Source organism: Leptodactylus fuscus, chromosome 2 (genome assembly GCF_031893055.1).
Source record: "Leptodactylus fuscus isolate aLepFus1 chromosome 2, aLepFus1.hap2, whole genome shotgun sequence".
Classification (NCBI taxonomy): Eukaryota; Metazoa; Chordata; class Amphibia; order Anura; family Leptodactylidae; genus Leptodactylus; species Leptodactylus fuscus.
Window position 1 is genome coordinate 139,218,599 of NC_134266.1, and position 144,179 is coordinate 139,362,777.

The following is a 144,179-nucleotide window of genomic DNA, read 5'->3' on the forward strand; positions in this document are numbered from 1 at the left end:
GACGCCTTCTTTGATATCAGTTTCTACTTGAATTTCTTTGTAGGATGTCAGAATAGCCTCCCAGAGCTGCTGTCTTGATGTAAACTGCAGCCCACCCTTGTAGATCTTTTGCTTGAGGATACTCTAAAGGTTCTCAATAGGGTTGAGGTCAGGGGAGGATGGTGGCCAAACTAAGGTTTTTTTTTTTTTCTTGTTTTATGCCCATAATGACCAAGACTCAGAGGTATTCTTTGCTGAAGGAGATGGTGCATTGTCATACATGAAAAGGATTTTGCTACAGAAGGCACAGTCCTTTTTTTTTTCTTTTTTTTTTAAATTACCATGGATGAAAGTGGTCAGTTAGAAATGCTGTATACAATGCTCAAAACAATAAAGATAGAGAACTGGAAAGCTAAGGTCTGCGCTCACTGGTAGGTCTTGAATAATGGCAGGAAAATCAAATGTAGTAGTAGAAAGTAGGTTCTTTTTATTGTAAAAACAATTCTAAAGTGCTTTTCATTGTTTTTACAATAAAAAGAACCTACTTTCTACTACTACATTTGATTTTCCTGCCATTATTCAAGACTTACCAGTGAGAGCAGACCTTAGCTTTCCAGTTCTCTATCTTTCCTCTCCGGTCCTCCTGTGACACTGCGGTTTCTGCTGCCACTCTCACCTGGATTTCACACTAAATACGTGATCATAAAGGTTGTGATAACTACAGACTTTTCAGGTGAGAGGCCAACTGGTGTACTTACCTTGTTTTATCAATTCTTCAAAAGTTATTATTACATTATTATTACACTCAGAGCGCTCGGTGTCTCTCCTTCTTGTCTTCAAAACAATAAAGGGAACACTTAAGCAACACAATGTAACTAAGCAACACTGATTGACAATCAATTTCACATGCTGTTGTGCAAATGGAATAGACAACAGATGGAAATTATTGGCAATTATCGAGACACACTCAATAAAGGAGTGGTTGTGCAGGTGGAGACCACAGACCACATCTCAGTACCAATGCTTTCTGGATGATGTTTTGGTGACTTGTGAATGTTGGTTGTGCTTTCACACTCGTAGTAGCATGAGACAGACCACACAAGTGGCTCAGGTAGTGCAGCTCATCCAGGATGGCACATCAATGCGAGCTGTGGCAAGAAGGTTTGCTGTGTCTGTCAGCATAGTGTCCAGAGGCTGGAGGCATTACCAGGAGACGTGGAGGGGGCCGTAGGAGGGCAACAACCCAGCAGCAGCAGGACCGCTTCATCCGCCTTTGCGCAAGGAGGAGTACTGCCAGAGCCCTGCAAAATGTCCTCCAACATGCCACAAACGTGCATGTGTCTGCACAAACGGTTAGAAACGGACATCATGAGGATGGTATGAGGGCCTAACGTCCACAGATAGGGTTGTGCTCACAGCCCAACACCATGAAGGACGCTTGGCATTTGCCACAGAACACCAGGATTGGCAACTTCGCCACTGGCTCCTTGTGCTCTTCACAGATGAAAGCAGGTTCATATAATAATATTAATATGCACCAAATGTCCTGCTGGGGGCCTGTATGTGGGGGAGACGGGTCAGAAACTTAGAATGCGGATTAACTCACACCGCCACACGATTACAGAGCAGAGAATGGATCTCCCTGTGCCAAAACACTTTTGCAATCAAGATCATAATATCATCAACGGCATGAAAATTTTGGTTTTAATGGGAAATTTCAAATCCAAAAAAACCAGGAAAGTGTGCAAATATAAGCTTATGACTTTGTTTGACACACCCCAGGGGGGGGGGTTTGAATTCGTCACATGTGTTTGTGTCCCTCTCCAGTAACAAGTCATCACATCACTAATCAAAGCAGCCATAAAGACCACTCTTTGAACTGATAAGGGCCTTGTGAACTGATGATTTGTTTGTACTGATTACCATCTACTCTCCCACTAAACATTCTATTCCTGTGTGTCTCTTTTTGCATAACTATGCTTCCTTCAGAAATTGTGCTTAAACCATGTCTGACGAGGAGGTATAAGTAGTCTCGAAAGCTTACAATCTGTCATTGTTTTAGTTAGCCATTAAAAAAGGTATCAACTACTAAAGACTCAATTTTTTTATAGATATTTTATATTTCATATTCACTGGCTAACATGGTACAGAGATATAATTTTTCCTTATATTAATAATTATAGTCATACATTTTATTTATATAGTGCCAAGACATTCCACAAAACTTTACAATTTGTAGGGTTCAAATGCAGATAAAATGATGCATTACAGAGTAGTATGTCAATTCACACAATGGGGCTGAGGGCCCTGCTCGCAAGAGCTTACAAACCTGTAAGGTAGATGGGGTGACACAAGAGGTAGCAAGGAGAGCATAAGACGCAGCATTGGTTGCACAGTGATCCAGCTGTCTTTGTAATAAAGGTTATTTTCATCACACATATAAATTACGCTGTATGAGCCGTCACTAGTCAGTCTCTTTTAACGTGCAGATGTGGTGCTTGGACACAAAGTTACAGTCTGATACGGCATCATATCCTGTGGGATAATGCAGGATCGCAAACAGAGGAGGGTTTTAGGGATTCTAACTGCGGAAGTGATTAGATTAGTAATTGTGACAGACCTGACTGAAAAGATGTGTCTTCAGGATTTGTTTGAAGCTGTAGAAGTTTCGAGTTAATCTAAATGTCCAGGGTAGAGCATTCCAGAGAAGTGTTTCAACTCATGAGAAGTCTTGGATATGGGAGGTTCTGACAATAGAGGATGTTAGTGTTAAGATAGCAGATGCAGATCTGAGCAGATAGTGAGAACCAGTACTAGATACACTGATCAAAATGGTTAACATAGTGCTGTGTGTCCAACAAATCACATGTGGAAAGGGAAATTGATACACAGTCCACTTACTAACTATCCAGTATGCTTGTTGATAGTCCGCTGCAATCATTTCAGAAGGGCTCTGCATGGATTCATAACCCCTTCAGCTGGGGCAAAAATGCTAAACCAAAAGTAGAGAGAGATCCAGCAAAACATATCCGATAAAACATAACTTTTAATTAATAATCCATGGAAGAATTACAATTACATGAAACAGGGGAAAAAACAAGGAAAAAAAAACGCATGTAGGAAAACGACCGACTGGCGCATTTCGGAGTGTCCTCCTTGCTCAAAGTCTGTGTGCCCAACACCCCCGAGCCACACCCACTCCAACCCCACAAAGGTGTTTACCAGAGCCCCAGATGGTGGGGATGGACCTGGCTGCACTGCTAGACAGAGTGGTACGGGGTTGGGAAATGCCAAACACATAGGCTCTGTTCTACTGATTCCAGCAGTCAGATTTTTTTCTGTAGTCCTCACCAATCCAAGCAATAAATTCTGCCAGTTTTGGTGCCTGATATGCTATTTAGACTCTAATGTCAGATGGACGGTGTTAGGCAGGAGCAGGAAAAGGGGCATAACTCAAAGCTCCAATTTAGTGGTTGACAGTGTCAGAGCTCCATTTCACACCCTGGACTACTCCTGCCTGATACTGACCACAAGACCGTACAGATCCTAAATAGCATATCTGGCACCAAAACTAATAGCATTTATTACTTAGGAACTGTGGGAACTAGAGGAAAAAATCCAAGTGTGCCAAGAGCAGAGAATCAGTGCCTATTAAATGATGCCAGAGCTGGACTTGGTGAAGGTGGTGACCACTTTTGTTTTCCTTGTGGGACTATATCAGGACTTAGTCAAATAGATCAACCCTTCCCATGTACTTATTATAGGCCAGGATGAGGTCTGGATTGGGGGTAGTGGTACTGCATACAGGGTGCTACTGTTACCATGAATTATAGTCCATTTCTCCTCAGAAATGGGATGTCACTGGATTATCAGATAGTTTGCCTGGGGCAGTCACATGACCACCATGATAGGTAATTATACATTTTTTTTAAACTAAATAAATTAGAAGTTAGGCCCCCTTTAAGCCAACTGAAACTGATCAGGGACTCATCCATACAAATGTTCTGATATGGGATGTATGATGCAGCAGCAAATTTGATGCTGAAGTGGTTAATGGCTGACTTGACTTTGTATAGGTGAATAGGAAAAATTGAGGGTATCTCAAGATGGGAACTGTGTATTATCGTTATAATGTAGAAATTTAACGTTCGCTTCAAAGTGTGTCCTGGTCATGGCTATTGGATTAATAGATTGGAGTGTTATACAAGATGTCTGTTCAGCAAATACTTTTTGGTTTCTTTACTTTGCCCAGATGTAGCACAAAACCCCAGAATATTTTCATTTCTGCTGTATTTATAGGTGTCCACCCCAGAAACTTAGCATATGAAGAGGTGGCATTTTGTTCAACATTTATGAAATCATCAGTGAAAAAGACTTTGAGGCCAGGGTCCTACGTGATGTAGAAACTGGGGTTTGGCTGCAGCATTTTACTGTTACTGCAAAGAGGATGTTAATCTATCTAATGAATCCTATACGCACAGTGCGGAAAAATACGCTGTGATTTCCAAAACTCTCCAACTTTTATGAAAATTCAGGTATTCTTTAATTTTTGTGAGTGTGTACTAAGTTTTAGTGTTGGTTTCACAAACTGACCCCCTAGTAGAAGAGGAAGATCCTCCTACATTCCTACAGAGCTCCCAGCAAGATTTGGGTGGAGGCACTGTGCCAGAACTACAACAGTCAGATAAAATGGGTGTTACAGAATGAAAACAAAACAGGCTACTAAAAAGGTGGCGGATCTGAAAAATAAAGCACATCGGGAGAGGCTTAAATGCCAATCTGTATAGCTTTCAGGAAGGGGGGGCATGGTTGAACCCTTTAAATGTGTCAAATAAGCTATAAATAAGGTTTCCATTTACAAAAATTTATTTTAAAGACAAGGAAACGAGGAAAGGAGATACCAATAACACACATGCAATAGTAAATATATTGATACTTTAATGTAAAATTCAGCAAAACCCTACATTCATTACAGAATACATAGTGATCAATAGAGTTTTAAATGCCCAGTCACTTGATCAATCAAGTTGCCAGGACCAGGTCCCACACCCAGGACAGTTCGCGACCCAGGTGCAATCTGTGTACGACCAGCGTCCTGTATCAAACTAATGGTTAGTCCCAGTTGCTTTGCTTGAGTGAGAAGTTCAACTAGTGCTTCTTCATCTGGTGCTTTCACTACTACTTTTGGCTGTCCGCAGTATTCCCATTGCTTGAGTAATTCAGGATTTCTTTTCTGGAGCTGCTTGCAGGCAGATACTGCAGCATGTGAACATTGTGCAGCCACCTTCCCTTTTCCCATTTTTAAATCATTCCGGACTACTAGCACCATCTTGAATTCACCACTCTCTCCCATAACACTTGCTTCACTTCCCAAGTCATTCCCTGCAATGCTTGTGAGGTTCAGTGAACGTCCATAACGGCCACGCAGGCTCCAGCCCATAAAAACACCACATGCTATTCCTGCTGCAAGTGTAAGAGTCCCAGGATGTGAAATGTAATCCATTGCCTTAAAAAGGAAAGAAATGTATTACAACTGTTATACAGGAAAAGCAACCAGAAAAAACCTCAGTACAGGAACCATCTTAATTAACGTTATCCTGCAGTAAATGCTATTACTATAGTGTTCATCTTGGAAAAGGTATTTTAGCTGAGACTCCGTCAATGCTAAAACACTGTAGGGTCTCATGCACACGACCATGTCCTGTCAGTGCGATAGTCATGTTTTTCATTACTATGACTGATACACACGACCGAGTCTTTTCATGGTCTGGTGTATGGGGCTGTGAGTCAGGAGCTAAACTCAGGACAGGTCCTATTCCTGTCTGTTTTGCGGCCCCTGCTCACTGGTTTCATTGAATAGAGCCGCAGAGGAATGGGCAGCACTCCAAGTGCCATTCAATCATTTATTTATAGATCAACATTCATGCTATGGTAATGTACATTTCACTGTTTATATACAATACAGTAAAGACACAAAGCAAGTACAAACTGGAACAGTAGGATAGACGGTCCTGCTCACAAGGGCTTAGACTCTATGCGGGAATGGGATAGAGACAATAGGTGAGGGTAGTTACTATTCAGGTAGTGGTCTGGTGGCACTAGTGTTATTTATGTTATTGTTACTGCAAGTTAAAAGACTTCTGTTTTTTGCTTAAACACTAATGCAAAACACTGGAGTGGAGATTACACAACAATAGGTGTATTGGAAACGTGCACTTGTTTTTCCTATCCACTCCTGCTTTTAGCTTGGTTCACAAATACCAATGCAACTACTGACGTGTCAATAAGGTAGGGCTGGGCGATTATGACCTAAATTAAAATTACAATTAATTGGAAATTTTATCTCAGTTACGATGAATGTCAATTACTTAGGTCACACGCCTTTTACAGTAGGATTAAGTGTTGGGTGGACCCCAAGATTTATCTTATGAGGTTCCTTCAGCAGTTTCAACACATTGAACCGAAACTGCTATTATAATGTGAAGTCTCTTCAAACCCCAGAGAATAGTAAGTGAAAGGCCAGGGGAGTGGGGAAACATAAAAAACTGTTACACTTTTCTTTTTTTATGTAGATTGTGAGCCCCACATAGAGCTCACAATGTACATTTTTTCCCTATCAGTATGTCTTTGGAATATGGGATGGAAATCCATGCAAACACGGAGAGAACATACAAACTCCTTGCAGATGTTTTTTTGCCCTTGGCGGGATTTGAACACCAGGACTCCACCGCTGCAGGGCTGCAGTGCTAACCACTGAGCCACCGTGTGGCCCCTGAAAGGTCCTCTTTAATAGAACGTTGTCAGGCTGTGTGAAGCAGTGAGACTGCTATTCTACATCAGTACATGTCCAGAAGAGCTTCCTGAGAAATGTTTTTATTTATTTAATCCTCCGTCAGGGTCAATATGTTTCATAACGAGTTTAGGGGCATTGCGCCTGTCAGGCACAGGCTACTAAATTGTCTATATTTTCTTTTTTGTAAAATTTGTAAAATCTAAAAGTGATCACTTACCTTAATAGGAATGTAATAAATGAGAATACACAATCAGGTGGAAAAAAAAAAGTTTACTAACCAGAAAAGTAATGTTTCAAAGTGCACACATTTTGCTACCTGCAATGAAACTAAGTGAGCTGCACCTGTCAGATCAGTTGCCCCTGACGGAGGGTTAAAACTGCAGTAAAAGGATAAGGTGTGAACATGGCTAGACATCTGCCGCTATACTGGTGAGCAGCGCCCATACACCCTGGCTCCACATAAATAAATGTGAGCTATCAGCACAGTATGACCCGGCTGCTGTGAACAGTCTTTTGCATGGAGTACTGCTTACAAAGTGGATTGAAGTCTGATGGACCCCATGTACTATGGTGTAACATGAGACTCCAGAAATCCTGAAGCAGAGCTGTATGAAGTGTATTTGTGTACTCAGAAATAGTAGCCAATTATAATACATTACTAAGAAATTCAAGTGTGCCAACCACAGTGCCGCTTTAGGAGCAGTCTGACGCTGCTCCTAAAGCGTGGCCTTTACTAGAGCTTGTAGTGGCACCTACAACATTCCACCTATAAATGCCCGCCCTCCCGGTAATAACTAGTAGTAAACGTACTCGTTATTAGTAGCACACAATGAGCGTGTGAATAGGAGAACCCTCAGCCGGCGCCCCGGTCCTCCCACGTTGGGTTCTGTTAGTCACTTCCTGGTAGCCTGTGTCGCATTCACGTGACGTCATCGCCACTTTAACACTGATTTTTACCTTACTTATGGCACGTCACTATCTGCCCACTATTTGCCAGAGGATTAAGAGAATAGGCCACTTATAGATACGAACGACGATACCGACACACATCAAAAACCAACGCAACCTCGGGTCCCTCGCTGTCTGGGTCTCATGTTGATGACGTAGAGCACAGTAGGGGAGGCTGACAAAGGTGACGCGACTTCCGGTGGAGTGACCCGGCGAGTGTGACAGATCGCTGTGCAGAGGCAGAGAACGAGGTAAGTGGTCACTGGTTATTTGGGGGGTGTCGTAGTGGTCGCTGTGTGGTGGCGGATGATGAGGACGGTCGGTGCTTGTAACCGCTGAGAAAACGCTCTTGGTCACCTGTGACGTTATTTATTGATGCTGGGTAAGCGTGGTGTGTGATCGCAGTGGTCAGGGCAGTAAGGAGCTGCGGCATTGTTCAGGTGGCTGTGCGCAGATTACATACTGTCACCTGATCAGAACCATTGTTCATGAGCCCCAGATTCTACAGTGACAGCTATGTGTAGTGTAGGATCACTGGAGGTGCAGTGCCTATATAGCCATCTATAGGTGACATTTACATACTGCTATATGTGATGTCTATTCAGTGGAGGTGCAGTGCCTATATAGCCATCTATAGGTGACATTTACATACTGCTATATGTGATGTATGATCAGTGGAGGTACAGTGCCTATATAGCCATCTATAGGTGACATTTACATACTGCTATGTGATGTATGATCAGTGGAGGTACAGTGCCTATATAGCCATCTATAGGTGACGTTTACATACTGCTATATGTGATGTATGATCAGTGGAGGTACAGTGCCTATATAGCCATCTATAGGTGACATTTACATACTGCTCATGGGTTGTCATGAGATGATCCACTGTGGTCAGAATGATTTGCATCTTTGTGATTGTTTTGGAAGAATCCTATGTAAAAATACAATTTGCCTTCCTACCCTATTGTGTATGGTCCGTACTATATTTGTTTCTGTATCCTAATAGTTTTGTCGCTGGAGGCCTTTTTCTCATTGTGCTACTAGAGCTGTGGTTTATGTCGCACAAGCTGTGATCATCCCTGATTTGGGAGTATATACACACACACACAGTGTTGGCCAAAAGTATTGGCACCCCTGCAATTCTGTCAGATAATACTCATGTTCTTCCAGAAAATGATTGCAAGCACAAACTGTTTGGTATTAATATCTTCATTTATTTTGCTTGCAATGAAAAAACACAAAAGAGAATGAAAAAAAGTCAAATCATTGATCATTTTACACAAAACTCCAAAAATGGGCCGGACAAAAGTATTGGCACCCTCAGCCTAATACTTGGTAGCACAACCTTTAGACACAATAACTGTGAACAACCGCTTCCGGTAACCATCAATGAGTTTCTTACAATGCTCTGCTGGAATTTTAGACCATTCTTCTTTGGCAAACTGCTCCAGGTCCCTGAGATGTGAAGGGGGCCTTCTCCAAACTGCCATTTTGAGATCTCTCCACAGGTGTTCTATGGGATTCAGGTCTGGACTCATTGCTGGCCACTTTAGAAGTCTCCAGTGCTTTCTCTCAAACCATTTTCTAGTGCTTTTTGAAGTGTGTTTTGGGTCATTGTCCTGCTGGAAGACCGATGACCTCTGAGGGAGACCCAGCTTTCTCACGCTGGGCCCTACATTATACTGCAAAATTTGTTGGTAGTCTTCAGACTTCATAATGTCATGCACACAGTCAAGCAGTCCAGTGCCAGAGGCAGCAAAGCAACCCCAAAACATCAGGGAACCTCCGCCATGTTTGACTGTAGGGACCGTGTTCTTTTCTTTGAAGGACTTTTTTTTTTTTTTTTCCTGTAAACTCTATGTTGATGCCTTTTCCCAAAAAGCTCTACTTTTGTCTCATCTGACCAGAGAACATTCTTCCAAAACGTTTTTTGGCTTTCTCAGGTAAGTTTTGGCAAACTCTAGCCTGGCTTTTTTATATCTCTGGGTAAGAAGTGGGGTCTTCCTGGGTATCCTACCATACAGTCCGTTTTCATTCAGACGCCGACGGATTGAGGGTACAACGGTTGACACTGTTGTACCCTCGGACTGCAGGGCAGCTTGAACTTGTTTTGATGTCAGTCGAGGTTCTTTATCCACCATCCGCACATTCTTGCGTTGAAATCTCTCGTCAATTTTTCTTTTCCGTCCACATCTAGGGAGTTAAGCCACAGTGCCATGGGCTTTAAACTTCTTGATGAAACTGCGCACGGTAGACACAGGAACATTCAGCTCTTTGGAGATGGACTTGTAGCCTTGAGATTGCTCATGCTTCCTCACAATTTTGCTTCTCAAGTCCTCAGACAGTTCTTTGGTCTTCTTTCTTTTCTCCATGCTCAATGTGGTACACACAAGGACACAGGACAGAGGTTGAGTCAACTTTAATCCATTTCAACTGGCTGCAAGTGTGATTTAGTTATTGCCACCACCTGTTAGGTGCCTCAGGTAAGAAACAGGTGCTGTTAATTACACAAATTAGAGAAGCATCACATGATTTTTCAAACAGTGCCAATACTTTTGTCCACCCCCTTTTTTATGTTTGGTGTGGAATTATATCCAATTTGGCTTTTTGACAATTCTTTTTGTGGTTTTCCATTGAAGCCAAATTAAATGAAGATAATAATACCAAAGAATTTGTGATTGCAATCATTTTCTGGAAGAAAATGAGAATTATCTGACAGAACTGCAGGGGTGCCAATACTTTTAGCCAACACTGCGAACACACACTGTATATATACAGTATAATATATATATATATATATATATATATATATATATGTATATGTATGTGTGTGTGTGTGTGTGTATCTCCAAACATCTGACACTATTTATATCAGAGGAGATAAATACTAGACTGGAATCCATAAAAAATTCAGAATATCCAACCACTATAGAGGACAATACCGATATTATAATACAACATGCAACTAAATGTGAGGGGAAAAACATGCGCCTTTGTATAAAATCAGAAGAATGTGAAGGTTCAACATGGGCACCATATTATGGGTCTATAGATCATGGATCCAGCAATATGCTTGAACCCTTAGAGCAGTAGTAGGCAACTTGCTTTTCTTTACTTGGAACCCCCATGGCATTGAATGGAGCATGTTGGGAGATGTAACTTCTCAGCAGCTGGAGTGCTGAAGGTTGCTGACCCCTGTCTTAGAGGTTTGCTTTATCAAGTGAATTCATGAAAAGACTTTTGACACGTTTTGTCTTTTATCAGTAGGACACCCAAGTGATTTTGGCTCATTATATTGCCTCAGAGACCATCCTCTCAATAGGAATAGTTGTGTACATTCCTCATTCTGCTTTTATTTTTTTCAGTAAGTCACATGATCACAATGTGACTATTTTTTTTCCAACTATGGGTTGCTGTATAAACCTGAGGTCTGTCTCTGCTGCCTGCAGTTACTATTGAGAGATAGTATGTGACCTCTGATTCATCAAAGTCCTGCCCTTCTATTCTTCTACCATAGTTTTTCTGTACAAATCCATCCCTTTTCCTCCTCTGCCTCTCACAATTTTTTTTTACCTGTAACCCCATCTTTCACAGTCAGATCACCATGCCCCCATTATCTCTACCAAATCAGCAGCAATTTCATCTTCCAAGGCCTTTAGTGACATCACCCTCACAATCTAAGGTGATTTTTAGTAGTAGATCTGCGGTGTTTTGAAGAAACAAGTACTGGACATTGGTTTCAGCATTAGCAGATTTTGAATCTACTTCAGCGATTACTATATTTGGAGTGTTGCTTTAAAGGGATTGTCCAGGATTAGAAAATAAGTTGTTTTCTTTCTCAAAACCAGCGCCACACTTGTCCCCTGTCTGTTTGTGGTGTTACAACTAAGTAGAGCTCAACTCCAATGCCAGACGCAGCACATAGACTAGAGTGTTTTTGGTCAAAAAAACCCCAAAAAACATTTATGTATTCTTACTCAATAAATTAATTGAATTTTGTAGAATAACACATGATGTTACTGACAGGGCTAAGGAGTAGGCTTCAGCATAATTTTGTGTGGGGAAAAAAGTTGTCAACTATGACTTAGGCTTCAAGATAAAGTGATCAGTTATTTTTAATTATACAATTTTATATTGTACAATTAGATACATTGTTTGTACAATATTTACTTTTTTACTTTCATAGGAATTCTATCACTGATTTTTTTTTTATTTTTATAAATTAGGTTTAGGCGTAGTTCACATCTGTGTTTGGTATTCCGTTCAGGGAGTCCACTTGGAGACCCCCCGAATGGAATATCGAATGCATTGAAAATTGATTCGCAAAGAAAGCACACAGACCCCATAGACTATAATGGGGTCCGTGTGGTTTTCGTGTGGTGTCCGCATCAATCATGCAGAGTGAAAAGTACGTCAAGAAGCAGTTTTCTCTCCGTATGATTCATGCAGAAAACACACAGACCCCGTTATAGTCTATGGGGTCTGTGTGGTTTCTTTGTGAACCGCTTTTTAACACATTCAGTATTCCATTCAGCGGGTCCCCAAGAGAACTCCCCGAACGGAATACCAAAGCCAGATGTGAACCAGGCCTGAGATCACATGTGTGCTAGAGTCCACCTGAAAACCGATGGAGGAAAAAGTCCTGCACAGGAGACTTTCTCTTCCAGTGATTTCAGTTTTAAAACTACATACACCCTATGGATCTAATTATATTCAATGGTGTTAGCGTTATTTTAGTGGTCTTCCTTTCCGTTATTCTGGTCCATCTGTGAATGTGTCATAGTCAGAGCAAGTGTCAGAGTTTGATAGTTGGCTGTAGGCTACAGACGCCACATCCCTTTTTACTGAGAACAAGTACTGTCTTCCATTATACTGTATGTAAAGTCATTATAGAAGAAGGTTTTTAGCATAAAGTTAGCCTACTTGTTGGTGGTCTCTACCTTGATTTTATGTTTTGTACCCCAGATCAGCTAATTGTTAATGAAGATATATATATATATATATATATATATATATATATATATACACACACACACACACACACACAGTAGTGGATGAGTATGCAGGTTGTATTTATAAATCCTGGAGATTTTAGAAATAGCCACTTGGTTGGTTTCTAGTGGTCAGGCCTTCATTGATCTAACATTTATTGATCAAACCTTAGAGCAGACCTGTAAACTATTGGTATACAGCACTAGCTGGGGTCAAATACTGAGGTGAACTTTATTCTAAGAGAAATGTAGAAGTAGATTCCGGATATTGACACATCACTGTGGGTATGCATGATTATCATCTTAAGTTCGTTATCTGATGTTATATTTCTATATATTTACACCACCATTAACAACCATCTAAAGTACAAGTCGTCCCTAGATGTAAAATTTTAGTACATGGATTGTGTCCATTTTTGGAGTCTGCTTCTAGCTTCCAGTCCTTAGAGGTAGGATTGAAATGGGTTATCCATTTCATCAAAAGAATGGTCCTTTTAGCAACTTATTGGTGGGGTGCCAAGAGCCTGGTCCCCAGCTATCTAATATTGATGGCCTGTCTTCCACAAAGCACTATCTTACAGAGAGGTATTTTTTTAAGAAGTTTTGCAGTAAGAAATTTTTATTTATTTGTATTAGATAGGAAATAAATATGATAATATAGGGTTGACTGGCCCCAGTTACTACAATTTCAGTTCAGGCTCTCTTTCCCACCCAACAGTAGTGAGTAGGAGTACGTATAGAGTAGTGGATGAGTATGCTGGTTGTATTTATAAATACTGGAGAGTTTAGAAATAGTCGTTTAGTTGCTTTCTAGTGGTCAGACCTTCATTGATCTAACATTTATTGATCAAACCTTGGAGCAGACCTGTAAACTAAAGAGACACCAATCCATGCCTCTAAACTAATTTAGACCCGGACCCCTAAATTAATTGGCCACTTGACGCAGTGCAAGATATCCTAATTTAATCACTGCTCAGGCCTAGTTCACATCTGCTTTCAGTATTCCGTTTGGCAAGTCCGCTTGGGGACTGCATAGACCGAATGCATAGACAAGCGGAGAGCAATGACAGATCAAAGACCCTATATAATGGGGTCTATTTGATTTCTGTGCAGTGTCTGCACGAGTCATGCGGAGGGGGAAGTAGTTCATGAAGTACTTTTCTCTCTGCATGTTCTGTGCGGATACCTCGTGGAAAACACACTGACCCCATTATAGTCTATGGGGTCCATGTGCTTTCATAAGTTCATCGCTTGTCTATGCATTCTGTATTCTGTTTGGGGGGGGGGGGGGTCCCCATCGGATGTGAACCAGGCCATAGACACAGAAGTGTACATAAACCTTTTGAAGAATTTGCAAGATAAGCTAATATATAGCTAGGTCCAGAAATATTTGGGCAGTGGCATAAGTTTTGTCATTTTAGCTGTTTAAACATATTGAAGATACAAATACTGAGGGTATTCACATCCTAATTGGAGGAAGAGTTTAGGAATTACAGCTCTGTAACATGTCCCTCTTTTTAGAGGGACAGAAGGTAATTGGACAATTATTTCAAAAGCCATTTAATGGGCTGCATGGGCTGTTCCCTTGTTAACCCATTATCAGTTAAGCAAGTCAAAGGACTGGAGTTGATTCTAGGTGTGGCATTTACATTTGGAAGCTGTTGCTGGAAGACCACAACATGGGGTTAAAGGACCTCTCAATGGAAGTGAAACAGACCATCATTAGCCTGAAAAAAGAAGAAATCCATCAGAGAGATAATGAAAATGTTAGGAGTGGGCAAATCCAATAGGGAGGTAAATAAAAAAAGGGAGCACTGGTAAGCTTGGGAACTCAAAAAGGCATGAACAAAAACAGGAGACAACAGTGGTGTGTGACTAAAGAATCTTTCCATGGTGAAGAAAAACCCCTTTACAACATCCATCCAAGTGAACAACACTCTCCAAAAAGTAGGTGTACCTGGATAAGTCTACCATACAGCAAAGACTTCAGGAGTGAAATGCAGAAGCTAGTCCAATTCTAGAACAGAATTATTTGGATAGATGAAACGAAGATTATCCTGAACAAAAGAATATAGGAAGAAGAAAGTATGGAGAGGGTTTGGAACGGCTAATGATCCAATACACACCACATCCTCTCTAAAACGTGTTGAAGGCAGTGTGATGTCTTGGGCATGCATGGATTCCAATGGCATTGTGTCTCTATTGTTTATTGAGGATGTGACAGAAACAGCTGGACAATTTCTGAAGTGCGTGCAGCGCTTTTCTCTCTGCATTTTTTAAGCAGATTGGGAAACGGAATTCCCAGGTGGAGACCGGGCGTAGTTGTGAACCTAGCCTGAGTGAAAAGGAAAATGGCATCAATGTCGAAACAATAATTTTTCCCTATGATGTCAGAATCCTAGGTTACTCAGACCCCAGATCAGATTCCTTGTGTATGTTTTTCTCTCTCTACTTATCTTGTGGGTGCTTCTACAAGCATGGTCAGCATAAGGACTTTGTGCGCCAGTCTGGAAGGACTTGATGGCTGTAGGGCATCTCTATGACTACTCCAGTGCAACTACCCTTCAGTGTTAATGAATTACTTGGATTATTTATGCAGAGACTTCTTTATCTACTTAATACTATGTTGTAGTATTTTAGGTTTAGGTGACTAGTAGAGAGGTTGTTGTTTGTCCTAGGCTGCTTCTTAGTTCTGTAAATTGCAAGCATGTAATCGCAATGCCATGTACAAAGTGCAGGGTTTGTGAACACGTCTCACAGGTCAAGTAAGTCAATGTTTAATGCCAAACTCTAAGCAGTTAAGTTGACTTGCTAAAGATTTCTAAAGTAGATTTCCTAATTCCTTAAGTATAGGAATTAAAGAGAGATTTCTGTTTCTGCCAATAAAGGTCGAAAAGCGAAAAGTTTTTTGATATGGTATTGAACAAAAAGTTATCCAACTATTATTAACACGTAGGCTGAGTTCACACACATTGTTTTTTTTCTTGTACAGTATATACCGTATTTTTCGGACTATAAGGCGCACTGGACTATAAGACGCACCTAGGTTTTAGAGGAGGAAAATAGGGGAAAAAAAATTTTGAAGCAAAAAATGGTAAAATATTTAATATATGGGAGTTGTAGTTTTGCAACAGCTGCAAGGCCACATTGACAGGTGACCCTGCAGCTGTACGGGGATGCATAGAGTGTTTTTTTTCTACTGTTATATATATTCTAGGGAAAGGAGTGATTTAGAACTTTTATTTATTTCATATTTTTATTATATATTTTTAAAGCTTTTTTTTTTTTTTTTTTTTTACTATTTTATTACCCCCCGGGGGCTTGAACCTGCGGTCACTTGATTGCAAGTCCCATAGACGGCAATACAACTGTATTGCCGTCTATGGGACATTCTGTATATTAATATTACAGCTGGTCATAGACCCAGCCGCAATACTAATACAGCAGTGACAGGCCTGGCTGCCTTCATTAGGCTCCCGGCTCTCACCCGAACAGGTCGGCTCCTGCGATGTCGCCTGCAAGCCTGCGCCTGCAACTTCACAGGTATGGGGCCGGTGGGGACCGGCCCCGGGGGAGAAGGCGCCGCCAATTCAGACTACAGACCCGGCATCCACTGTACTAGAGAGGCGGATGCCGGCGAGGGATAGACGCCAGCACAGGTGCCGGGGCCTGAGACATCGCTACGCTCCTCTGCCCTGCCCTGCCCTGCATGAAGCCAGCGGCGGGGGGACGGAGGAGCGGAATAGCATTGCCCCTGCCGCTGCTGGCTTCATGCAGGGCAGAGGAGCGCAGCGATGTCTCAGGCCCCGGCACCTGCATCTATCCCTTGCCGGCATCCGCCTCTCTATTACAGCGGGTGCCAGGCGCCACATTCGGACTATAAGACGCACCCTTCTTTTCCCCCCAAATTTTGGGGAAAAAAAGTGCGTCTTATAGTCCGAAAAATACGGTAAATAGATTTTTTTTATTTAAGTTTATTTTCAGTACTGGGCATTGTTGCAGATCTTCAGGAATTATGTGCTTTTTTTTTTTTAAAAAAATAAATAAATAATTTGACAGTTTCTCAATATGTGAACTTTTAATATTGGTAGCTTATTTTATTTTCTTAAACGGGTATCATGGTTAACTACCGAGTTGAAAAAAAGACCTGTCCGTCAAGTTCTACCACTCTATCTATCAACTCAAGGGGTCAATTTGGGACCCTAAACCCCCAGTCCATAAGTGCCTTTGGGTGGTTTAATCCCCTAAATTGCCCTGACAAATGCCTTTTAACTATAAGCAGTGACACCATGTTTTTGTTTTTTGTTTTTTTATTAGCTTTGTAATACAGATAATATATTTTATAGTTATACAAAGTTCTCTTATACCCCCCCCCTTTTTTTAGGCTAAATAAATTTAGTTTTGGTAACCTAATGTCATAAGTGAGATTTTCCATACCGCAAATTCATTTGTTTGCCCTTTTCCATCCAACTCTCTTGATGTGTTTTTTTTATGAACTGGTTTCACAATACCGGCTAATATACTCAAGATTTGTTTGCAGTACTTCTTTATAGAACGGTAAACTAATACTTTCTTCTAGAAGTCACGCATGGCAGATTAGCTTTGAATACTGATAGTGATCCATTTAAGGTGTAACTAGCGAGTGTTGGCTTGATGAATATTACTTATAGCTAGAACCACGGTTTGTATTTCCCCAGATATCCTGGGAATATGTTTAGAATCGAGCTAGTGCTTTTCTGTGCCCTCCTCAGTAGATGTGCTCAGTAAGACTCACGCTTCTGTATGTGCTATGAAGAATGTAGAGCTATTCCTGGTGTGGTAAGCCGGCTGCTTCTGGGGGACAATCAGTACTAGAATAAATCTGTGTTTATAGCCAGGAAAGCCCTTTTAATAAGTGTCAGAAGTTTTATCCATCTATTTGAATTCTCCATTTCCAATTATAATAATAATTGTTATTATTGCACCATTTTTCTTTATTGAATTACAGGTTTTGTTCTATCTTCTTTTTTTTAATTTATTTTAAACGCTCAAACAGATCCCAGTTGACCCCTTCTGACCACGGGCATTTTTTAGGTTTTCAATCCCATAATTTTTTTTATTTTTTAGTTGTCTGTTAACACATGAGGCCAAGTCTCCGCTGTATGATACTATCACGGCCGATGTCAGGAATAAGTGAGACCTGTCAGTTCAGTTATGGTGCTCTCTACAGTGAATAAAAGAAGTAATTGTAGCTTTGGCTACCTGAGTCTTGGAATTTTTCCAACTTTATCACTTTCCTGGCCATTTCATTGTTGCCAACTCGCTTATCCTCTTCCTTCTATTACTGAGCAAAGACATGTTTGCTTTGTAAGTGTAGTAGTAAATGTGGTGCCGCTTATAATGAATAGATCTATGTCACTGTAGACCAGGCAGAGCGAAGAAGGATCATCTCACATTTCTGAGGCGGTCGTGGCAGTGTGTACTTAATATTAGCTATCCAGTGTAGCAGGATGTTCTTGTTCCCGAGCATGCTATATGTCTTCTCTAGTTACAGGCTGTTTAGTGTCACTTCCTAGATTAGAGGGATCAAGATTAAATCCAGCTACTTTGTTTTATAACTTTTTTTTTTTTTTTTTTTTTTCACACGTGCCTGCTATGGGATAAATGAGAAAAGTATGCCTAATGTGCAAGTGCTTACTTTTTATGTATTCTTGCTAAAACGCAAACAAAATTATAGAATTTTTGTTGTACTTAATGCTACTAAAAATATATACAGATCAGCCATAAATTACAGTTTTCATTTCAAAACCTGACAGCCCCCTCAAGGGTATATGTTAGGCAGCAAGTGAGTAGTCATTTTTTGGAAGCAGGAAGAATGGGTAAGTGTATCGATATGGGCAACTTAGGCCAAATTGTGATGGCTAGACCACTGGGACAGAGCATCATCAAAACAACTAGCCTTGTGTTATGTCCCCAGCAACCGGCTTTTAATATCTACCACAGTTGGTGTCTGTTGAGTTGCCGATATGTGTGGCCAAAACTACACCACAGGCCACTGTGCGTTAGAGATTTATTTTAGTCTTTAGTAGTATATGGATAAGGTTTGAAGTGTGGTATGCTTAACAATGTTCTGATGGCTTTGGCCTCTTTTATCAGGATAATGTGCCATGCTATAAGCCTACAAGCAAGACTTGTATCTCTGGCTGAGAATAAGTCTTGAAAGCACAAGTATCTACAATGGATGGTTCCCAAAGATATTTTCATTAATCTAGTAATGTAACTTTATGCTGAATCTGTTTCTTTACAAGCACTTTGGGTAGTCGAGCAACTCTAGGCTTGGTTATAGGCCTTGTCATATATGTATGTCGAGTTATATTGTCTTTAGGTTTGTAATGAGGTTGTTCAAGTTTAAGTGGCTTAATGTTTGACCTAGAAGTGTCAATCCTGCGGAAGATAAATATCACATTACCTATAATAGAAGTCCACCCATCTACCTACACTCCACCCATGCCTGGTATGTTGTTAGTGCTGATTTACACAATATATGCCCTTTACTGGCTGCCACCTAGACCAGTAATATCTAGATGGCAGGTGTGGAGAAGCTATATACACGGACATTATTTCCATCACCAGCTGAGGCCCGGTTCACATCTGTGTTCGGCACTTTCCTCTCCGCGTTTTTTGTACGGAAACCACACAGACCCCATTATAGTCTATGAGCACAACCCTTTTGACATCAGATTCCTACTGGACAGTAGCCTTGATGACGTGTCAAACACAATTTTTGATGGTCATCTCAAAAGGATTTCCCTTTGTATAACTTTCTTTTTTTCTTTAACCTTAAAGGGAGTCTGTCAGAAGGAAAATCAGTATTGGACTAATGACCATACCTTGTAGGGTGGCTTCTACACTTTCCGAAGATGCCTTTCTTATTTTGCTTTGTAGATCCATTTTCATGAAAATCACTGTTTTATCATTAGGCTGTAAATGGCCTTAGGAGTTTTTCCTTTCTTGCCAAGGGCTTCACTCTCTGCCCCTAACTGTCCCTCTGCTCCTCCTCCCATTGTGTGAGTGATATCTTCCATTTTGTCACACACTGTCTCCAGTTAGGGGCGTTTATCTAAAGAGGAGAGGGAAGCCCTTGTAAGAGAAGAAATGTTGGTAAAGCCGCTTTCAGCGAGGTTGCATAAGAATATTTATTTATTTATTTTTTTAACCCTACCAACTCTCAACACTAGAATGTTCAGTATACATGATACCTATTGCAGCCTAGCATGTTAACCTATATGGTATCTGTATCAATATAATGACATAAACAAAGACAAAATAATAATAATAATCCAAAAAAATACTTTTATTAATATTACAAATATCGAAAAAAGGGAAAACAAAATAATTAAAAACAATTAAAAGAAAATCGCATCAACATACAAGTGGAGATTGCAGGGTCACATGTAAAGTATAGTCAATGGCATATAGCAGTGCTAATAATCAATTGTGCACAGTCGCTAGACAGATTGTACCCATTTAAAACACATGTAATGTGAGTGACAAAAGTAGTCACTCATATATATGAAAATATCCAGCACAACAAGAGTTAAGTGTAATAAAAGGTAAATACCAGTCAAATAATAATGACATCAATAAAATAGTCTTTCCAGAGTATACAAAGCTGTACCATGTATATAAAGGGAATCAAGATTTGTCCAAATAGTGTGGCTAAGTATAAAGTAGTACCTAATAGAATATGCTTACCACTGCAACCTCCACCCAGAGCCCCGACGCGCGTTTTGCACCCTGCTTCAGGGGGCTACTGAATAAAATCCTGATTTTTATGAAAATGGGGCTGCAATTCAGAATAAGAAAGGCTCCTTTGGAAAGTGTAGAAGCCACCCTACACAGTACTGTCATCAGTTTGATACTGATTTTCCTTATGACAGACTCCCTTTAACACTGTAATTCATTGAGTAGCTATTCTACAGTTAAAGTGGACCTTTGTGCTCTACTGACTCATCTGTTTTACCAAATGTCAAATTCTGGAGCATATTTTCTTAAAACACTGCGTTGTACCATTCTCATGTTATTCCGACTAGAAATTTATGGCTATATTGACAATTTTACTATTACCCTGACACCTCTCTGCACAGTCTGTGATTGGTAATCCTGATTGGACAATGTTAGGGACAAACACCAACCTGTAACACCCATCTGTCAATTTATTCACATAGATGAATGTAAATAAAGAAGCTGTAGAATTCTTATTTCTTGGACAATCCAATTATTTATTAGAGCAAACATTAGGAGAGAGCTGTCATGTTCAACTTTGCAAGTATAATTTGATTTTCCTACAACAAAAGCAAATGGTAGTCTGATTTTATTATGTCATTTCCCCCTCAATAAAGGACCGAAGAGGAAGTGTCCTTACGGTGTTTCATTTAATGTCTCAGAATTGAAGAAAAGATTGAAACTTTATCCAGCTGAACAGCATTTTTGAAGAATCTGGTCAGAGATTGTCAGGTAAATTGCAATGCATTTGCACAGATTTAACACCTTATTTCTGGGAACATATTCTGTTCTAGAAAACATATGTGAGACTTGCGCATTTTCTTGTAAGCACTATTAGGTTATGATTTTCTATTCGCTTTCCACGCAGATATTAATCCTTCTCAGTGTGTTCCAACATTCACTGAGTTGTAATGAGAGTATTGCGCATTGTGTTTTCATGACCGATTACATTTCCATCTGCCTCTCTGGACTGTAGCCAGTAGTGTTTACATATAAAGAACTCTTCTTGCTGTTTTAGGGTAGGGGTTTTATGTGTTCAAATGTGAGTATATTGCTCTTTAAAGGAACCTGTTACCATGAAAATGTAGTGTAATTTTTGGACAGCATGTCCAGGAGGAGCTGAGCAGTTTAAAATATGTATAATTTTTTGGGAACCTGTTCAGTATAACAGTAATTGACAGGTATCTCTGTATACATATCATAAAGGAACAACTGTTGATCATGGTTATGACTACCCACTGGACTCAATGACTCCCTGGCTTAAAAAGAAGAGAGAAATAAATGGATAAATGAAAAGTTATACTGAATATACTTCCAGAAAACTATATATCAACATACTCCGCTCCTCCTGCCCTGTAACATGCTGCCATCAGATTGCATTGCATTTTCATGGTGACAGGTTCTTTAAGTATTGATTGTAATGTTTATAAAATTGTAGTAATACAGCTTACCAGTTCATTCCCTGTACTGGTTAGACTCTAAGTGGCCGTTCACACATAGCAATTAGATGTTGATTTGGGGTGAATGCCACCCGTGAATCAGCGGCAAATTCTACCCAGGACTTTTTCGGTGTCCTGCTTTGATCCCTGCCTCCCATCAAAACAATGGGAGGCGGGGATCGCAGCAATAATCGCCCAGCTTCATCTTGCCATGTATGCCGCAGCTGATTCAACTGTTCACTCTGTGGCTCGAGACTACCCACTGATTAGGCCCTTTCACCTGGGCTTGGTTAATCGGTGGTGGAAAGATGTGATGTAATGCTCTGCATTGACATTCTGCCGCAGGTAGCCCGCAGCCAGACAGTGAAGACCTGGGTGTACATTAGTAGCAAAGCTTAACCAATGCAAGGAATGCACTGGTAAGCTTTATTACTCCCCATATAACCCCTGTAACCATTTTTATTTAAAAAATAAAAAATCTGTATTGTGTGCATGTGCTGGAATTACATGTATTATTTTTTTTTTTAAAGTTTCTCAAGTTCAGTTGACATATGAAATGGCAGAGAATGGCACTGATTGTGAACAGAGGCGTGTTGGAATGGCTAAAGAACAACACAATGGGAGCTTTACAGGTAACACTATTTCTTTCAGAATGTAATTATTTCATTTGACACTTGAGAGAATTAGAGCAAAAAAAATGTATTGTAGGTTAAAATTGTATTATGGCTTTACTAGTTGTACAACCTCAGTGAATTCAACTTTTCAGAGGGACTGAGGAGTATAGACATATGATGAGTGAATGCTGGGCGTTAAAAGGATGGTTTTATTTTTATTTATTTTTTTTTTTTTTTTAAATCCAGATCATTGACAAGAACAAGAAAGCTTTTCCCATCCCTGCTTCCTTCCTTTCTTAAAGGGGTTATGCAGGGAAATAAAAAGCTTAAAAGAGTTTACTACTAATGTATGTATCAAACCTGCAACCTGTCAGAAAAAAGCTACTGCCTTTACAAGAAAATGATCAATTTTATTTTAAATTACATTATTCAATTCTTAATACTGTGAATTTATTAGATGTTTAGTTTGTTATAGATTTACTTTCATAGGAATTCAATCTCTGGCTTTTTAATAAGTTAGAGGAATTTTACTGTTTCTGATGAATCATGAGTGCCAGCCACTACTGACTCCTCCATCCTAGTATATACATAATGCAGGTCAACCATTGCCCCCATTCTTAGGTTTGCAGAGCATTACGGGAAGTCAGAAGGTTTGGTTGTATGGCCAGCCCCACTCTGCGCTATGTACAAGCTGCAGAGTCAGGGAAGCAAAGGAATGAGACTCTGTGTTCTGTGCTCTGCAAACCTAAAAACAGTACTGACAGGGTATCTATCTGTCTGTCTCTGTCTATCTATCTATATATATATATATATAATCATTAGTAAGTAAGCTTATCTAATACAGGAAAGTACTGGTGAGCTTATTATTTCACTGCATAACTCCCTTAACCTGTTAGATAGGCTTTACAAGTATCTTACCACTGGGACCTTAATGCTTAGAATGTAGGACTGTTTCTACCTGTTCTTGACTCCAGTGCAGTACAAGAATGTGCTGTTTGGTTGTTTAAGATATCACCTAACGGGGCGTTCAAACTTGCACCCATGTTCGCCCATGGGAAAAACTGTTTTTGGGGGTTTTTTTTAGGACAGACAGAAAGTCCTGCATGTCTGACTTTGTGTCCGTGCAAAAAAACAAACAAGCAAAAAAATAAACAGTTTCACCGTGGAGAGGCTGCATACGGACATATGGTTAAATTTGTGCCATAATGGCTTACACCTTATATATTTGTAGAGCTTATTTACAATAGTCATTAGTAACATGATCTTCATGGTAAATTATCATATCTATAGAACATTGAACGAGAAAATTTTAGTTCAAGGGTTGTCCAGTTTCAGACCAATATTAAGAGACAGATATTATTGTTTGTATGATAAAAAGTAATACAATGTTCCAATATATTCATTTCTCAGTTTTCTATATCTCTGCTTGCTGTCATTCATTCTGTTTGCTTTCATTGGATAAAAATCAGCGCATGGTCATGTGATTTACAGTCCATGGTCACGTGATGCACACACAGGTGCACAGCTTGTTACCAGGCAGATGACTGATTACTGTCCTTGTGACTATAACAAGCTGTCACCTGTGTGTCCATCACATGACCATGAATTGGTGGACAGAACATGATCATGGACAGGTTGCACCATTGTCTAAATTATTTCCAGAGTTATCACTGGGTGAAAATACAGTCAGGATTGAGATTTTATGTATATGTATAATATCTTATACTTACAATCAGTGATAGCTCTGGAAATAGTTTAGTTAGTACTTAGTCTCATATGACAGAAGAGAATTTCTTATTTCGTATGACAACAAAAGCAAGTTTGTCCTTTTTCTAATGTCTGAGATCTATAACTGTTTGAGGTGACCCTCCCCACCCTCATTTTCTCTACATCTTACACAGCCCAGTACGTCCGTGCACAATAACATTCATTGAGAGGCAGACACCGCTCTCAATACAAAAGCAGGATTTCACAGAGAGGATCTAAATTTGTTAAAGTATATTACAAAATTTATTTGACACAAATATTGGCAAAAAAACAAGTTATCCGAATGTTTAGATATGCTTTAATGATAATCTGCCTCTGGTTCAGAAGTTGTGAAACATGAGCCTTTTCTGTGTACTTTAGTTGTAGATTACAAGTATTGATTATTTTCTGCTCATATTGCTGATGTTAGTAAATCTAGGCTAAGGTTAACTAAAGGAAGATTATTTTGGCAATGGTAAAATATACTGTTCAGTGCAGATAGGTCTGGGACCCCAAGTAACTCTTATTTATCTACAGTCTACTACAGGGGTGGGCAATTAATTTTCCCATGGGGCCGCATAAGTAATTGAAACTATGCTAGAGGGCCGCACCACGGCAAATTTAGCTCCACCCACTTCTACGTTGACTCCGCCCATTCCCAATCATCTTTCCATGTGCCTCCACAAAGTATAATCCTCCTACAGTCACCCGTACATTATATGTCCCCACATTATAATGTTCCCTTCCAACTGCCCCACAGTATTAAGTCCCCCTCCTGGTGCCCCAATGTAAACTGGTGGAAACTAGAGGGGACATGAAGCTGGGACAGCTGGAGGGGGACATTAAACAGTGGGGGTAGTTGGAGGGGGGCAATAAATTGACAGCTGGAGCAGGACATGAAACTGGGGGCAACTAGAGGGGGACATTAAAATCGGGAAGCTGGAAGCAGACAATAAACCGTAGGGGTAGCTGGAGGGTGACATTAAACTGGGGGCAACTAGAGGCAGACAGGTCCCCCTACAGCTACCTCCACGATTTAATGCCCCCTCCAGTTGTCTCCAGTTTAATGTCTCCCCAGTTTAAGTGCCGTCTTCATCTACCCCCAGCTTCATGTCCCCCCCTCCATTTCTCCCTCCGTTTCATATCCCCCTTTATTTGCCCCATTTCATACCCTCTCTCCATCTCTCCCCCAGTTTCATGTCCCCCCCCTCCATCTGCCATCTCTGCCCCCAGATTCATGTCCCCTCCATCTCTCCCCCAGTTTCATGTCCTCCCTCCATCTTTCCCCCAGTCTCATGTCCCCCCCTCCATCTCCCCCGTCCATCTGCCATCTCTGCCCCCAGATTCATGTCCCCTCCATCTCTGCCCCCAGATTCATGTCCTCCCTCCACTCTCCCCAGTCTCATGTCCCCCCCCCTCCATCTCCCCCCTCCATCTGCCATCTCTGCCCCAGTATAACATTCCCCTTCCATCTCTGTCCCTAGGTTACTGAGACACACAGACAGACACATATAGACACACACACACACACACACACACACACACACTCTCCAGCCTGCATCTCACCTTGCATCTCTCAATACCTTATGACACACACCACGTCTCCATCTTCTTGCCGGCACTAAGACACGCCCCCCCTAGACGTGCCTCCCTAGTCAAGCTGTGCGGGTTGGACTGAATCAGTCAGAGGGCCGGGCTTTGCCCAGGTCTGGTCTACTATGTGGGGGTAGTGAACCTAAATTGATACTTGTAATCTCTGCATAGTTATATCACAGAACATGGAAAATTACACAGGGATAAAATATAAAATGAAGTTTCAGTACAGGCATCATAAACGCAGAGATGTCAAGATACAAGAATAATAAGCACCAATGTGCACAGAGCTAATGAAGACAGTCAATTCAGTTGTCACTTACAAATGTTAATCAAATCTAATGAACCCCCAAAGTGCCATAGCGGCCCCTATGCAGTATATTGTCCATTGTGGCACCTCCATACAGTGTAATGTCCCATAATCGCCCCTCCTTACAGTATAATATCCTATAGTGGCCTACACACAATATAATATGCCATAGTGGCCTCCAAGCAGTGTAATGACCCAAAGTGGCCCCTACATTAATGAAATTAAAATCCCACATAAATGGGGATTTTGTAACAATTTCGAGATCAACCAAACCCGTACTTTGTTTTTTTTGTGGGTTTCAGCCAAACCTGAAATTTTGAGGGATCGTCGCCCATGAACTGCTATTATACTCTTTATTGTTTTGAGAATACAGTAGAATATAATAATCGGAGGCCGAGGGGAGGTGATCAGACATAATCATCCCCCCCCCACCGTGATTCTCACCTCCCCTTGTCTCTGACACTACTCCTTGTGCTCCTCTGGCCTCGACAGAAGACGTCAGGGGCAGCCGTGGTCATGTAGCTTAGCGTCACGACGCCATATGACCTACATGACTGCTGAGGCCCAATCACAGGCCTTAACAGTCCCTGACTCTGGAGGCCGGAGGAGCATGGGGAGGCGAGTATGACAGTTTTTTGTGTTTGATATGCTCTGAGGGTCTGAAGAGACCGCAGAGTAGAATGGTGGTTCGTGGGTGTTAACATCCAAAAACTACCATTAGGGACAAGCAGCTCGCGCAACAGCAAATATGCAATATAAAATGGGGAGAAGAGAGGGGTAAAAAAAAAATTAGTACTAAGATTGCGAGTAACAAACAATCAATGAACTAGTGCATTAACATCTGAAAGTTCAGATCTACCATCTTCATCTCCCAATATGTATACTTCCATTCTTAGGCCTCATGCACACAAATGTGTGCACAGTCAGTGTGCTAGCCATTTCTTTCATGGCTAGCACACTGACCCATTAATTTCTATTGCCCCATACACACGACTGTGTATTTTCATGGTCCGGTGTATGCGGCTGTGAGCCATGAGCAAAACTCAGGAAAGGTCCTAATCCTGTCCGTTTTGTGGACTGTGAACACTGGTCCTGATGAATGGACAGAGGAAGCTTAGTCATAAAGCTGTTATGGCAAATATCTGTCACCCATGAGAAGGTGCCCGAAAAGTAAGGGTGCTAGTGTCCCTGGAAGCTGCTTCACTGTTTGCTTAGTCTGGCTGTTTCCTGACCTCAGCCTGTTAAACCTGTATTTGAACCTGTTCCACTTGCTCTCATCTGTGCCTGTCTATCATGATAACCAAACACTACCTATTCTGACCTCGGCTTGCCTTCTGACCATGTCCCTGCCCCTTCCCTCTTGGTCACACCTTGGCATCTCTTGATCCTTCCAGTTCTGCCACCACAAAACTGATTCTACTGCTTAGTTAGAGACCTGGTGGTTCTGTTTCGGCAAAGACCAGACGCAGTCAGTAAAGACAATGCCCTTTGTGAGTAGCCCTAAGGCAAATCACTTTAGTGGCGCAGTGAAACTATGCCCCATATGTTCCAAATGTGAGCTCATCAGAGACAATTTCAAGCTATTTCAGAGGGTGTCACCTTTTTTCCTAGTTATGTTGACCTCTAAAAGCAAAATGTTCCTGTGTCTAAACTGTATGCATATTGTTTATGGAGGGTGGTAACGTACCTAGTAATGTATTCCAGAAAGCCTCCTAGTCTCATATATCTGCTTTGCCTTCTGTTTGCCTTCAGCCTTTATTAACATGCACAATGTTGTGACGGTTAAAATTTGGCAGCTTTCAGAGATGAAATCATCTGGCATTGCTGACTGGGTGTCTGCACAGGGCTTGTTTTTAGTTACTTGCATTCTGTGAAGTGTTGTCTTTTCAGTTTTTCCAGTAATGTGATGTTGGAACCACAAGCTGTACTATTATATTCCATTGGATTATAAAATAGATAAACTTCTTAACAAATTCTCTCCTAACCGTTTAATAACCTGCAGAACTGTGACTGCAGCTCTGGGCTATAGGTATAGGTGGTTACTCTAGATCAGGACAGGCACTGGATACTTGTATCACTTTTATTAAAGTGTACCGCCAGTCAAACTTAAAAAAAAAACTTTTCTAGAACTGAAGCATTCTCCTTTGCAATACATGTTGGTCACTGTTTCTATAGACCTATTTGCTTTTATGACATAAGCAAACCCCTACCATTTTCTTCTCCTACCTAGTTATTAAACTCCTATACGCCATTACATTGGTGTCAGTGCTGTAGTTAAGATAGGATTTCTTTAACACTTTTTCCAAGATAACAACGGTACTGTAAGGACTTATTCACACTGCTGAGTGTACAGGCGATGGCTTTTCGAATGGGAGAATGATGCTCTGTCCCGGTGATTATAGGGCAGGTCCTATCCTGCTCCATGATATTAGAACGGAACGGTAGCACCCCTTGGCCTGCATCCTCAGTCACGTACATGAGGCCTTATCATTATATTAGGCCATCAGTATCAAACATTGATGGGGGTCATAAGAGTAAGACCTTCACAGTTCTTCAAAGGGACCATGGTGCTCAGGTAGATGTAGCAACCTGGTCATGGTTTACATAGTTAAATACACATGCACACAATGTAGTCTGTATCAACTATGTATTGCAGCTTTATCTCATTCAAGTAATAGTTCGTCCATATATTAAAACCACAAAATCCATTTAAGTAGGTTCTCGCAACCCCCTACCATTGGCTACTCGGCTCTCTTTTTATCTATCTACTTCTACCGCTGACCGGGTGAAAGCAAAGTATCGGACTATTTTTAGTCTGCTCTGACACTAGGCTCACACTATCGCCACCTCTCCATGGTTAGGGTCCATTGGGGGACCCGATTGACGGACAGCCAAACTGCTGAAACAGACGTTACACACGGTGAACCTCATTGACTACAGTAGGGTCCGTCTGGTGTCCGCCGTTTTGAAACTGAAAGTGGCAAGGAAAAGTTCATCTGTCAAGGTCTTTTTTTTCTTTGCAATTTTCGGCAGTCTCTGTGACAGTCTCTCCAATGTAGACTGGGATGCAGATGTGAACCCAGCTTTACTGTGCCTTAAGCTAAAATGGAGTTTGCAGCCTGAAAGTGAACTAGGGTATAGTGTTTTTAATTTTACTCTTAGATTCCTGTGGATCTAAGTCAGTATACTATGAATTGAGGCGGTGATCTTCAAATATCACAATATCCAGTTGCCTTAAAAATATAAAGCAGTCACATCACATACTAAGATCTAGGATGTTAACAGGTAGATATTGTAAAGGCCTGACATCACCTTACTCTTTTTTTGATTCTGTTCATATTTGGCTAGTTAGATATTGCAGATGTTACCAAGGACTTGTGCACACAAATATTCATGGTTTTCAGCCTTTGATATCAAAGAGGAATAAGATAAAATACTGACGCACTGAAGTTCTGCCCAGTATTGCATCAGTAATATGCAGGATAACTGGCTCTGGCATTTCCTTTCATTCCATGATCTTTAGACTGTCTTCTGTGTGATAGGTCGGTTGTAGAATGTTTTTCTTAAAGCTTTAGGGCAGGGTACTTGGCTGCCATCACCTAAATTGCCCAGCCCTACTAATGATGCTATAAAATGTGTACTTTTCATTTTTTTTCTACTTCTTACTAATTATGATATCCTATCTATTTCTGGTTTAAGGTAGTGTATGTTGAGCAGACCCGCTGCTTTCAGAGGAAGCAGCTCACAATTTAATATGTACTAGGGGGTGTCGACTCTCCTTTGCCAAAAGATTTCAGGGAGTTGAAGGATTGGGTTTGTTGAATTTCAACTCACTCACTCCTTTGTTCCCAACAGAGATGTATACCTCCATCAGAGGTGACTGACAGCAGTTTGATCTTCTTTATCTGTTGAAAACACTTAAATTCTTGGTTCTGTTGAACATCTGTGTAAGGGTAAGTTCACACAGAGTTTTTTTGGTCAGGATTTTGAGGTATTCGCCTCAAAACCCTGACCAAAAAGACTGCTCTCACTGAAATCAATGGGAGCCGCTCAGGTCTTTTTTCCGGGAGCTGTTTCTTCCGGCTCCCGGAAAAAAGAAGTGAGATGTTCATTCTTCAGGCTGAGTCGCCTCGCGATTCGGACTGAAGACACACCCTCCTCCAGACTAGGCCCATTCATTGGGCATGATCCGGAGCAGAGTGCGCGGCTGGATGCCTCTGCCTCAGGTTCCGATCAAAAAAACTCTGCATGACCTCTGCGTGTCAGCAGATTGTGCTCACAAAAACATCCCATTCATTTCAATGGGAGTTAGGATCATATATGCAAAATCACGGCCGCAAAGTAATGCGGCATATACGATCCTAACTCGCATTGAAATGAATGGGATGTTTTTGCGAGAGCAATCTGCTGACACGTGTATACATGCCAGATTGCGCTCCTCTTTCCTCCGTGTCAACTCACCCTTTGGGTCAAGAAAAACAGTGGTTTGGCAAAGAGTTGTCTAAAGCCACCTTCTTAGATTAACCAGCCTTTTAGGAATACATTGTTTTCATTTCCCTCTTTATTAAACAGTCACCAACAATTGTTTCAACAAAGTTTGTATAAATCAGTTGTACAAATCAGAGGAAAATGCTGTTTTTGCCAAATATCAAGCTGTTTTCCCACTGCCCTTACCCCCTGCTAAACGGACTTTTTCTCTGAAATCTTTGCAAGATGGACTGCAGGTCACATGTATCAGATTACTTATGTCTGTAGAAGTCTATGGAGAGAGGAAGCGGAGGAATGAGCTGGAGGTGAATGTGATAGAAGCAGAGAGAGAGTCTGCAACAGCCAAATGGGAAGCATTTGTATAACATTTCAAGTGCTTTACTCATCAGTACTTCTCTATATGTGTGCTGCATGAACATGGAACCGTTTAGGTGCGACACGGTGGCTCAGTGGTTAGCACTGCAGCCTTGCAGCACTGGAGTCCTGGATTCAAATTCCGCCAAGAACAACATCTGTAAGGAGTTTATTTTCTCCCTGTGTTTGTTTGGATTTCCTCCCATTCTACAAAGACATACTGATAGGGGAAAAAAATGTACATTGTGATCCCTATATGGGGCTCACAATCTACATTTGCTACAGCTACTCTCTACCCACGAGTTCAGGGAGAACTGCAAACTTACGATAGTCTATGTAGGGGAAAACTGATAAATAATGCAAAATATTAGTCTACTAAAGGCCAAAAATTATGCTATTCACGTACACACATATTGCAGCTTGTCTTTAGATGTCACCAGAAATAATAGATATTCTGTAATCTGCCTAAGACCTGGGTTAGAGATGCTGCAGTGTGTCTTATTCAGATAAGACTTGCCTGCTGATGATGAATAGTTCCTTTCGTATGACTGCATTTGTAAATAATCCTATTTCTTTTTTTGTGTGATAGTCCATTGATGGAACAGTTGAGCTAAAGGGCATGCTTCACCTGCTCTCTGAATCATAATCTGTAAAGACATTGCACATTGGTGTGTAAACTGGGAAACCTATTTTTGTTCATATGATGCATTTTTTTTATTTATTTTTTATTTTTTTTACTTTTATTTTACAGATTCCAGCTTCCTGAATGAGAAGAAAAGGAGGGACCGTGAAGAACGACAGAGTATTGTTCTCTGGAGGAAGCCATTCGTTACCTTGCAGTATTTTTTCCTTGAAACCTTGATAAACTTGAAGGAATGGAGCTTAAAGTAAGGCTTTTTCACATCAATTATAATTATTGTCTCATAATTCCTTTTCTTTATGATCTTGTCCTTTATAATCCACGTCTGGTTCTGGCTTCAAAAACTGCATCAGAAACCTTACCGTATATTCTTAACCTAATTTTATCTGTTACTGGTTGTAAGACGGATGTCTTCTGATGTTGCAGTTATTTTCCTAGCTGCCCCCCCCCCAAAAAAAAAAAAAAAAAATTCATGATTCCACATTTACTTTGTAAATGCTTTTCTGTATTGTTTTATACCCATAGCTCCTTGCCCTTAGAGACGGGCTGCAGCTTTGCCTGAGGCTATTTCTCTGCTGAGAGCGAACCAGCCGAACTGTGAATTTAGCTTTAGACATAAAGAAAACCTCATGTAGCACAAAATGAGTCTTCAACGTCACTAGAGTCAAACGGCATTTTTTTCTTTGTAAAACGTTGGCTGGAGGTTTCAGTGTATGTCGATATGCAAATAAGTTTTTAGGAGCAATGAGGGTGTTGGATGATGGTGAGGGTGCATTAAAAAAGAAACGAAGCTCGACTCCTCTCTGCAGTCCCTCATGGATCCAGCACAGGCACTTGACAGTTCTGTATTGGATTTTCATTTGCACATGAGGCACTTTGTAATATTTCTTAAGGAGATCTGTTTCTGTCAACACTTTTTACACTGTTCTCCTGCTCCTTATTTTCAATTTGTCTCCTTGTTTGCTTTATATCTGTCTCCATATTGCAGTGTCACACACAGAGCTCTATGGAGAAATGGAGTACGAGGCTCCTGGCGACTACTTAATTGATTTACTGCTTCTTTCTGTGAACTGGTAGCCTCTTTAACCACAACCTAGTAGTGTTAAAGGTGTTATCCAGTTTCTGACATTGATGGCCTATCCTTAGGATAGGCCATAAATATTAGATCTGAGGTGGTCATACATCTGGGAAACCCCACAGATCACTAGTACTGAGGCAGCATGGTTCTCTGTATTGTTTACATACTGCGAGCCATGTTGCCCACTAGATCTGGATACTAGAGCACAGCCCCATAGATTTTTACTGTGTGTCGGACCCTGTAGATTTAACATTGATGGCCTATTCTAAGAATAGGTCATCAGTGTTAAAAACAAAAAACAAAAACATATGACCTAAAAGAATAGCATAGTGCAGTAGAAGCGGTGCAGTTGAGTCTCTTTTGTAGCATCCTTCTCTTCCCTTCCCTTCTTCATAGACTAATATGTAGAAAGTAACTGCCTGAAAAGAGAACATATTTCTTTAAGATATATTGCAGAGTTTCATATATTAACCTGTACTATTCAATTATGAAACCTTGTTTCTAACTAAGGGTACACTTGCAGCTACAATTTAAATACAATCCCAGTTTAAAGAAGTTGTGCAGTACTAGAAAACATGGCTGATTTCTGCTTCCCAAGAAGTGACGTCATATCCGTTGGTCACATGGCAAAAAAATGAATGGGACCAAGCTGCAGCGTGGCCATGTGACCAACGGTCATATCATCTGTTCGATAGAATAAGAAAATGGCCAAGTTTTTTAGTCCTGCACAACCCTTTTAAGAATCTTGCCAAGCAGTTTTTTTTTTTTTTTTTTTTTTTAATATGAGAATAAAGCCATGTGCAGTGTATCTAGAGAAGCTGCTTTTGGCATTCAAATTTTGGATAGTTTGTGTTCTTATTGTCCGTCAACTAAGGACATTGCTTCTAGATTAGTTGTACTGACTTATAAAGCTTATGTATAAAGATTTTGACCATGCTCAAAAGTAGCATCAGCCTTTTTGTTTGGTGCATCAGATAAAAGATATGTAATAAAAATAAATAACTTGCACATTTATTCATAGAATAGGCATCCGCTTAGTCAGGAAAGCTACTGGATGGACAGTTATATGTAATATACTTCTCTTTGGTAGAGAGAAAGCAGGATTTGTTCCTAATTCACTACACAGATATCACAATAAAGGGGTGGGCACTCTTGCCAGTATCTTATTATATCACAATAATATAGGACTTACCAAAATATAATATATGATTTGTCTTTGTATTGTACAACATTTTGCTACAGTTATCTTCTAGTTTTTCTGTGTATTCAGATAGCACCTGTTGAAGCGATTCAGGTTTAACTGTTTTCTTTTTGGGTGGTGGGTGCAGTAGTTGGCCTGTAATTCAATACCTTAAGTTACTTGTGTTGCAAGGAAATAATCTTCACTGTTTCATATGTTTTGATTTTAAAGGTCACTTTGATAATGTGTCTTTTGATGTGATTTACTGTGATAATTTAAAAGCCTAGTGTGGTTTGTTACCTAGTATTAGGTAGTCTGCAAGTTACTCTCACAGGTGCAGCTGACTGTTTTTAAGGAGCTCTCCCCCCCCCCCCCCCCATAGACTTCTGTTGTACAGATTTGATCAGTGGCAGAATTCTGCAAATAAGGGAAAATACTGGCCATTTTCTTATGTAATTTATAAGGCAAAGTTTATCTCCATCTAAACTACTGATTTATTAAAAAAAAAAAAAAAATTGACGCTTTAGATGGTCATTAACTTTTTAGACAACTTAGCGTTATTTAATAGAATATGTGATGACCAAAACCAAAATTCACTTTATTTACGTTTTGTTGTAGACAGACCAAGTTCTTATTCTTCTGAATACTTTCTGTGAAATCCTAATTATTAAAATAAACATTGCGAGCTTGGGAGACAAATGTACACATACACAGAAGGAATGTATGAATGTCCCATTTTATTGTACCAGGATCCAGCCTGTATACTGGTATCCAGAGTTTGGTTACCAGTATGCACATTAGATTGTCGGACACACACACTGAAATCTGTAGGTTCGACTGACATGCATCTAATGTGTATGAACACAAACATACTCCATTCTACTGTTTTCACTCCAGAAAAATTGGCCAAATGTGTGTTTTTTTGTTTTGTTTTTAATCATGTTTTTACTTTAATAGTGTTTTTTAAGACCTAAAAATAAAAAATGGCATTGAATGCTTTGTAAGGTAATCTCTGTGCGTCCCCCATATTCTGGAGCTCACTACCACAACACTTAAAACTGTCCCCCACAGTGACGAGCTTCCTGAAGACCTTGAAGACCTACCTTAACTTTCAGTAACATGACTGGCACCACATCACCATCTGAACAGCTTCTTCCATCACCTATTTTCTCTATCCTTTCTCGCATAGATTGTAAGCCCTTACTGGCAGGACCCTCTATCCCACTGCTTCAGTTAGTCACTGCTAGTATTGTACTTATTTTTTTGTATTTTGTGTATTGTATGTAAGCTCTCATATGTACAGCCCCAAGGAATTAATGGTGCGCTATAAATAAATAATAATGTAATCATTCCCATTATTAATATCATATGGGCAGTTGGACGCCTAGGGGAAAGGGACTTAGTGGCTCCCTAGCTGGAAGACTTAGCTTGATCATATATGTAGTCAGTAAATCATGGGAATAATATTACTGAGTTTGATGGGCCAGAACCATGGTGATCTTGATTGTTGAGAGTGCTGTAAATGAAATATTTTCAATATCCATATCTATCATGACAAACACCCAGTCCTCAATAGGCATGATTTATCTTGTTGAGTTGTTTATTTCTGTTAAAGGATGTAACGCTACATGACTTATATCTCTCCCATAGGTTATGGCACCGTCGTGGGATGGTGGGCTCATTATTGCTCCTGCTTTCAGTTCTCACAGTAGCGTATTATATTGAAGGAGCACATCAACAGGTAGGCGATTTACTTCTTTCACTGTTAGGCATGAAGTGATGTTGTGTGCAACTGATTGTAGTATCAGAAAAGTGTTTAATATTCTGTATAAATAGTTGTTGTTTAACATTTTCAGTTACATTCATAGAAATTGTCTAAGTGTAAAATTTGATGGGTGGAAAAAGTGAAGCTGTCCCTTCAAGATTTTTTTTATTTTTTACCCCATTCTTTGTTTTTTTAACATTTGAGTCAACACAACCATTTTTGTGGATGAAAACTTTCCTTTCAGTTTTCCACACATTTGTCATCTGTATATAAATAAAATGAAACAAAGTACATATGTCTAGAAGTGCATGACATAAGTTCTTAATGTTCTAGATATGTGCTTGTGTCCTTTGCAGAAACGCCCTTAAGCTCTTTGTCATAGAGAATTTCCATTTTCTCTTTACTCGTTTTATATTGTTAAATACTGTCAACTTGACTGGTATATGTTTCTGTGTAAAATATGACTTGACATGTACCCAGTATTTTTATTGATTGTTATCTTAATTGTTCAATACATATGGCAAAGCTTTTTAGAAACCAAGCAGATAACACAGCAGTCCGTCTCTGAGGAAATTGCTAGAGTACCTAAAGTTGTCTTTCTCTTGCAGTATGTACAGTATGTTGAAAAGAGATTTTTATGGTGTGCCTACTGGGTAGGCTTGGGCATTCTGTCCTCTGTGGGACTTGGGACGGGTCTACACACCTTTCTTCTATATTTGGTAAGATATAAATGTATTTTATTTTAATATTTGTTTTAATCTGTGATATATAAACTTACCCAAAAGTGTTCCTAAAATGTGACTTCTCTAGGAAACAATTTTCTTGTTTGGGAATATTTATTAAGAGGCAGGCGTATGTTACATATGCACCATTGTATGTTGTAGCACTGTGTTTTTGTTTTCTTCACTATAGTGTAACTCAGACCATGAAAAATATAGTAGCCCCTCATGTTCCTCAGTTGGTATTATTTGTCAGTTCTGGTAGGGAGTCTTATAGGCCAAGTAACATGCCCTGGGTAAAAAGGTATGCACATTAGTTCTCCCCCGGATTGAGTTACCACTTATTAGAACATCTTTGGCACTATAGTTATGAGCAGAAAGTATCTGCCAAGCCCAGATTTGTCAGTCTTCTTCCTAGAAGTTCTTGCATGAATCACGTAATTCCTCTGCTTTAAGTTCCAAATTTTAATCTTAAGAACTTTTTATGTTTTATGCGAATGAACCCTTAGACTGACTGTAAATATTGAGCACTTGTTACATGACAGTGAGTCTGGATCTCACGGTTACTTGCACGACACTTCGCACCTATTCAGTAGTGTTAATTGTGTAAAGTTTCCAAAACCTCTACTTGGTGAAAGCCCAGAAAAGCAGTGTAAAGTAACTGGACTGCCAGAAAATCTCAGACACTGCCTGGCAGCTTGGAGGAAACTCCCAGTGGAGCTGTGAGCTGTGTCAGTCGTGTTGCATCATGAAGATTTCCTGCAGAATAAACTATTAATACTCTGCTCTGGTTAGACATGGAGAACAAGACATCACACACAATCACTTCTGAAATTTACCCTGACTTGGGGTCATACTGGATGTATTCAATTTATTGTGCCTTACTGTTCTAAATATATATTTACAAATGGCTCCTTTTTGCATTATGTTCTGTGGTGGTTTGTCTTTATAATCTGTTAATTTTCAATATGGTTTTTGGAGACTGAAGTGCTCTAAGGTTAAGTGTATTTACTTAGTACATAGACAATGCCAACTGTTCACTCGGCCTTGTGTGGTTCATGACTCACAATTATACTTAATGCAATATGCTGACAATATTATCTTCAGGCCTACTCATTGAAGAGTCAAAGCTAGGGCCTGGTTAAAGTAGGCTTACAAATGTAATGCAACAGTGCCACCCAGTGGGGAACATTGGTACTGCCTATTTTCTGTTTTTTGTTTTTCTTTTACTTTAAGAACATAAAACCTACCATTTATTCCAAAATCATAAGAACATAAAACCTACCATTTATTCCAAAATGGTTAAAATGAGAGATAGACACAGTCTTACTATGACATGTAATAAGAAGCTGTGCAGTCAGATATACTCACTATCCTTTAGTTCTTTAGTTTAGAGGATACTGTACGTATGCAGATGGTCATGAAGCTTTGTCAAGAGTGCGTGCAGGTGATTGATCTGTGGGTTCACTTTCTCTACATAAACCTGTTTGTAATATTGATTCACTATTAGTAGAATTGCACACACCTTTTTAAGATTTTTTTTTTTTAAATGATTCTTGACAGCTTTTTTTTTTTCTTTTAATTAGCTGTGTTTATATAATACTCAGTGTTGTACAACAATGCCAATTATAACCTTGATAATAGACCATAAGACATCTGAGCATAAAAAGACATGAGACTCTAAAGGCAGTCAGAGAATCAAATAAGCCATTGTATTACAGCCATCAGTTTATTATTAAGTACTTGCTACTAAGTATTATCACTCAACTCTATATATGAAAAAAAAAAAAAAAGGGGGGATGATTTAGAAAACCCTTCGCTCATGTAATTTTTACTTTGGCCAATATGTCTAATAACAGTGACATGAAAAACAGAAAAACTAAATCTCCCCCCATCTTGTCTTGTCTGATGTCTTTTTCATTTATATGTTGTTGGATATTTCCCTTTTTCATGAGGTTTCCAGAGGTGAGTGATAATACTTAGTAGCAAGTACTAAATACTGACGCATGCCAATTCTGTGGGAGTTTTCTTTGCCACCTCATTTACATCACATACATAATTACAATAGAAGTTAGCACCACATCATCATTGCATTTACTACTGACACTAGATAATATCACAACTTGTCTACCCCCCTCCCTTCCCTGCATGGAGCTTGGGCAAACTCTTCCATAGACTTCAGTAAGTCGCACAAATTTATTATTGCTGTTAATGGTGTAAAGTTAGAAGCTCAGGCAAAATGTCCACCTCCGTAGTCCAATACAGAATAACAATTTTTAAAATCTTACATTCGAGAGAAAAACAAATGAGTCTTGCCACGACCGCATAAAATCCTTTCCCTGCTGCCCTATAACAAGAAACTCACAGGTTACTTTTAATGTATACTTATGCTCAAATAAACCTTTACATCTGCGACATGATTATCTCACTAGAAAGCTAGAGGGCAGTATAGTACTGTTTAGCATCTGACTGTACCAAGTCAACCATTCAGTTTAACCTAATCTTATTTCTTGTAACAAAATGCAGGTTTTAGTTTATGTAGCAGAACAATCTTACTGTTAATATTTTGTTTTCTATTGTAAATATCATTTTGGCTCAATAACTTATATAGCTTATTGTGCGGCATTCCCACTAGGTGATTATTATATGGGGAATTGATTTTAGCATTCAAGGAAAGAAATTTATTTTAATATATTATATTATATACAGGAAATTCAGATTTCTTATAACGTCCCAGTTTGTAACTGCATGTAAAAAGTTTTTCAAGGATCTGCAATTGCTAGATCACAGACACAAATATAGACTTCCAAAAATTTGTTTCCATTCTAATACAATAATTAATGTACAGTAGCACAATTCTAAGGCCACTTTCACTTTCATGAATGTTGGATGGGAGTTGCAAAAACCCAAGGTTTGCGTCTTGTATGTCAGATATCTGACCTTGAAACCATAGTAAATCTACCCCTATTTATAAGTTATATTATATAAGTTTCATGAAATAGTTTTCCATTGTCAGTCATCTGCGCTAAGATCATTGGCGGAGTGGTTCAAAGGATGCTGCCATACAAATTTGCCATACCAATACTTTGCAATGCATTAGCATTGTAGTGCATTGCATTAGTGATCAGACCCCCTGGGGTTCAAGATGTACACCCACACCTGTGTGTGTGTGTGTGCATATATGTATATGTGTGTGTGTTTAAAAATCCAGATCACTCTCTCTCCCCCCCCCTTCCCTAGAACACATATAAAAGTACACCCTGCCTACAAACCTATAAAAATATTTTTCCCATACGGTGAACGCTGTAACAAGAAAAAAAAAATATCAAAAGTGCCAAACTGCTGTGTTTTTTTTCACTGTTTTGTCTCTAATAAAAATTTGAATAAAAATATTGTTCAAAGAAATAAACATCCCCCCAAATGGTGTAAATAAAAATTACACCTGGCCCCACAAAAAATGCCCATACAAGGAAATATAAAAACAGTTATTGGTGTCGGAATGTGTCAACTTTACGGAAAAAATTTTTTTTTTGCAAAGTTTTAGGTCTTTAAGGGGTGTGGAGAAGGTAGCTCGGTAGAAGCTGTGGTGCAGACTCAACCAGTCAGAATCAGGGACACAAATCTTGCGGCAAACCAGTTTATTTGAGGGGAAAAAAAACAAAAACAAAAAAAAGCAAAATAAATTAACCTTTATGTCAGGCACAACAATAAAATACAGCTTTAACTTCAGGCAAAAAAATAAATCCTGCTTGTCTGAGCGCTAACTAAACAGAAAATACTAACTATACGTGTGGCTTACTAGGCTTACTACCAGCCACACGAATTGACCCAAGAAACACTGTACCGTATCAGCAGGTTCTCAATGTCAGGACAGACCCAGACACTCCCTCTTGCTATCAGGACTGCCCTGAAGTGCAATCTCTGCAGCCTTTTATGGTCCAGCATTGAGCCTAGTACCCACAGCTGGAGCTGAGGCCTGTTCCAGACCTGCCCTGGACAACACGTAAGTCAGAACCCTGGGGTTGATATAGTGGGACTCCGGCACTCTGCCACCTTCTCACAGTGGTTAAAATACAAATAGAAGTATATAAAGTTGGTATCCCCAGAGTCCTATTGAAACAGAATATAGTTGACATGTCACTTTGGCTGCAGTGTGAGTGCCGTAAAAACTCAAGCCCGTAAGAAAGTCACACAAATGCACCAGAATTCTCCTATTCCACTTGATTTGGAATTTTGTGCTAGCTTACCAGTACATTGGACAGAATAATCAATGACCCCATTATGAAGAACAATTTGTCCCGCAAACACTAAGCCCTAATACAGCTCTGTAAATGGAAAAATAAAAAGGTTATGGGGTTTGGAAGGCAGGGAGTCAAAAACAAAAATCAAAAAATGTCACCGGTAGGAAGGCGTTACAATATTTTCAGAGATATCTTTGGTTGAAAACACGGTCAGGATTAGAATATGTATGCAGCGGTATAATATATATGATATAAATATCCCAATCTCCACTGTGTTTTCAACCAGTGATATCTCTGATAATTTGAATTGCACTGAAACATTTGTGTCACATGAAAGAAGAGAATTCCCTCTTCCATACGATACCAAAAACAAGTTTGAATGTTATATCTCGGACATTATAAAACTGTTTGAAGTGACCCTCCCCCTCCCCTCATTTTCTCTACATATTGCACAGCCCGTACTCCAGTACACAGTAACATTCAGTGAGAGGCAGAAACCGCCCTCAATACAGAGACAAGGGAAAGGGTGAAAAAATGCAGGATTTCACAGAAAGGATCTAAATTTTTTTTAATAACCCAAATACTGCTTTAAGTATATTACAAAATTTATATATGACACAAATACTGCTAGAAAATCAAACGTTGTCCAAAAGTTATGCTTTTAAGCTAATGTAATAAACACAATAGAATAAGAAGCCGTGCATTTGGTGTATAATTTCTGCCTTTGAAAATCAGGACGTGAAAGAACTCAAGGGTATTAATACAAGAGCACTGTTAGGTACTTTCCTATCTGATTTCATAACCATGGTATTATATTACATGATGAATAACTTGATTACAGAACATCCCACATTGACATCAGAGCATGTTCTTATTATGGAGTCTTGTGAATCATCAGAATGGATTAAACATCTGTTTTGGTCAAGTGGAAAATTAGCTTGTGTAAGGATTTTTATTTATATTTTTAGAATTTTTTTTTGTTGACTTCAATGTGTTAGTGTGACAGACATATGAGTAATTAGATTATACTGGGCTGTAAATGGGCCAACATAGTTTAATATGCGAATAAGCATTATATCATCATCAATTTCATGTTGCTGTTCTCTCTATTTGAGCGCAGCATCTTTAGAGGAGAAGGCATAGATGCTCCCTGTCCTTCATCTGTGTGTGTATATGTGCGTGTGTGTGTGTGTGTGTATATATATATATATATATATATATATATATATATATATATATATAATAACACACACGCACACTGATCTTATAGAAGTCAGAGGCTTTCCTTTTTTGCCTTTTCTTCTTGGTCTCCGTTCTCCAAAATTTTTTGTGTTCCATAGGAAGGAAAATAATCTCTTTTTTTTTTTGTTTGTTTTTTTTTTTACCTCATGTCACTAAAGGATAAAACCTATATGCAAAGAAAAATCGTGTTCAAGCCTTTGTTACAGTCTAGTGTATTATAGTGTAGTGAGCTTACCTCAGTCACTAAGTTAAAAGTACAAAAAATGAGGTAGCTTTCATACAAGGAAATAATAGCTAGAGAAGTTGTGACCAGTAAGCACTAACCACAGGAACCACGTCTGTATTAAACCATTAACGTAGTGTCTAATTCGCGGCTGTGGAGTCTTGGCCACTTTTGGTTGGAGTTTGAGATGGAAGAAAGGGCCTCCAAAATAAATCATTATTTGTAATCCTATTATATACAATAATCAATATTATATAATTGATTCCATTTAGTTTGTTGCATATTTACTTTCATAGCAATTCAGTCACTATATTTTTCAAGAATTAGACTATGTGGTGGACTATGTGGACTGCGGTGGAGGCTTCGTCCAAAATCAGCAAAGGAAACAGTCCTGCATGGACCTTTTTCTCCGCCGATTTCAGTTTCAAAACAACGGACCCCCAACGGCACTATAGTCAATGGGGGGTGTACCAGGCTCAACATGTAATGGCCCCCAACCCACTTTTGTGTCTTTTGATTGACAACTCTCCTTCAGGAAAGCCTGGGTAGCAGTTTGTATATATTATAATGAATGACATATAACGGTTTGAAGTGACCCTTCCCATATTTATAAAATGTACTTATATATATATCTATATATATATATATATATATATATATATATATATATATATATATATATGTGTGTGTGTGTGTGTGTTACCCAGCTCATACTCCCATACACCGTAACATCGTAACATTCAATGAGAGGCAGAAATGGCTCTCAATATAGAAATAAGGGAAATAATAGAGCGATGCAGGAATTCGTAGAAAGGAGACAAAATGTGCTAATAAATTATATTACAAAATTTATTTGTGACAAAAATACTGCCAAAAAAAGCAGTCGGAAAGTTTAGTCACACTTTAAAGAAATGTTATGGGATGTTTCTCCATTTCACTCCTACTGTGATCCGGTCTTACGTTTGATCACGATGACGTGTAGGATCGGAAATATCCACAAGTGATGTGCCATTGGCTTAAGTATCCGTTAAGAATAATCCTTTTGATGAAATAATGGATGTTTGCCATCATACTAAAGCCCTAATGTCCTTTTGTATTATTAGATCACCTTATATGCTGTAATGCTTTCTGTAATGACAATGGAATTGCAGAAGCAAAGTCATGAATTATTTGTTATACTTATTTCTTGATAGAGGGCACAGCACATAGGGGGAAGTTATATATTTCTGTACATTCTCAATAATTTAACAAAGCTTTTCTTTTCCAGTCATTACACTTGGAATCAGTATATGGTTATGATATGACTGTACAATGCTGCTGCAGTTCCTCTTTTCTCTTATCATATTAGTCATCAGCTATCACTTCACATATACCGACAAAGTTATCATTTACAGAAAATCGAAAGTGCCAGAATGTAGAACTTCTCAGTTTTAATAGAAGTGGATGGCAGTATGAAGACTGACTTCCCTAATGCAAGAGCCAGTGACCAGCGGCCCTTATTAGCCTCCCTTTGTGCGGACATTTGCTCTTTGAAAGACATTAAAGCGCAGGTCATGATTCAGCAAGGAGGCGTTGTGTATTCTTGCCGTAACAATGAATGATCTTTTGATAGCTTCATCTTTGTGGGAGAAGAATGAAAGGGAGCAGAGCTGAGTTGCTCGGTATCAGCCTTTCAGCGTTTTGTCTTTGGTGGATGATGCCAGAATGACTGACTGTGGAATGAGTCACCCATTTCCTGGCAATGGTTTCCCTGGGGGCCTAGGCTTGGTTTTCACCCCTAGTACCTCCTATTGTTCAATCCACCTCTTCTTTTTTTTTTCTTTTTTTCTTTTTATATAGTGAGTGATATCTTTTATCACGTCTTATCTTACATTTTGGCCCTGTGGGTTGTTTTTTTTTTGTATTTTTAAACACTGTGTGAACTGTCTCTATGAAGAGATGACTGGACAGTTTAAGTTGCATTACATTATTAGAAAAATAAATACATAAAATATTGTAGCCTAAGTTAAAAAAAAATTAGACATTCCCAAAAATGTTTGCAAGAAAAACTATTTTACTTAAACTGACATTCGGGTATTTAAAAAAATAAATGTAAAATTTGATAATTGCTTTGACAGTTCGATTTTGTTATTTTAATTGTAATGTTTGATAATTTGATTTACATAAACCTTAATTCATTAGTATTAATAGTGTTCATCTTAAAAAGGTTTTCTGAAACTTTGATTTGGATGTTCTGTCCTAAGGAAAGATCATCAATATTAGATTTCTGTGAATTTTTCTCCAGACTCCTTCACCAATCAGCTAGTTGAATGCACTGAATATACTGAAATAGTGAAGTTCTGCAACACCATTTAAAGCCACAACACAACAAGACTCACACTCATCTGATTTTGATGACTTATCCTAACGATAGATTATCAATAGTGATGAGCGAGTAGTATTCGATCGAATACCTCTCTGCCATAGGAATGCGAGTAAGCGGCTGAACACCAAGGGGTTAAGCGCGTCTAATATTCGATGCACTGAGCCCCTTGGTGTTCGGTCGCTTACACGCATTCCTATGGCAGCGAGGTATTTGATCGAATACTACTCGCTCATCTCTAGTTATCAATAGTAAGTGCCTACATTTCTGGGCTTCATTTGGCTTGCTATGGTTGAGCCTGGGGCCCCACATTGTGAAAATGCTGCATTTTACAGTACTTGCAAAGTGGATGAGATTTTGGCTAATACGCTCCACACCTTGCAGAAAAGAATCTGCACCGAAAAAGTTGCGATTTTAAAAAACGGCTTTCATTTTTCAAGATCACTATCTGAAATGGAAGTTTCTCTGTGATCTGTTGTAAAGGACAACAAAAGCAGCTTTTCTTGTAGGCCGTTTCATAAAACTCCACCATTATTTTTGACTGCTTTATGCAAACGGAGTTTATTGAAATCTTTCTACACATAAAATGCTAGTGTTTGTGAATAACTGACTTTAACACACTTTGGTAAATTATTCCAGAGCCAATTTTGCTCTTCTCACTCTTGGTGTTTTGTTTCTTCATACTTGGTGGTCTTCTTCCGGTAATAAGAAAAGCGGTGGCTGCAAGTTGGGTGTCGGCAGTCTACACAAGTAACAAGTATCCATTTTTCTTGGACATATAGAAGTAATACAACTTGCTAATTTATCTATGTGTTTGAAAGTAGGGGCGAGTCAGACAGTCTGACTTACGCCAGTCATCCCAATGATCAGTCATGGCCTGCTTCCATTTATAAATCACTATGGAATTTGTAGCAAATCACATTCCAGTCTAACCGCAGGCTCCAGTGGGTCTCTACTCAAAGTGTGGCAAGTGAATGTTTCTCAGGTGAATCATGGTGGGAACCGGGATGTGTTCTTTGTCTATGTTGCATGTGTAGAAAAAAGCACTACTGGACTTCCCAATCATCACCCATTAATAAAGTAGATTATAAACTACTTTGATTGTGATTTTAATTATGTGTTAATTTATTTTAGAATGTAAAATAATTGTGTTAATTGTTGTATCAGAATGGAAAAGAACCATATGATGCTCATTCTTCTTTACTTCTATTTTTTTTTTTTTTTTTTTTTTTTTTTTTTTAGTTACTAAATTAATTTGCCCAAATGAATAACTGGCAAAGTTAATGTACCCAATAGAAACTCCTTCAAGTACTGGGACATTATACACTTTTAGAAATGAGATATATCGAAAGATATACTTCACACCCATATAAAATAAAAAATAACAGGACTTGTGAATGGTCATAATCTCTGTACAGTATTGCATAATATGATGGCGCATTAAACCCAATAGAGAATAGAATCTATAGGCTGCGCCCAGATAGAGTCCTTTTTTTTCTTTTTTTTTTCTTTGTGGGTTTTTATTTATTTATTTATTTATTTATTTATTTATTTTGGAGTCTGGCTGCTAAGAACTTCCCCACCAGTCACTGAAACAAAGGGAGAGCTGCCAGGGAGAGCTGACCACAACAGAAGATGTACAGCACTTGGCCCCTCACATTTTTACAAAGATCATGACAAAGTATTCTGCTCTGTTCCTGCATTTGAACAGTGTACATATTATCACTTACTTGGATGACTTTCTGCTGTCAACCCCGTCACTGGATTTACTTTATGCCCAACTTCAGTTCATAAAGGAGACGTTCAGAGACCTTGGTTGACTGATAAATTTGGAAAAATCCAGTCTAATTCCAAGCAAGCAAAAAAAATCTTCCTGGGGATTCTATTGGACTCTCAACAGATGTCCTCCTTCCTCTCATTACAGAGGCAAGAAACCCTTGTTCACATTATATCTCAATTTCACTCCACTCGTTCAAATTCCATCAGGCATAGTATTCATCGTCTAGGTCCTTTCATGGTCATGATTCCTGCAGTTCGCTGGCCTTACACTTACTCAGGACAACTTCATTCTTTCGTTCTTTTCATTCTTTTGGTAAATTGGTCATTTTAGACCAATTTAATCCTATGGATGGATTTTATGTATCTTTTTTGGGAGAATTTTCAGGTGTATATGCCAGATGTCTACGATAAAGGGTAGACAAGGTTCTTATTTTATATACATATACTTTACAATCCAAGTCTAATAGATATTTCCCCTATTAGGTCTGTTGGTCATCCTGCTTGGAACATAATTGATCGCCTGTGTCTTCTGAGTATTTGTTTAGCATAGTCTTCTTCTGACTCACCCTCTTTAAACTGACTTCATATCTATCATTCTTTCCATTTATGGTTTGTCTTGCTGTTTTTCCTCTTTCTCTTCTAGGTTTTTTTCTACAGTATTCATCAATACTATGGCTCTATCCATTCTTAGAAGGATAACCTTTATATAAAGACCCCACTTTACAAACTTGAGTTGTAATTTTTGAAACCTATTTTTTGATCTCGGTCCTGGCTTAATTTTTAAGAAGTACTGAATAAACATATCTCTGAGACAGCTTTTCTCTCAACTGGTGTTCAAGGAAATGATCAGATTCAACATTTTTGCTACCACAGTTAGATTGGCATTGATGGTTGTAGCAAGCCCTGTTATGTGCAGGTCATGGAAATGGCATCTGTCTATCCATTCTTCCTAAAAGTAGCATGTTTTTCTGTTGCTCAGAAAAAAATTTACACTGGAAAACACGCCGTGGATATCTTAAATATCATTTAAGTTTTTCTTAAGTAGTTTTTTATGCTGATTTCAAATCTGAAAACCATTTTGCTCAGGTCAAATTCTTAAGATATTGTCGAACAAATGTTTTTATTTTGCTTAAATAGGACTTCAAGCTGACAGTATACAAAATTATATATATATTATAAATAAATTTGTCTGCTTATTGCCGTTGGCAATGACACGCGTATACGCATGCAATTGTTGCTGGCGATGATCCGCCTGTGCCCGTATCTTGGCTCTGCTACATCTCTGTATGTGCGCAGTATACCCGGGTGTGTCCCGGGTACCAAACGCACAAACTTTCACATTTATAATATTAGTATGATAGAGATATATATATATATATATATATATATATATATATATATATATAAATATTGCATTATAATTATTTATTAAAGGGGCTCTATCATTGGCAAAAGACATTTTTAACTAATTACATCCATCCATAGCCTTTACAAAGGCTAATCCATACATACCTTCTGTATGTAAATTGCCTCAGTAGTGTTTGAATAAGTCCGTTTATATTCATATGCTAATTAGCTTTCCGATGCACAGGAAGTTGTCAGCTAGCTCTGCTCTCCCTGCTGTGTACTATGTATGAGAGCAGGGAGGAGGCAGCAGCCTGTGCTGTATACACAGGAGACAGTGCACGGAGAAGGCTCATTAGCATATGAATAAAAACTGACTTATTCAAAATCTACTGAGGCAATTTATATACAAAAGGTATGCGTGGAATAGCCTTTCTAGAAAACCTAGGCGCAGTCAGCAATGAACATGGCGAGGGCTTCCACCAGCAGGAGTAAGATTAAAATTGTGGATATTTCAAGAATAGAGGGTTATAGAGAAAAACGGTTTGCATATTTGAAATCGGCATGTTTAAATTGACTTAGATCGATAATTGTATACCAAGATATCTGCAGAAAGGGTTTTTTTTTTGTTGCTTAGTTTTATCAGAATGTGTCCTAAAAATGGTACTGGGCTTCAGTGGCTAACTGCTGTTTTTTCAGCTGTATGCCTGTTTGTAAACCAAAACCAGGATGGGAGACTACACAGAAGTGATTTATAATGAAAAGGATTGTACCTTTTCAGTGTTTTGAATGGATCTCCTCCTAGTATTGGCCTGTGAATAAGGTCTTAGTCCTTATTCACATGACCGAACTTGCCGGCCATGTCCTAGCAGTTTTTTCTCCAAACGATCCATGTGGCCTATTAAATAACAGAACACACCATTTCCTGAGCCATCTTCCTGGATCCTTCAATAGACTCATGTCCATGGCAGATCCATGAAAATAGGTTACCCTTGGGGATATAGTCAGCTGTAAGAAACTACCAACTAGAGAGGATTTTATAGTGGGTTTGCTGTGTCTTACAAGATCTAGAGAATTAGTGGCACATCTGGAAGACTGAGGGCCACACGTCTGGTGAAAATGAGACCCCCAATTCCTGCTCCCAGCTCTCCGTGAATGCAGGCAGTTGATCAGCAGAACACTCTAATAGCATGTTATAGATGGAATGGGTTGGGCCTTAGGAAGAAAGTCAGAGGCACTCAAATGGCAACATTGCCCTATGTAGATCATGCGAGTTATAGAAGAATAGAAGTGAGTCAGCTGAATATCATGGAGTCGACATAGGGAAGTATGAGTTGTGCAGTTCTACCAGTGGTATTTATTGAGTTAAAGTAGGGAAGTCAGAGGGAGCTAGTTTGGAGACCTCTCCAGGGCAACCTAGAGCTTAGAGTTGGCAGAGTAATGTGCGCATTCTTGACTGGCAGTGACCGCAGATAAGTAGTAGTTAGAGCAATCTGGGACGACCAGTACCCCTCTCTCTTTGAGTTTGGTAAAGGTGTGTGTTGTGATTCTCTGAGGTTTCAATTGCTCAGATAAATCTGGTGAAGGATTTTTGGAGTGTGGTAAAGAATAGAGTTGAGCGAATAGTATTTTATCGAGTAGGTATTCGATCGAATACTACGATATTCGAAATATTCGTACTCGATCGAATACTACTAGCTATTCGCAGTAAATATTCGATTCAGAGCCAGCGTTGATTGGCTGAATGCTATACAGTGTATAGCATTTGGCTAATCAACACTGGTTCTGCAGCAGGCTTGTCCTTGATAGTCCGGAGAGCTGGCAGTTTGTTGTTATGAGCGAGCTTACTTTTTCTCATAGGAATGAATTGACCAGCACTGATTGGCCAGTGTACAGCATTCGGCCAGTCAACGCTGGTTCTGATGGAGGCTTGTCTGTTAGGAGGTGGAGTCTAAGATCTGACCACAGCAGTCTCCATTGTGGTCCGATTTTAGACTCTGCCTCCTCACAGACGAGCCTCTGGCAGGACCATCGTTAGTTGGCCAGTGTACAGCATTCGGCCAATCAAAGCAAGGACGAGCCTGCGGCAACTCAACGCTGGTTCTGCAGCAGGCTCGTCCTTGCTAGTCAGGGGAGCTGGCAGCTTGCTGTTATGAGGGAGCTGACTTTTTATCAGCGCAACTGCAAGACTATAATGGGGTCCGTACGCTTTAACTGCACAGCGCTCCTCCTAAACACTCTCCTCCTGCTATTCGTGGACTTGGTGACTCTCCTTTAGTCGAATAGTGGTCTCCCCTGAAACGAGCATTTTTTCCCATAGACTATAATGGGATTCGATATTCGATCGAGTAGACAAATATTGAGGCTCTACTTGAAACAAATATCGAATCTCGAATATTTCACTGTTCACTCATCTCTAGTAAAGAAGGCTTTTGGGTAGTGTGATGGAAATTGTTTGGAACAGGTAGAAGAGTCTAGGGGAGTATGTTCATTTTTAACATGTTAATGCAGCCTAACCAGAAAAAGTCTTTAGTGTCCCAGAGAGTGACATCAGCAGGAGAGTTTGTAGGATTAGTAGGAAGTTCAGTGAATATGTATCAAATAAGGCACTAGGGAGGTGCACACCCAGATACTTTCATAGCTTTCCAGGATCCCGGAAAGGGAAATGAGGAAAGGAGACTTTGGTCTAAAGGTGTTGATACGGAAACGGTAAAGGGGTTTTCCCATCTCTTCTTCTTACTTCCTGTATTCCTTTTGAAATAATCAAAGCCACCTTCCCCAACTTGCAAAACAGGACACTATAAAGTATTGCAATACGTTTTATGATTTATGATTCCTTGAAATCTAATACAAATGCTGATCAAATAATATACACATGCTTCTAGAGAATGGACTCGGATAACAGACTGTTACCTGTGTGTTTACATAAAGGGATAACAGACGAGACTTTTTCAGCAAACGCAATTAGCTGAATGGCAGAGGTGTAGATAACAGTGAGAGCAGTGAGGAAAACTCTTCAGCTTACATAAATTATCAGTATAGAGCGGATCCTTGTGATGGGAATACCTCTTTAAAGAGGACCTTTCATCATATTGGGCACAGGCAGTTCCATATACTGCTGGAAAGCTGACAGTGCACTGAATTCAGCGCACTGTCTGCTTTCCCGATCTGTGAGCCGGGTAAAGCGCTATCGGTCCCGGTACCGTAGCTCTTCACAGTCAGAAGGGCGTTTCTGACAGTCTGTCAGATATGTCCTTCTCCACGGCAGCGCCTATCACGCTGTAGAGTGTGAGCGGGGAGGAACGCTGCTATCATTTTTACTTTGGGATTCCATTATCGCAGACTATGGCGGAATCATGGGGCGTGTAAATAAACTAGCCTTCCTTAGGTTTTAGCTACTAGGCATACAGTATTGACAATGTCTACTTTGTTGGCGGTAGACCCGCTATTGTTTACTTTCTGCTGTAACATTTTAGAACCGCGTAAACGTAATCCATTACAATGTACTGTAATATGAATGTATGCCTCTGATGTATACAACAGTCTGTTGTGTGGACCAGTTCTACAGTACATTGCAGATGCTTGTTTTTTTTTCTCTGTGGCTTATACAGTTACACTTTATTAAATATTCATATAAATCTTCTGGTTGAAGAACATTGTATTTATCTTTACAGAATTAATTTTTCTTTTGTTCTTGGAGAATGTGATGTCATACAAAACAACTAGTGATTAAAACTATTGTAATGTATGGGTGTATCCATTTCTCTCAAACAAAGATTACCTTTTATTACTGACACTGTACATGTGCAGTGCATAAAACATACACTGCATTTGTATCAAAATAAGGCTTTATTTGGTCAAAGAGTTTTCTATACAGACTTTGGCAAATGGTCCTCAGGACTAGCTCCAGGGAGATGAAACTGTGGCTTTTGCAAATATGAACGTTTAGCAGAAGCAGATGTCCAAAACATATTACACAGACCCTGCCAAAACCATAGGATAAAGTCACGCTGACTTCATTTTGGACAGCTGGTTAAAGTTGTCAAAAGCAGGCACATGATGCATTAAGTCAATGTGGCGATGATATGGGAAGGAAGGGGGGGGGGTAGTCTGAGAACTCTTGTATGTGTTTACCACAGAAAGTGAGTTGTTGCCTTATTTTACAGTAAGGAGAAAAGTGGTTTTCTTCATTTTCCAGAACCCGTACAGTTATTTTCCTTAGTGCCATTTAGAGGATTATGCTGAGTGTCCATCGCACATTCAGCTTGTTCGCTTCAATTATGCAGCTGCGCTTGTGAAAGGAATGATGCTGTTTTGTTTCCAGCACTTATTTTGCACTGTAAGTCTTCTAGTCTTATGACTTGCTGTTTTTATATTCTGTTTTTTCTGGCTGCAGCTCAGCTGGAATAATAGGCGGCATGACCTGTTACTGGAAGTAGTGCCGGGAGATCATGATGTGCTTATTACATCTACCCTATTCAGGATAACAGAACGCTGTATGAAAGCTGAAGTCTAGGTTGCCAAAGATTTCTTCACAATAACAATTGTACTAGTAGCCGAACTGTAAGGAATACTTTGTATTACTTGGTTCTGGTAGGTTAATTCATAAATCCACCTTGTTGAATCGATAAAACCACCAGCAAGGAGGTATTGTATTGTCCGCTTACTCTCCTGTTCCAATTTTTATACTTATTATTAAAAACGAATAAGAATTTGACTCCAGTCCTAGAGATCAAGTGCAATCTACCTCTACCTCTACAATAATGAAGTGATGGTTGCTCCTATATAATAGAAAGGAACATGTAGGTCATCTACCCACATGCTTGCAAATCCGGCCTGGTCATCTCAGCTGGTAACTTTGACAGCTGCTTTAATAAGTTCTGCATAACTAGTTACATGATCTGAAAGACTCCCTGGTGAATATATGCAATGGGAACATCCGGTTATCATTGGAGCCTATTTTTATCAATCACCCAGCCATTGTGTTTGCGCTGCTTGTAGTAAGGCTATGTTTAACACTTCGTCAACTTTCATAAATTGAGTGGATAATCGAAAGCTTTAAAACCACTGATATTGCCTGATTTATTTCACCTTCTATAGATTGTGTACCTTATGCCCAGGTCATACCTTGTTTCTCCAAAAAAAAAAAAAACCCTACCTCAAAAATAAGCCCTAGCTTGATTTTGCAGGGTTTTTGGAGTAGGCTTTAACTATAAGCCCTACTCCAAAAATAAGCCCTGATTACAATCAGCGCCTCCAACGATAAGTTATGTCACATGACGTCAATGACCTCACAGAGACGGAGAATAGGTATACCGTTGCTGCCAACCATCCAGTACATTTGCCACACTATCTACCGCCATTGCAAAATCTGCTCACCCATTACGAAGTCCTGCTGCAGAGTTCCGCCTCCTGAGTCCGCCTTCCTGGGTCTCACCTCCCGGCTGCTACTATTCAGTGGGTTTACCTATGTCACCAGATGTCAGGTGCCACCCCTGCATGCTCCCACAAATGCAGCCACTCTATTACAGCACCTCCCCCTTAGCCTAAAGGAGAGTAGATTGTGTGGCATTGTGCCGTCTCTAAGAGTGTTTATAGAGAGCGTGCCAGTAATTTTAAGCACCCACCCCACCCTACACCACCAATTGTGAATGTAAGTTAGGGTTACTAACGATTTTACAAGATTTGCCTGAAAAATAAGACCTACTCCGAAAATAAATCCTAGCTAGGGTTGAGCCGATCTTGAGATTTCAGGATCGTTTTTAAAATCCGATTTCTGATCATTTTACATTCCGTCTTGATCCCAATTCCGATCCCAATGCAAGTCAAAGGGATTTTTTAAAAAATTGAAGATCGGGTTTTAAAAACTATCCTATTCACTACACAGCATGGAGTCTAAAAAATTGAACGTTTTAATTGTTAGACTCCACGCTGTGTAGTGATTAAAAAATATCCTCTGGCTACTTAGTCCCCCCTGGTGTCCACTTACCTGCACAGATCCGCTGCCGCTGGTCCGGTCCCAGTACCCGCCCACACTCTCCTAAGCCACAATCCCCACCTTCTTCCTGGGTCTGTAACACTTACCTGGGAGGTGGGGGCAGCGAGGCGAGCAGAGGAGCTAGAACAGTGGAGACAGGACCAGCGATCTGTGCAGGTAAGTGTTAGCTACTAGAGATAAAAAAAAAGAAAAAAGAATGGTCGCAGCCGGCACGCAGGGGGTTAAGCGGCCGGACGCCGGCACAGGCTGTGTGCCGGCTGCATCCATTCATTCCTATGGGACCTAGCTAACATTGTTAGCTTTTCCCACAATGCTTGGCCAGTAGCAAAGCATTGTGGGGAAATAACCTCCTACCTCGATCCCGCCTAAAAAGATCGGGATCGGAATTCCGATAGCGATTGCGAAATGTGCTCGATCACTAATTGGAATCTGATCTTTTCCGATCCCGATCACTCATCTCTAACCCTAGCACTTTTTATGGAGAAATAAATAGTATAAGATTCTGTTTTATTTTTGGAGAAACACGGTACTTGTCATTACCATTTGCAGATTTGGCTTGAACTGTGTACGCCACTTTGTGAATGATCTTCATTGGATGTGTAACTAGGGTTCATTGAACCTTATAATGAAGACATCAGACTTATTGTTCATTCTGAATACTCATGTGTACTGTTGTTGTTTTTTTTGGAGGTCAATGAACCGAAATGTGTATTTGCCAAATGAATAATTCTGTTCAGAGCTCACATACAATAGATACACTCTGCTTAGTCCCCTTATAGTCATAGCAGGAGAAAAATGAATGAATTGTTTAATGGATGCATCACAATACAGTTTAGCTGTGGCTTATAAGGGAAAATTTGCTGATACATACACCAGTTTTCTGGTGTAAAAAGTCACAAATGTTCACAAAGGTCACACTTTGATTGTTATTCTTTAGAATTGATGGAAGAAGTAAGCTGTGTTTATTGGAAAGAGGCTTGGGCACATGTGGCCCACCAGATTTATCATGATGTAAACTACTTGTAGCAGACATAGATTTGCTATACTGGAAAACCAAATTGATAAAGATAAAGATAAATTTTGGATTCTCTGCTTAATCCATCTTGCTAGGGCAAGACTGACTGGACTGACAAGTATCATATTACATCTTTAGTAAGAAAACTGTGGAAAGGGAATGGAGGGCAGCAAGAGCTGAGTTAGAAAGGTGGGACACAGGTACATGCGCAGTCTACTGGAGCGAAAAAGAAAGTTAATTTTTCTCCACGTCCTCTATTTACAATACTTGTCCTAATATAATCCTGTTTATTCTTGTGAGCGTGACATTTAGAACAGATTCTCTTCTATATTGTCTGTTGTCTATGACCGACATCATAAAGGCTAGTCGATACCATTGAAGAAATGGAAAGTGATTGAGAGACAATACATTGGGGAAAGTTTCCAGAAATAGTGTTATTTCCCAGGTACACGCTATACTATTGATATATGCAAGGTTTGTTGAAGGCTTAGGTGCGAAGGGGTTGTGCAACAATTAGATGTTTACGGCATATCCACTGGATCATTTTTAGAAATAGATGCAGATCCCAGAGGTGAAATCCGCAACCAATAAATTAGTTGATTAAACTTATATTTATGTGTGCTCGTTCTCTGGGGATACGATTGACTTTCATATGAACAGAGGACTCAGAGTGGGCTCAGACATCTACACAGCCTGATCTTTATGTAGAATACATTCATACAAACCTTTCCAGCCTTGATGAAATGAATGAATGTTCACTTTAGGGTGTTTTTCTGCCATATTATACTTTTACACTTGCCTAAAGGTATAACAACAATTGCTACCTTCTGTACAGGCTAGACCATGATCCAAAGACAATGTCATACCATGTGCTCCCCCCCTCCCCCTTAGTACTTCCTCTCCTAGAGCAATACAGCTAAGAGACATGTTCCAGGAAGATATACCTGGAGTACCGACTTTGGCACAGATGCGGAAGGTTGCTCACCCTGTCCTACAACATTAATAAAGCAACAAAACTAATCTCTTGTTTAGTTTCAGATACTTATAGATTTAGGGTGTTTGTCTTCTGAGATTTCCGAATATGCAAAGGTTATAACAATAGGTTAATGTTTGCCGGCATATTGACAGCCGCATTTACTGTAGTCTGTTTCTTTTTTATCACATGACATCAAGTTCCTATAAAGCATGCTAGATTTATTCATGAGCATTTGACCACACGGTGCCACTGTTTAGTAAACCAACACATCTGACTTTACTGTTACCTGCATGGATCTTAGTGTTAGAAGCTATTATCAACTATTTTATTACATAGCTATGAGTAGCATGATGCTGCAAGCTGCTGACTTAGTCTGCCAGATTTTGATATCATGTCCTTGGTTCAGATGTGTGCGGTCAGCACACTGCCTGCTGCACACATTGTGCTGGAGGAGTAATTTATGAAGACCTTTCTAGCAGATTGTATGTTTAAACTTTTCTTTTTGCCCAAACTTGCTCATTTTCCTATAGAAGGATTGTGATGCTGAGAATGAAGAGACAACTGGTCGTAGTTCATTGCTCAGCAGGTGGCCAGGGCACAACTGTGCAGGGAAAAGCTGTAAGGGGGCATTGTACTCAGAATTATAGCCCCTTCATTCTCATAAATAAAACTCCGTCTGACCATAAACTGATGGTATGATAGCAGGGTGTCATCACACCATGTACCACACCATGCCTGTGAATTTTCATTTCAGCTATTCACATATGAGCAATCCTGATTGAACAGTGTACAGTCAGGCTATGTTCACACCTTTTTTTTTCCTCCACCGATTATCAGGCGGACATTGAGGCTGTCTCCAACGGAGACTACAGCGCAGATGTGGACGTAGCTGTACTCTAAACACAGTCTTAACTTTTGTATTTCTTGTTTAAAAGAGGACTTCGACTCTCATGACATGTTTGTATTAGAAAATAACTGTATTTGTCATTAAATTATTTCGGAGCACTTTTGAACATGTTGTATCTGTTAATTTACCAAGAAGAATGTGACTAAATTGACAACTGAGCATTACCACTTTGAGGGTGAGGCACTGCCAGCGTCAGACTCTGTAGGGACACACTCCTTTGACAAGGGGGAATTTTGCGTCCTATAACTGTTTACTAATATTCTTCTTTCTTTTCAGGGTCCACACATAGCTTCCGTGACACTTGCTGCTTATGAATGTAATTCTGTCAATTTTCCGGAACCGCCATATCCAGATGAAATTATATGTCCAGATGAAGAGGCTGTAGAAGGTAGCATTTCCTTATGGACCATTATCTCCAAAGTCAGGCTGGAAGCCTGCATGTGGGTCAGTATAACAAATGAATTCAGTCTGGGTCAGTGTTAATAACTAAAACAGTTTGTACCTGCATTCATTCGTGTCAAAATAACAATTCTATAGCAATCTTTGTTCTTCTCAGTTCCTCTATTTATTTATTTCTTCTGAAGCTACATGATTGGAAAAGCACTGAAAATATTCCCCTTTTTCTGCTTATATAGCTTGTATCCATGCATAGTCTGGCTCTGTCCACTCATCAATGGGAGTGTCACTGTTTTGCCACATCATACATTTCCATAAGGAGCGTAAAGAAAACAGAGTCCTTCAATAAGCTAATCCAGCATTGTAAATGGATGTTCACATTAAGATTTGGCTGCTTGTTAGCATCCAGTTGTAGGATACCACTGGAAAAATCATATTCAGACTTACAATAATGGATTCATTGAACCAAAAGGATTTTTTTTTTTACTAGAAGATCCCACGCTTTAGTGACTGTGAAAAATGTGTAGTAATAGAACTACAGAAAGGCACTAAAGGTGTATCCATTTGGCTCTGTTTCCCTATTAAAGTCAATAGATCTGCTGTTAGCTAAGTTTTTCAGGTTTTCCAAAATGCAGTATGGTTATGTGAATGGCCCTTTTACATTATGGAAAATGCAATGGTTTACTAAAACTGACATGTCAGAAGAACTTAGCTTTAGCTATGTATAAACATCTCGCTTCTGAAATAAAGATACTGTACACTGTGTCAGAAAACCTCCTGGGCTATACGTTAAAAGGAGTCTCCCACCACTAAAGTTACTTGTATGCTACTCCTATGTGGCATAAATAACATACTTTTTATGTTTCAAGTGCATTGGTGTTGCAGAGAATCTATCAACTTTGAATCTATTTTTTTTATACTAGTATTTATGTAAATTTATTCCAACAGGTACAAGGAAAAAAAAATATGTAAGATTTTACACAAGTCCAAGTGCATACAGCAATGAGTAGATAATAAGATACCAGCGACCAGGCATTCAGACTAAAGACAGACACAAACGGAAGTAGTAGGGAAGAAAAGGAAGAGCAAGAGAGGGAAAGAAGGTTGTGGGGGTAGCTGTGGTATAGATGTCACAAATTTCCCAGTATACAGTAGCTGTCCCAGAAGGTATCAATGGCAGGTACAGTATTGTTGAGAGGAGCAGTCAAGCATTCAAGATAATGCACATCCTTGACCCTAGCAAGGAAGTCCGTGTCTGAAGGGGAGGGGGGGCATCATCACAGGGCAATTTAAGTCTTGGCTGCTGTGCAGAGATATAAGAACAGGTCAGCAGACCTTTTGCCCATCTACCTAGGAGGTAAATTTAACAGGTATATCAAGGCATTAAGAGGGACTCCCGGTATGAACAAACCATCGGTGATACCCTTAACTCGCCTCCAAAAATCATGTGTCAGGGGGCAGGTCCAGAATATATGGTAAAGTGTGCCCACCTCAAAAAGACATCTCCAGCATATTTGGGAAATAGTGAAATTCAGGGAGTGCAGTAAAGCTGGTGTATGGTTCCAATGCATGAGAAGCTTGAACCTGTGTTTCCCGGAATGTCACACAGGACAAGGATTTTACAGGTCGCCACTGTATAATTTACCATTGAGCGAGGGAAGTCGGGTGACCCAGAGCTTCCTCCCATCTAGCCATATATCTCTGTGTGTTGTGTGCTGGGGAGTACTCCCTCTGGACAGGAAAGGAGTTGATAAATGGCAGAAATTAACCTATTTGTACAGATCCCTGCCTTGCGTAGTCTCTCAAATGTTGTAGGGGGGTGAAATTTCAGGGAACCAAACAAGGTGGATGTAAAGTGCATGATTTGACAATAATTTAGTGTAGTTTAGGGGATGTTCAACTCCACCAGAAGATAGTTGAAGGGCCTGAGCTCGAGAATTCGTGGATCCACTACATCATCAAACGTAAGAGACCTGCCCTAGACCATGCATGATCCAGGGAAAACAGGCCCTCTAGGAGGAGTGGGTTATTCAGAAAGGAAATCGTAGAGGGTTTACAGGACAGAGGAGGCGCAGGTAAACCAGATGTGAAGCGAATTGGGGAGGGGGGGGGAAGAATGGATCCACAAGGAAAGCATTAGAACTTTGAATCAATCTCTAAATGAACTGTCCAGTGCACCCAAAGAGTTACTACATCTGCACTGTTTTACCCTGTGGTTCCTGCGCATCAGAATCTATTAATCGTTGTTGCAAGTGGGATTTACTGGTTGGCAACCATAAGCAAAAACTGATGGTCTGGCAGGCACAGACACACCGCGGTGCACTGAAAAGCTAATTTGTTTACAAATTAAAAGTTCATTTTCTGACTGCATATTATTATTATATTCTATTTTTTAATATAACTAATTCATAGGATAACCCTGTGCAACAAGATTGACATGCTGAATTTTTAACTATTTAGAAAAAATGCAGTAGATCATACATTCCTATACTTAGGGCAAAAATATACTGTATATTTTTTTAAATAAAAGCAATGGTACCCTGTAGGAGACTTATGCCACTGGAAGCATATACATGACTTATGTCAAAGCCTGTAATCATGATGAATATTGGTAAAATCTTCCTGTCATCCTGTCATATACTACAGATGAAAGGGTGAAATGTAATGTGCACAGAGCCTTACATTGGCCATTCGTGAGTTCATATTGTAGCACAGAATTTCACATGTAGCAGTTTTTCTTAAAGGGTTATTCCCATGAACATTAACAAAGTTATATTTCCAGACAATTATTAATAGTTCTACATTTTTTCAAATATAGATAAGTATTTTGTCTTGATCGGTTGCCAGTGGCTACAACTTCAATGCAGAAACTTTCTATGGTCTGGGACTTGTCAAAAACTCAGCCATGATTTCTTTACTGTGGACATGTTATCAGGCAGGGATACTAAATGGACAAGAAGATAACCATGGCTGGGTTTCACAGTACACATAGTTCCTGCATTTATAGTCCTTTACATTGGCAACCGAGCTAGAAAAAGACCGATACCACTGAGCTCATTAGAGAAAATCTGTAAAAATGTTTAATAATTTATATTTGCAAAAAGGTTTAACTTTTCATTGTCTATAAATGTAAATATTATGTTCGTTAGAAAGCTCCTTTAAATGTTATGTGAAACTCCATTAGATCTGTTAGAGGGGTTCCATCCAGATGCATCACATATCAGAATTCTTACAAGATTGTATCTGTTCTGTGTTTCTCTTTTACTGTACATAAAATATCCCTATGGCATCTCAGAGAAGTAATACTCAGGGCTGTTGTGTCGGGAAGCCAAACCACTGTCTAAGCCTCTTCTATTCTTCCACAGCTCGACACCAATAAATGCCTGACAGCCATGGTCAGGCAGATGCAGTAAAGATCCTTTAATTCACTATAAAACTAGTGACTGAATTCATGTGAAAGTAAATATGCAGCAGACTAATTACCTAAGTATACAATATCAATAATTGTATAATAGAATTAAAAATAATTCAGCAATTTATTTTGAAGTCTGAGTCAGAAACTTTCTTCTGATTACATCCAAAATTGGTCCCGGACCCGACTTTGATTCCACAGCCCTGATGTTACTAGGTAACACTGTATCTGCCTTATATATTTCAAGTACATGTATGTTTTCTGAAGAATTTTTTAAAACTACTCTTGCCATGCTTTTAACTAAGTGAATTTGGATAATGGTTTTATTTCTTTGTTTTATTTGCATTCAGGGTGCTGGCACTGCCATTGGTGAACTGCCTCCATACTTCATGGCCAGAGCAGCCCGTCTGTCAGGAGCAGAACCGGATGATGAGGAATATGAGGAATTTGAGGAGATGTTGGAACATGCCCAGACGGCACAGGTGGGAATGACAATCCTTTATCTAAATCCCACACTCACATTATTTATAAAACCACCATGTGTTTACTTACTTATCGTAGTTGCTGCTTCTGTGAAAAGACTCATGGCACAAAACAATTTTAACAAAGATAAAAAATAAAGGAAAGACTGCCTTCCCCATAACTTTTATTGTTTAATTCACATGATCATTAAAGGAAAGCTTTTGGTTCCGCTAAAATCCTAAATTTCATGGGTTCAGAAAAATTGTGTCCCACTCCTCATTTTTTTTGTAATTTATACTGCGGACGACTCCTTTAAATTGTGCTGTTCACAGTTGTTGAATGCTGGCGATAAATCTGTGGCATTGTTTGTCTATCCAGTGTAAGCCGATGGCTGGAGGTGTATATCTCACCCTGATTGCTCAGATGGGCGAGATTGTAAAAGTCCTGAAAAGTTGTTTGTCAGCAAACAGCTAGGCTTTGCTGAGCATTCTTTTTTATTTTAAATCAGATAATTTTCATTAACAAATTTTTCTTAACATAAAATCAAACAATCGACAAAACAACAGCAACACAATAACAATTCAAAGTAAATATGGGACACAATCCGACACATAAAGAGGGAGGGGGGGGGGGGGGAGTCCATTAGGACCCCCCGCTAAATCTCCCGAACCTCCTTTGATTTCCATGTAAAGAATAGCATTCAGGGGATCAAGGAAACAGAGAAAGTTGAAGTGAGAGATCTGTTCCTAATCAGAGACGGGGAGGGAAGGCCAGGTGTGTCCAACCATGCTCCCCAAATTTTTTCAAATTTAGTTTGGGCCTTTCTCTGTATATATACGCCCCTCTCCAGCCTAATAGTATTATTAACTCTAGATATCAATTCCACTAGAGAAGGAGGGCTCGGGTCCAACCAATGATAAGCAATCAATTTTCTTGCCTGGTATAAAACCCTGGACAACCCTATAAAATCCGGGCTTTCCGTGTCCACACCCTCCCCCAAAAGACCTAGGAGGCAAACTAATGGTGATTGCAGAAGTGCAATAGAATACACCCGGCCAAGCAAGGGCTGAGCATTCTTAAAGTGCTTTGCACAAGGGCTGAATTTTTAGGGAATGGCAGGTAGGTTGGTAGTGAGACTTGTCATTCCCATCCCTTCTGGTCCACATCTTGTGGACACTCCTGCAGGCATAAGAAGCCTGCTAGGAGACCAGACTTTGTCAGAGCTTGGCTGGAAAGCCACCTAGAAGGTTGTGACTACCTGAGAGGTTCCTGACTACTTGAACTGGTTACTATTATAGGTGAGGCAACCAACTTTTGTTTAGTTAGAGTCCAGATGGGCAGGTGTTTATTTTGTACTTTACTTTGCTGCTGCATGTACCGCTGACTATTGTAGTGAATAAAACACTACACTTTGGACTGACATCTTGGAGTCTGTATCTATGCCAATTATCCTGCAACCCCGTATCTTGACACTAGTCTGATATTTAAACAACAAATTAGTTTAGCTTAAGCCAAAAGAGTGGGCCAAACGTTTGGTTCAGGTTTGGTACAAACTTAGACTACTCCTACTTTCAGCTAAACCATACCCCTTTCTTATGAAGACCCCCCCCCCCTTTTTTGTAAAGATTGCCAAAAAATGTCCACAATGCTTGATAAGTGCAGCACAAGTTATGTAAGTCAAGTGGCTTGTTTTGGGGGGTTTTGCACAAATTATGGCAGAATTCTCTACCAGTGTGTTTGCATTTTTTTTTCATTTCCTTGTTCTGGGTGGCCAAGCTTACATCTTACATCACCTTCATGGTATTTCTCGGGTTTATCCAAAAGAGAGTGATGTGAAATGGTACATGAGCCAGAAAACTGAAAGGTCAAAAATTAGAGACTTTGGTGCTCAGCTATTTAGCATGAACGCTAAAGCCAGTTTCACAGGAGCGTAATATGACAATGGATAACCTGAAGTTTGGGTGACCTTACACACGGACTCACTTTTGTAATCTGTGTAAGTGACAATTTAAAAAACAAAAACAAACACTTGTTCATTTTATTTGTTGCATATGTTAAAATGCCACTCTGGCTTTCCTTGAAGAAGCACTACTTTGTCATACTGCAAATCCTGCCCTCACTGTTTTTTTACACTAGTGTTTGGCGCATGTTTTCCGTGTGCAGCCCTCTTTATCTCAGATTGCTGACCTTGTGTTAGGTGGTGTGATTGTTTAATCCATATGGAATTATTTTTTTCTGCATTGTCTGTATATCCTCTTGTTTTTTCCATTCTTCTTTCATTTATTTTTCTTCCAAGTGTGTGAGTTTTTTGCATGCCCCTGTATTACGTTTACTAGCTCCAAAATGACCGGGTCCTTCTAACTAGCTCTATGCCAACATGATTTTAGTGGCTACATGTACTGGCCTAGTGCCAGCTTTGTCTGCAGTATCCCTTTTGTCCTGTTTACTTCCAAAATAGATTACGTTATCATTATGACACACAGCTTTTGTCTGCTTTTTACATTTAACCAGTGATTTTTGGAACGGAGTAACAATGTTATAGGAACACATCCTGTCTATTTCCAAATGTTGGTTTGAACTGACTAAAGAAATCATGATTTATACTTTATTGTAATCCCACAAAGCAGACCGATTGTTAAACTGACCTCTGACCTGGTGAATGTCTGGAACTGGACAATTGTGTCTGGTAACTACCTTCTAAATAGGAGAGTTGTAACGGAGGCGTGTGTGGAAGAGAATTGGGAAGGGGGGGGGAATATTTTTCTAGTATACTTTTCGTGTGAAGTATGTGTTTAAGGGGAGGGCTATTACTGTAATACATATTTGATGCTGGGCAAGCCATTCTGTTTTGAGGCATATATTGTCTCTAGCTGTAGATTTATCTAGAGTATTTTGCTTTTAAGGATGAGCGGTTCTATCGAATACAGTAATAACGGGGGGTCATTGGATCGGTTTAATCTAAAGCCAATATGTCTTACTTTCAGCAATATAGAGCAGTGTTTCCATTTTTTTATCTGTATAGAATAATGCATCAATTTTTATCTTATTTAAACAATGAAGCTACCACAGCATCCATCCCAGCCTTGTAATAAACATTTACATTGGAAACTTTCTGACATACAGAATATGGGCAAAAGTATTGGAACACCTACACATCACACCTACAGAGGCTTTTCATAAGCCATAGGCATTAATATAGAGTGGCCTCCTCGACTTTTCTCCAGACACAGCTTCCACTGTTCTAGAAGGATTGCTGTAAGATCTTTTAGTACGGCTCTGGGGTTTTTTTGCCCATGCTTCCACAGTAGTTCTTATGAGGTCATGCATTCATATTGGACAAGGGCACTTTGCTCACAATCTCCATTCTCGTTCATACCAATAGTGTTCAGTGGGATTGAGGTCAGAGGTTACTGTGGGCCAGACAAGATCTTCCACACCAAACCCACACGATGATGCCTTTAAGGACTTTGCTTTGTGCACTGGAGCATAGCAGTGCTAGAACATCAAAGGGCCTTCCCCAAACTGTTCGGAGAAAGTCGTAAACTTACAATTCCAAAATGTCTTGATACGCTGAAGCATTGGTTTTCCTTCATTGGAACTAAACAGCCTAGGCCAACCCCTATAAAAAAATTAAAAAAAAGTCGGAGCTTACAGTCAAACAGGACTGAGCCGCAAACAGGCCCCGTGATGAATGAACCAGAGGCCATTGTCTTGTAAGAGGAAGCAGCATGCCTTCCAAAAAGAGCAAAAGCTTCTCTTTTTTTGCTGAACTAACTCCAGACCTGAGAAAAAAGCCAGATTTGGCCCACGATTAAAGTCTATGCTTGCTTTAATACATCGCATAGAAATTTTGGTGTTTGGCAGAAGACTAATGACATTTAGCGTTGACAAGTTGTGAACTTTCTTGTTTTTTTTTCCCCAAGTACTGCAAAGAAAAACTAATATCTGTGTGATGTGGGAAGGATATTCTTCATTTCATTACTTTTTTTTTCCTTGCTATTTATATGCATGAGGTATTTTACTGGTTAATGCATTCTATTGGATCCAGTATATTTGACAGTGTTCTCCCCACCGATTTCTTTGCTTCTAGAAGGAAACTGGGTAATATGTGATCTCACATGACTCTTTACATTGGCTGCTACACATATTGTGCACTGGCTCCAATGCATGAATTGGAGCCATGCAAAGCAGAGGGCAATTTCTAGTCCCGTGTAGCTAAATCGACTGCTGTAAAGTGGCAAGTATTGTGTTATAACTAGAGATGAGCGAACACTAAAATGTTCGAGGTTCGAAATTCGATTCGAACAGCCGCTCACTGTTCGAGTGTTCGAATGGGTTTCGCACCCCATTATAGTCTATGGGGAACATAAACTCGTTAAGGGGGAAACCCAAATTCGTGTCTGGAGGGTCACCAAGTCCACTATGACACCCCAGGAAATGATACCAACACCCTGGAATGACACTGGGACAGCAGGGGAAGCATGTCTGGGGGCATAAAAGTCACTTTATTTCATGGAAATCCCTGTCAGTTTGCGATTTTCGCAAGCTAACTTTTCCCCATAGAAATGCATTGGCCAGTGCTGATTGGCCAGAGTACGGAACTCGACCAATCAGCGCTGGCTCTGCTGGAGGAGGCGGAGTCTAAGATCGCTCCACACCAGTCTCCATTCAGGTCCGACCTTAGACTCCGCCTCCTCCAGCAGAGCCAGCGCTGATTGGCCGAATTCCGTACTCTGGCCAATCAGCGCTGGCCAATGCATTCTATTAGCCCGATGAAGTAGAGCTGAATGTGTGTGCTAAGCACACACATTCAGCACTGCTTCATCACGCCAATACAATGCATTAGCCAGTGCTGATTGGCCAGAGTACGGAATTCGGCCAATCAGCGCTGGCCAATGCATTCTATTAGCCCGATGAAGTAGAGCTGAATGTGTGTGCTAAGCACACACATTCAGCACTGCTTCATCACGCCAATACAATGCATTAGCCAGTGCTGATTGGCCAGAGTACGGAATTCGGCCAATCAGCGCTGGCTCTGCTGGAGGAGGCGGAGTCTAAGGTCGGACCTGAATGGAGACTGGTGTGGAGCGATCTTAGACTCCGCCTCCTCCAGCAGAGCCAGCGCTGATTGGCCAGAGTACGGAATTCGGCCAATCAGCGCTGGCCAATGCATTCTATTAGCCCGATGAAGTAGAGCTGAATGTGTGTGCTAAGCACACACATTCAGCACTGCTTCATCACGCCAATACAATGCATTAGCCAGTGCTGATTGGCCAGAGTACGGAATTCGGCCAATCAGCGCTGGCCAATGCATTCTATTAGCCCGATGAAGTAGAGCTGAATGTGTGTGCTAAGCACACACATTCAGCACTGCTTCATCACGCCAATACAATGCATTAGCCAGTGCTGATTGGCCAGAGTACGGAATTCGGCCAATCAGCGCTGGCTCTGCTGGAGGAGGCGGAGTCTAAGGTCGGACCTGAATGGAGACTGGTGTGGAGCGATCTTAGACTCCGCCTCCTCCAGCAGAGCCAGCGCTGATTGGCCAGAGTACGGAATTAGGCCAATCAGCGCTGGCCAATGCATTCTATTAGCCCGATGAAGTAGAGCTGAATGTGTGTGCTAAGCACACACATTCAGCACTGCTTCATCACGCCAATACAATGCATTAGCCAGTGCTGATTGGCCAGAGTACGGAATTCGGCCAATCAGCGCTGGCCAATGCATTCTATTAGCCCGATGAAGTAGAGCTGAATGTGTGTGCTAAGCACACACATTCAGCACTGCTTCATCACGCCAATACAATGCATTAGCCAGTGCTGATTGGCCAGAGTACGGAATTCGGCCAATCAGCGCTGGCCAATGCATTCTATTAGCCCGATGAAGTAGAGCTGAATGTGTGTGCTAAGCACACACATTCAGCACTGCTTCATCACGCCAATACAATGCATTAGCCAGTGCTGATTGGCCAGAGTACGGAATTCGGCCAATCAGCGCTGGCTCTGCTGGAGGAGGCGGAGTCTAAGGTCGGACCTGAATGGAGACTGGTGTGGAGCGATCTTAGACTCCGCCTCCTCCAGCAGAGCCAGCGCTGATTGGCCAGAGTACGGAATTCGGCCAATCAGCGCTGGCCAATGCATTCTATTAGCCCGATGAAGTAGAGCTGAATGTGTGTGCTAAGCACACACATTCAGCACTGCTTCATCACGCCAATACAATGCATTAGCCAGTGCTGATTGGCCAGAGTACGGAATTCGGCCAATCAGCGCTGGCTCTGCTGGAGGAGGCGGAGTCTAAGGTCGGACCTGAATGGAGACTGGTGTGGAGCGATCTTAGACTCCGCCTCCTCCAGCAGAGCCAGCGCTGATTGGCCGAATTCCGTACTCTGGCCAATCAGCACTGGCTAATGCATTGTATTGGCGTGATGAAGCAGTGCTGAATGTGTGTGCTTAGCACACACATTCAGCTCTACTTCATCGGGCTAATAGAATGCATTGGCCAGCGCTGATTGGCCGAATTCTGTACTCTGGCCAATCAGCACTGGCTAATGCATTGTATTGGCGTGATGAAGCAGTGCTGAATATGTGTGCTTAGCACACACATTCAGCTCTACTTCATCGGGCTAATAGAATGCATTGGCCAATCAGCGCTGGCCAATGCATTCTATTAGCGTGAACTGAGTTTGCACAGGGGTTCTAGTGCACCCTCGGCTCTGCTGCAGCTGATGTAGCAGTGCCGAGTGTGCATCAGATGTGTAGTTGAGCAAAACTGACTCAGCACTGCTAAGTCTCTGCATTCGCATAGGAATGCATTGGCCAGCCTTCGGCCAATCAGCGCTGGCTCTGCCGGAGGAGGCGGAGTCTAAGGTCGGACCTGAATGGAGACTGGTGTGGAGCGATCTTAGACTCCGCCTCCTCCAGCAGAGCCAGCGCTGATTGGTCGAGTTCCGTACTCTGGCCAATCAGCGCTGGCCAATGCATTCTATTAGCCCGATGAAGTAGAGCTGAATGTGTGTGCTTAGCACACACATTCAGCTCTACTTCATCAGGCTAATAGAATACATTGGCCAATCAGCGCTGGCCAATGCATTCTATTAGCTTGATGAAGCAGAGTGTGCACAAGGGTTCAAGCGCACCCTCGGCTCTGATGTAGCAGAGCTGAGGGTGCACAAGGGTTCAAGTGCACCCTCGGCTCTCCTACATCAGAGCCGAGGGTGCGCTTGAACCCTTGTGCAGCCTCGGCTCTGCTACATCAGAGCCGAGGGTGCGCTTGAACCCTTGTGCACACTCTGCTTCATCAAGCTAATAGAATGCATTGGCCAGCACTGATTGGCCAGAGTACGGAATTCGGCCAATCAGCGCTGGCCAATGCATCCCTATGGGAAAAAGTTTATCTCACAAAAATCACAATTACACACCCGATAGAGCCCCAAAAAGTTATTTTTAATAACATTCCCCCCTAAATAAAGGTTATCCCTAGCTATCCCTGCCTGTACAGCTATCCCTGTCTCATAGTCACAAAGTTCACATTCTCATATGACCCGGATTTGAAATCCACTATTCGTCTAAAATGGAGGTCACCTGATTTCGGCAGCCAATGACTTTTTCCAATTTTTTTCAATGCCCCCGGTGTCGTAGTTCCTGTCCCACCTCCCCTGCGCTGTTATTGGTGCAAAAAAGGCGCCAGGGAAGGTGGGAGGGGAATCGAATTTTGGCGCACTTTACCACGCGGTATTCGATTCGAACATGGCGAACACCCTGATATCCGATCGAACATGTGTTCGATAGAACACTGTTCGCTCATCTCTAGTTATAACCCATGTGTCTAGGAAATCAATTTAGTTGTCTTTCCCAATCGGGGAAAAAAAGCATATAAACTAATGGCAGTAATGCTTGCATCTAATGTTTGGATCTTACAGACCCCTAGAAATGTTTGTTTCTTTGTATACTTTGCAAACCTCTCATGATGAGCTGTTAATAATGGATTCATTGAGATGAGCTCCATTTACTTACACTTTATTGTACTCATACTAACGTTGGTGAAGCAACTTCTAAAGCGTCTGTCTGCTTTACTAGGCTATATCCAGGTACATCATATGGCACCACCCTAATTTCTTTTTTTTATACCAACCAGTATTCAAAATACTGCATCTCTTTATTATTTTTTTTCCCTTATTCTGTATTGAGAGCTGTTCCTGCCTCTCACTGAATGCTACTGTGTATGGAGTACTGTGTAATATGTAGAGAAAATGAGGGTAACGGATGGTCACTTCAGACCGTTATAACTTGGACATTATTAAACATGAAAGAGGAGAATCTCTTCTTTCATATGACACTTAGGTGCTAACTATATTATTTTCAAAGATGTCACTGGTTGAAAACAGTCGGGATTAGATTTTTCATTTGTATCATTGGGAGACAGTACCATGGGTAAAACTGACACTAGAAGATAGTGTGTTGGCTTTGCCTAGTGGGCCCCCTCCACAGACCTGCAGTTAATCAGTTTTAGCCTAGTGCCCATAGAAGGTAGACATGTCCTGCTTGCAGACCTTCTCCTTTTATTATTTTAACATTATTTCTTTCTTAGGATCTACTCAGCTTGTTACGGTAGTTTCTGCAGCCTGTTTAAGTTGTGCTTCCAAAGGCCTTTGTCTCCTCTGGGTTGGGTCTCGGCCCTCTCGCTACTTCAGCATCTTGGTTCTCTATTAAGGGTCCATGCATGAGTTTGGCGACCTTAGGGGCACTCTTTTCATGTGGGCCTTCGCTTAGTAGCTTAGGACTCGCCAAGACCCCTAAGAGGTCTAAAATAAATACAATTAAAAAAAAAAAAAATTACACATATAAAAGTACTTCAGTACCGTGAAACTGATACACATCGTCTGTGTCTGAAAACGCCCAGTCTAATAAATTAATAGAAATATTTTTCCTATACGGTGAATGCTGTAGAGAGGGGAGAAAAAATTGCCCAACCGTTTGTTCGCTGTTTTGCCTCTGATGAAAAAGAAAAGTGATCAAAGCAATAGACATTCCCTAAAATGGTATAACTAAAAAGTAGACCTGGCCCCGGAAAAACTGACAACTTATGTATCCCCATACACTGAAATCCAAAAAAAAATATGGGTATCAGAATATGGTGACTTCTAGAAAAACATTTTTTTTAAACGTTTTAGATTTTTAAGGAGTTAAAATATAAATAAAACTATAGAAATTAGGTATCCTTGAAATCCTACCAAAACATAGAAAACAGGTGACCTGTCAGTTTGGCTGCACAGTGAACACCATAAAAAGGAAGCCTGCAAAAAAGTCATACAAATGCACTTTTTTTTTTTTTTTTCCCAATGTCCTCCCCTCCATTCTGATTTTTTTTTTTTTTTTTTTTGTCAGCTTCCTAGCACAATGTACAGAATAATCTATGGTACCATTATGAAAACATTTTGTCCCGCAATCATTAAGCCCTTATATGGCTCTGTGAATGGAAAAATAAAGTTATGGGGTTTGGGTGGCGGGGAGTCAAAAACAGAAATTGAAAATGGAAAAATGTCATTCAGGTAGTATAGCTCCTCCACATTGGCACATCCATATGTGCCATTGCAAGAAGGTTTGCAGTGTCTCACAGCATGAAGCGGATACCAGTATATGGGCTGATAAACAAGGTGAATTAGGACAGGGCTGTAGAGGGGCTTCAGCACATCTGCTCCTTTGTGTGAGCACTGCCAAAGCCTTACTAAATGACCTCTTGTGGGCTACTCAAGTAGACTCAACATCCTGCAGTAGAAACTTTGATCACAGCCCAACACTGTGTAACTTGATTGACATTCATCATGGAACAGCAGAATTGGCAAGTCAGAAATTGGTGTCGGATTCTTTTCTCAAATGAGTTCACATAAAGCACATGTGACAGACCTGAAAGAGTTTTTATGATGAGGGTTACGTTGTCTGCAACATAAACCAGCATCATCAGTTTGGCAGTGAGTTGGTGATGGTCTGGAGAAGGCATCTCCTTCTAGGGTCACACAAATCTCCAAAGTGATATCCAACAGTGCCCTGACTGCTGAGGTGCTAGGATAAAAATCTCAGAGCTATTGCCAGACCTAAAGCTGGGTTCATTCTGGCACAAGACAACACTCAAATATTAACTTAATTTCTTTTTTTGACCAGTGTTACATTCATAGATTGTGTGTGTGTGTATATATATATATATATATATATATATATATATATATATATATATATATATATACACACACACACACACACTTATTGTATGTATTTATAGTATAAGATATATATTCTCACTAACATATACATGGACAAGAGAACGTTGCTTGGAAAATTCATGTAGGGCAGCCACACCTCTACACTTGCTACGTACTTTGTAATGGTTCTTCTGGAAAATGCTAACAAATAAGCATCACATAACAAATAAGCTCACTATACATTACGCAAAGCTGCTGTGTATTAGAAGAAAGTACCTTTTAGAATGAAGTATTCTCAGTGCTCATATTTTTATATTTAGCTTGTATCTAGACAAGGCAGCCAATGTTATATTTTTCTTCAAATCATTTATATTTAGTGATACTCATTTGGATTATTGATCACATCAGAGGGTTAAAGATGCACACGACGTTCAAGTGGGGCTTACACTAGGTTCACACTAGCATCGCCTCTCTGTTGTTTGAGTCTGTTGGATGACCCAAACAACGGAGAGGCAGACCCCTAAAACAACGGTTACGCACGGAGCCTGGCAGACCCCATTCACAGGCCGGGTGGATGACTGTTTTAAACAGGCTTAAGAAAAAGTACTCCATTCAGGACTTCATCTTCCTCGGATTTCTGGCTACAGAAACTGCATCGCAGCTGTAAACGTAGGCTTTACTCAACAGCTATTTGTGTGTACATGGAAATAAAATAAGATGTCCATATTCATCAAGTGTAACATTACTTACTGTAGGATAAATTGACTGGGAACTCATGAATAAAGTTATTAGGCAGCATGGTGTAATGTCCCACAGGTTACTCCAGTACATGAAGTCCTTTTAAGTGATTGAGTTTGTGCAGACACATTGACGTTTATTTCTACTTCAGATTCTGCTTCCCCCTCACCCCATTCCCCTGCAATGGTTAATCCTGCCGTCTACTCTAGTTCCTCTTGTGACCCTGTTTGCCAAATTAAATTGTAATGATTGTAATGACTAAGAGGCCATGCACTCCCTGGGTGTCAGTTGCTGTCAGGACCTGTTTTTGACTCTGCTGAACCTATTCTGGTTATGGTTTGTCTGGCCCATCACATGACTTCTCTGAAAATTCCCCCTCCTCTCCATTTCCAGTAAACTGTTTGAACAGGAGTGACTCAGAATGAAACCATCTTTCCTTGTAACCACAGAGCATGTTAAAGAATTTGTCAACGTGGACTCTAGAGGGCTTAAGCTTAAGTGAGCTGGAGCTGTAGTGCCTTACTCCGTGTTAGGAGTCCCATCTTCTGATGTGTAATCAGACAAGAGATGCGTCTCTGCCCAATTCTACTCCCTGTAGGCCAGCTGGCTGCTCCGCTCAGAAGTACACATCCCTCGAGTGTTTCCGAAGGTTGCTTGTAGGCAGCTCATCTTTCCCACCATTCAGTTTACTGTTAGAACATTGTGAGCCAAGCAGCAGAAACCCTGCATCATCATCATCACCACACCCAGCAGCAGCTTGCTAGGAGCTACATCTCCGCTCACTACTCCACCAATCATATCTTCAGAATAAGATCTAACCGTTACGTAGAGAGTCGTTGACACTGAATAATTTTCTCCCACGTTACTTGGTTATTGTATTTTCTTTGAAATTATGATTATGAAGTTTGTTACTGGTCTACGGAGAAAGAGGGGTGTAATGCGGATTTTTTTCTCTCTTTAAACATGTTATAGCTTTTCCTATTATAGTGTATTTTTAGATATTAGGGCCAGCTTAAGAATACACACCCTGCACTGTTATCTAGCATCTGGAAAAACATGATGCTAGCTTTTCTATGCTTGTGAATAATGTTCTGTTTCCTCCACGATGAGTGATATATATATATATATATATATATATATATATATATATATATATATATATATATATATATAAAATGAGGCAAAATAAATAAGTAAACCACTATTATTTTTCAAGAAAAAAAAAAAAATATATATATATATATATATATATATATATATATAAATTTCTTGAAAAATAATAGTGGTTTACTTATTTATTTTGCCTCATTATATAGTATCGTATAGTATCATATTCTGCAGCTCTTTACAGAAATATTGTGGTTGTCACTCTTGTACAATAGGGTCTGAGGAAAAGAAAGATGGCCAGAATTGTACAGATAAGACTTGTTGTGTACTGACGATTTAAGAGGATGAAAAGATTACCATGGTATTATTACAGTGCTTGCATCTTTGATGTTGGTTGGGCCTTCATTCCTTTCCCAGCAACAAAAACCCCGCCAAAAAAACTGTCCTGATTATACATGTTTTTACCACATATTTGGCTTACTACATAAATTTCTTTACTTGTCAGATCAATGTCAATTTGAAGGATTCCTTCACACCCTTTTAAGGTTCTTTTTATATCAAAATGTGGTCAGAAACAAGTGGATTAAACCCAGGAAAGCACGACCTGCATTTCTATTCCATTTGTTTCCCTAACACCTGGAGATAGAAGTGCTTGTGTGTGACTGGGTCTATGTAGTTTTCATATAAGAAAGAAGGCGAGAGTTCCAGCTCGCAAGCACGAATGGACAAGTAGTTACAGGTTATGTCATCCCATACTGTATGGGGACTCATGACCCATGGGACTCAAGAAAGTAGTGTATGAGTTAGTTGGCTGTCAGAGGTGTGCTGTGTGCAGCTCTTTCCATTTTAATCTACTTGCAAAGATTCTGGGCTGCCACCAATCACTTATTTATGTGCAGTAAAGACCAATGTAATGCGTACATCCTCCTCTCTGAAGTGTTAATTCATGGTAAAGGGGGCTGCCATTCTTTCAAAGTTTAGACCCTCCTTTCTATAATCTCTCTGTTGAAGCCTATTGTGGCTGGATTCATACTGATGAACAAACTGATCCCAGTGTTTGATTATAATACCAGCAACTGAGGTATCCTGTATGTATCTAGTTCCATGTACAACACCTTGTGGCATAGGCAATATTAACAATGGTCTATATTATGTGTAAGAAGTCCTAAAGGAATTTTTGGTTATTCTGAACCATCTACTATTGGATGCATGTTTTTTTAATATTTTTCTGTGTATGGTCTTTTTTTTAATTTTTAATTTTATTTTTTGTATTACATAGTTGTTGCACTTGAAAAAGGGCTTAAGCCCGAAACGCGTTGTGTTCTACTTTTGGAATTAAAGCACTGTTTGAATAATTGGTCGAGTGCGGTGGTCCTTATTGATTTTCGGTCCCCATCCAATTCTTTCAAAGTGGAGACTGCTGAGTGGGAGCCACACCAGTCTGATACTGGAGATTTATCCTAATATTGAAAGTTATTAAAGGGGTTTTATAAGCATTTTTTAAATGCCTGGACAACCAGGGAAGGTGAAGGGAAAAAAAAAACCATACTCGCCTGTCACCTATTCTCCAGTGTTCACCCAGCGTGTTTCAGTCCTTCTGCTTTGGCAGCTTCTTACAGGTCTTTTCCTGAGTTCCGTTGAATTCATTGATTGGCCTCATCGATCACGTATGAATTTTACTTTGTTTTCACTGCCCACAGGTGATATAGAACTTAAATGGGTTGTCCATTTTTGCTTGGACAACCCCTTTAGAGGGGTTCTCTGGGAACGGTGCCAAAAAAACTCTAGGTAATTGCCCTAATAGGCGTCTAAGATTGAGAAGCTTGTGTTGCCTATAGGCATATATTTACAAAAAACTCAAAATGGCCGTCAGTACTGTCCTCATACAAAATCCATCCTTGTAGGGTGGGCTCGCCACTGTTGGATGGAGAAGAGTCAGTGGCTGGTTTCTTGTCATTGATTTATGCTGAGCCTGTAACAGCTGACAGGACTTTTTACTATTTCTCCTGTATCAGTAGATAATTGGCAGCCATTTTGTTATTTTATTGGCCTTTAGTCAATGAAAGCTCCTGCATCTAAGACCTGTTACATGTAAGACTTGTTACTAAGACATGTTACTTGTTACCTAGACATGTTTATTTTGTACCCAATTCCTGAAGAACACCTTTTAAAGGGAGCTTGTCAGGTACAGTATGCTGTCTGTGAGTTTATTGGAGTGACAGGCTTGCTAGTTTTAGAAGCTATCCCTCGCTGTTGTATTGGAGAATTTATTTGGTAGACTTTGTAGAGCCTGGCCAGTGCTGCCAGAGAGAAGATTGGTTGATCAGCATCTTTTCCCTGCCCTCCAGCCATTAATTGATAGGCCTGGTCTTGCGTTGCAGAATTTAAAGAGGACCTATGACATGAAAATGCAGTCTAATCTGTGAGCATCATGGCATAGAACAGGAGATTCTGAGCAGAGTGATACATAGTTTCACTAGAATGTGGATTTTATTTCTGTCTCTGCTCTTCTTATGCTTGGTAGTCAAGTGGGTAGTCTTACTCCGTGACTGACAGTCTTCCCTGTAAATGGTAGCGACAATCATGGATAAGACCACCCATATGACAACAAAGCATAGAAGAGTGATTTATTAACAATGTTTTATGTTGAATTTTTACTCTCCATTAGAGGATCAGAAAAATGGACTTTAAAGTTTGTCAGATTGAAGGATACAAATGGAAAGCTTTCCGTTAGCATCAATTACCATTGACTCCAATGGTTAAAGTTCAAAAACAAAACAGAAGGTCCCTTCTGTCATTTATATAAAAAGCACAGCATACTGTTGCCAGTCATCTGCTACAAAGCTAAATTCATTTTTGTTCATACTATAGTTATGGTGTTGTATTCATCACAACCCACAACTTTATGGGATTTGACATTCAATTCTATAAAAACACAAGAAATGAATACAAACAAAGCCGTAGCTGTTCCTCTTGTGGTTTTCTCCTACATCTATGCTGGGTTGTTCGGCTTCAATCACATCACCATTGCCGTTTTCACCGAAAATTGTCGGAGAGAATAGTCATGCACGGATGACTTGTCTCTCCACCAGTTTCAGTATAAAAGCAGCGAAGCCATTATAGTCTGTGGAGTTTACAGGCGTCCGTGGGTAGCTACTGTTTTAGCAGGTGGACTCTCCATCATTTTGGTCTCACAGTGGATACAAACGATAGAGAGCAGTCGCAAGTGTGAACCAAGCCTTAGTTGTTTTTAGTTAGCTTGGAAGCATTTTGTCACTTTCATTACACCCCGTAATGTATGTACTTTGGTTTGGGTTGGGCTGGTTTCACACTTACGTCTGCTCTCAGTCATTCGTATCCGCCATGGGACCCGGACGACGTAGAGCCTGTCCACTAAAACAGCGTTTACACACAGACCCCGTAGACTATAAGGCGGTGTGGTGGGTTTCCGCTTGTTTCATACTTAACCGGAGGAGAGAAAAGTCCTCCATACCCGACTTTTTTCTCTGCCAATTTTCTGTGGAATCTGCAACTGAGTCTTTTACAGAGACTCCGATGCAGATGTGAACGAAGCCTTAGGTGTCTTTGACCTCAAAGTAAATGGTGCACAAAGTACCTATGGTTTTTGTGTCTACAGATTCTGCAGCTCGAGCCCACTAATGCTATAGGAGTGAGTGTCCATCAGCATTTCTGGCAGCTCTATAGCTGAGCTGCTTGTGTCCACATCATAGTATTGAATCGTATAAGGTCACCCGATGTGCTAGAGATGAAACCTATCATTACTGTTCACTATGACCAGGAAATAAGTGCCCTAATCCAACGGAAATCTCTAATATGAGAAATTGCAAATCACTGAAAATTGTAATAACTAATGAAAGTTAATTCATATTGAAAAATCAAACTAAAGTGTCAGATACACACTAAAGCTGGAGTCATGTAATAAATAGTGATACATGCAAGTATGACACACAGTGGGCCAATGAGGTAATATAGGGTGTGCACTTTCTATAAGGCTTTTCGAGCACTGCATCGAGCACTAAAAAGAGCATTTCAGAAATCTGGAGGCTCTTTGCTTGCCGGGTGTCCTTAAAGCAGCCTAAGTATTGTCCCCTCCATCTCCTCTAACTCTGCTGCTGGCTCCCCTGCGACAGTGTGGTAGGGTGTTACTCTGACGTGCAAAGTCACTTATTTCATAACTAGTTTTCAGGGAATGTTTAGGAAGTGACAGGAAGTAAGTGAGGCATAAAACAAGGGATTTTCTGTGACTAAGATATTGATGACCTATCATTGGGACATGTCATCAGTACCAGATTGGTATCTTATTCATATCTATGAGTGTTGAGGGAACAGCGTACATCAGCACTGCTTGGCTGTTCCCATAAGTTCTGACTGTGGGGGTCAGGAGTTAGGAGCAGTTATTCCCATTGCATTGATTTTGTGAATAACCCTTTCAGGCTAAGGCTCCACATTGCAGAAACACAGCATTTTTTTTTGTTGTAGATTTTGCTTCTGTTCTTTGAGTCAAAGTTAGGAGTGGATTTTAATAAAAGGGAAACCTCTAAAAGCTTCCGATAAAATTCCCATTCCTTTTGAATCCACTTCTAATTTTGGCTAAAAAAGAAAAGAAAAATCTGCTATAAAAAATGCTGCATTTGCACAACGTGGGGCTTTAGCCTAAGAGAGTATATAGGTTTGTAAAACAAAGGAGGGGATTTATAAGGAATGGTATTTGTACTTTAATCTTAAAGCTCCTCTGGAGGAAAATGTGCCCAATACATGTCTTTTGTTAAGGTGGCGTATCTCTGGCCATCTGTGCACCTGAAGTTCAAATCTGTGTCAGCTCTGATCATAATTTATAGAGTAAGTTATCATATGAGCTGTGGATGATCCCAAACCTTTCCCCTAAACCCCATCTCTTTTTTAATAAGTGACTAGCACAGTGTAAAAAGCATAGAGGCATATACATGTTTGTGCAATTGAGGTGTAGGCCAAAGTTTGCAGGTTCTGCTGTGCATCTCTTAGTAAAGTCCCCCAAAACTTTTATTAGTACATAAACATTTATGTTCTACTAGCCTCTGCCCGCGACTTCGTCTACGTGTTGTTGGCGTCTATGATCCGCCTTTTCTCAGCAAATTGCTGCCGTTGATTGTTTGCCTGCTCCGGCGTTTCGGCAGCTCCTAAACTGTCCTGCTGCTGAACTTTTTCTTCACACCGTGCCTGTGATTGTTCTGACATCTCAGCAGCTCGCTGGGAAGCCATATAATGAGCGTGTTGTTGGCGTTGATAATCCACCTACTCCGGCGTTTCGCAGCTGTCAACATGACCTTCCACTGAACTCATTCCTCGCGCTGTGCCCGTGATTTTTCCGGCAACTCATCAGCTCGCTGGGATACCATATAATGAGTGTGTTGTTGCCGCCGATGATCCCTGTCAGTTCCGCTTGAGGATAACTCTGTTGACTTCTGGCTACGTTCATAGGTGTTAGAATTTAGCAAGAAATTAGATTTGTTTTTTCTCTGCATGTTTAAAAGTAGCAAAAGGCCAATTTGGATTAAAGGTGTTTTCCCATCCAGTGTGTCAGCAGTTCCTGGAGATAATAGGCAAATGCATGTACACAATCCACTGAGGGTTAGCATGTGTTTTCATAGAGAGATAACAGACCTGGCTGACATAAGCTGCTGCAAGAGCAGTGTAATATAGTATGTGAACATAAATTCATGACAGTCATGAAGCCATGTCATTTACCGGGATAAAAAGGAGCCTATGTTTTGATCGAGGTTACAAACTATCTATTTGCCAAATTTCATTCAAATCCGTTCAGCGTTTTTTGCTTGATTGAGGAACAAACACACAAACATCCAAAGTTTCACATTTATAATATTAGTAGGATAGGATTTACTGAAAGCAGATACAAGAACTATTTTTACTCCTTTTGTCCCTTCTTGTGGAATTCTATGTTATCTTACCGTTGTATCAAACTGCCTGCCTGCCTGTCTTTCTGTCCTTCTTATTTTTCCAATAAGGTTAATAGCTCTTGTTTCTTCAACATCCAGTTCAGCTGCTTCGCTCTTCCTTCTGTGTGACCTCTGTAGTTTATCGCTGTACAGTTTGTCGTCTGCTTCATGATTCTTTCCTGTTATGGTGCCCAAATCCTTCCTTCATCCTGGATGTTTTATTACGTCTGGGCAATTGGTCACTTGTACAGCAACAGGTGTGCAGGGTTTACTTTGCTTGTCCTTATTACTATTGTTTGTACAGGCTATTGTTCTTGAACATTTTCCATCTTTATTTCAGTTACAGTTTTATAAAAAGTTTTGTCATCTTTATTGTTTTTAGAATGATGTCACACACTTGTAAACTGCAATATATATATATATATATATATATATATATATATATATATATATATATATATATATATATAACCCCTGCTGTTCACCCTATATATAACCCCTGCTGTTGATATACGACACAATTTACACATGTATATAACCCAACATGCAGTGTAGTAGCCTTTATCAATTGTAACAATGTTTTTGTTTTGTGTTTTTTTTTTGTTTTTTTAAGTATCTGACTTGTTTAAATGGAGAGAGCTGTACTCATAGAATGGATTCCTATTTTCAAAAAGTCTTTTATGTCTTAATGCCCTATTTCACAATTGTTATAAATACAGGGTGGTCCAAAGTTAAGGAGGCCCATGAATACATGAAGTATGGTGGTTGGGAATCACCATTCTTTGTGCAGCATGTTGCTAAAGGGAAGGGGGAAATTCTGTGTGAGGCTGTATCCAATATGGAAGCTGTTTTGTTACTGACACAAATATGGCTGTGAGAGTAACACTTAAGAAGAGGACAGAGATTGTGTTGATCTCTAAAGAGTACAGTACCCAAGTTATTACAGCGCTTTCAATGCTCTGCACCCTAACATACTACCCATCTGACACGGCACAATTGGAAAATTGCTTGCCAAATTTCACCATACAGGTTCCATGTTGGACCTTCCCAGAAGTAAACCTTGCTTTTGCTGTGACAATTTTGTTGCATCCACTGTTTGCAGGTCCAACAAAGAACCTGTTTGGTGAAATTTGCCAATTGTGCCTTTGTAAATGGGTGATATGTTAGGGAGTAGAGCGTTGAAATTCACTGTAATGACTGGAGTACTGTACTCCTTGGAGATCAGCACAATCTCTGTCTTCTCCCCGCTTGCTAAACTCGCAGCCCTATAACAAACAGAAAATTGGTCATAACTTTGGCAGAAGTAAAGGCACATCTCAATTTCTCTATCAGATATGTTTGTTCAAAATGGCTACAGTGTTGGGCACATCCCACACAGATTTGTTCTCTTCCCCGAGCAACATGCCATAATCAGGATGGATTTCCAAACCACCATTTTCCATGTATTCGGGTGACCACCCTGTATTGATATGTGACTCCATAGACTAAATTCTTTGTACTAAATAGCCTATGAGGATCACTGTGGATAGATTGATGTGATGGATTACAATTCTGTACAGCCCTGTAGAATATCATAGCAGAACTAAGGAGAAAAAAATTGATAACTGTATTAAATTTCAAGATCTTTTTAGCACAGCACGTGAGAGAACTACTTGTGCACCACACCCCTGTCAATGATCTTAGGTTTATGCAATACTGGGAATTTTTTATGTAGCTATTTTGTAGCAATCGCTTTGTTAACCTTTTCCAAGCTGATGATGTATTCCCATACTGAGGCTATCTGGAGTTGTATTGCATTTCCTCCCTTATGTAAATGAAGTAAGAATAAAATGGAGTCCAGTGTCATTTATTGAGCGGCCGGTGATGTGTAATGCTACATTAGGTCATATTTCTTTCTTGAAGAAGAGTTCATCGTTGCTGAAGCATTCTGTAATCTGGGAAACCTGAAGAGCTCTCTTGTAATTGAAGTCCGGTTTCAGGCTCACATCCTGCAATCAGGAACATTTTATTCCACTGAGCTAATCCTTCCCTATGCATTGGATTTTATTGCCTGACCACAGACAGTCTTTATCCAGCCAGTGTGTTTGATTCCATTGTACTATCATGGGGAAGACAGTAGAAATGAAATATTGTTTGTGTCCTAGTCTTATTTTTGCATAGGTTTTGGGAATTCGAAGCTTAAAATGTTAAAAGCCAAATTTAGCTCTAGAGGAAATTTAAAAAAAAAAAAGCAAAAAAAAAAAAACACACCACAAAAAATGAAACCTATTTTTACTTAAAAGGAACTTGTCACATTGAAAACCTAGTGTAATCTGCAGGTGGCATGTTATATATTAGAAGGCGCTGAGCAGATTAATAAATAGTCTTATAGGGAATGGTTTAGTAAAACTTGTATTTTATTCATTAAAATCCCTGCTCATTCTGTTCTTTAAACGTCAGTGGGTAGTCCTATTTATGCCTCGAACATACAAAAAGGCTATCCGTCACGGCTAAGACCACGCACTGGACTTAAACCCAGAATGAGTAGAACACTTTAGCTTTATACTGCTGACTGTAAATGAGTACCATCTACCACTTACTGTGTGGCATTCTTGTACTTAGTATATGACGTTGAATGAAGACATCAGTCCATCAAGTCCAACCTATAACCCTACAATCCCCTACAATGTTGATCCAAAGGAAGGCAAAAAAAACCATGAGGCTCATGCCAATTGCCCCATTGTGCCATTTTTCCTTGCAGATGTAATAGTAACTTTATAGTAATAGTCACTACATGTCATGGCAATGAGCAGATCATAAAAACTTTTTTCCTAGCTCTTCTTCACCCTCAGTGACTTGCCTGATTTAAAGTTCATGACTTCTCTGGAGGCACATTTTACAATTTTAAGACCCTTCCTCCCCCATTATTTGCCATTTTAGCCCATTACTTCCCTGCAATCGTGTTCTGGGATGCTAGTGGTCTGCTAAAGGGAGACCTTCCCTTTGTCAAAATTTCCAGAGGCGGTGGTCTCTAGTAAGCATAGAGCATCCAAGGCCTCGTGCACACAATAGAGAAAAGTAGCCATGTGATGGTGGTTTTTGTAATGACTGCCAGATACCGGTTTTTGAAATACTTTGATTTCAGTGGGGCTATTCACTTGTTTTGGTGGTGTTTTTTTGTTTTTTTGTTTTTTTTTTTTTCCCTGTGTAGGACATGCCCTCTTTTATCCATTTTCATGGATCTTCTAGTAGACTCAATTTATCATTTATTTGCAAAAACATCTGCCCCCAAAAAAGGATATTGCATCTGTTTTTCCAGAGACGTTTTGTCAGTGTTCCTGTGCGTGTAGAGACCAAACCTATTTGTGCCTGGTCAATGCCCTGATCTCTAAGACTGGATTCCCAATACTCTGGCTGTTGCAAACAGAGTGCAGATCACTGTAATCTTCCTAAGGCTGCCTTAAAACACAATACAGTGGCTAAGGGGTAAAAATCCTGTCCATACAGTGTGAGTCACAAATATTCCCACATCGTCTTTTTTTTTTTTTTTTTTTTTTTTCCTTCCCTGAATTTTCTGAGGACTGTGTAATACTTTTTTTTTGCCCATGTTGTAAATGAACATGCCTGAACTTTGTGTTCTCAAGGGAAATGCTTGCTTCCCTATCCTCAATGAGAGCACATGCACTCTCTGCCAAGAGTGCATGTGTATAGAGGGGGAGAAGGTTTTCAAAGGAACACATATTTGGTCAACTGCTAAAATGTATGGCCAACTTCATTCTTCTACCACAATTTTTACAGTAAAAATGCTTTTTTTCTTGCTTTTTTTTTTTGCTGTTTTTTTTTTTTTTTAACTTATATTCACCCATGAATTTGCCATTTTGTAATGGCAAAGTTGAAATCTTCTGCACTAAATGCACTAAACCTGCTTAATTTTTTTCCACAATGTCTGAATGGGGATTTACTATCCCCATTTTTTTTTTGCATTGTGCTGAAGTTTCCTGTTGAGTTGACTCCAAACAGAAATACTTGCTGTGGGAAATTGGAATTAGTAATAAGCATCTTACTTTGTCCTGGAATAATACCTGTCCATATCAACAAGGTGAGTAGATGGATACTATAGATATACACACCAGAGTTATATCACTTCACACTAGTTTGTCAATTCCATTTCAGAAACTTGTGTGACTTGTAACCATTCCCTTCTTTGTTCAGAAAGGTAAAACACACACGTCTTCCATAATAAGCAATAAAATAATGTATATATAGAGAAAGACCTGGCGCTGACCTTAATTGAGTCATGTCTTTTGAGCTCACTGAGGGAGATTTCTATATATTCTTTACTTAAAACATGTATACTTTGTACAGTCTGCAGTTTATACAAGCTAAATTGTCTTAACTTACCAAATATTAATTGATTCGTCAGAACGCCCAAATATTATTTGGAATTCGCCATTTTTTTTATTTTAATTGAATTTGTTTGTTTAAGGTTTCTGTAAACTTTCTTTTTTTTTATATTGGTATGTTCAGTGACTTCAACAATAAGATGAAAGCTCTGTTATCAATCACCCCCTCCTTTTATTATTAGGCTTAAGAATTGTATAATATATTTTTCTCAACATTAAATTCACTAAAAATGTAAAGAAAATTTTTTAGTGATGTTTGTTTATTTCAGCCACAGATACAAATAGGACATAATGGAACATAATTACCCTACAAATTATATATTTCACATGAACTGTCCTCTAAAGTTATGTAAAAGCTTAATAAAAAGAATTTATGTACAAATAAAACAATTTAAAAAAATAATTAAAAATAATCTGTTGGTAAATCTCAAAATAGAAGCTAGATTGGGAACTGATACTTATAGTAGGAGGAGTGGGTGCATTTTATATTTGCACATGTAAGTGTGGTGCTGTTATATTATTTCCAACATAATTATTTTACCAAATCAAAGTTGACAAAAATATAGCATGATACTATTTAACTGATTTATGTAACTGAATTTAGTTTATTTAATGAATTACTATGCTAATAAATTGAGAACAATATTGCATATGAAAGAAAAACAATAGAATTGTAAACCTAAATTTACTAGGTTCGATGTAATCAAAATTATATTATTTTTCAAATACAGAAATTCATTTTTCACTGTTGAAATTAATTTGGGAATTGAATGGGCGCACAAACAAGTTTAAACTCTCTTTTATATTCTTGTTCTATCTAATTCAGTAAATATATACAAAAAAGCAGACAGAATCCCCTGAATAATTTGTACTGTTTCTGTATTTATCAAAACCTAAATGTGGAAAAAATACAAATATACATTGTAGAAGTAATAAAAGATTTTGAGACTGTATTTGTTACTAGTTTCACCTACTATGATCTTTGTATCGTTCAACATTAATGTAATCTATCTAGCTTTAATAATTGATTTAATGTCTATTTACAAAATATTGTTAATTACTTTGGATCTGTTAATTTGTTTTTATTTTTATTATTCTGTAAGAATTTGTTAAAACATGTCTGTGAGTAGACGCCTTTTTTAATCCTCTGCTCTACTTTTTATTTGCTAGAATATTAACTGTTAGTAAGTGAATCTATTCATTTTGCTTGGTTGCTGAGTTATGTATGTATTCATTTTCATTAAAATCCAATATGTTCTTTATATGTGCTACATGTATGACCACTGAAACAAACACTGAAATACTTGAAACCATATATGACCACTAAGGCTATCTCCAACATTTTTTTTTTTTTTTATGTACGTTTGTATTCATTTCAGGTATGGTATACTGTTCATTCACAAAGTCTGTTTGGTTCCTCTTGGGGTCCTGCCCTAATATCGAGATTTGATTTTGGGCATCCACTTTCATTAAAAATAACTATATAACTGAATAAGGGATTGACCACTTTCAGACCAATATTGAGAGACAAATGTTATTGTTTGTATAATAAGTTGTACAGTTTTCCATATTGATCTGAAAGTGGACAACCCCTTTAATATTTTGATATGATTTGATAAGCAATTCACCCTTCATGTTACATAGAATGTTGTCCCCGTTATGTATTTGAATGTGATTTATTACCTCTATTGACATCAGTTTTAAAACAAATGTCTCATATAAATTTTTGTGTTTGTTTTAGGATTTTGCATCACGCGCTAAACTTGCAGTTCAAAACCTAGTGCAGAAAGTTGGATTTCTTGGAATTTTGGCCTGTGCTTCAGTAAGTGGTGGTGGTGTGTGTTTTAATTGCCTGGATTTTCTGTCTATGGTATTTTGCCTTCAGTTTTTTATAGTCTAATATCATCTGTCTATTATTTTTTAGTCCTCTCGGTATACATTGATTTCCTTCAAATGGAGAGATGAATGGAAACAGTGTAGATTAAAGGGGTTTTCCTACTCCATGATATTGTTTGACCAAAAGCTTAGAATGGTGAAAAAAGTAAACTGAGTAATACCTTTACTGATTCCCGTCCACTGCATGTAATTCCTAATCCACAGGTTAGAGAATAACTGATTAATTATGATCAAGACAAAGGGACCCCTATATATGATCAGTGCTCCCTTCACTTCTATGGGGCTGCTGATTATCTCTCTACCAGCATTCCCATAGAAGTAAATACTGGCCATTCATGAGCACCACCTCAACAGTCACATGAAAGCAAGTTGCAGTTTGTTGTAAACCCTTAAATAGGGGATATGCATCTGTAGTGAGAATGCCCCTTAAAGTGTACCTCTGGTTATAAACAACTTTTCATAAATGAATTGCAGTATGCTCAGTTCTGCAGAAAACTACACCAAAATGGTCGTTCGGACAGTACTGGGAATGTCTGAGCCTCCATTTTGGTGTAGTTTTCTCGAGAACTGAGGAGGAGGGCAGACCGAGGAGTAGTATCCTGGGAGGAGGAGGGCAAACAGAGCACAAGCAGTGGAGTGGCGGTATTAAACGTATGACATGGAGGGGGGGGGCACTTGGAGGCCTTGGGGAACGCCCAGGGTGCTCTGTGGGGTCAATTAGCATAAAGAAATAAAGCAATTTAAAAATAAACGGCAGGGACAACAGAAAAGGTAATAGTAGAATAGCTTTTTTAAAGGCTATTCAGACATGTTTAGCTCAAAAGCACTTTTCCAAGTGATTAGAATCCTTTTAATTTGATGAGATTTCCACACGAAAAGGCTGTGTTCTTATTTTTCTTGTAATATAAGTTTTGCCATGTTGTAATTAGAGATGAGCGAGTAGTACTCGATCGAGTAGGTATTCAATCGAATACTACGGTATTCGAAATACTCGTACTCGATCGAGTACCACTCGCTATTCGAATGTAAAAGTTCGATGCAGAACCAGCATTGATTGGCCGAATGCTATACAGTCGGCCAATCAATGCTGGTTCTTCTCCTACCTTTAGAAGTCTTCCCCACGGCGTCTTCCAGTTCTTCATTCACTCTGCCAGGCATCGGGCCTGGGCAGAGCCGACTGCACATGTCCGCTTGTAGTGCGGGCATGCGCAATTGGCTCTGCCCAGGACCGATGCCTGGCAGAGTGAATGAAGAGCAGGAAGACGCCGCGGGGACGCTGCACGGAGAAGACTTCTCGGAGGATCCAGCCCGACCCTCACTCGTGGACTTGGTAAGTATAATTTGATCGAACGTTGCCTACCCCTGAAACGAGCATTTTCCCCCCCATAGACTATAATGGGGTTTGATATTCGATTCGAGTAGTCGAATATTGAGGGGCTACTCGAAACGAATATCAAACCTCGAACATTTTACTGTTTGCTCATCTCTAGTTGTAATGTTTGATAATTGCCCTGAAAATAATGCCAGGTTGTGGTAATATGACATCCATGTAATTTTGAGCAACAAACTTGTAGCCATTGTGAACTGACCACAATAACTGATGATGTGACTATTGCATCATAATGGAAATGCTGTTTTGGCATTTGCACTCAATCTCCTGCCTTCTTGTTTCTGCTTGAAATCTGTTGTAACCTACTAAGAGATCAGAGCTGGCAGGCGCAAGAATTGCTATTTGTTTGATTATTTTCATTAGCTGCCTAAGGCTACGTTCTCCTCTGTGGTGAGGTTTTCACTGGAGACTCCATTAGAGTGTCTGCCGAAAATGTTTAGTTTGAAACCAACAAACTCTCTCAAAAATGTCCCTATTAAAATGTAACTTTTATTCCTTTCATGTTAAAAACGAAGATCCCCAATCAGATTAGTAAAGACTAACTAAGCTGGACATCTATTGTCAAAAGGAGTTCCTGTTAGGGTTAACTTAGCCGTGGTGTTCAGCCCCCACTAGCCACTTTTGAACAAACCACTTGCACTAGGTTCAAACACAACCCTCTGATTAATTCAGGTAACCCTTTCTATGTCCCCAGCGTAGCAATAACACTAAATGTCATTTAGACAACAATGTAGCACCAATTGTCATTCAGACAACAAAGTAACTAGGTCATTTGTGGTGAGTACTGTCCCCGTAGTGATGCTTTAATTCCTGGACCCGTCGATCCTAAAGGACCAGGCTACTACACACTAGACCCTCACCTGATAGATTACTTATAATAAAACTACCTCAACGCGTTTCCCTAACTGTTCATCAGGAGGTACGTTAGTATATTATAGTAACACGATGAATATGCGGTAAAAACCGCAGTTCACAGGACCATGAGGGTTGGCCCCGTTACTTAAGAGATCTCTTAAGAAAAGGTTACCTGAATTAATCAGAGGGTTGTGTTTGAACCTAGTGCAAGTGGTTTGTTCAAAAGTGGCTAGTGGGGGCTGAACACCACGGCTAAGTTAACCCTAACAGGAACTCCTTTTGACAATAGATGTCCAGCTTAGTTAGTCTTTACTAATCTGATTGGGGATCTTCGTTTTTAACATGAAAGGAATAAAAGTTACATTTTAATAGGGACATTTTTGAGACAGTTTGTTGAGTTTACTCCCTATACCCTGTGTTTTCTGTCTGAAACCAACAAACTCCCGACAGAAAACATTCTAATCAGTGGGATCCACTGGGCTCCGTATGTATCCGCTATCCTTTTTTTGTTTTTTTGTTTTTTTTAAACTGTATTTTTTTATTAGAAATTTTTGTAAGATACAAAACAGATAATCAAAGCAGATCAAAAGTAAAATTTTTGCCTAAGTGCCTGGGAGGTACGTTTAAGAGATAGAACAGTGGGTCCAAGGGAACACCTTGAAAGGAGAGGGCATCATTCAGTGTAACCGTTGTTATAAGCCACAAATGACCCGTTCAATGGAGATGCAACACTGGTGGGAAACACACATGTATGAATTTTGCATTAGTGTTTTGGGGTTTTTTGTTCATTTCTTTCTGTAGGATTTTTTTTGACCTAGAAGTGCCTGGCAGTAACTTGTCCTTCATTTCCATTATAAAGTAAAACATGAACACCTTTCAGTCATCCATGGTTATATACAGATTGGGCGTCAGTGAGAACATTGCTCATTCCACATCGGGGGAACAGGAAATCCTGTTTTCATGATCAATGCATCCAGTGGATAAAACTCACTGATCAGATACATATACCCTATATTGTGGAAGGAGATAAGTTTAATGTATTGTACAACTCCTTTAAGGGATGTTAAAGGGGATGTCTGACTGTTTAAGGTCAGTCTGCAGATAATACTCATTGTATAGGCACACACAAAAATTAACTTTTTTGCCGTTTACATGCTGTTTAAAATAATGATGCAGTAAATAGCTATGATATTTACTTACATAGGATGGCACATCTATGTACTAAGTTACCGTATATACTCGAGTATAAGCCAAAATTTTCAGCACAATTTATGTGCTGAAATAGCCCCCCTCGGCTTATACTCGAGTCAATCAAAAAAAAATATTTTTTTTTATTTTTTTTTTGGGAGGGGGCTCTATGACCAGCTGCAATAGTAATGTATAGAATCTACCATAAAATAGTGGGAAAAAAAAGAAGCTTTAAAAAAAAATATAATAAAAAAAATAATAATCCAGAGTGGAAATTGGATTGCCAAGGTGGCAACTGAGTACAAGCAAAAATTATTACATTGGGCATAAAATTAGATGGATATACTTGGGTGTATTCTGTGTTCAGTACTTACCGGTAAGTAATATGTGTAGGGGTCCCTGGCAGACTACCCTTGTAGGTCTATATTAGGGTAGTCTGTGCTCCTCCCTCTTAAGCATGGTAATTGTTATAAAGCTACATCAGGCATTTATCGGACAAAAATGGTTTAACTAGGTATCTTTTTACATTTTTCTCTTTAGATTCCAAATCCCTTGTTTGATCTGGCAGGAATAACATGTGGACATTTCCTTGTGCCCTTCTGGACTTTCTTTGGAGCCACTCTGATTGGCAAAGCAATAATTAAGATGCACATTCAGGTAAGTTATTTGTCTATAGAGTAATATATAAGTAATGTGTGATGTAAACTGCATGGGGGAGGAACAATCGCTGCTGCATTCTTTCTTCCCACATGTCAGTTTTATTGTGGTCCATAAAAGATGGGATCACCCAACATGTGAGTGTTTGCTCATTTATCAGCTGATCGCTAGCCCCTTTACATTGGGCAGTCATCAGAAGCCATCGGAGCGTTACTACCAGTGCTTATTCAGCCAGTGTAATACTTAAAAGTTCATTTTTTCCTCACTGTCAGAAAAACAGTAGGTTCACAAGTGAAAGTTAATGAAACTTTTTTGGGTGGGGGGTTATTAAAGGAGGTCTATCATGACCAAGAAACCAGCACTGCAGATGGGTAGGGTCACCTGAAGCAAATTGGTGTTTTTCTTTTGTGAGTCTATGCCTCGGTTACCAAGGCTTCTTGTCGGTATACAAATGGATATTGCCATTTACCCCCTTGGAGCCACAGCAAGTCACTTTTAGCTTCAAACATCTAGTTTTATTGACAGAAAGGCACCATCTCAGCAATGGAGGCACCAAGGGGAAGACACTGTTTGAATCAGATGACCATAACCCATATATCTGCGTGGCTTTAAGATGAGCCAGAACTGGTATCTTACTGACTTAGCTTTTTCTCTAAAAAGAAGTGTCCTGTATGAAGTTCTAATGTATTTGAAGTAATTCTATACAGCTTCTTCTAAAATAGCATTTCTGCCTACAATTCTCAGGAAATTAGTGGTTAGCCATGATATTTACCTATGGTTACACTGTATGCAAATTCTTTTTAACAATGAGTATATTGCTTTATGCAACACTTCCCTTGAGATTGTTTGCATATGTTGTAGGTGATTTTTCTTCCCTAAATGTGGTATTCTTATTATATGCTTTTAGATCACATGGAAGATGAAGGTGCTATAATAAGTTTAAATGCACAGCTGTAAATATAGACTAGAAAAAAGTTTAACCTGATAGTGACAGTCAGTCAGAGGAATAACCCCAGGAGAGTTCACACTATCGTCTGTGTCTGACAGGTAGTGTCCGCTCCTAATGTCCGTGCCAGATTTTGAGCGGACACTACCTGTCGGACACAGACGGTAGTGTGAACGCCCCCTAAGCTTGTAGATTGAGGCAGAAGGTAGGAATTGGTCATGATGCAAAGTATTAGAGGGTCTATTACCAGGTACAGAATGCTAAGTGACCTCATGTGATTGTTGTTGTGAGGATAGTATCATACGTCAGAGGTAAATCCCACATGCCACAGGTATTAGATTGGTCTTGCCGATATAATACTGATGACCTGAGTGTCTGAAGGACACTGTAAAGTAGTTACTCTATATTCATTCATTAATTTCACTGTCTGTGAATGGGGCTAGTCACATGTTGACAGACCACCAAAACATAGGCCATGTTCTATTTTCGTTTTCATGGATCCCCTCATACTCTGTGATGTGTCAGTGCAATATGTCCATGAAAAATGTGCATTTTTAGGATTGGTCATCAATATTAGATCTGTGAGGGTCTGACATGCAGGAACTCTATGGATCAGCTGCTCGCTCACTGTACAAAGTGTAGCAGCTGCTTTAGGTATTTCGGTGCTGCTCCGTTGATGTCTATGGGGCAGTTCTACAGTTCCTTAAGCTACCAGGACACTTCATACAGCAAGTGAGCTGCACAGCTTCTTAATGTAAACCTTACCAGGAGTTGCATTGTTCCAGAAAGGCTGATCTGCAGGGACCCTTGTAGATCTAATATTCATGACCGATCCTAAGGATTGATCACCATTATTAGAAACTGGTTAATTCCTTTAAAGTGTAACTACACCTTAGGTCAAGTTTTGGTTTTCTGCCAGCATTTGTGTATGCAGCAGTCAGGGAACAAGGCTTTCCCCATCGCTGTCATGGTGCTGTGAGGCCCCCACCATCTCCAGCTGGCTACTGGCTCCATACCACTCCTGGTTCAGTGACGGTCGCTTCCTCCCCCTGCAATTTTGAACATGACGCCCCTGTGCAAAATTTATTAATGGCACTTATGCTAACATAAAATCAAAAATTGTCTGAAAGTTTTGTTACTCTTTAACGTGTCCTTCAGAAACTATGTACCATACATCAGATCGGTCCCACATGCCATTTATGTAAGACATGTTTTATAGACAAGTCACATAAATTCCTTTATAGAAGATTATAAAAAAATTTTATTACTTTTACTTTTTATTATTTTTGAACCACACCACACCTGATTGTTTTAGCCCAGTTGCAATACAAAACTAGAAGAGCGTGTGTTTACCTGTCTGTCTATTATAAGAAGGCCAGGCTAGTTTATTTCTTGGACATAGTTGCTTCTGCTCTGCTTGGTATTCAGCTATGGGAATTATTTCATATGTCTATAATTTTGTGTTATATTTCTGTATGTGGTGTGATAAATTTGCTTAACTTTGGTTTCATGGATATTGTTGTGAAAGAACTTTACTATAATTCCCAGAGAACAAGATGTTTACTTTTTTGGGTTCAGCCGTAGAGCCCCTTCTGTATCTGTGTTTCTCATGAGAGGAAATTGATAAACCCTGGTCTCATTTTTATGCAGGTTTTATAATGACCTCTTAACCTCTGGACCATTACTAATGGTGTGTTGGTTATTTTGTACTCACCTTTAGACACCCAAGATGATCTGTAATATCCTAGCATAAAGTGTGTGTTCAGTATAAATATATATTAAAATTCATTGTCTGGGTTAACCATTTCACTGACATTGTTTCCAAGACCTTTCTCGCTTATAAGCACTGTAGTTCCAGTGCCATCCTGTTCCACAGCATTCTACAGACATTGTCAGTCACAGCCCCATATAGGGCTCACAATCTACATTCCCTATCAGTATGTCTTTGGAGTGTGGTAGGAAATCGGAGTACCTGGAGGAACCTCACACAAACACAGGGAAGACATACAAACTCCTTACAGATGTTGTCTTTGGTCAGAATCCTGTGTCTTGTTTGAGAATATTTTCATAACTTTTGTGACATATTTTCTAATTTTATGTTCCTTAATTTTGCACCCCACACACAGCAGTAGAGTGAGAAGTGGAGATGACTTGCAGGATTTAGATGAAATGTGACTTCCTATTCTGTGTTTTCTTACAACTACTATGATGCCTTGCACTTCACTTAGAGCTAACTCACTATCTCTTTCTCTCCCTCTCCCTGTTTACCTAGCTAGCCTGCCTACTACTAGCCCTTCCTAAGTACCTCAACCCTTCCTACCCCATCATACTTGCCTGTCTTTCTGTCTGGATCTTCTGGGCATGAGATGTCATTTCTTCTGAGCAAACCGGCACTCCTGCTGAAGGTGTCAAGAAGTAGAGATATTGGCTGTCAGAAAAAAAAAGTGAATACTGTGCCCAGAAGATCCATACAGGAAGACAGTTAAGAATGATGGGTTGGGGGTTAGAATTAGTTACGTTCCTTTTCTGGAAACCTAATGTCACCGGAAAATGTGCCTGTGGCGTTTGCAACCTATGTAATTTAGCAGGTAGGCGGGAAGGTGGGGCAGCTTAGATAAGAATGATCAGTTTATCCCGGACCACCCCTTTTAACAGTGTTGCAAAAACACACTGGTTGGCTGTTCAGGATCACAGATTATTTTATTTAACTATTTTCAGCATTTCAGATCATACCACTTCTCATTTTACCCTTAATTTTCTTAACAATGGCTTTTTAATTATTTGGGTGCCATATTCAGTTGTATTTTTGGGTGCAAGCAACTTATTTTCAGTTTTAAAATATGCCATCCTCTGATCACTTCTGTAATACATAGTAATGCTTCTATTTTGCATTTAGGCTAATAGATACATGTACTGTATATGGCAGGTCTGGGGACGTGTGTTAGAGCTCTGCCTATAGGGCAAACCATCAGCACAATGTGGTCATATGATATTATTATTATTCAAAGGAAATGCAGGCATATACTTAATTCAAAGGTGAAATACCCCAGGTGAAATTGTATGAGATTAGGCACAGCATATGAGACCAATCTAGAAGGGAGAATATCACATTGCAAGGAAAAGAAGCATAAGATATTTTTTTTTATTTGATGGAGTTTGACCGGGAGACTGCAGTTCTATATCACAGTCAGGATAAAGTGTGATCATTTAGGTGCTGTAGTCTCTGTTGACTGCTTCATCTAAGAGGGTTAAAGAGCTGAGAGCAGAGTTATTGTCAATCCTGACTGTTAGAGTGGGGTATCAGGTGTATTATACAGTAGGCTCCTGCAAATGGTGACATAAATACAGCTGACCGAAGTTTATTACAATATTACAAATCTGGGTAGGAAGGGGTTAATATAACCTTTTACTTTTTCACAAGAATTCTTTGAGCTACTTATGAGATCACACTATATTAAGATATGAAGGCCCTCAGGCAGTAAAATTTATGGACCTCTTTCCACCCCAAAATGTCATTATGCATTTTTACTGATTGCCACACTGCATTTGGCAGTATTTTTACTGTCACTATATCACTGTACAGTTGTGTTTCTTAAAAGGATTTTCCCACTGAAATTTTTAGTCAATTGAATGTGAAACCATTTTTGCAAACCTAAATAAAAAAAAAAAAAAAAAAATATATATATATATATATATATATATATATATATATATATATATATATATATATATATAATTTTATTTTTCTTTATTTAGCCGTATAGGTTCACATTAGCATTCGGGTTTCTGTTCTTCAGGTCTGCTTGGGGACCCGAAAAACGGAAACCCTATTTGCTTAAAAATCGGTTACCCGTGGACCCCAAACATTATAGTGGGATCCACAGGGTTTCCACCCGGTTTTGTCTGAATTCAGCAGGGCTATATCTCTGCGCGTATTTGAGGTGGAATGGGAATCGGAGTGCCTAAAATAGTCTACGAACGCTAGTATGACTGCAGCCTTAGTCATGATGGATTTCTGTTTTGATAAGTACATTGGATAGAGCCATTTAATGCAGGACTGGTATGGAACTTGTAAGAAACCCAGCCGTGATATCCTTATTACACACAAAAAAAATAATAATAAGATAACCTAGCCACAATAAGGAAATCAGGTTGGGTTTCAGACGAGGGCCAGCGCTTGGAAAGTTCCTGCATTGATGAACATGGTAAAAATATATATATGTGTGTGTGTGTGTGTGTGCAAAAATAGCTTAATTGTCTACAGATTTAACTATAGCGATGTTGATGGGAAGCCTCTTTTAACATCAGTTTGTTTCTACTTTTCAATCCACATTATTCTTCTAAGGACATGCTTGAAGTACCTATTTTATTACAAAATGGGGGATATGTGTCATAGCATTAGTCTCTAGAGATGCATGATATGATTGGTAGTGGCCCTGAACTATTTGGTTACAATATTTCAGGCAGGCATTTTCCATAGCAAGGTGAAGGTACATGAACTAATTCAATATGTCTTGTGTATGAATGAACTAGCAGGGCTGTGGAGTTGGTAGATCGAATCAACGACTCCTATTTTTTCCCAGCTGACTTTGTCTTCATAAATGTCGGACAGAAGCAATAAACTATGTATCTAATTATACAATATTAATTGTAATGAAAATAATCTTATGAGGGCTGAGTTGGTAATTTTTTTCCCGCCCAAATTGGTCAATACGCCACAGCCCTGTAATTTGGCATTCTTTTTTTTTCTTTTTTTTTAAAATTTCTGGCAAAGTGTGTATTTTTATTTATTTTTCAATCAAAAACACTCCTCTTTAATCTGTCTTTTTACTAAGGCACTTTATGGGATTTATACTTAATGCCGAAATGAAGTATTGGTATTTTACCAAGTTATTGTGTCATATATATAACATGCTAACTAATACAATTGGGGTGTTTGGTCTTATCAGGATACATTTTATTTTCCGTGTTCTTGTTCCATTGTTTCTATTGGCTTTTGTTTCCCTGAATTGACTGTGTTCTTTTCTTCCTCTGCAGAAGCTCTTTGTTATCATAACTTTCAGTAAGCACATTGTGGAGCAGATGGTGTCTTTAATAGGGTGAGTAATTGAGTAACAATTGACTGATGTGCAAATGAGCATTAAGGCAAACAATCTTCTACTGAAAGTGTTATCAATTTCCTGATAATAGAATTATGATCGTTCCCAAGTTGTGCAGTCATTTATGTTATTTATGTGAAGTTTCAAACCACGTTTATATACAATGGGGTGGATTTGTTAAGCCTCTGACACGTTTGTGGTATAAAAAAAAGTAGCAAATCTTGTCTTTACTTTATTATTTATTATTTTTTATTTTTTTTTGTATTTTTACATTTAAATTGACACTTTCTATAAATGAGACAATGCAAGTGCTTCAGTTTTCTGGTGTAAATAATGCCTGAAACTTACTTCAGCTATAAGGTGGCCTAGATTTCAGTGAGGAGCACAGACTGGTAGAGAATGGAACACATTTATCAATACTGTCTATCTTTGCACGGTCTTAAACTAAGAATCCCATTCTAAGTTTTCCCATAGACTATAATGGGGTCCGTGTGGTTTCCTTAGGTAACCACTTTTTAATGTGTATAGGTTTCCATTCGGGGGGTACTCAAATAGACTTCCCGAATGCAGATGTGGTCCGGTTCTGAGGTCTGGGCAAGGTATCTCATAACTTTTAAGGAGTCAGCTTTTCTGTAGTCTCCATTGCCATAACTTACATCAAATTTATTAATAATCTCATGAGAAATCTGGTGCATCATTATGCCTAACACTTTTGTCATGAGATGTCACGCCACCTCTGTTTGGCTTATTTTATGTTTTTGTGTTTTGTTTTTTAAAGACTAAGGCTCCTCATTGAGGAAATGCCTCGCTTTTTTGGTGCAGATTTTGCTGGGGGGGTTTTGGGGAGGGGGGGGGTTTCGCACCAAGGAATTTATTTAACAAAAAGAAAACATCTAGTTCCTTTATATTTTACATTCCTTTTCAAGCTACTCCTGATTTTCGCTAAAAAAAAAAAAAAAAACACTGCAAAATATGCAACAAAAAATGCACAGTTCATGAGAAAAATGGCTGTATGAAAGAATAGATTGAGATGAATGTATCCATATGTTGTCTGAGAAGTGCTATACATATGTGAATTGTGGATGTGTAAGTAAGCAGTTAGCGTGCTAGATGTCTTTGACTCTGACAGAATGAGCACACTAACTTGTCCGACTTGCTAATAGGTACTCTGTATTTAATACTTCAATGAATAATAACATTATTTCTGTGTATATTGCATATAGGCAATATAGTCAGTGTAATTTTCACAGACAGAACTTTGATTTCCACATGAGCAATCACATGAGATGATGATGTACCTCTGTAGTAACTTCTAGAGGAACTGAAAATAATACATGGAAATGACAACTATATGAAGCAGTTCAGTGTGATAAAATAAACTGTGCCTTTATATGGTCATTCACATGTAACAGTCATAGCTTCACTGGCTCTGATGTCTTCTATGGCATTTTATAATTGTAAGCATCATTGGTGATAACTAGAAGAGAAGTAGAATTTAGTGATAATCCATTAAAACAAAGCTTGTATTATGTGTGAGCTGCTGTATACATTTTGATACAACATACAGCTCAGATCCTACTGACCTTGAGGAATATAGATACTTGAAGAGTTAAATTTTCATTGCGATTTCCCCTTTAAATACAGGTTCGGCTCACCCTATTCAATTATCAAACCCTTTCACAGTACATGCCAAGAATGTATTTATAATCCTCTATATTTCCTGGCCACTCCTTTTTATCGCATTGCTGTACTGGGTGACACTCACGCACAGTCACTGTATTGCACAATTGCATGAATGAGATAGTTTTCCACCCACACAGGGTTGATCTTTGCTCTGCTAGATATGCTGTATCCACTGGGCATGTTTCATGGTATTCAGTGTGACGCTAGCGTTAGCCTCTATGCTTCAAAGTAACACAAGTCACTCCCCGCAAACCTGGAATCTGTCCAAAAGTCATTTCTATTTTACTCTTCTTTATATCTACAACCGGCCTAAACTATCTTGTGGCTACTCGCTAAAATTCACTAGATTAGATTTTGTTTTTATCCCAGAATACCCCAAATATTTCTCATAGTAAGAAAATGAATAGGCTGGTGAGCAATGTAGTCAGTAACCAGTATAATAACCTTATAGAAGCAGAAAATAGCATGGAGTACTGTGAAATGCAGGAATTTTCCAAGAGTGACAAGAAGTTATCCGAAAAACGAAGAATTTAATTATTTCTGAGCCAGTGCCAGGTCTTGAAAGCGAAGTATTCTGGTGAATTTGTGGAATAGATAAGCAGGTACATTCTGTAATCCATATTCATATGGGAAGCACTGTAACTCAGTGGACTGGATTCCTACAATCCATGTAGGGACAGGGACATCTCTGTGTAGTTTATATGTTCACCCCAAATCTGCATGGGTGTCTTTCAGGCACGCAGCGGAAATCTCACAAGTCAAAATTTCACAAATAGGTGTGTAGATTACCTGTGATATTATCAGACATGGGTGTTCTGAGATTAAGGGATAGCATTGTGGCATGAAATACAGTTGTGTTTTTTTTTTTTTTTTTTTTAATGTAGATTGTGAGTCCCACATAGAGCTCACAATGTACATTTTTCCCCTATTAGTATGTCTTTTTGGAATATGGGATGGAAATCCATGCAAACACGGGGAGAACATACAAACTCCTTGCAGGTGGGGTTTTTTTTTGCCTTTGGCGGGATTTGAACACCAGGACTCCAGCGCTGCAAGGCTGCAGTGCTAACCACTGAGCCACCGTGTGGCCCCTAGGTGTATGGACATTTATGGTGTTAGGTCACAAAATGAGCAGGATAACATATTTGTTGGGGAAAAAACTGATCTTAAGACTATTTTAGACGAATTTCAATTCTTCGTTATCAATGATCAATGAAATATATTTATTATGGTCTGAAGGAACAGTAGAAGCAGCTGTGATCCTTGCATCTTTATGGTTGCTTAACTATCTCAGTCTTCAAATAAATCAGAATGTGGCATGACATGAGGCTGCAAAATGACAAGGCGATATGTTCTTCATAGTCAGCTGTTCCACTTTGTCTCAGAACATTCCACTCGTCCGCACCCTTTCATCCAGAAAATGCGCTGCATATATATATTTTGTCGATCACTAAAAATGACATACTATCACCAATGAAAAACAGTATTCTGCAATATTAATCCAAATAGGAATATCTATGGTAGTTAAAAAAAAATCATTTTTTAATGTTATATAAACATGTATTTTGTAAGTATATGCATGGGAGCTTTAATAAATTTTACATTTTGCCATAAAATAACCACAGTGGTCTCCATTGCCTATTTCAGATTATATGTTGAATAATGACATTTTAATAAATATATTATACTGTATACTGAGCATGCTGTATAGAAGTAGCACTTGTCCCGCCACGCTTTGTCTCTTGTGCACTGCCAGGCAGCATAGACAAGGGAATAACATAAATCTTATCAAAAACCCTTACATTTAGCAAACTTAAGGAGATAACTGCTAGTTGTAGATTCCCTTAAGTTTGAGAGTCTCACTTTATGCAAAAATATAAGAAGAAAAAATATATGGTAGTCCAGAGAGCACACTGTGCATACTTAGTGTGTGGATTTGTCAGCGGCTAACCCGCTTGTCAGTATACTACCATGGTGGTGGATAGAATTTAACCCCTTCCCGCCGATGGCACTTTTTGACTTCCTGACCAAGCTCGATTTTTCAAAACTGACGTGTCACTTTATGTGGCAATAACTTTGGAACGCTTTAACTTACCAAAGTGATTTTAAGATTGTTTTTTCGTAACACATTGTACTTCATGTTAGTGGTAAATTTTGGTTGATATGTTTTGTGTTTAATTATGAAAAAATTGGAAATTTGTTGGAAATTTTGAAAAATATGCATTTTATAAAGTTTGAAATTATGTACATTACATACAGATAGTCAGACTGCCAAAATTATATCATAAATCTCATGTCCCAGATCTCTGCTTTATGTCGGCATCAAACTTTAGGCGCCCTTTTAATTTTTACGGACATTATAAGATTTACAAATGAAACAACAATATTCAAAATTTTCAAGAAATTTCCAAAACCCATTTTTTAAAGGGCCTAATCTAGTTATGAAGGCGTTTTGAAAGACCCTTGTATTAAACCCCCCCATAAATCACCCCATTTTCAAAACTGCACCCCTTAAATAAGCCAAAACAACATATACCTAGTAATTTAACCTTATAAGTGCTTAACAGGAATTAAGACAAAATGGAGGTGAAATTTTCAAATTTGATTTTACTAATATTTTCGTTTAGCCCTAGAATTTGCACATTCACAAGGGGTTAAAGGAGAAAACGCATCCCGCAATTTGTTATGCAAGTTCTCCGGACTACCATAGTACCCCACTTGTGGGTGTAAACTAATATATGGACGCTCAGCGAGATGCAGAAGGGAAGGCGCGCCAAGGAGCTTTTAGAGGGCAGATATGGCTGTGAGCAGTTTCACAAACCATGTCGTACTTACAAAGCCCTTGAGGAGTCAAAACAGTGGAAACCTCTAGAAAGTGACCCCATTTTGAAAACCGTACCCCTCAAAGAATTTATCAAGTGATGTAGTGAGCATTAGTAACCCCGAAGTGAATGTGTAAGCTGTGCGGAGTAAATTGGATACACCAAATCCCATTCTATTTTCCCACCAGCTCCTATGACACGGACGGGGAAGAGGGGCATTCTGGGGGATCAGCGCTGCTGTATTATCTCTCATAATCTCTAAATATGGGGTGTCCCCTGAAAACGCTCGCACCGCTTACACATTTCCTTCTAGTCACAGCCACTTATGTCCTAATGATTTGGCGACTTTTAGGGTTTTTGTCTTCACATTATACAAGCTAGATTTTTATTTTTATCTTCTGGCAATGTGGCCATATGAGGGCTTGGTGTTTGCGGTATTAGATGTACTTTGCAATGCCACCATTTTGGGGCCTGTAACTTATTGACTACATTTTAATAACTCTTTCTGGGTGGGATGTAAAAGGAAACATCAATTCTGGCATTGCTTTTTAGCATTTTTTTTTTTCCCCGTGCAGCGTACAGCATAAGTAACATGTTACCTTTATTCTGTGGGTCGCTACGGTTATGGCGATACCTCATTTATATTATTTTTTAATGCGTTGCTATTTGTGCAGAATAAAATTCAATTTAGGGGAAAAAATCAATTATTTTTGCATCGCCATCTTCTGAAAGGCATAACATTTTTATTTTTCGCTAGACAGAGCTGGTTGAGGGCTTATTTTTTGCGGGAACACCTCTTCTTTTTATTGGTACCATTTTGGTTTTCATCTGACCATTTGATTACTTTTTATTGAACATTTTGTAAGGGGAATGTGGTGAATAATCATTATTTTGTGCGGTTTTCTATGGGGGGTTTTTACGCCGTTCGCCGTTCGGGTTAAATAATGTTTTAATTTTATTGTTCAGGTTATTACGGACGCGACGATGCCAAATATGTAATTTTTTTTCTATTTTTCTTTATTTTACATAATAAAACATTTTATATGGGGAAAATGGGATTTTTGGGGCTTTATTTATTTCTAATTTATTTTAAACTTATTTAAACTTTTTTATTTTTACTTTTTTTTTCACTTATTTTTTTCTGCCCCCATGGGGGATTGAAGCAGTGATCGGCTGATCACCGCTTCACTACATATACACTGCAATACACGTGTTACATGTGTATTGCATTGTATAGGAAGCTGTCAGCCTGTGTGAACGTAAAGGCTGACAGATTCCTTTTTAGGCAGGATCAACCAGGTAGTGAAGGGGGTAAGTGATGGGGCAGACCCGGGGTCACTGATCAGACCCCGGGCTGCCCCCTACGAACACCGGCACCCCCCGAAACAGGCGCGGGGGGTGCCGATCGGCACCATTTTAAAACGAAACCCCGGAGGTGCCGGCGGTCATGCTGCAAATACCCTGTTGCAGACCTGACAGTTCTGATCTTACTGTGGTTTGGAATCCAATTCTTTCATATTCTATTAAAGAGGACCATTCATCACCTCCACCAAATCAAATTTTCAGTATCTGTTAATAGGCACTGTTCCACTGATTCCAGCACAGTTGGAATTTTTATTCTAGCCCCCCGTTTTCCCAAGCAGCACACACAGTTAGTTTTGGTGCATGATGTATTATTTAAGTTAGCGCACTGTCGGCTTTCTAGATGTATATAATACCTCATGTGCCAGAGGACATGAAAGGTCCTCTTTAAGAAATTCATCTGCATCTATCAGAGTGGAAAATGGTTACATAGTGTCTCACAGTCTATAGGACCTGTCCTATGCTATATTACATAGACAACTCATTGGCCCAGATTTATTAATCGTTACAATGTAAACTTAGGCAGCCTGAAAATATGCCAAATTTATCCAGGTGGCTGATGTTGGATGATAAATCTGGCATAGTTTTAGACTGTCTAGTCTTATCTAATTTAATAGTCTAGTCTTTCTAAATTTATACCACATTTTAGTTAGCTTACTTTGAGCCAGAAATTTACAACACAATCTTGGTGCATTTTAATCCCCGGCCCATTTTCTGAGAAGCTACACCCACATGTTTAGGAAGTTGAACATTTTTTAGCTCCAGTAGATGTTTAAGATGTAACCGTAATAGTAACTCTGTGCTATTGATTTCAGATTGCCCATAATTCAAGACTGAGGCCATATGTTGCAGAAACCTGTACTATGTGTTGTAGATTTTGATGCTTTTTTGAGCCAAGCCAAGTGTGGTTCTAAACCATTTTCTGTTGTAGCCATTTTTAGTTATTGCATCTTGTTTTTTTTCTCCCCAACTTCCAACAGCTGTAAGTTTAATTGAACGAAGGCTTATTTTTACGACACAAATTGTACTGCATTAAGCTACAATTTAATATTCAGTACCAGGTTCGGGAAAGACGGGAAAAAAATGGATGGAATTGGGGAAACAAAACAAAACGCATGGTTTTCTTTTTACGGTGTTCGTTGTAATGAAAGTGTAATAAAAGTAGGTCAGCATGATCACAGCTATGCCAAATATATATAGTTTTGTTTTAAAACCTTAAAAAAAAAAATCAGATGTTCAAATTCTGTCACCCATAACTTTTTATATATATATATAGACTTGAAGCCTAGGAGGTCTGATAGCTTATACAATTTACTGCAACACCAACTGTATTGCAGTGTATTATAAACTATGTTCACTTCTATATCAATTTATAATTATATTATACTTTTCAATAGGGTCTTGACGGTCATAACTGATTGTCGTCCAATCTCAGGGGTAGTGATCCGGACCAATATGGTGCCGCCTATGCACCGCTTACTTTTAGATGCCTCAGTCACAATTGACTGAGGCATCTAAAGGGTTACTGCTGCAAATGGTGCAAGCACTGATTATGGCTGTTAGCAGCATTATGCTAGCTGTATAATAGCCAGCACAGGCCGGGTGTGAACTGGGCACAGTTGCTGAGCTCTCTCCGTACCACCTTAGCGACACCATGACGCAATAGTGCATGATCATCGTGTGTCGTTAAGGGGTTAAAAGGAATGGAAAATATAAATGAAGCACTTGTACTTCACCATTCTCCTGCTTTGGCTCAACATCTGCAACAAAAATACTGCTTTCCTGCAATGTATGGCTATGGCCTGAAGATTTACTTTTCCTATGGGGGTGCTGCAGGAAAAATTAACACTTTTATTGTCAAGTTTTCCCACAGGTAACAGGTTGGGGACACATTGTATTCATCTTACTGTCAACTTCTTATAAGTACGGATGAACTATGGGGAGAATCCCTTTAATTAATGACTTTTCTTTGCAACTTTTTTTTCCGGTTGATGTTGGTCACCATACACTTCCAATTTAACATTAAAACAAGCATTTCCACACACATGGTCTAGACTATTACATCATTATACAGTTGTTGTTGACCAGTTTATAAATACTTTTATTATTTGTTTTTGGGTTTTGTTTTTTTTTTTTTTTTTTCTTAGGTGCTGCATGTTTAGTTTAGTCCCTTAATGCTGATGTCAGGAACTGTGGCTGCAGTGGGGAACTCTCTGTACAGATGTCTTGTTCATATGGACAGGATGTGGATATGGATCTCTGTGGACTTATCCCACATCTTTGTTTCAGACTTAGGCAAGCAGACTGTGATGGCTGTATTGAATGGCTTTCTTTGCTTTCTTTAGTCCTTTGTTTTTGATATATTTTTTTTTATATACTGGAATTGATTTACAAAAAAAGCCAGGAGTGTTCACAGCCTTTTTTTGGTCATTTTTAACATTAAAAAAACAATCTTGTTGCCCAAGAGTCCTTTCCGAATAGGAAAAATAGTTGTTTCTATTGTGAAAGTTTAGAAATGAAAGCTAAGGAAAGTGAAGAAGTATGTTTATACTTGTTAATGCATAATAAGAAAGCTTTATTATTGTTCTTGAACATAATTGCTATTGCTCTGCATTTTTCTCCAGCTTTGGCTTTTTCTGCTGACTTATGTGGGCATGAATTTAGTCATTGTGTCCTTATGACATCAGCAAAGCCAGATAGACCAGGATAGCTTACCTCTGTAGTTACTGGAAAGAAAGCAAAAATTTCTACTAACTGGAAAGAGAATCAGCGCTGCCCAAGAATTGGTAAAATAAATAAGTAACGTCATACGAACAAATAACTGGTAGCCATTCCAGTAGCTGTCATAAAACCTGAAGTCTAATGTTGTCTGTTCGATCTTTAATGCTCCTATTGGTAGCTGCTTCCAGAAAATACACTCTCCTTGTACTTATTTTCCTGGGAAATGCATGTGCTCTTTTATTGAAAAATCGCAGCAGCTTATAATATAATTTATGAGCCTTCGTGCTGTTCTCACAGCTGAAGTAAGTCAGCTGCATAGTCTGGTAGTAACAATGCTTAGTATTTGTACTAGGCAGGTTGCTTTCTCACCATACCCCTAAGCTCTGTGCTGTAACCTTTATGGTATAGTTAAACTGGGGATAATAAAGTACCAGGGTTAATTGCAAACAGTGAATTTTCAGTACTGAATAGTGAAAAATTCGGAGGTCAGCTGAAGGATTCTAGAGTTGTCATTGTCCTGATATCTCTATTCACTTGTATAGTTAGGTGAAGGGGATGCTTGTGTATGTAGATGATGATGGTGGCGGCCTCAAATAATATTGGATTGTTTGGTTGCAGGCTCAGTGTTCTCTACCACTGAACTAGACATGCTGTGGGCAAACTAAGTGCACATGTTTTAGGACAACTCTTTTTCCCACCACTTCAATCCACAGACGAAAGACAGAATAATATTATTGGATGGAAATTAGGCTCTGTTTGTGACTTCATCAGTTCTGGCAAGATGATGCACAGGTCTACCAAGACATTCTTAAACAAATATTTTAATAATTTTATTTTTTTTGGTCAGTGTGACTGAAGCTGAATTTTTCAGGCCTATGTGTACCAATATTTTAATACTTATTACCATACCTCCAAACCTTCAAAGGACAGAAAGAGGGACAAAATGTGTGGAGCGCAGTGCACGCTGTGGGAAATTTTGCTCCACCCACTTCTAAATTGATTCCACCTATTCCCATCCATTTCTCTTTGTGCTTACCACACAGTATAAGTCTCCTACAATCACCCTCATATTATATGCCCCTCATAATGCTCTCTTCAAATTGACCCCACATTATACTGTGGGGTCAGTTTGAGGAGAACAGTATAAAGTCTCTTTCCTGGTGCACACTCGGTTTAATGTCCCTCTCCAGCTTCCCCGATTTAAACTGGGGCAACTAGAGGGTTCAGGGAGGTGCATGCACGAAGCGAGTGATGTCTTCACATCGTGCCTGCAACCCCTGGAGCACATAGGGGGCACAGTGGTGAGGCAGGAGCTGTCCACTCCTGCTTCACCACTGTATTCGACTCATCTGCGTCCTCTCCGGAGGCAAATGAGTTGTATCCGGAAGATATCTCCTGCTTGTCTGGGACTGTGCGACAAGACCTGGAATCTGGGACAGTTGGGAGGCATGTTATTACACTGTAAATGGTTTGATTTGCCTCTTTGTAATGTAGGGGTATGTCCATATGGGACATATATACTTTAAATTTTCTGTGGTATAATACTGTATTTTTCGGACTATAAGACGCACTTTTTTTCCCCAAAATTTTGGGGGAAAAGAAGGGTGCGTCTTATAGTCTGAATGTGGCACCCGCCGTAATAGAGAGGCAGATGCCGGGGAGGGATAGACGCTGGCACAGGTGCCAGGGCCTGAGACATCGCTGCGCTCCTCTGCCCTGCCTGAAGCCAGCAGTGGGAGGAGTGATGCTATTCCGCTCCTCCGTCCCCACGCCGCTGGCTTCATGCAGGGCAGAGGAGCGCAGCGATGTCTCAGGCCCCGGCGTCTATTCCGTGCCGGCATCCGCCTCTCTAGTACAGCGGATGCCGGGACAGTATCAGTGGCCCCTTCTCCCCCGGGGCCGGTCCCCATCGGCCCCGTACCTGTAAAGTTGCAGGCCGGCTCCTGCGCGGCGATATCGCAGGAGCCGACCTGTTCGGGTGACAGCCGGGAGCCTAATGAGGCTCCCAGGCCTGTCACTGCTATATTAGTATTACGGCTGGTCTCTATGACCAGCCGTAATACTAATAGACAGAATGTCCCATAGACGGCAATACAGTTGTATTGCCGTCTATGGGACTTGCAATCAAGTGACCGCAGGTTCAAGCTCCTGGGGGGGAATAAAATAGTAAAAAAAAAAAAAAAAAAAAAAGCTTTAAAAATATATAATAAAAATATTCCCCAAAATGGTATAACTAAAAAGTACTTCTGGCCCCGCAAAAAAAACACTCTATGCGTCCCCGTACAGCTGCAGGGTCACCTGTCAATGTGGCCTTGCAGCTGTTGCAAAACTACAACTCCCATATATTAAATATTTTACCATTTTTTGCTTCAAATTTTTTTTTTCCCTATTTTCCTCCTCTAAAACCTGCGTCTTATAGTCCGAAAAATACGGTAATAGGTTGAAAAGTATCACATCCCATTCATACATTGCACAAAGTATATCGAAATTGACATAAACGTGTACAATTTCTGATGCCGCTTTGGCCATGGAGATATTGGACATGTGTGCTGCATGTTTTCTGTGGTGGAGAGTCTACAGTGTATACATCCTGTGTGGACATAACCTAAACCTGTGCAGTGAACAACACACCTGGTACAAGATCACTTTCACACTCATATAATGGCCTTATAGGGCAAGTCCTTCTTCATAAAAATCCCACCCCTTCTTATAACTTTCTGTGCAGTTGTTTGTCAATGTTCCGATGGTTTTATGAGATCATGAAGGTTATATACTTCCTTGAGGCACAACTTTGTAAATGTCAGGTAGATTATATATCTTGTACATAACAGTCTAACAAAGCACTACCTGCAGTACGTTTGGTTATTTGCTCTTTGAAAACAATGTGAATAGGATTTTCCACTTTTGTCTGACATCAGAAATCAATAGAGCATAAAGTGTGTACTGTGTAATCATTGCTTCGTGTCATACCTACGTATTCACACACAATGCTGAAGGCTGCTCTCTGGCTTTTATCTGCAAGTTAGTGTGATACCTGTGTATAGACATATAAAGCATTTAAAATACATAAAAATATATATAGAGAGAGAGAGAGACAAAAGCAATTTCTAACTAATGTCATGTGTGGTGGGAGATAAGTGTAGGGGGAGTATCACCGACTTATACATATACCATAGATGTATACCGCTGTACTATAAAGTCTAATTTTTTGTTTTGTGGTGGACAACTGTGTAGGACAGTAATACACAGTAATTTAAAATAGAAATCAATAAAACCAAATTGGGCGTACAGATATGTTTAGCATGTGTTCTTCTGTTTTAGAAGCTTAAAGAGAGTTGTTTCTAGGAAACCAGCCTTCCCACCGATATTGTCCCCATTACATCTTCCACAGTGCTGTCATTTCATTTCTCTAGATACTTGAATGAGAAATCAACTTTAATGTGGATCGTTATTTCTCCCATTAATCTGGTTTGGCATACCTGGGCGTATTTGCCACTGCAAGCTGGCAACTCTGATATTGGATGAAATTTCCCCACTGTGGGACTATTAAAGGATTATCTTATCTTATTAATCTATTGGATTCATTTGTGAAACCATTGGCCCTAAAACACACATGCATCTCTCCAACGTGTGACACTACTACTGTGTGCTGATTGGTTTCTGTGGCAGCCATTACTCAAACCATATTAGTCAAATGTCCATGGTATTACACAGAACAAAAAAAAGAATTTTACATCTGTTACAGGTTTTTTTTTTTTTTTTTAATTAAGAAAAATTACAAAAAGCCATAAAACATACATAAAGATTATACACCCACTCATACACCTCAAATAATGTAAGAAGAAACTCAGTGAGGCAGATTTACTAAGGCTGTGTTCACATCTACGTCAGAGTCGGTTACAAAAACTTTCAAAAATCAGTGGAGAGAAAAGTCCCACACAGCAGAATTTTCTCTCCACCAGTTTCAGCAAAACAGCAGACCCTGTCCTAGTCAATGAGGTCCACCAGTGTCCATGGGTATCCGTTTTTTTAGAACGGGAGTGTGAACATAGCGTAATACTGTAAAAATGTGCCTTTATTTTAGTGATTGAAGCTGGATAATAAATCTAACATCTTTAGCCTGTGTTCTCTTATTTTTACACCATCTCTGAGCTTGGTTTCTGACAAATAAATGTACCATCCCATTACATCTTAAGCCTTGCATAATTTTAACCAGCCCCTTTCCGTGATGCATCAGGCGCAGTGTCTGAAACCATTAATAAACCTGGTAATGCATGTATCCCAGTTCAGATTGCCCCATGGCTTGCTTTGGCATTCTTTTAGTAGATCTCACCCAATGTTGCATTGTATTGGATTACAATTTCGGAGTGTATATACAATTTATTCAGTATACATACACGTGGGCCTTCACTGTACACTGTTACCAAATACACCACAATAAGTGCAGTATGAACTAAAGTATTGTGATCATTTCCTTTTTTTAAAACAAGAAAAATTGTGTTTCTGGCTTTCTCCTTCTGATACATGAAGTGAATGGTTTCCTGGTAGCATTCCCCTATTGAGCAACTCATTTAGAAGTACACATCTGCAAGTCCCCATGTGACAAACTGTTCATTTAGAAAGAAATGTTATTCTATGGTGTATTTTGTGCTATTAGTTTGGAGCTGGTGGTGCAAACCTGTTTATATATTGCCTTGCTGGCACTAGAGAAACAAAACTTGTTCTTACCACTCATATAAAAGAGGTATGAGAGTGTGTATGTGAGCTGTCTCACAGCCAGAAGCACCTGGAGCTCGAGTTTCTCTCCAGGGTATTTCGACCTTGTTTGGTGAGTCAGGCTATTGAAGTCTGAGGTCCATTCTGAGTCATTCGTGATGGCATCCTGCTATTGGTGCAGCCTCAAGGAAATGGTTGGTAAAATAACATGAGAATCTTTATCAGAGCAGGAAATGACAAGTCATTAAAATACTAACCGTTGGTGCTGTTGAGATCACTGCTTGGAAAGGAAAATTAAAAGCAGTTCCAAAGTTCACATACTCACATAGATTGCATGATAATGAAGATCTTCAGTTTCTTCGTAGTCATTTTATCAATTTCTGCTCATGGTTTAGTTTGCATTTGTTTCCTGGACTAATGCATTATAGTATTAATAGTTCACATAGAAAAATATCTTCTCTTCTCAGCTTATGTGTGTCTACGTCTGTAATATATTACTGTGTACTATCCTTTATCTGTATTACTATGCTGCTGTAACATACTGAAATTTCCCCATTGTGGGTCTATTAAAGGATTATCTTATCTTATATTACATATCGTTGCAAAACTGAAGGTGTGCTGAATTCAACGATATATAACTTTTCTACATGACAAGACATGTAAGATCTTGCTTAAAGGGCTTTTCCAGAATCAAGGTGTATCTCGTATCCACAGGATAAATGTCTAATTGAAAGGGGGCCCACCACTGATCACAAAATGGGAGTACCTGTTGTCCCTTCTTACTGCATTCTGTAGGATGGGGGAAAGTGGTGGCAGGGTAAATGGGAACACTCTTCTTGTGACTGCAGAAGTTTCAGTAGTGGGGACACCAGTGATCAGTTACATCCTTATCCTGTAAATAGCTGATAATAATTGAGTGATGTATCTATTCACATGAATTATAAAATTATTATAGACGGTTATGAGAAACAGATTGCTCCTCCTTTGCACTCTTCACCTTTACGCAGCAGAGACATAATAAAACAAAACTTGTGGTCCTTACTGTCTTACAATTGGGTAAATGCAACCTCAGATAAACAACATACAACAGATTCCACCATTTCATTATTTATTCAATAAAACACAAGATGGAAAAGTCATGTCTGAAAACTAAGTACACCCCATAGAACCACCTTGAGCAGCAATAACTTAGACACATAGAAACCATTACGTTTATCAGTCTCTCACACATTGTAAAGTGTTAAAAAGGAAAAAAGAAAAGTACTCGGCGCCTCAGTGTCTTAGGTTGGAAAAGGATCGAATGCAGTGTCAGCTCCTACCCGGACAACCACCCATGGGTGGTGAGGATAAATGTGATAAAAAGAGAAAGAAACCCGGGATGTGTAGAGAGCGCCACTGAACAAAGTCCAAGGAGGCCAAAAATAAATAAATTATTCATTTAATGGTTTCAAAAGACAAACCGGAATGGCACAGGAATGGCTACGCGTTTCGACGCCGAGCTGGGGTCTTCCTCATGCCACTAAATGTACAGACAATAAACAACAATAGTTAAATAAAATTAAAAGAAATGGCATAGAATAAAATAATGTAATAAAAAGTAATAAATAATAAAAGATGATAAAAAGTAATAAAAGCGTAATACAGTAACACATAATGACACAAAGTATGTCAGTGTTAGTAAATATGCATCAGTGGACAGTCAGGTCCAATATTAAGCTGAGTCTCTTTCTTGCAATTGTAGCAGTAATAGTAGATCACCTTCAGGTTAAAAGACAAATTGCTATGCTGTTTAGTGAAGGTAATAAATAGTTAAAATTTTACATTTAGTGGCCTGAGGAAGTTGCCAGCTCGGCGTCGAAACGCGTAGCCATTCCTGTGCCATTCCTGTTTGTCTTTTGGAACCATTACATGAATAATTAATTTATTTTTGGCCTCCTTGGACTTTGTTCAGTGGCCCTCCTTACACATCCCGGATTTTTTTCTCTTTTTTTCACTGTAAAGTGTTGCTTCTCTTGTGGGCATTTGTTTGTGCCCAGCTCTCTCATAGTTACTTGGGCACTTTCACTGAGTTGTTGTTGAGCTTGATATTAGAGATGAGCGAGTAGTATTCGTTCGAATATCGAATCCTATTATGGTCTATGGGAAAAAACGGGAACGTTGTTCCAGTTTCCATGGAAACCAAAGTTCGACACCTTGGATCCTCCAAGTTCCGGAAGTAGCAGGATGAGGAGCACGAAGAAGTTTTTGCATTGAATTCAATGGAATTTTCCCGTGTGGTATTTGACCGATACGAGTATTCGATCGAATAGTAGTATTTAATCGAATACTAAGCGCTCATCTCTACTTGAGATCAATTACTGCATGACCTAAGCTTTATCTGTTGCATAGATGGACTCAAATTGGATTCTAGAATACTTTGTACAGAGGACGTCATGCTCAACTCAGTGACAAGGTGCTTCAGAAGTATTGGGATTTCTTAAGGTGCAACCTGCTGTCATGTTCTTTTTAAAAAGAGCAGCACTTCACCTGGCAACCCTTTCAAATAAGGCATGCTTGTTTAGATTTTATTTTAAAATATGTTACTATGAATTTGAAAATTTGACATGCTAACTGAGGCCTGTAGACTGTTACATATAGGTGCTGAGGTTTTTTTTGCAATTTACCTGAGCATTGTTAGGGCATCCACTCCTGGATTGTCAACTGAATGTTTTCCACTTGAAAATAATCTTTCACACTAAACTGACGGGATTCAAATTGTTTGCATGTGGCCTTATAGGTTCATTCTAGGTTGATGGACATTAACAATTGCTTTTCTAGGATCATTGCTGATAGCCTTCCTCCATAGTATTGTGTTAATACATACCTGAGTGCGTACTAACTTCTGCTATTATGGAGATTGCCATAAGTGCTAATAATTCCATTTAGAGGGTTTGATTAGCAGCACCTGGCTTCTGCTTACCCTCTTGATTTATATGGAAGCTTTAAGGGTGTACTTAATTTTTCACATACTTCTTCTGCAGTCTGACCTTGTTTTTGTTTTTTGGGATTTTTTTTTTTTTTTTAAAATAATAGTACAGTGTAATTTGTCATGTATTGTTTTTCATTTGAGGAGGTGTCCTTGTCCAGGTATGTAAAACCATGGAATTAAAAGGTGAACCTAGTTTTTCTCATGACTATATCTCAAGAGGGATAATATGTAACATACACATAATATATTCTGATGGATTCTATGAAATTGGCTCCAACATTTTGTAAAAAGATTAGAAGGAAGATTGTGATCTCACTCGTCACTGGCAGGGATATGATTGACTGAATCAGTACATTCTCTGAGCAGTACATTGGGAATTATGGTGTTATATAAGAAGAAATTGTTAATTTTATATAAAGACCGCGAGTAAGTAGGCCATAGTCATAAATATTACATTGAGACTGAAGCTATAAGCTATATGTATGAAGTAGCAGTGTCAAACTTCTGAAGTATCTATATGTAGATTCTATATCCATTTTGCTCATGTTGTTTTTTGATATATTAAATATGATTTATAGACGTAAAATTATAATTTCTGGTTCCTATATATTAACTTAAGTCTTCACTTCACCCTCTTGTAATACTACTTATAAATAAGGGAGTCTGTCATGTGGCGTTTTTATAATCACAGATATTATTGTGAATATATCCTATTAATATTATAAATGTGAAAGTTTGTGAGTTTGTGGGTTTGTGTGTTTGGATGTTTGCATGTTCGGATGTTTGTTCCTCAATCACGGAAAAACCGCTCCACCGATTTGGCTGAAATTTTCCACAAACATAGCTAATACACCCGATTAAACAATAGGCTACATTTCGTCACAATAGCGCACATACGTTTGTGCCAGGACCCCCACAAAACCCAAACTCACACCACCATCTCTGCAATCTCACACACTTTGGACCATAGCAAGCCACAAAATTCATATTACCCTCTACAGCCTAGCCCCTAACCCCACACAATCACATATACAGATACTTTACCACTTTGCCCCTCACCTTAACGATTCTCCAGGAGGCGCTCTTTAACGCTCCGGAGCAGCCATGTTTGCCGACCCCACCACTCTGACAATCCGCGACACCGCCCACCCATGTCAATACCCCTAGGCGGTCTAATAAATGCAAAAACAAAAGTTTAAAAAAGTAAAAAAAAATATAAAAACAAATAAAAAGGATTAAAAATTCAAATCACCCCCCTTTCCCTAGAACACATATAAAAGTAGTTAAAAACTGTGAAACACATACATGTTAGGTATCCCCACGTCCGAAATCGCCCGCTCTACAAAGCTACACAAATATTTTTCCTGTTCGGTAAACGCCGTAGCGGGAAAAATGGTCAAAAGTGCCAAACCTCCATTTTTTCACTGTTTTGATTCTGATAAAAATTTGAATAAAAAGTGATCAAAGCAATAACATTTCCCGAAAATGGTAGAACTACAAAGTACACCCAGTCCTGCAAAAAAAGACGCCCTATGCATCCCCGTACACGGACGTATAAAAAAGTTACGGCTGTCGGAATATGGCGACTTTTCAAAAAATAATTTTTTAACAGTTTTGGATTTTTTTTAAGGAGTCAAAATGTAAATAAAACCATATAAATTTGGTATCCCCAGCATCGTAACGAAACACAGAATACAGGGGACATGTCATTTTGGTTGCACAGTGAACGCTGTAAAACCAAAGCCCGTAAGAAAGTCGCAGAAATTCATTTTTTCTTCAAATCCACCCCATTCTGAATTTTTTCCCTGCTTCCCAGTACATTATATAGAATAAATAATGGTGGCATCATGAAGAAAAATTTGTCCCAGGAAAAATTAAGACCTCATATGGCTCTGGGAGCGGAGAAATAAAAAAGTTATGGGGTTTAGAAGGAGGGGAGTCAAAAACGAAAATCAAAAAATGCCATCGGCGGGAAAGGGTTAACTTCAAATACTTCTGTCCCAAAGACACTATGTAAAGTTTCTCACAACACCATATAGCAGCTCAAATACAAGTTAACTTCAACACAAAAGTCTCACGTATTCTCTGAATTATAGCAAAAACAAGATACAAAGTTACATTTCATATCCCATACCTTATACACAGTACGAAAACCTTACCCGTGCCTGTATCTACCCACTGCTACAATCACTAGTCAATGACTGTAAGAAGCGAAATATAAGAAATCTATATAAAAGCGGGCAAATAAAGGTTTACAATCATAAATGCTGTTGCATAGCAAAGCTTAGGAGGACTCTTTGGAATTATCCATTATAGCTGTATGCATAGTACTGGACATGATGAATTGTGTGTGCTTGTATGTAATATATATAAATATATATATATATATATATATATATATATATATATATATATATATAATATATGTGTGTGTGTGTGTATGTATACACATACTACTAAATATATATATGCGTGCACACTTTAAAATATAAAGAAAAAAAAGCTGAATCTACCAGCAACAATTCAGGTTTGATGGGGGGAAAAGATAAGCATCCATTATTTACGCAGTGCAACCTGGGGAGATGAATTGTCCCTTGATGTCTGATTGTCATTACAGAATTATTTTTTTTTATAATATTTTTCATGTGTGTGTATATACATATACATACTTTTAAGTAGGATATCTTTCCTGAATATGTTTGGTCTGCTCCTTATGCCACAATATCTAAGTGTTTAAAATGTATTCTGAATGATCTCTTAGCTGCGGCTTCCCAACATCAACTTGATGTATATACTCTATACATGCCAATACCGAAAGTAATACATGACTATGATGTTCATTAATACTGATAAGTCTAAACTCAGTGTACATGCAGATCCCAACTTTACATATTGTAATAAAGTTTCTATATATATTTGTGAAGGACGGAGATTCATTTTAGACTGTATATAGAGAGAAGTTGTTCTCTACATTTATTTGTCTTACTAGGCGATCCAGGATGTTCTCTTATACCTAGTAGAATATTTCAGTGCTAAATGCAGCCATTGTGTGGTTTAATATTATAGTGTAGATTATCATCCTCATTAAATGTTTATATAGAGATATTAGTTATGTCATATATTGACAGATCTATATTTTATAATGTAATCTTTAGCACGGTTTATATTATATAACATCTACCATTTCAGGGACAACACAAAGTCCCCCCATTTTGCCATGTTTTATACAATACTAGCACTACTGCTTCTTATCACACAGTCATGACCTATTTCTTCAGAATTCATGTAATATTCATTCTGTAAATAATATATAGTCTTTATTTACTGAATTCCTAGAAACAACGCCTCTCGGAGTTTCAGAATGCAGTGATTCACTATGAGTAACCTTCATTAAATGACGATTTAGTAGGAAACTTATTTACTGGATTGCCAATTCAAGATAATTTTGTTTGCATCCTATAGACACCGTTTGTATTGGGGTTTCCTGCACAAGCCAAAGGCTCAGACTATAGAAAACCTTTCTAACCTCAGCAGAAGTGTGTGAAATTACACTTTCACTTTTTAACCTACTTTATGATATTTTTTTTAGGTTTAAAATATTTTTTTTTTAACAGTAAGGTATAGATGTCAGGTTCTTGTGTTTAGTGTGATCATCACCATAGTTATATGCCTTTGTAGTGTTATTCGCCTCCACCCCTTATACGTATATAGACACCATTTTGTGATGATTACTCTGTATGTTAGTTATGTGTATTTGTCTTCATTTCCCAGGGATTTATATCACTTTACTTTTTCATGATGATTTCTTAGTTCTATTAGAATACTGAATATATTCTTGTAATTTCATGAGTATAAATAATGGTATGCACATATATTGTATAACAGCATAGTAGAATTAACAATAAAAGCCAGATTGTAATGGACTATAATGTAGCCTAAAGTAAGGGCATACTATAGGAAAAAGTCATTTACAACAAAGTCACAGTGAAAATCTACAACATGTACAGGACATTGGTGACAATTATTTTATACATGAAGCTAAAAATCTCACCGTTTTAAAGGGATAAGAATTATTTACCTCATGATGCCCTCGCTGGTATATTCCTGTTAGCCTGTAACGGGGTCATTGCTCAACATCAGTATCTTGCTCATACTGTTCTATGAGAGTCATTTCAGGGATTTCTTAACCTACTGTGATGATCAATTCCATCCCAGGACCATGATTCAGACTTCGAGTGTAAGCTTTGTTTCACCCCTTTGTATTATTAAGGACGTCGGCTAGGCTCGGTGTTTCATGGCCAAAATATTTACCAGCTAATGTAAATAGAAGGATCATTTCGCCCCATATTTTAATGAAATTCAGTTACAATCCTTATTTCACTCCTGAAAAGATGGGGACGTCTAATGTATTTCATTCATTATTATAGTAGGTTATTTGACTTTTTTTACCAGTTGAATAAGAAGCGTTGTGCTTCTTTTGTGCAGATGTCCATTGCTCTGGTTCCCATCTGAAATAAATGAATAGATTTGCTTTCATAACTTTTCTATGTTGCTCCTTAATGTATTTTTGTATAGTGTATGTTTTTCAAGCAAAAGGACTTTTGAGTATTATGGATTATAATAGATAAATAACACATACAACTAAAAGCGCTTTGATTTAGGCTTGGCTTTTTTCAGGCATTTTTCACATAGCTATTTCTGTTACTTTATAAACCACAGAAAAATTTATGTTTTTAGATGTAATAAAATTTTATAAATACTAAATGCTTGTTTTAAAAAATCCCTGTAAATAACTCTAGAAAATTCATGATGTTTTTACAGGTGATTAAAAATACTGTAACTAGTGGTGTGAAAGAGAGCTAAAGGTTATGCCGCACAAACCTGTATTAACATTTGTCTACCTATTTATCATATCAATCTGACTATCTTATCTATATGTTTCATGTCTGCTTTATCACACATTGGCTTCAAATCTATCTACCTATTTTATATATCTGTTATATTGATTTATTGGTCTCATATCTGTCAGTCTGTATCATATTGGTCTTTATCTTCTATCTCTTTCTTTGTCCTATCTATCTACCTATCTTTCTATCTATCTCCTATCTATCTATCTATCTATCTATCTCCTATCTATCTATCTATCTATCTATCATCTTTCTATCTCCTATCTACCTATCTTTCTATCTATCTATCTGTCTGTCTAATTATCTATCTATCTATCCATCCATCCATCCATCCATCCATCCATCCATCCATCCATCCATCCATCCATCCATGATATCTATATGTGATATGCCCATGGATGTCAGATGTGTGTGTGCACAGATCTTGATGTGGGCTTAGAACATTATTGCCCCAATAATGTAAGAGACAATCTATTGGTTATATACTTTTATATTGAAAGTAGTTACACCTTGATTCTTCTATCTGTTTCTTCATTTCACTTTAGATATTTTTCAGCTCCGCAGATAGGCTAAAATATACAGATAATACATTTTCTTGTAACTTGTACACCTAAATGCAATTGCTCCCACTTATTGGAAAGCCTCATATGCTGTGATCCATATATATATATATATATATATATATATATATGCCATTTGTATATTGGTGGGAAATAATTCTGTATCTGAAGTATTACTAAGTTACATGGACTGTGAGATGAGCCATACAGTAGTCTTGGAAGTGATGTTAGTCCACAATTGCTTACCATTATGGCTGTGCGTATAATGATATATTATAATTGTGATCTGGAATACTTCAGTTCCTTTGTTTCATTTTTTGTGATCACTGACTTCTGACCAGCAGGGAGGTCCTTTCTTAGCTAAGCTAAGCCATTCTTTTGCAATACCATGACGCATACACTATACATAACCCTTGGTGTGCCAACAAGACACATCACAGTGCTTAGTATTGTACACAGCCCAGTGAGGACTGTGAAGGGTTAGGATACTGTCTTTTTTTTTTTCCCTTCCTTCTTCTTTAAAGCAAGCTACGCCTTTCTGAACACAAAGGGGCGAGACTGGAGAAGGGTGGGCAGTTTCTGTTTCAAGTGAGGATGACACAAGCACCACTCATTTCCTTATTAATCGGTTCAAACCAGTTCTTACAGGAACCGCTGGTGATAAATGTGGGAGTTCTCAGAAGTCATTCATTTCATTTTCTGCACTGCACCAGTGCACATCACTCAGCTAGGAGCCTCCCTTACTAAGCAGGACTCATGGTGCACTATGTCCTCCTTACACCTGGTCACTTTTCCCCCCTTCTTTCCTGTGGTAAGTAGAAACCATTCTAACTATTTGTCTATTTTTTTTTTCTTTCTTTCCATACATTATTTTGAATGCACCCGACATGGACATGAATGTAGAGCTGTTCCAAGTATCGGACCTTCTTTGCAAAAACCCTTCCAAGAATATCTGGAAGCTCAAAGGAAGAAGCTTCACCATAAGACAGATAAAGGAGCCCCTCAGGTAAACACAGTTTATTCCTTGTATGAGACTTGGCAATTACTTTTTACACCTTATACTGAAAGTTTTGGCCAATATCATATAGAAATATGATTACTAGTACATTTCTGTTATGGTTCTTGTGTGTTGTCGTCATTTTAATCTTATAGAAATATACTGTTATATAGTCTATTTATATAATAGTAGGTAACTTTACTATAAAACATACTGGCACGTTTACAATGATATGAGGCTTCCGGCAGATGATTTCTAACAAGATATTTGTGACCCTTCTTTTATTATGTGGCATAGAGGTACATACTGACCCTATTCCTTTAGTATGTATATGTTGCCACACTTCTGGTCACTCCCAAAATTGTAGTTTAGAAATGATGTTACCTACACTCATATACACACATATTTTAAAGAGTGAGATAGTCTTATTGAGTATATAGAGTTAACATTAATTTAAGAATACTCGCTCTTATATGTATCGTGGATTTTTTTTTAATGAAAATTTCCATACAATAACAGGATAGGGAATGTGACACTTTCAGTAATTTTCATGAATGAAACACTGCCCTCTGCTGGTCTGATAAAGCTTTCTCAGTGAAAACCTGGCAGGAAATAAACTGCCCAGACTGGAAAAGGATTAAAAGATATGACTTGATACATAGTCTATGCAACAGGATAAGACTGAATTGGGAAATTCTGGAGAATGACTTCTTGTCTGGTGACTGCCTCATGTGACCATGTAGTGTAATGACTTCACAGGCCACCTTGTGCTTCTGTCTTATAGGGTGAAAACTGGTTATCATGGGCGTTTGAGAAGCTGGTCATCATTATGGTGATTTACTTTGTTCTATCTATCATCAACTCCATGGCACAGAGCTACGCCAAGCGTGTCCAACAGAAAAAGTTATCTGTTGAGAAGACAAAGTGAGGGGATGTACTCTGGGATTAACTGGGAGGGTGATAAAAGACATAAACTTCTAAACAGAACCTCAATTGACCCGAATTAACCGTTTAATACAAATTGGCGATTTAAACTTTGGACATTTTTAAAACAATTTTTTTTTCTAAATCGTATTAAATTATTTTTTTCGAATTTTTTTTCACAATATAAAATATTAACATTCTATGTGGATAAGAGATGTCTGTGTGGCAAAGTAAAGGTAAAGTATATACTATTTTCCACCTTCTTATGGTGAATATTTTTGGGTTTTCTCATCCTGTAGCTAAGACTTGGGTAACATGTTGCTCTTCAGCTATTGGGAATTTACAAATACCTATATGATTTACCATCGTATGGCAGGATTTACAGAACGTTGTGGCTCAACAGTAACTGAATGGCCGCAGACTATCTTTGCACATGCTCATGTACTGGAAGTTGGCCAGAGGTAATGCAGAGCATTACCTTATGCCTTTTACTAACTGGCATGGAGTCTTGGAAAATTCATTTTTCTTTGTGAGCTGGACCACCTACATGCACTGCTTTTTGTCTCTAATACTTGTAGTAGTGTTGGGAAAGTAGTGCATTGCTGTGCATTGTACTACCATACTGAATGAGTCTAGACTTGTTGCTCTCCTTGTGTCTGGGGTCATCACCTATGATGCCAGGTCCATCCTAAACTGTATGGAGAGGCTTCTCAGTAGGGTTCTGGGTTACATTATCATCCCACTACATAACTTTTTCTTTGGCTATTAAATCTTCATGGGGCAGAGCAGATTAATGGTTAATAAGTTTGCATAGTCTAACTCACTACAAAAATTCCTATTACTGACTTGACATGGATGAACCTGTTTTTAAAAGATCTATTTAATGATAGGGGTGATGGCTTTAAGGAAAGTCGAGCAATACAACATATCCAAAGAAATATTTTATCAAGTGGGAATAGTAACCTATGCAGTGTGCAGTTATTACCATCCAGGAGACAAACCAGTGCACACTGTTCGTAACCATCCAGTTCTTTACAACTGACTACATTTTTTTTTTTTTTTTTCATTTTTGTTTTGTGTTTTTTTTGTTTTTTTTTAATACTGTACATATAGAATGGAAAGTTGCAACTGAACTTTATAAAGCCACCTTTGATCATTCCAGAACTTTTTGTGTCAGTTATTTATCCGTCTACAGTGTAACTTTGTTTCTTTGCAATATATTCTTAGTTTTATATTTCTATTGCATTGATTCCTTTGTCCACTCCGGCCCTGTAGGTATAAGACCAAAAGTGTATTGCGTGCATGGTAATCCTCTGATGCAAAAAAAAAAAAAAAGGCTTTTGTCTGTGATTTCCCAATCATTCTGGCTTTGCAGAAGCAGGAAGAAGGAAGTGTGTGCTCAGCTCTGGCGCTGTCTTCAGTACTGACCTAATATTACAGCTGTCTTCCTCGAAATCTCGTTCATGATTCCACTTGCTTTCCTGCCAGGCCTGAGTCATTGGAAGCTACATTAACTCCTGACAGCACAGTTTTATTCTTTGTGTATTGGTCAGATTGGCATTGGTTAATATACATACATCAATTAGTATGGAACATTGCCGAGTGCTAAATGTAAATTCTTCATAGTATATGGTCTTTAATCATTAGGTTTACAATAATGGAAGGCAATTCTCCTAAATCTATGATGACTTTAAGAGTAAAACACTAATGGCTTGTAACATATTTTAGGATGTTGTATACAATTATTGCCAGTGTGCAAGGAAGAATCTTGCAGGAGGCACTATGTACATCTAATCTTATTAACTTACTTTATCACAAGATATTGCATAGCAGCCCTACATATTAATATTATTGATTCAGTTTGATGTTTTAGAACCTGTCACCTCTGTACCTTATTACAGAAGCCTGGGGCTGGAACATTTTCTCAAGTCTGTACTGTATCGGGATCCTTCTGTTCTGAGCTGAAACATTCCAGTTGAGTGAGTCAACAACTGATGACGCATGTCAGCCCATTTTGCAATCAAATTTCAGTGTAAAAGGAACAGAGGCTTTATCAGGAAGAAATAATACACCAGTACACAGTGAAGTACAATAGTAAAACTTAGGTTATATGAGTCATTGTAGTCAACACCTTCATTTTATATGCTTTTTTTATGCAGACATTCAACCTGTTACAAGGGTTACTATAGTTCATATGCAGATTTTTTTTTCTCCCCTTCTAATGCTCATTCTGTCCACTGTCTGTGTTTTCTGTGTGTAAACTGGGATTTGGGTTTTTTCCTGCACCTCACTAATCTAAGCATCTCTAACTTTACAGGGCATTGTACTATTGTATATGGTAAGTTGGTGTTAAATGTCATAGAACCTAACAAACATTCATCATATGACCAATTCTCGGTGTTATTTTCCAGTTTCCCTGGACTACTACTGTATATATATCTTATACTGTATAGCCTGGTGGTAATTTCTCCAGCAATGCATACTTCCAAAACGTCATGCTCATTGTCTTATCAACCATTTTCTCCCTGCCTGTTGTATCTACATCGCACCTCCATCTATCGTCGTGACATCTTCATGGCTGTACCATCCTGTCGGATAGCTTATCAGACTGATGTTGACTGTTGGATCTCATGGCAACAACAGTCGGTAGGCTGTCTGACATTTTGGTGTCTTTCACGTGACCAGCGTTATTGTATCTTACTTACATGGTAATCATTCCAGTGAAATGCATATTGTTTCTTTATGTTCTGACGTACTTGAAATGACATGGAACATTTTCTAAAGGGTGCAGAAATGGCTGGAAATGTTGCACCTGCTTTCAATGGATTATTAATGATACGTATTGCCTACAAACTTTAACATATAGAATAAAAGATACAGGTTTAAAATGTTTAGCTTATACAGTAAAATTCCTTTAATTTGACTTCCAGTAATCCAGAAAGACTGAAAATCTCATCCACAACTGCAATACAATGTGAATGTTGAAATTCAATAGAACAGAAGCAGTAGACCTTGTCTACCTTTATTACAAGTGACCATTCATTCTGTGGCCATATGATTATCCAATATCCAGGTTTGTCATCTTGTTGCTGATATAGAGGGGTTGTTCAAGCCTAGATATTGATTGCCTATCCTAGGATAGATCATCAATATCAGATCGTTTTGGCACCCCCGTCAACGAGCTGTTCTTGGTACTTTGTACAAACTAAAAGATCTCTGCTTCTGGCTGTGTACGCTGTGCTCCAGACAGATGACCATAGGGAATGTCAGATAATGGACCTCTACTGATCTAATATAAAGACCCAGTCCTAAGGATAAGTCATTAGTAGTCATGTTTGGATAACCACTTTAAAGGAATTTCTGGTTTGAGGAAGTAGGACGTGAGTTGATAAGATCATGTTCAAATCTTCTCTTAGGATAACTTGATAGGTAAAAATGTATAATATAAGCATATCATATAAATTCCTACTGGAGTTTTGTTTTTTTGTCTTGTCACCCCTCTTGTACATCCACCTTATTATTTTGGATTTCGGGACATTACTATTTCTACACCCGCTATCCCACATTCTTCAAAATGTATGTTCTAATGCATTTACTAAGAAATGAGTAAAAGGAGCATAATACGTTTCCTACAATACTGTTCTGAAAATCTTAAAAGGTTTTCCACCTTAAAGAGGAATTTTCATGTCCTCTAACATTATGAGGGGTATGTACTGCTGCAAAGCTGACTGCCAGTATCTGCCCCAGTTGCAGAAATATTGTTGCTATTTGGTACAGATGTGAGGCCGGCGCCTCTAACACTTCAGTGGTATTGGTACAGAAACTAACAGCACTAGTATCTATGTAACCTAGGCAGATACTGGCAAAAATGACAGTATACGGAATTCAGGGCATCCGCTTTGCAGCAAGTATATACCGCTCATTATGTTAAGGAGCATCTTTAAAGGAGCTTTTTCTTTTTATGTAAATAATGGTTAATCGCTGTGCTAATGAAAAGTTCTACAACTATCTGAAATGCTTTGTTTCTATTCCTCACCGGTTGCTAACAGTGAATATAAAACTCTTTGGTTTTCCATCCTAGGCAGCAAACCTGTATGTGCCAAGTCTACTGACCTGAGGATATGCAGTGCTCCATGTGCTGAACACGTCTCTGGTAGTTCACTGTTTATCAGTCTGTAGTTCAGGCTGTTTAAATCATAAGACCAGGGGTCAGCAACCTTCGGCTCTCCAGCTGCTGTGAAACTACAACTCCCAACATGCTCCACTCACTTCCATGGTTGTTCCAAGACCAGCAGAGCAAATATGCATGCTGAGAGTTGTAGTTTTACAATAGCTGGAGTGCCGCAGGTTGCCGACTCCTGTCCTAGAACATTGCACAGACTGAATACTATTGTGTTGAGCTGAGAGTACAAAATAAGTTGCACCAAGCACCTGCACCATACACAAAAACACATCTTAATAAAGTTGTTTTTGCACATTTTACACTATTTGTGTCCTAAACAGTTGCTAATATTGACTGAAAATCCTTATGCATAGATGTAGCTAGGTCTTCCTTCACCCAGGGCAAAGTTTCTGTTCACCACTCTCATTCTGTATTTAAATCTATAAAAGTTACCACCTTCCCCACAACTAGCCCCCAGTGCACATTCCTTGTTTGCCCATTTCCTCCTACCTACAACCTTATGACAGCTTCTTCAGTAATAGCTGCCGTAAGCTACAGTCAACGCCCAATACAGCTCTAACTGGTGGAAAATATTTCAGTTGGCCAGAAATATATATATATAGCCAACCTCTAATTGCTGCCATTAATGATAATTTACAGCTACTTCCCCGAATACACATAATGTATCAGGCGTTAATAATTCTGAGGACAGACCCATATGGGATTACATAGACTGCACTATTAGTTTTGTAGAACCCTAGGAACATCTTGTACAACCATGGGGTATTTAATTGTCAGTAATACCTCTAAGAAAGAGTGTCCCTATAATAAGTATTAGAGTTTACCATAAGCTTATTTTAGCCAATCAAAGTCTTAGCAATAATTTACTGGCAGAAACTACATTTTTACACTGCCACTGTAATCGATCATTTCCAATTTTTTCCCCAAAATTTTCTGTGCAAGTTACAACATATCATTACAGGTTGTAGATTAAATTTATAGAGAACCTTCCACCAATTCCAACTCTTTGCCTCTGTTAATATGTATCATTGAACTGAATCCAGCACAGTTGGAATTCTTTATCTAGCTTGTACCATTCCTGTGCAATTTGTGCTGTAAGTTTCAGCACCCAATATGCTAATTAGGCTCTCCTGTTGTCAGATCAGACAGGTATCTGTGCTCCAGCCCAGGACTGCCCACTTAACAGTCAGTCTGGTATATTTGATGATGAAATTAATTGCACCAATTGGTTAAGAATGGGGGGGGGGGGGGAGATTTCAACTGTGATGGAATCATTGGCCCCTGTTGAGGGATGCAAAGAATTGAAGTTGGTGAAATGAGGCCCTTTAGATAAGTTGCACAGTTTCAGCAACAAAATGTTTGTTTAGTCAAAAAGTTTTACAATTTTGCAATATCTGTGGTCACATGATGGGTGCATAAGTGAGATGTTGTGACTGTAACACCTGTGTGTCCATCACATGACCATAAATGACAGAGAGGAATTGATATAGAAATTATATTGGAAAATGGTTTAACTTTTAATTATACAACGATAGTTTATAGTACCACTGAGGAGAAAACAGAAGATGTGCCCAGATCTGATGAAGAGGTGGAATCCTGTGTGAATCCAAGTAAACCCCGAAACGCGTCATCTGAATAAACTACAATAATTGTTTTTAAATTGGTCCGAGTGAGCGCGTTCTACTTTTTCCCTGGTATATCCAGTACTTACCCACTATGATCTTCGACCTGTGGTCGTGATTTCAACGCAGCCATCGTATACTCGGCATACCTTGAAAGAGATTTCATTTACCTAAAATTGTTTTTTTTCGCTAAGGCGAACTATTCCTGCTATTTCCAAGATCTAAAAGGAAGCGCAGTTTTTCTTGTCTATTTTTCTGTATAATTATACAACTATAACACTTTTTTTTTGCTGAAACTGGACAACCCCTTTTAAAGATTGATCATTTACAACCCCCTGCTAGAAGCCTCTATTCATGGTGCCTGAATCACTCTACTAATAGGCCCTGGTATTCAGCAATAGATCTCAGAGGCCTTAATAGAAAGGCCTCAGACACTTACTCAGCAGTCATTTGGATCGCTCATAAGCCTACTATTAGGGATGTAATTATTAAAGAGGCCACAAGGCTGAAGCAAGAAGGGACAAAAGTACAGACTGAATTAGAATTGAAACTCCTCAACTCACTAACACGTCGTGCTACCTGACCAAAAGTGGCAGATTGTTTCACCTTGGGCCTCTGTGTGAATTTAAAGAGACTCAATTCAAAGTATTGGTCTCACACGCCGGCCTTTCTACACACCCTAGTCAGCCTGTTCTCTCTGAAAGTTGGTGATGCTGTAATACAGAAGGCTCACTGTATCCCATCTCTTGGGAATGCCCTTTGATATGGGGATTCTGGACAGAGGTCAAGGTACTGACTGATTGAGCCCTTTTAATCTAGGGAGTGTCCTTGAGTCCATGGACCTATCTTCTTTTTTTGTTTTAAACTTGTTTTATTGAAGAATGCATAACAGAGCAAATAATACAATCGAAGAGCGTAAAAATATAAGCACAAATAAAACATAAAGAAAATTACAAACGAACAAAGATAAGCCACATCATCATTTCCCCCCGCCCCTAAGTCCCCACCACCACCCGTACAGTTCAGAGCATAACATTACACAGTATACTGACAAAAGGATGCATTGCCATTACAGAGGGAGCTGTGAGCCTATCCGGCAGGAGCCTCCCCTCATGGAGTGAAGGCATCAATTGCCGAACGCATTGAAGGAGCAGAATATTGAGTCATGGGGGAGTCACACCATGCTCCCCAAACTTTATGAAACTTCTGGGGACAACCTCTCCCTTAATATATATAATCTGATTAAACGGGAGAACTGCGTTAATCAGTTTTAGCCATTGGGGAACGGATGGGGGTATAAGGGCCATCCACCGTAAGGCGATGGCTTTCCTCGCATAAAATAAGCATTCCCGAAGAAAAATGTGGGTGTCATGTTGCCACAATTCCTCCTCCAACACGCCAAACAGGCATACTTCAGGAGAAAATGGGACAGGACGGCTCAGGATATCTGCCAGAAGGTCTGGACCTATCTTTTTAATTTCCCTGCTAGACATCTAGACAAAAAGACCTACAGGCTCGGCAACACGGTGGCTCAGTGGTTAGCACTGCAGCCTTGCAGCACTGGAGTCCTGGGTTCGAATCCCACCAGGAACAACATCTGCAAGGCGTTTGTATGTTCTCCCCGTGTTTGCATAGATTTCTTCCCATTCTACAAAGACATACTGATAGGAAAATAAATGTATATTGTGATCCATATATGGGGCTCACAATCAACAACAAAAAAAAGACCTACAAGTTCTTTCTCTATTTGTTCACAGATATCAAGACTTTAATAGCCAAGCAATAGAAAATTGTTACTCCACCCCCTCCCGCTGGGCATAGACCTACAATCCTGTATGAAAGTCCGTAGCCTAGAGTTTCTGACTGCATGCCTAATACTGTTCAGATATTCCAAGCTATCTAGGACCCATGGGACACATATTGCAAACTAAAAGGTCTTTGATGGTGTTCCCTCTCCCTTTTCCCTCCTCATTGTATACTTTATTGCAATGCTTACAATATTCATATCTGTATTGTATTTTATACTTTTGTAAAACACTATACAGGGAATCTACCATTGCTATAATCGATCTTTAGCTGACTAATGTTGCTATTCTAACCCTACTTTTCTTTGTCTTCTTTTCTTCACCGTTTTTGAATAAACATAGGGGTTTTTTTTGTTTATGCTAGTGATGGTCAGGGAACACAGGCGGCATTCCCCCTGTTCCTACGAGCACAGCATTGTCATCCCTGCAATGCAGCCTCCTTTTAATTATAGCACAGGCAGGAGTTAACTATTCTCCCAAGGGTAACTAATATATTCTAAAACTTTACTTTTATTGATATACAAAATAAAAAAGTGCAAAATAAAGGGTCAAAAATACAGCGATCAGTTACCAGACCTCTGCTTGTGCGGCAACTTGCAGGGGGAAGGGAAGGGTGTACAGTTTCTTCTCAACCCTATCACCTAAATGCCCTGACCTGACAAACAGAGCGGTCCTGCCGGCGGTCAGACGCCTTACCACTATCCTCTGAGATTACTGTAGCAGCTTGACTGCTTTTTGAAACTGCACTTTTTACTGCAAAAATATGGCTGATTGTTTTGAGGAGTATTTAGTGGAGATTGATGGTATACACTTTGCGGTTGTTCTACTGGCAAGTAGGAGAAATTCGTTTTTCCCCTGCATCTGTTGGTATGGCGTTAGGCCAGTAGCCTCAGAGGGGGAGTCTCACTATTGCCCTAATACATTTTATCAATGCCAGATAAGATCTATTGTACTGCTTGGTGTTTATCCACAACTCCTTTGTGAATAACCAGGAAGATTAGGGCATTAAGCTGATAGGGTTGAGTAGAAATTGTACACCCTTCCCTTACCACTGGTCCTGCAAGTTGCCACACAAACAGAGGTCCGGTAACTGATCGCTGTATTGTAACGCTTTGTGGTGTATGTTTTGCACTTTTTTTTATTTTATATATCAATAAAAGTGAAGTTTTACAGTATATTAGTTACTCTTGGGAGAATAGATAGCTCCTGCCTGTGCCTTGATTAGAAGGGGTAACACCCCAATTGATCTCAATGATCCTTTTAATTATATTCACGCCCCCTGGGATCTTCTAAGGGCTAGTTCACATGGCGGGCGTAATGGCGGCTTTTGGCACAGAGAGTGATGTGGGGAGTCGCGTCACTCTCGGGCCAAAACCCACCTGCCACGACTGTCGCAGCTTCCCCCTCCGGAGTAGGTACAAATGAATGGGCCAACTCCGGAGGTTGCTGCTGTGAGGCGGACGCTGCAACTCAATGAGCCGCTGAATCTGCCTGAAGAAAGGGCAGCCCGCTTCTTTTTTCCATGGGTGGCAACATGACGCTCATGGAAAAAAGTAGCCCGGTGATCTCCATAGACCACCATTGTGAGGGGGTGGATTATGACGAAGATTACGCACCATAATCTGCCCCCTCTATGCCCGTGTGAACTAACCCTAACATTGTATTCGCTGCATTAGCAGCCAACACTCTGTTCTTCTTTGAAGCAATATGGCAGGCAGAGCATGAGCTGTCAACTCTGCCCAAACCCAAAGAGGCAGAACCGACAGCACATGCATGGGATTTTGATCCTGAAGAACAGAGCATTGGCTACTGACACAGCAAAAAGGATGGCAGAAGATCCAGGGGGGAGTGAGGTATAATTAAATGGATGCGGTGTTGTGGGGATGACGAGGCTGTGCTTGGGGCACAGGGGAAATACCCCCTGTGCTCCCTGAGCATCATTAGGATAAATGAAAAAACTATATTTATTCAGCAATGGTGGAGAAAAGAAGACAAAGAAAGGTAGAATTAGAATTGCTCTTATAAAGGCTATTCCATTGTGGCTTCAGCTAAAAATTTATTATAGCAATGCGGGACTCCCTTTAAAAATTACAAAAAAAAAAAAATTACAGTTATTAAAAAAAATGGAGAAGGAGTATGGTTGTGTGTATGAGGCTTTATCCTGAAAGATGCAGATATTTGTTAACAAAAATCCGTAGAAGAACAGAGCTACACAGCAAAGAAACCTGTAGGGTGACCACTAGCAGATGACGCAGCACTGCAAATGGAAAGACCAGCAGAAATCTTTATTTACCCAATGCTCATAGCAACATTTCACCGTCTCAGAGAAGGCATTGTTAACACTTAATTTCTAGGTCTTGGATGATAGTTGCTTGTATAAAACATATGCTTTATCCGTGAACCCGTTTTTCTGAGTTTGTCTATAATCATGGACTTTATCTGATGAAGTCACGAGAAAACATTGAATACCTGCCTGATCCCGTGGGACTCACTGTTGTCCATCATTAGACATATCTGTCACTTGTTAATCTGTTGTGCAACAGAACAGAAGAAAGGACTTAACACAAATATGGCCTCACCCTTACAAGTGGATAATACAATCTTTTGGGGTTTTCTTCCCCCAAACAAAACAAAATAAACACTAAATGAAATGTTCCTCTTTGTCACTTGTCATTGCTTTTTATATAATTATTTTGTATGTTGTATGCATTTATAGTATATAACTAGAGTTTATTAGAAAATCTCATATGACTGAGAAATGAATTATGTTCTTATTTGAATGGAAGGTCAAATATGACTGAAGTTAATCGAAACATTTCATATACATATTATGTTTGGTTCATACTAGCATCCGCTCTCCATCGTCTGTGTCCGCATGGCATTTTACTGTACAAATCATCTACAATGACATTTATAAGTTTCAGCTTTGCAACCATACTCCCCCTGGAACTGAAAGACTTTGGTTTGCCTGGAAGCTGCTCGGCGGGTCAGACAAACTACCAGCTAAGAACGGCCATGCACCACTACCCACAGAATCAAGAAACTGTTATCAATCTGTCAATCCCTTTTGTGTCCGGGTGGGTGAGGTTTTGACATTAATAAGTATATTAAAAAAAAAACAAAAAAACAGAGCCTCAGGCTACATTCACATCAGCGTTGGACAGCCTGATGCAAGTGTAAGTCTAGTTTAAGGCTGCGTTCGGGTTTCCACTCTTTAGAAACCTACTCTGTTTAAAGAATGGTTACCCATGGAAACCCACAGACTGCATAAACTGCTTGCAGAACTTTTTTCTCTGCATTTTTTTTAAGTAGATTCAGGGACACAAGCCCTGAACATAGTGCAGGTGTGAACCTAGCCTGACCTGTGACAGCCGACTAGTAACTATTAGGCTGGGGCCCCACGGGACATAAATGCCGCGATTTGCCCGCAGCGGAGACACTGCGAGAAAAATTGCGGCGTTTTACAGTGCAAGTAAAGGGGATGGGATTCATGCGAATCCCATGCCTACTTTGTGGAAGAAATCGCAGCGCGGACACACTGCGATTTGCAAAGCCGTTGCCGTTACATTTTATAGTTTGTCCGTGACATACGTACAGTATGTCATGTGATGTAACGGGTCCTCAGTGTAATATTTTGACCCATTATATCAGTGTAAAGGACTTGCCCCATAGTCTCATTGTATTCACCATTTCGTTTGGATCTGGGCCCAGGTTAGTTATTTAGGTAGGTGGGCAGGCTAGCTAGGGAGACAGGGAGGGGGTGAGAGGGGATGTGAGTGAAAGGCAATGCATCACAGTAGTTGTAGGGAAAACAAACAGGAAATTACACCATTTAAACAAACACAGAAGATGCCAGGGGCTCCCAGAGACACCCAGAAATCACTCAAAACACTGGTAAAGGTATATGGGTGTGCTTATTAACCTATTAATAGCACTAACAGATTGTTTCTCATGTGCAATAAAATAACAACAATTAACAAGATGAAACTTAATGAGTCACAAATACTAAAGAACAATTAGAATATTAGTCTGGTGTAAATATCATATTTTTCGGGTTATAAAATGCGTTGGACTATAAAAAGCACCTAAGTGTTAGAGGAGGAAAGTTGGGAAAAAAAAATCTGGGGGGGGGGGGAGGATGTGACACAGTTATTGCAGCGATCTGCTGCTGTAGTTTTGCAACAAGAGTAGGGCCACATTGAAAGGTGACCACCCTGAAGTGGAATTTGCCTATGTTAATGTGGGACACACCAGTCACATGATAATATATATATATATATATATATATATATATATATATATATATAGTATAATATGGTACACACACTGTATAAATATGCTCCACAATGACCACATACACTATATAATATGCTCCACAGTGGCCTCCATATAGTATAATATGCCCGGTGCTATTCTTATACACTGAGGTCGCCTCAGACCCCAATTTATGATAATCAGAGGCCCAGGCGAAGAGATGGAAAATAACTAAACACTAAGGGGCCACACGGTGGCTCAGTGGTTAGCACTGCAGCCTTGCAGCACTGGAGTCCTGGTGTTCAAATCCCGCCATGGGCAAAAAACCATCTGCAAGGAGTTTGTATGTTCTCCCTGTGTTTGCATGGATTTCCATCCCATATTCCAAAAAAAGACATACTGATAGGGAAAAATGTACATTGTGAGCTCTATGTGGGGCTCACAATCTAAAAAAAAAAAAAAGAAAATAACTAAACACTTATAGTTACCTTACCTCAACTCTCCTGAGCTCTCTTCAGGAGCCTTCTCTATCATCTTCTGCTTGCAACTAGGGTCACTATGATTGGGCCTTAGCAGTCACTTGTGGTCATTACGTTATTGTCTCTAGCGTCATTACGCCAACATGCCCAATGATTCTGGGGTACGTGCCCTTGGTCAAAAAAGCCCCGAAGAGGATGCTAGGGATGTGTCAGAAGCCCAGGAGAGGTGAGTATAAGTGTTTGTTATTTTTAATCACCTCCCCTGGGCAGACTATGTGTATCGCAGTCAGGGAACCAGGCTTTCCCCGATCGCTATCATGGTTCTGCGGGGCCACTTCGAGTGACCCAGCTTAACCAACGCTGCCCCCCCCACTACACTCAGAATATAATACGCAGTGTGTCTTATAGTCCAAATGTATAGTTGTTCTGATTTTGAAAATAAATCCTAAGAAGACACATGTCTAAGTGGGTAAACGGTATGTCATTTATTTCTGTATTGTAACATGATGAACACAGCAAGATGTTTTTATAGCTGCAAGTACTTTCCCTATAACAGCACTTTGTTTTTGCCAAAAAGAAAAAAGTCCGGTATTAAACTGTTGGTTTTATAGGGTTTATATAAGGTATTGCTCCATTTTACATTCTGTTTGCCTAGAAATCAAGGGAAAGAATTTTAGCGTTAAGGTTAATTGTGTTATTTCAACATACTGCTGAAAATAGCCACTAGATCTTAAGTTCAATGGCTAAACATAAGAAACATTACTGTAGATCTAAAGTTTTAGAGATTAAGTTGAGTTTACTTATTTTCAAGTGTATGGTTAAAAACCTTAAAAAAAACTTGTCTGTCATCATTAAACCATATATGAGCTATGTATTATGCTGTAATATTACGGAGCTGATATTGAATGTGTATCTCTTACAACTGGCCATGGCCTCACTTGGCTCATAGTGTCATTTCCTTATAGCAGATATGCATTGGAGATAAGTAACCTAATGCATGTTAGTGTCCTAGGCCGTGGTTCACAATGTGGTTATAGGTATAAACTGGTTTTATTAAAGAGGACCTTTCATCAGATTGGGCACAGGCAGTTCTATATACTGCTGGAAAGCTGACAGTGCACTGAATTCAGCGCACTATCGGCTTTCCCGATCTGTGCCCCGGGTAAAGCGGTATCGGTCCCGGTACTGTAGCGCTTTACAGTCAGAAGGGCGTTTCTGACAGTCAATCAGGAGCAGCAGCACACAGTGCTGCTCCCGCGCTGCACAGTGTGAGCTGGGAGGAACGCCCCCCTCCCCTCCTGATAATACTCGTCTATGGACGAGCTGTGTGAGCAGAGGGAGGGGACGTTCCTCCCCGCTCACACTGTACAGCGCGATAGGCACTGCTGTGGAGAAGGACGTTCCTGACTAACTGTCATAAACGCCGTTCTGACTGTAAATCACTACAGTAGCGGGACCGAAAGCACTTTACCTGGGGCACAGATCGGGAAAGCCGACAGTGCACTTAATTCAGCGCACTGTCTGCTTTCCAGCAGTATATAGAACTGCCTGTGACCAATCTGATGAAAGGTGCACTTTAAATTTTCAAAAATCGTAAACACAATCAAACAAAGGCAAGCCATACGATGTAAACAAGGAAAATAGGCACAAGATAATCCAATATATTGGCTCGTACACAAAACACTGCAGAAACAGGAAAACTCTAAGCAAAAAGAGCAAAAGGACCCCGAGGCCAAGAAGAGCCAAATGGGGCAACTAAAAACATACAAGGGACAAGGACATGACAAAGACGGGACACGAGAGGAGACAGTGAGGACATAGGCAGGCTCAGAGGAAGAGAGGACACCAGAGTCTCCTGCGGGCCATTACAGGGGATCAAGCGAAATGGAAGGAAAACTGCGGATTCCTGGAACACGAACCATGGCCGCCAGAGGGTTTCAAACTTAGACTGGTCAGCCGAGTCTCTTGCAACCAAGGCTTCCATCTTCCTAATAAGGAGGAACTCTTGTAGCCACTCCAACAGGGAACAAATCGTGGTAGAACGCCAGTGGAGAGGGATGACCGTCCTGGCGGCCGTGAGGAAGTGGCGCAGAAGGTTACCCTTAACCTTTGAAATCTTACCAGGGATAAGGGAGAGGAGAGCAAGCTGAGGAGAGGGAATCACATATCGGCCACTAACCTTTGCATATAGAGAAAAAACAGCAGACCAAAAAACCTGAATCTCTCCACATTCCCACCAGATGTGAAGCAAAGAACCCACCTCGGTACCACAGCGCCAACACACGTCAGAAACCATAGGGTAGATCTGATGCAGGAGAGCCGGGCAACAATACCATCGGGACAGGAGTTTTTTGAAATTCTTCTCCTGGGCACTGCGAGGCATAGGTAGTTTGTGGGCCAACGTGAAGGAGCGTACCCAATCAGCAGAAGACAGTGGCTAGCCCAAGTCAGCGTCCCATGACCTGGAATAAGGGGGGGAAGACCTGGGGTGGCAGAAGGAAGGATAGGACATGAGTCGGAGTCTCCGTTTGAAAGAAAGCGGACTCCAAGGCTGACGGAGAGGCTAAGAGCAGAGATGGGAAGGAGAATTTGTGAAGGAAGGTGACAAATTGGTTATATTCCAACCAAGAAAGAGAGAAGCCCAAGGAGGAAGCACTAAGCAGGTCAAGGGAAGGAATCGGTGACAACCACACAATGGAGCCGATACAGACATCATCGCTGGCAGACCAACAGAGGAAATGGCGCGCCAATAAACCGGACAGAAACATAGGGTTCCGAAAATGGGGACTCGGGACCGGGTACCCTAGCCAGGGAGGCCGAATGGCGGACACTATCCCACATTGCCAAGAAGGGAGAGGCAGATCGAAGCCGAATGAAAGTGAGAAGGAACTCAAGGTAGAGAGGCAAGGTGTGCGGGGAGGAGGTCTGCCTCAATGGAGACCCACTGCTTGTCAGCGGTGCGATAACGCCAATCGAAAAGGCGGAGCAAGACCGCCGAGCGGTAATATAGGAAAGGGTCAGAAAGACCCGCCCCACCATTGGCCTTACGATGCGTGAGGGTCCTGAATTTAATCCTTCTCTGGGAGGGGCCCCAAACTAAACGGCCGAACAGCGTCTGAAGGTTAGCAAAATAACGCCTGGGAACTGGGATAGGGAGGGTCTGAAAGAGATACAAGAACCTACGGCCGATGTCCATCTTCAGGATATTTATGTGGCCAAACCAAGACAAACCCAGAGCCCCGTACGACCGTAAGTTGGCCATGGTTTTTTCCGGTAAAGATGAATAGTTCAGGGCAATTAACTCCAAAGGGTCAGGGGTAATCTGGATCCCCAAATATTTGAGGGAACGGGGATGCCATTTAAAAGGGAAATTCGCGGCAAGGTGCACCACCTCCGAGTCACAATGTGGTTATAAATAAAAATATGTTTATGTTGGCTCAGAACGTTTCCCAACCTTTTTAGATTTGCAGTAACTTCTGAAAAATTTTTTTTCCTTAGGGTACCTTACTAAATAATTTTTATCAAAAGAAAGAAAATTACCATTTTGATGTACTGTATATTTAACAGTTTTTGAAATTACAAATGGAACATAAATTAGTTTCACTTGTAAATTTAGAAAGTCTCCCCAATCCTATACTTTCCACCCAGCACATACCAATATTCAAGTTTTAAAATCACAATGCTCACCAGTGGCCCAACACACAGTACATGCTACCTAGTGGTCCTCAGACACATAATAATGCTTAACCAGTGGCTCCTAGGCAAGCAATAATGTCCTCCAGTGGCCCCCAGACAAGCAATAATGTCCTCCAGTGGCCCCCAGATGACCATTAATATCCCCCAGTGGCACCCAGACAAACAATAATGTACCCCAGTTGCCCCCAGGCAACTAATTAACATCACTAGTTAAAAGGTGATGTGGGGCCATTTCCAGTCACAGCACCCCAACTGGGGTTTTATTTAAAACTCCACGTATTATTTTGGCCCATATAAACATTGTCTTTGTTTCAGTTCCTTCTTTTTCAGTCATACTTTTCCCAGACAGATTTAAAGCTAGTTGTAAAAAACACCAGGGGTATAAAAAAAAAACCTTGCTAGAATTCAACACCCCCTCTCTTCTACAGTTATACACAAATCAAGAACTTGTAAAGATGTACCATGTATTCTATAAGGAATAGAGAAGTGAAGCATGTGCAGGGTAAGACACAGATTTTAGATGTGGCCTTCTACCAGGAGACATTGACAACACCTCTCAAACTTTGCTTAAAGTTCAATTAATAATTTTCATTCACTTTAAGACATATCAGTTGGGTCTGCTGACTTAGACTAGGACATCAATATTAGATCTTCAGGGGTCTAACACCCGTGGCCCCTACAGATCAGCTGTACCATGACAGCGCAACTCTCAGTGATGTTTATATACCACTAGCCGCGCTGCTCACTTGACATACAAACTATAGCTGTGAGTGTAGGTACCGCAGCTCAGTCCTGGGTTGGTTTTGTCTGATTTTTTGTTTCATAATGCACCAAATGTTTTCTTTTGATGAAAGGTCCATACTGCTCCCAGGTTAGTTCAGTAACCAAACTCTTCTTCTGTGAAGCCATGCTCTTGTGATGGATGTAGTATGTGGTTTAGCATTGTCTTGCTGAAATATGCAAGGCCTTTCCTGAAAGAGACAATCTGGATTGGAGCAGATGTTATTCCATACCTCCCAACTTTTGAAGAACCGAAAGAGGGACAAAATGTGCGGCGCGCATAGTGCGCCGTGGCAAATTTAGCCCCGACCACTTTTGTGTTGACTCCGCCCATTCTCATTAATTTTTCATGTGCCCGCACACAGTATAATCCTCCTACAGTCACCCGTAAATTATATGTCCCCCCCTCTATCTCTCCCCAGTTTCATATACACCCTTCATCTGCCCCAGTTTCATGTCCCCCTCCATCTCTGCCCCCAGTTTCATGTCCCCTCCATCTCTGCCCCCAGTTTCATGTCCCCTCCATCTCTGCCCCCAGTTTCATGTCCCCCCATGTCTGCCCCCAGATTCATGTCCCCTCCATCTCTGCCCCCAGATTCATGTCCCTCCATGTCTGCCCCCAGTGTCATGCCGTCCTCTCCTTCATCTGCCCCCAGTTTCACGTTCCACCTCAGTGTACACATTACACTTACCTTCTCCTCGTTCCCCCGCCACACTCTGCGCGCCTCTCTCTCTCACTGGCACGCAGATCTGAGTTGAAATCGGGACATACCTCCCTCCAACCGGGACCGCGGGACACGTCACTGAAATCGTGAATGTCCCGCGGAAATTGGGACGGTTGGGAGGTATGTTATTCTAAAACCTCTCTATATGGCTCAGCATTGATAGTGTCTCTTAAGTTATGAAAGCTGCCCATGCCATAGGGACTAATGCAACCCTATACCATTAGAGATTCAGGCTTTTGAAATGTGCACACATATTAAGTTGAATATTCAGAACATACCTTGGACTTTGTGAAAACTAGAGTTTGGAGATTCAAAACTGGAGACTCAATACCATCTCTTGAAACTCCTCAACTGAGGATCTCAAAGATAGTGGACAATGATAAGTTGAAGCCAGTGATGAAGTAGGGAGCTGTCCGCTCCCTGCTTCAGCACCCGGCCGCTGCCTTTACTCCCGGTGTCCTGGGAGCAGGAAGTGCGATATAGTGACGTCACTTGTTACTCCTTAAAGACTATGGGACCAGAGAGGAGTGAACGGGGAAACAGGGAAAGGTGAGTATTAAGTTTTTTTGTTTTTTTTTGTTCTTTGATATATACAGTGGGGGACATGAAACTGGGGGGGGGGGCAATTTGGAGGGGGGGACATAAAACTGTGAGAGCAACAGCGGGTGAGGACATGATACAGTGGAGGCATCCTGGGATGAGGACATGATACTGGGGTGCATGAAACTGTGGGGGCAATTTGGAGGGGGGGGGACATAAAACTGTGAGAGCAACAGCGGGTGAGGACATGATACTGTGGAGGCATCCTGGGATGAGGACATGATACTGGGGTGCATGAAACTGTGGGGGCAATTTGGAGGGGGGGGGCATAAAACTGTGAGAGCAACAGCGGGTGAGGACATGATACTGTGGAGGCATCCTGGGATGAGGACATGATACTGGGGTGCATGAAACTGTGGGGGCAATTTGGAGGGGGGGGCATAAAACTGTGAGAGCAACAGCGGGTGAGGACATGATACTGTGGAGGCATCCTGGGATGAGGACATGATACTGGGGTGCATGAAACTGTGGGGGCAATTTGGGGGGGGGCATAAAACTGTGAGCGCAACAGCGGGTGAGGACATGATACTGTGGAGGCATCCTGGGATGAGTACATGATACTGGGGTGCATGAAACTGTGGGGGCAAGGAGAGAGGGCATGACACTATGTAGACAACCTGGGGGGTGGGGGGACATGATACTGTGGGGGCAACCTGAGGGGGACATGTCATTGTGGGGAGACATGATACTGTGGGAGCAACTTGGGGTGAGAATATGATACGGGAGGGGTCTAGGCATGCCATTATGGGGGCAACCTGGGGGGTGGGGAAAAGATACTGTGGGGGCAACCTAGGATAGGGACATGATATGGGGAGGTCTGAGAGTGATACTATGTGGACAATCTGGGGGGTGGTTGGACATGATGCTGTGGGGGCAACCTGGGATGGACATGATACTGTGAAGGCAACCTGAGAGGGGCATGTCACTGTGGGGGGACATGATACTGTGGGGGCAACCTGAGTAGCACATGTCAGTGTGGGGGGAGGTGATAATGTGTGGGTAACCTGAGGGAGGTATGACATGATGGGGATAACTAGGGAAGATGACATGGTGGGAGCAGCCAGGGGGGTGGGGGGGGGACATGAATCTGTGGGGGTAACTTAGCAGTGGACATGAATCTGTGGGGGGCAGCCTGGAGGGGAACATTGTATGGGGCCTCTAGGGAGGCATTATACTGTGTGAGAGCCACTAGGTGAGTTATACTATGTGGGGGTCAGGTATGTCTAAGTGGTGGTGATGGGGGGGGCACCAATGTGTTAAATAGACCCTGTAGTAGTCTCCTCACTACTTCCACCTTGGTATTCCCCCACAAAATACCTATATGACCCAGTGACACTCCTAGTTGGATGGGAGCTCGCTTCCCCATATGCCAGGTTATATGGTTTTGTGTGGAAAAGTCTATAAGGAAATCCTCTATACAATTCTGATTCACTGGTATCATATCCCAGAGGTCCTACACCGTATGTTCCCAGTGACATCGGATCATTGTTAAAGATATCATACGGGGAGGGTGACACTACCTCACATTTTTTGGGACTGCCCATTTCTCTCCCTTTTTTTGGGTTGAAACCAAGGCGTTGATTTCTCAGGTTTTGGACATTTCTGTCCCTTTTGACGCCACTACCTTTTTGCTTAACCTTGTACCTCTGGGCATCTCTAAGCCATCTGCTAAGTTGTTGCTCCATATCCTCTGATATGTCTGGTTTCAGTACACTGGAAGCACTATGGTCCTCCTTCAGATCTGGTCTGGAGGATTGGAGTGGTCTGGAGAATGGGATCACTAATTGTATCAATTAATGACCAGGTTGATCTTTTCACTACAGTGAGGTCTTGGTGGGACTCTTAGGGCCCCTTCACACGGAGTAAACGTGAGTGTATTTTGGCAAAATACACGTGTACAAATACACGTGTAAAAATCAGACTCCCATTGACTTCAATGGCATTTTCTTTTACACGTGTAAAAAAACACGCCAAAATACACATCAAAATACACGTCAAAATACATGTGTAAAATGTCATTGAAGTCAATGGGAGTCTTATTTTTACACGTGTATTTTTACATGTGTATTTTGCCAAAATACACGCGTGTTTACTCCGTGTGAAGGGGCCCTTATGATTCTTCGAAGCATCCTTGATTTGCTCCACACTTGTGGTTTACATTTATCTGTCTCTGTTTTACCAGACTCCCCCCCCCCTCCCTCTCCCCTTTTTCTTGGTCTATGTGTTTGATATATTTTGATCACTTTCTTTTCCATATTGTTTTCTGCCATTCTTACTGATATGTCATATGATACATGTTCTGATTTTCTTTATTGTTACCACCCTTTCTTAACTGAATACCAGTCTAAAGGAGTGTTCCAGTACGTTTTTTTGTCACCCCCTGTATAGGCGTAAAATATGTATACTCCCCTTTCAGTTCAGCAGAGAATCTCCATTTGGGTCCGCGCTCTTTCACATCCTGCCATACACGAGCACATCAGCCAATCAGTGCACATATTTGATGCAGCCATAAGCACTGGGGACCCAGAGACTCTTCACTGGATTTCTGCCCAAATGACCTCTTCAGGGACACACAACGAATTGAAACTCCTTTAGCAGTAGGATGTTTTCAGTAAACGTCTTACTAAGTCTAGAGAGGCTATGTGAAGTTAAGGGACTTTCTCAGGAAAAACAAAGGAAATGATCTGAATAATTTCCTGCATGTTAAAAAAAAGGGGAATTCCTTGTACATGATCCACCATTATAAATGCTGAGCAGCTTTACATTCTTAACATAGTGCAAATTAAATAAGCATTTGTAAAAGATCTTATTGTATCACCTTCTCAGTTCTGATATATGGTGAATTGTGGAGGCATCACTACAGGGATTGGTTGCCACTCATTCTTTAATGGAAACTGGGAAAGTCTAAATTTTCCCTGAATTAGTAACATGAGATGTTGGTTGTGATATAATTGACTGCAGAGCTTTGTTAGTTGACACTGTTATGTGTTGAGAGTAGAACATTATTATTGTGGACCTCTAGGACTTCTGTAGACGCTAAGTGCTATTAAAGGGTTTTCAATAAAACCAACTGCCCTTAAAGGGATCCTACCATTCAAATGCAATTTTTTCTAGGTACCACGTCGGAATAGCCTTAAGAAAGTCTATTCTTCTCCTACCTTTCGTTGTCTTCTCCGCACCGCCGTTCGCCTGTAATCCAGTTTTTTGTCGGTATGCAAATGAATTCTTTCGCAGCACTGGGGGTGGTCCCCAGCGCTAACAACAGCACTGGGGGCGTCCCCACTGCTGTGAGAGAACTCTCTAGTGACGCCTCCATCTTCTTCAGGAACCCGCCTCTCTGTACGTCTTCTTCCGTCCTGGGTTTTCAATTTTCTAGGCCTCGGGCAGAGCCTACTGCGCATGCCCGGGCCACAACAAAATGGCTGCTTACACTGTAAGCTGTTCAAGTGGCCTTTTTTTTACCTCTGGGTTTTTGCCACGCCTTCCAGCTTCACCACTTTCTCCACTCCATCGCCTGCTCTGGCCTCTTTTTCAAGCTGCAAAACTAGAAATTCCCTATCCCTCTGTTGATGTCCTCCTAAACCTAGCCTTTCTGCTAGGACTGAATACCGGGGGATGGGGGGATGTTCATTTTTTGATCGTCCGCCGGGGAAGAGGGGGGGTTGCTAGTGGTAACATTACACTGAATACTGCACATTTCCCATCTCTTCCCTTTGGACTGCCATGACCGCTTCTTCCAGCTGTGACTTGACTCTGTAAAGTTTGCAACACAGACATCTTTGACTCCTCACTTCTCCATGCACCCCCCCCCCCCATATATATATTCTATGTTCCATAGCGGCTGTTGCAGCCTATATTATGCCCACAGTAGCACAATAGACTGTGGGGAATAATAGAGGTTGCAGGGGGCTGCTGTGTCGCATAATAGAGGTTGCAGGGACCACAGTGGACCCCGAAACCCCTATCATGCCCCACAGTTGCCCACCCAACTATTATGCCCACAGTGGTTAGCACTCCAGCCTTACAGTGTTGGGGTCCTGGTGTTCAAATCCCACCAAGGGAAAAAAACCATCTGGAAGGAGTTTGTATGTTCTCCCCATGTTTGCGTGGATTTCCATCCCATATTCCAAAAAGACATATTGATAGGAAAAAAATGTACATTGTGAGCTCACAATCTACATAAAAAAAAAAAAACCATAATAAACATTTTTACACACCTCTCCAGGATCTGATGTTACTCCTAGCAGGCTTCGGGTCTGTATGGTAAAGTCCCAGATGTCAAGTGGTCTGGGTCGTTACCATACAGGCTTGAAGCCTGTGCTAGCAGTGCCATACAGGCCTGAAGCTGTGGCTTCGGGGCTGTATTGTAATGCTAGCACAGGCTTCGGGCCTGTATGGTAATGTTCCAGACCAAGTGACGTCTGGGACATTATGGCTAGCACAGGCTTTGAGCCTTTACAGTAATGTCCCAAGACCATGTGACATCTGGGACATTACCATACAAGCCCAAAGTCTGTGCTAGCAGTAACAGGCTGTTACTGCTAGCACAGGCTTCAGGCCTGTATAGTACTGCTAGCGCAGGCTTTGGATCTGTATGGTAATGTCCCAGACCACATGACATCTGTTGTGAGTCACAGGTTTAGTCTAGTCCAGTCTAGTTCAGAGTAGCTGTTGCAGCCTTTCTATACCAGAGCCCTGCCATGCAGAGCAGAGGAAGAATTCAATTAGGAATCCAGCAGATACAAGTCCAGCCTCTAGGAGGGAGTCTTCTTATTCCAGGTTTGTTTCAGGGACAGCCCCTGAGATAGGGAGAAAGTTTGGTGCGTCTTCAAGAGACATCTGCTTCCGTGCCAGTAGACGCAACAGAGGTACCTGACAGAAGTACTTCAGCTGAGCCTAGTTTTTCAGGTACTCAGATCTTTATCAGGACCCTTTGCCTCATTCTTCCCCTATCTGTTGACATAAGGAGTGGTACGAGTGGAGGAGTAAGCAAAGTGTATTCTGCAGAGTCTGTGTCAGTCCTGGCAAAACCTCCTAAGATCAAGGCGTTGGGGAGTGCAAACTGTATCTGTATCCATCTGCAAGCTGCTGGTGAATCTGTGAAGCTGTTCAATAAAAGAGTTCTTTGGTTTACCCTGCAACACTGGACCCCTGAGTCGTTATCTGCATCAACACCAAGGGCCCTTCTGAACACCATTTTAACGGCTCAGCTTGGAGAGGTTCCCTCTCCCAACTAGAGGTGCCCTGGGGGAAACAAAACACTATCTTCTCCATCAGGTAGTGCTGCAGGACCCCCCTTGGCCGCGTGCAGCCCAGGAGAGGGATTGGGGTGAAAGTGGAGTGTCCCCGGCCTAGCAGGTGGCACAGCCAGTGTCATCTTTACTCTCACTTCCCAGTCTCCTCTACTGGGTTGTACGCTGCAAACATACAGGCCCAAAGCCTGCTTGGATGAACCTCGGATCCAGGCAAGATGAGTAACACTGTTTATTATGTTCCCTCACCTTCCCTGGGGCTCCGATTATTATATTCAGGGGTCTGAAAAGACTCCTGAGTATAATAATAGCGGTAATAAGTTCGCAGCCTGGGCCCAGGCCTGGAGGTCGGTAAATAGGCTCCAGCAGGTGGCGGCCTATTATAAAACAACAACAACAAAAAAAAGTATTTGCTTACCGACCTCGCCGCTGCTCTTGCTGCCGTCGCTTCCTCTTTTCACCCAGCAATACGATGTCTGCGTATCAGCGCAGGAGGCGTGATGACGCCGGCTACACTGAGACACAGAGGTCTAAACCAGCGCAGTAGAGGGACACTTAAGTTGTTTTCAGCTACTTCAGCTTCATAAGACAGCCCATGCGCAGCTTTAAGAACATCCCCTACCCCTTCTTCTTACACACAGAACTAACTGACTGTCCTGACAAAGTGTGAAGGAGGAGGATGTGTGCAGGTACGAAAGATTGTGAATGACAATCTGTTTTCCCTTAGCCCAAACAGCAGCACAACTGGGGTAATCCTGCCCCTATGAGCTATTAGGACAGGTGGAATATTTAATTACCTAACAGCAATTAACCCCTATAAGAGGTCAGAGGACCAACTCCCCTTTGTGTTAGTAGCAAGTAAAGTTTTAGACATCTATTTAACAGAAGTAATATGACATCCAAACAAATAGTACAATTACAGCATAGGGAGGGAGCCTTGTGCTGCTGTTTGGGCTAAGGGAAAACAGATTGTCATTCACAATCTTTCGTTCCCCCTACGCCCAACAGCAGCACAACTGGGGATTTAGCAAGTATCGCTTTCCCTTAGGGCGGGTGATTCTGGCAAGCTGATGCCAATACCGAATGTCCAAATGCTGTGGACTCCCTTGTTCGCCACTCAAGTCTATAATGTTTGGCGAAAGTTAGCTGAGAACTCCAAGAAGCCGCTGCACATATCTGTTCCAAGGAAAGAAAACGTCTCTCGGCCCATGATGTCGCCACTGCTCGGGTGGCATGGGCACGGATAAGGTCTGGTACCGGGAGGTCCTGAGCACGTAGGGAGCAGATAATGGCTTCTCTAATCCATCTTGATAGAGTTGGTTTGGATGCTTTGGTCCCTTTGGTGTGGCCAAACACATTGATCAGCAAATTCTCTGACTTCCGAAAGGACGCAGTCCGCTCTAGATAAATCTGCAATGCTCTCACCAAGTCCAACTTGTGCATCCTTTCCTCCCACTCAGAGGTGGGAGAGGGAAAAAACGCTGGTAAGACGATTGCCTGGTTAACATTCTGAGGCGTGGGTACCTTTGGCAAGAATCCTGGGACAAACCTCAGTTGCACTCTGTCTGGAAAGAAGGTTATAAATGGCTCAGAGGCCGCTAGGGCTTGTAGCTCACCGACCCTCTTGGCGGAGGTTATTGCCAACAGGAAAGTTATCTTGTATGCTAGGTACTTCAAATCCACCTCAGATAGGGGCTCAAAGGGGGGCGCACAGAGCCCTTGCAAAACTGCGGCCAGGTCCCAGATCGGGACCGGTGGCTGCACCTGAGGACGGAGTCTAGTAGCCCCCCTTAAAAATTGCTTAATCAGAGGATCTAGTGCTAGCCGGGTCTCCAGGAGTGCGGACAGAGTTGAGACTTGGACTTTCAAGGTAGCAGGTGCTAGCCCCTTCTCCAGGCCGTCTTGTAGGAACTCCAAGACTGCATTCCTATCAGGGTCGCGCTGGTTACTCGAAC

The 144,179-nt window shown here is 40.0% G+C and overlaps 2 protein-coding genes across 3 annotated transcripts; one reads left to right on the forward strand and one right to left on the reverse strand.

The window, feature by feature from the left end:
- Window positions 1-4,966: 4,966 nt before the first annotated feature.
- Window positions 4,967-7,833, reverse strand: PTRH2 (peptidyl-tRNA hydrolase 2). Of its 2 annotated transcripts, none has more exons than XM_075262763.1 (2): window positions 7,730-7,833; window positions 4,967-5,485 (listed from the first exon to the last, which is right to left on the reverse strand). In XM_075262763.1, exon 2 carries the CDS (start codon window positions 5,480-5,482, stop codon window positions 4,967-4,969), a length of 516 nt encoding a protein of 171 aa, XP_075118864.1. In that variant the 5' UTR covers window positions 5,483-5,485; window positions 7,730-7,833. The 2 variants fall into 2 exon arrangements, with proteins under 2 accessions (XP_075118864.1, XP_075118863.1); XM_075262762.1 differs by lacking the exon at window positions 7,730-7,833 and adding an exon at window positions 7,583-7,721.
- A 70-nt stretch (window positions 7,834-7,903) lies between these two features.
- Window positions 7,904-119,982, forward strand: VMP1 (vacuole membrane protein 1). Its single transcript, XM_075264790.1, has 13 exons — window positions 7,904-7,971; window positions 21,096-21,210; window positions 22,448-22,549; window positions 31,774-31,909; window positions 35,571-35,661; window positions 36,294-36,404; window positions 56,768-56,935; window positions 60,650-60,781; window positions 84,879-84,959; window positions 89,007-89,123; window positions 95,107-95,168; window positions 117,811-117,913; window positions 118,689-119,982. Exons 3-13 carry the CDS (start codon window positions 22,474-22,476, stop codon window positions 118,830-118,832), a joined length of 1,221 nt encoding a protein of 406 aa, XP_075120891.1. The 5' UTR covers window positions 7,904-7,971; window positions 21,096-21,210; window positions 22,448-22,473; the 3' UTR covers window positions 118,833-119,982.
- Window positions 119,983-144,179: the final 24,197 nt, after the last annotated feature.

Coding starts and splice junctions, on each gene's coding strand:
- PTRH2 (XM_075262763.1), bottom strand. CDS start 5,482: ATGGATTACATTTCACATCCTGGGACTCTTACACTTGCAGCAGGAATA.
- VMP1 (XM_075264790.1), top strand. CDS start 22,474: ATGGCAGAGAATGGCACTGATTGTGAACAGAGGCGTGTTGGAATGGCT. Junction 36,405..56,767: donor ACACCTTTCTTCTATATTTG/GTAAGATATAAA, acceptor CTTTCTTTTCAG/GGTCCACACATAGCTTCCGT. Junction 117,914..118,688: donor CAGATAAAGGAGCCCCTCAG/GTAAACACAGTT, acceptor TCTGTCTTATAG/GGTGAAAACTGGTTATCATG.